The sequence below is a fragment of the Balaenoptera acutorostrata genome, chromosome 3 (assembly GCF_949987535.1).
Source record: "Balaenoptera acutorostrata chromosome 3, mBalAcu1.1, whole genome shotgun sequence".
NCBI lineage: Eukaryota > Metazoa > Chordata > Mammalia > Artiodactyla > Balaenopteridae > Balaenoptera > Balaenoptera acutorostrata.
The window spans coordinates 55676125-55820303 of NC_080066.1; the positions used below are offsets into that span (position 1 = coordinate 55676125).

At 39.9% G+C, this 144179-nt stretch overlaps 1 long non-coding RNA gene across 1 annotated transcript; it reads left to right on the forward strand.

Moving 5' to 3' along the window:
• The first annotated feature begins 117818 nt into the window (after positions 1-117818).
• LOC130707765 (uncharacterized) lies at positions 117819-120273 on the forward strand. The gene is made up of 3 exons (XR_009007793.1): positions 117819-117928; positions 119533-119624; positions 120032-120273. It is a non-coding gene; the product is annotated as an uncharacterized LOC130707765 (long non-coding RNA).
• The last annotated feature ends 23906 nt before the right edge of the window (positions 120274-144179 follow it).

Genomic DNA, 144179 nt, shown 5'->3' on the forward strand with positions numbered 1-144179 from the left:
CTAACAAGAAAAAGAGATACTTTAATATTGTTCAGTTTCTAAATACATTTCCTTTAAGAAAAACTTGTGCTGGCACAAAAAATATGTGCTGTCTTCCTCTGGGATTTTTGATATGGCCATCTTAAAGTGATGGTTACTTCCCATCTTGCCAAGTGACAGGGTACATCAAGGTGCACAAGAAATGCCGTAAAGCAGACTGACCTTCTTTTCATCTTTTCTTTGTAGAAGTTGTCTATGCAACATATTAAAAATCGACCTTTACCTTGAAATGTTCAAATTCTTTCAGAGTTAATAGGTTTATTAAGAAGCAGATTTTGTTTTAGAAAGAGATTTAATTCTAGAAACGCAATTGCCTCAATATCGTTTTATAGGGAAATATTTTTTTACAGCCAGTATTATAGCAAAACGCTGCCTCATGAAGAAAACAGAACTGCTGGAGCATTGGTGGAATTGTTATCAACCAAACTGGGGTCCATGTGCCCACGAGCAATAAAGCCAATCTACTGACACCAGGTTGTGGTGAAAGAAAGTGCAGCTTTAATTGCAGGAGCCAAGAAAGGAGTCTAGGCAGCTGGCACTTAAAAGATCCAAACTCCCTGATGGCTTTCTGGGAAATGTTTTTAAAGACAGGGTGAGGGAGGGGTGTTGTGGGGTGTGTGATCCACTAGTGAACATTCTTCTGACTGGTTGGTGATGAGGTAATCAGGAGTCAATACCATCAACCTTCTGGTTCCAACTGGTCTGTGGTCTACGTGCTTGTGGGCAACATAGAGTTAACTTCTTCTACCTGATGGCGGTTTCAGTATCTGCAAAACAGCTCAAAGGACATGGCTTAGAATATTATCTGTAGTTCTTGAGGAGGAACTAAAGGTCCTTGACTTTGTTTAATGGCTAAAGTATTATTATTTTTTCTTGCTTGACTGTTTTCCTTTCTTTCTGCATGTTCTCACTTCTCTGATTAAATTCACTCTTTGGAACTCAGGGAAGGCCCAGGAGGCTAACGTTTTTCTACAGACAAGAGGCAGGTGGAGGGCGTGGGGTGGCCGGAGGTCTGTTCCAGGAAGGTCCCATAGGGTACTACTCAACCGAGGTAGGGGCATAGGGTGCAGTTTGAGAAGCACAATCACAAAGCTGGTTGAGGTGATCCTCTTCCTGCTCTCCACGTCATGGTGTCTTACTGAGTGAATTTTGGGTCCTCCTAGAAAACCACTGAAAAGTCTCTCACTCCACAGATAATGATTACTCTAAAAATGTAAGTCATAAAATACAAGTGACCATGGTTGCAGTACCACTCAATGGACTGTCATGCCACCATCAATGCTCAGTTTATGAAAATAGCCTGGAAAATAAGATAGAATGTTAAGTAATAAAATTAAGAAGTAAAACTGTATGAACAGTATATCCTATCTCGTTTAACACTTTTTAATTGTTTAAAAAAGCACTGAAAAGAAATAGACCATATGATTCTTATTTTACTTTTTCTCCATTTGCCAAATGCTTTTACTGAGCCTGTATTACTTTCATAGCAATAAAGGAAAAGACTGAAAACAAGAGTAAGAAGAAGAGAGCAAGGCCCGTAGTGTGGGTGAGGCTGTGCTCCTGACAGGCTGGGGGTCTGAGCTCAGCCCCTCTCACACTTCCCTTTTCTCTCCAGAGAAGGTGGGTAAACACTGGAATGAATTCCAGCACATGAGCATGAAGGGCATTTCCAGACCTGTTTACTTATCCATTCTCGTTTCCTAGGTGAAGGTGCTTGAGGGCAGAAACCTAAATTCATTGCTAGGGCCATGAGTGAAGGCAGGTTTACTCAGATACGGGGTACATCTAAAATAGACTTTGAGCATTTTCAAATTATTCTCACTGAGGCATGGAAGGTATTGTTCTCGGAGGGACAGCAGTCTTGAAGCAGGATCTTATTTCCCTGCCCAGGTATTGAACCTAGCCACTAGTCCACAAGGGGCTAGAGGCTATAAACAAAGTTCCCTGGTTCTTACTCTGTTTGAAAGCAAATATGTTTCAAGGAGGCAAAAACTACAAAAACAGGTACAAATTTTATTACTAGAGACACATGTACAACATATGAGAGAGCACACAGAGAAACAGTTTATTTATTTAAGTCAGAAGCAAGGCAGAAGTACACACCCAGAGAGGAGTGCAGGCGTCCTGAATGACGAGCACAGTAAAGAGGTGATTGAAATCACTTATATAGGGCAGTCCTTCCCGTCTTTGTTTACATTTGGCCAAGTATCTTGTTTCTTTTTTCACACCTGACTGGCCCTGGGACCCTCCCCAACATGCATATGCAACTTTTTGCTAAGATGTATCCCACCGCAGAGGCCTGTGGGGGTATGTCCACACATTACAGGGTGGCGCCCCCTCCCTTTTTGACCCTCAAGGAGCCTTCCTGCGCATGTGCAGACAGGGAAATTTTCCTTGACCTCAGGAGTGGTCATCTTATCTCTTTACTTCAGCAGAGCTCAGCTTCTGCCACTAGCTTTATCCTTGGAACATCTGGGTGAGAACAAAGCTTCAATTTGACTCCACTTGACAGACACCAGCTGTCTGGCCCAGGGGCCCTTCTATCTCCTACCTCAGTATGACATTGTTTACGTGGCTTTGGTCTTTCCAACTGGGGTGACAGCCTTTCATAGAGGGAAGCGTTCCATGCCCAGCTTTCAGGACCCCCAAACCCACAGCACGGCTGGAGGGCACTGCTGTTTGCAGAAATGACCTGGTCCGCAGTGGGGCATCAGGTGAGAGTGACCCACAAAATCAAAGTGCGGGGTCCTGTACTGTGGCTGCCACTAATCCAAATGCTTTGTCCAGCCACCACGTCCAGCCTTCCAGCAGTGGGACACCCCTGGCCCACCACCCCAGCTGGTTCTCTCTCCAGGCCCCTTCTCTGTCTGCTCTCTATAAAGCCACTCTCTCAACACTCTTGCTAGTTAAAGCACCAAGGCCTTATAACTCCTCAGGGAAACTTTCCCACCCTCTGAAGTCCTTCCCCAAATGCTTAGTGCCTGTCTCTCACATTCCTATAACTAACGTCCAATTATTTGCCATCACTTCCTCAATGGCTGCCCTTCCTGAAATTCTGCTAGGCCACAGAGACAGGAATCACATCTGGTCCACACAACATTATACCCTCAGCCTTTGGCACAATGCCGGACACACAGCAGGTGCTCCATAAATGCTGCTGGCTGATTTGTGGACTGACTCGACCCTGAAGCCACACCCTTACAAACATTCTGCGGAAGTGTGCTGCCCAGCCCCAGGTTAGAGAACATGAGTGTGTGAGTAGGTGTATGTGCAGCTGAGTGTGTAAGTGTATGTGTAGGTGTGACAGTGTGAGTGTGAGCCTGATTGTGTGTGAGTGTGGGGTCTGGGTGTGTGAATCTGAGTACATTGTACGTGTGGGTGTGAGTGTGTGTGCACTCCATCTCTGCACTTGTTTGAGCATAAGACCAAAGATTTCAAAGCAAGCAAAGGGCAACCCATGTTAATTCTGTTCAGATGCTTCCAAAGTTCACATCTTTCTGTATTAAAGATACAGCCCAACCCTGTTCCTTGTGTTTTCTAAAATGTGCATGTATTCAAATCTAAATAAAGGTTGACATTTGGCTTTGAAAACAGCAGTGAGCTATCAGCTTAGCCTCTGAAAATCTCTGTAGCTGTTCTGATTGCTTCTTTCACTTGGTTCTGAAGAATCTATATTTCACAGCCTCTTTTTCTAAATCATTTACTGTCCCTGTAAACCTTCCAGGCTAAATACTCACTGAATGCAGTTGGTGCATCTGATTCAGCCCCTTCCTAAAGGTCGGGAGCCAGTGCTCTCCTATTCTCCACTCTGTGCTATAATCCAGTGCAGGCTGCACTGAACAAGCCTGTCCTGTGTGCAGCCCTGCATTCGGAGTGTGTGAGCACCAAAGCAAATAGAGCAGTGACCAGCCTCAGAGAGCTTACAGTCTGGTTCAAGTCTAGAAACCACCCCCCAACAGCAGGTGCCGAGCCCCAGGTTTTATTGTCTGGTGAGTATCCAGGGGGCCCTGCCCTTGTCATCTGAAGAGTCCAACCGTGCAGCCTGGCAAGGGCAGATGGGGGCACTTTGTGATTGGGATCATTTGAAAGACAGGATTCTTCTCTCTCATGTTCCCCCAGACAGTGTGCTTCAACCTGGGCCCTCCTTAGCACTCCCATTCCTCTTCCTCCAAATGTTGGGGGGCTCCACCCTGTCCCCCCAGATGTTTCAATGACAGGACGCTGCATGCCCTCCCTCCCATAACTGACAGTCTCAGAAGACAGCCCACGTTCCATTAAACTTCTTTTCCTTACCCTCCATTATTTGAATTTATCTCCATCATACTAAGTAGCAAGCCTCTTTAAAAATGGCTTCTTAAGAGTAGCAACAGCATTTTTTTATTTTTTAGATTTTTTAATTTAATTTTTTATTGAAGTATAGTTTGATTTACAATGTTGTGTTAATTGCAGCTGTACAGCAAAGTGATTCAGTTATACATATATATACATTTTTTTCTATATTTATTCTTTTCCATACCATAAGATATTAAATATAGTACAGAGAACTATAGGCAACAGTATTTTAATTGGAACTTTACCGGTTTTCGAACTCTTTTCCCTAGCTTTGCCTCATTTGAGTTGCTCTACTTCCATAGCCAACAAGTTCTGGGTATGTGACCTCAAGCAACCGTGTTGCAGCGGGGCTGGGGTTGAAGCAGTGGGGGCCTCCCACCCCTACCAGCAAAAGGAAAGCCGTCCTACCAGCCTGGCTCCTGCACAGTGGCGCTCGCTCAAGGAGAGGTGTGTAGGTCACTGTGTTCAGAGGAAGGGAAGGAATCCAGGCTGTCCTGTCTCAGAAAGTTCAGTCCCACAGGGTTAGTCAGTCATGTGACCTCTGGCTGAACTATGTATGCTGAGAGGGCAGAGGGGCTCTGCCAGACAAGCCAGGTGATCTGTGAGGTGACCATTGTTGAGATGTGGTGGGAGGTTTGGGTGTGTGCCAGATAGGAGCGCTGGATCTTTTTTGTCAGAGCATGAGACCCAGAAAGCCAAGGCACCTTTGGATGACCAGCATCAGCCCTGGGACAAGGCAGCAGATCCTCCAGCGGGAGGTGACAGAGTGCTAGATGGAGAATGCTGAGGAGCACAGGAGAGCCAGGGGGAGCCCTTGGCAATGGGAGAAGGACAGGGAACCAGAGGAACCAGAAGGTAATACCCTGTTCTCAGGGAAAGCAATTCTCCAAAGCTGATTTAAGGAAGTCCCCATTTAGATATGATTAATTTTTAAGTAGCTTTCAGGCAGAAAGGGGAAAAAAACAAGGTTGAGTGAATGCATTTGTTATCTCTAAACATTTTGTGGCAATAAACCATCATAAATTTTATTATGTTTATATGCATATTAATTTTATTATATTCTATTTGGAATACTTAGTATATTTGTATATAGTCCAACAGAACCAGAACAATAAGATGAAAAGAGGTGTACTCCTTTTGATGAAGAAATCAGTTATTTTTAGTCTTGAGCTAAATTTCAGTCAATTCGACTATTCTTTGTACAAACCTAGCAACTGGTATGTTTTTCCAACCCCAGTTTTTAAAAAAATCGAACATTTACTCCAAGTGCAATTATCAAAAGGCTTTTTAGACATAAGATAGAAAGTTCCAGGGAATTCTCTGGCGGTCCAATAGTTAGGACTCCACCTTCTCACTGCTGAGGGCCTGGGTTCAATCTCTGGTCGGGGAATTAACATCCACAAGCCATGTGGTGCGGCCAAAAAAAAAGTTCCAGCTAATTACAAATGTGACCCCCTAAAGGCCATTTAATGAGACAAACTTATAAACTCAGAGTTCATAAGAATCATCTACTGGTCAAATTTTTCCAGCAAATAGCACAATATCCATGCAACTCCACGTAGACAAACACAAAGCATTTTCTCTAAGAGGTTATGTTTTTAAATTCTTACCAAGCCTGGCCTTTCTTGTTTGCAAATGGTAGTTGCTACTATCACAGACAACTATGATGAAAAGACTGACGATAGGAAACACTGTGTTATTATCTATCAAAATTTGACATATATGTTTACATTTCTTTCTTATAAGAAATTAATGCATATTGACTATTTTTCTGTAATCTTCAAAAATTTACAGGTATGTAAAAAGGCAATCTAGATATTGCGACACACCAACCTGCTGAACTAAAACGGCAGATAAAATATAGGAGGAAATATTTTTATATGCCACAATAATTTGGCAATTGAAGTCATTATATTCAGCAGCTAAAACCAAAGTGAGAGGTGGAATCCAGGGAGGTAGCCAGTTTACTTTGAGAGCATCTGGCAAACCCACTGAACTTCAGCTTTGAGTTGCAGTGCCTGATGGAGCAGGGTGAGGAAGCTCAGAGCCTGCCCAAACTGGCACTTCCCCCACCCCACACAGTCCTTGCTGTGTGGAACCCATCATCCCCAGGTCTGCAAAGACAGCTTGTTGTGTTAAACCTTAGCACTGAGCACAATGGAAAGTATTACTGCCAATAATCCATGATCACCAGTCAGTCCTCAGGAGAGTTTTCAGCCCAAATTTGGATTCCTCAGGTGCTCAGAAAAACTTCAAGTTGAAAATTCAGTTTAAACTAATCTCTGGCTGATGGTGTTCAGTGGAAGAAGGAAGTTTGAGTCTTCCATGAAGGACCTCTGAGAATTCCCATAGGGAAGATTCAAGGCAAAATGATCACGAAATTCACAAGGAAGTAAACGGCAAACCAGACCTGTAAAGATGTCATACAGGGGAAATTCAGACCTGTAATTCAAAACAGATGAGTTTATTATTTTTAAAGTGCTAAAAGGAAAAATTAAAAATATGAATAGAGAGCAAGAGATTTTATATATCTATTAAACAGGCAGCTTTGAAAAAAACCCAAATAGAACCTCTAGAAGTGAAAAATATATAAACTAAAAATAATCAGTTTAACATTAAGCTAGAGAATTAGTGGAATGAAAGTTTGTTTTGAAGAAATTATTCCAAATGTAGCACAAAAATACAAAAAAATGGGAAATGTAAAAAAGAGGTCAGTGTATAGAGTAGAAACTATGAAAAGTTTTAACATATGCAATCAGGGTTCAGGAAGAAAAAGAGAGAAAAATGGGATAGAGGCAACATTTGAAAAGATAACGTCTGAGAAATTTCCAGGGTTGGTTACAGATTACAATCCACAGGATTAGAAAAACAACAACAGCAACAACAACCTGATTTAAAAATTGGCAGAAGACATGAATAGACACTTTTCCAAGGAAGATATTCAGATGACTAACAGGCACATGAAAAGATGTTCAACATTCCTAATTATTAGAGAAATGCAAATCAAAGCCACAGCCAGATATTACCTTATTCCTGTCAGAATGGCTATCATCAAAAAGTCTATAAATAAAAAATGTTGGCAAGGATGTGGAGAAAAGGGAACCCTGGTACACCATTGGTGGGAATGTAAACTGGTGCAGCCTTTATGAAAAATAATATGGAGGCTCCTTTAAAAAAATAAAAATAAAGTTACCATATGATCCAGCAATCCCACTCCTGGGCATATATCTGGAAAAGATGAAAACTCTAATTCAAAAAGATACATGCACCCTAATGTTCATAGTAGCATTATTTGCAATAGCCAAGATATGAAAGCAACCCAAGTGCCCATCAACAGATGAATGGATAAAAAAGATGTGGTATATATATACAATGGAATACTACTCAGCCATTAAAAAAATGAAATTCTGCTATTTGCAACCACTTGGATGGACTAGAGAGTATTATACTTAGTGAAATAAATCAGGCAGAGAAAGACAAATAGTGTATGTTATCACTTATATGTGGAATCTAAAATAATAAAATGAATGTATATAACAGAACGGAAATAAACTCACAGATATAAAGAACAACCTGCAGAATTAGAAAGACAAATGGATCCCACACAGGATAAATAAAAACAAATCTACCCCTAGACAGTGAAATAATTTTATACATCATAATAATATATCTTTCAAAATATGGGAAAAATAAAGATATTTTCAGTTAAGTAATAACTGAGCAATCTTGCCACCTACAGACCATAACTAAAGGAATTTCTAATAGATGATCTGAGATATACTTATTAAAGAGCAAAAGAAGTTTTAAGTTTGTCATCAAATATAAAAATATATCAATCTGTAAATCAATAATAATGTCTTGTGAGATTTTAAAACTATAAGACAGAAGGAAAATTAAAATAGGTGGCAAAACAATCATAACATGTAAGTCAGAAAGTGGATTGTTGTACTCTGTTCTTAGCAAGGTCTGCCCTTGAGAAAAACTAGTTAATCTGCTGGAGTTTTATCAGAGCCTAACTGACCTGGGTAAGGGAAATACCCAACTCTATCCCACTTTAGCCATCCTGTCACACCTAGGGGGAGGAAGCACTGAGAAGCATATGTGAAGTTCAGAGTCCAGAGGCACAGGCTCACTAAAGACTGAGACTTAATTATAGGACTATAAAAGCATTTCCCCTCCCCACACCTCACCACCACATTAGTAAAGGCCAATTTACAGTGGGTCCTTTATCCAGTACACCATGTCCAGCTATCAAGAAAAAAATTACAAGACATAATAAAGGGCAAAAAATACAATTTGAAGAGACAGAGGGAGCATCTGAACCAGACTCAGATATGGCATGAATGTTGGAATTATCAGACAAAGAATTTAAAACAATGTGATTAAGATACTAAGGGCCCTAATGGATAAAGTAAGCAACGTGCAAGAACAGACACCCAGTGTAAGCAGAGAGATGGAAATTCTAAGAAAGAACCAAAAAGAAATGCTAGAAATCAAAAACACTATATCAGAAATGAAGAATGACTTTGAGGAATTATTAACAATCTGGACATGGCTGAGGAAAGAATCTCTGAGCTTGAATCTCTAGAAACCTCTGAAGCTGAAAAGCAAAAAGAAAATAGCTGGGGGGGTGGGGGAAACAGAAGAGAATATCCAAGAACTGTGGAACTACTATAAAAAGTATAACTTATGTGCAATGGGAATTCTAGAAGGAGAAGCAAGAGAGCAAGGAATAGAAAAAAAAAATCTGAAACAATGACAGAGAATTTCCCCCAATTAATACCAGATACCAAATCACAGAATCAGAATCTCAGAGAACATCAAGCAGGATAAATGCAAAAAACAAAAACAAAAACCAAAAAACCAATACTTAGGCATCATTTTCAAACTACAGAACATCAGAGATAAAGAAAGCATTCTGAAAGAAGCCAGAAAATTAAACACTTTACCTAGAGAGGATTATATATTATATACTATTAAACCTGACTTCTCCTCAGAAACCATGCAAACAAGAAATATTTAGAGTTGAGATTAAAAAAAAACAAAAAACCACTAACCTTGAATTCTGTACTCTGTGAAATTATCCTTCAAACGTATAGGAGAAATAAAGACTTTCTCAGGCAAACAAAAATTGAAGGAAGCTGTTGCCAGTGCCTTACAAGATATGTTAAAAGAAGTTCTTCAGACAGAAAGAAAATTATATAGGTTAGAAACTTGGATCTACATAAAGAAAGGCAGAACACTGGAGAAGGATTAAATGAAGGTAAAATTAAAACTTTTATTATTTTTAATTGATCTAACAGATAACAGTTTATTCAAAATAATAGTAGCAGCAATGTTTTCTGTTATATACATATATGTACGCTTATGTATATGTGAAAAGAATGATACAAGGAATGAGAGGTAGGAGTTAGGATTATTTTGCTATTATAAAATACTTGCACTACACTTTGTGCAGTATAGTGTTATTTGAAAGTGGACTTGGACTTGGATTAGTTGTAAATGTTTATTGCAAATTCTAGGGCAACCACCAAAAAAAGTAAAAACGAAGTATAACTGATATGTTAACTAAGGAGAGAAAATGGAATCATATACAATGCTCAATTAAACCAACAAAAGGCAGGTAAAGAGTGGAAGACAAAAATAGGAATGAAGAACAAGGGCAACAAAAAATAGTAACACATATGGTAGATATTAATCCAACTGTATCAATAATCACTTTGATTGTCGAGGGTCTAAATGCACCATTTAAAAGACAGATTGTCAGAGTGGATCAAGAAAGAAGATCCATATGGTAGTTCTATTTTTAGTTTTTTAAGGAACCACCATACTGCTCTCCATAGTGGCTATATCAATTTACATTCCCACCAACAGTGTGAAAGCATTATACCCTGAGAAAACCATAATTCAAAAGGACACATGTACCCCAATGTTCATTGCAGCACTATTTACAGTAACCAGGACGTGGAAACAACCTAAATGTCCAATGACAGATGAATGGATAAAGAAGATGTTGTACATATATACAATGGAATATTACCCAGCCATAAAAAGGAACACAATTGGGTTGTTTGTAGAGATGTGGATGGACCTAGAGTCTGTCATACGGAGTGAAGTAAGCCAGAAAGAGAAAAACAAATATCATATATTAACGCATATATGTGGAATCTAGAAAAATGGTACAGATGAACCTATTTGTAGGGCAGAAATAGAGACATAGACATAGAGAATGGACATGTGGACACAGTGGGGGAAGGGGAGGGTGGGACAAATTGGGAGATTAAGATTGACATATATACACTACCATGTGTAAAGTAGATAGCTAGTGGGAATCTGCTGTATAGCACAGGGAACTCAGCTTGGTGATCTGTGACGACCTGGATGGGTGGGATGGGGGTGGGGTGGGAGGGAGGTCTAAGAGGGAGGGGATATATGTATACATATAGCTGATTCACTTCATTATACAGCAGAAATTAACACAGCATTGTAAAGCAATTTTACTACAATTTAAAAAAAATTTTAAAAAGAAACAAGATCCAACTCTGTGTTGCCTACAAGAAACCCATTTTAAATACAAAGATGCATATAGATTAAAAGTAAATGGGGGAGGGGCATGATGGGTTAGGAGATTAAGAGATACAAACTACTATGTATAAAATAAGTAAGCAACAAGAATATATTGTACAGCTAAGGGAAATATAGCCTTAATTTTGTAATAATTTTAAACAGTATAAGCTATAAAAATATTGAATCACTATGTTATACACCTGAAACTAATATAATATTGTGTATTAATTACAGTGTAATTAAGACAAGAAAAAGCAAAAAAAGGCATCCAAATCAGAGAGATAGAAATATAATTGTCTTTGCAGATGATATGATCTTCTATAGAGAAAATCCTAAAGAGTCCACTAAAAAACTGTTAGAACTAATCAATGAATTCATTAAAGTTGCAACATACAAAATCCACATACAGAAATCACTTGTTACATTTCTACACATTAACAATGAAATAGCTGAAAAGAAATAAAGAAAACAATTCCATTCACAATAGCAATAAAACAATAAAATACATAAGAACAAATTTAACTAAGGAGGTGAAAAATCTGTATGTTGAAAACTATAAGACTTTGATGAAAGAAATTGAAGACACAAATAAATTGAAAGATATTTTGTGTTCATGGATCAGAATAATTAATATTGTTAAAATGTCCATACTACCTAAAGCTGTCTATAGATTCAATGCAATCCTATCAAAATTTCAATGGTATGTTTCACAGAAATAGAAAAAACAATGCTAGAATTCATATAGAACCACAAAAAAAACTCCAAGTAGCCAACCAATCCTACACAGTAGGACCTTGTTGTTTATTTTAGATATAGTAGTTTGTATCTGCTAATCCCCAAATCCTAACTTATCCTCCTCCACCCCCTTTCCCCTTTGGTAACCATAAGTTTGTTCTCTATGTCTGTGAGTCTGTTTCTATAAAAACTTTAATTCTTGATAACTAGACATATGATCCTGGTTCAAAATATATACTGATGAAACCAATAAGATGGGAAACAAAGTGAACAAAGGGGTGATGGTTTTAAATTTTTAGTTTTTAATGGGAAACAGCAAGAAAGCAATTTACTACTGATGCTGTAGATTGAATAATGTCCATTTATATATTATAGAGCTGAAAATAATACTCTACCTGTGATTACTTCCAGATAACATGAGATTGGAGCAAAGGCAACTGTCAGGCACAAGGGACTCCAAACCTAGCATGAAGAAGCAAATTTCTTCTAAGTTAATCTCTGAAGGAACTCCTGAGGCCTTGTTTACAGATTGAAGTCGAAAATGAAGTTTGAAAAAATGTTGTCATTGGGCAATTTTATCACTTTCCTAGTCAGTGAATTGATCTGACAATTATATGCTTTGAGAGATGGTTATGGAGCTGCCTTCGTTGGTAGTTTGTCTTCCACAAGGCAAGTGTCCCCTCTGAGCAATGGTTGCTGGGTTTAACATCTCCAGACACAACTTCATAGAGACGATGACCATAACATTAACATGTTTCACAGAAAAGCCATCAGAAAGGGGCTAACACTATAGAGTTGAAATTTATCTCTTAAACAGTACTAATACTTTGGTATAGACTGATTCATCAAACACTGTTCTGGATTTCTGGGTCCTCCTTGGTGTGAAATATTGATCCCCATTGTCCCAGAGAACTTCCATCTTTCAGAGAGTTGTCAGGAGTTGTGAGATAATGGGTATTTGGGTCAGACACAGGCAGCAGGGTTCCCACATGTGTGAATTGTAGTTACTTGGTGTACTACATGTGGATAATTGCATCAAATGCAAACTCTGCTGCTAGCTCTTCAGCTCCCAAATCACCCCATGAGTAACAGCTGTGCAGCATGATCAAGTCTGCTGGTGATGCGCCACTGAGCATCCATCCATCATCAGTTCACATGCAGACAGCAAAGCATGTAACGAGGTTGCCCCTTGTCTCCCAGCAATAAACCCACCTGATATTTTACAAAAATGGATCATTGAAAGAGGGAATTGGCCAGCAAAGATAAAAGTGCAAAAATGAAAAGTGGTAACAGTTGAAGAGAAACTTGAATCAAAAGTGCATAGACCTAGAGATTACCATACTAAGTGAAGTAAGTCAGACAGAGAGGACAGAAATCAGATGATATCACTTATAGGTGGACTCTAAAAAAATGATACAAATGAACTTATTTACAAACAGAAACAGACTCACAGGCATAGAAAACAAATGTGTGGTTACCAAAGGGGAAAGATGGTGGGGAGGGATAAATTAGGAATTTGGAAGTAACATATACACACTGCTATATATAAAATAGATAAACAACAAGGACCTACCATATAGCACAGGGAAATATACTCAGTATTTTGTAATAACCGATATGGGAAGTGAATCTGAAAAGAATATATATATATTATATATATAATATATAATATTAATAAGTAATGTATAATATATATGTAATTATATATTATATATAATATAATATAAATGTAAATAATATAAATATAATATAACACATTACATAATATATTATAATATATAAATTATATGTATATAACATATGAATATATATATTATATATTAAGAGTATATAATGTTTTATATAATAAACATATTATACATTATTTAATATATATTTAATATAAATTATATATAATATAATAATATATTAAATATTGTATAATATATTATATTATAAATATATTACATATATTACATATTATATATAATATACTAATATTATATGTTATATTATATATAGAATATTATGTATTATATAAAGATTTTATTACATTTTATATATTATGTTATATATTACATATATATTTTATATAAAATATAATATAGTATTTTTATATTTTTTATATATAGTATATAATATATTTAATATATAATATATATTATTATATTGTATATATTTTATATTATATATATTTCATATATTTATATTTTATAATATATAATAATGTATAAAATATAGAATATATATACTATATATTTAATGTATAATGTAATATGTATATATACTATATAATGTATAGTATATATACTGCATAATATATTATATATAATATAGTAAATTATATATTATATATAATATATAATTATTAATAACATATTTTAATAAGATTAATATTAATAATATACTAATAATATATTATTAATAATAAATATATAGAATGTTATTAATATTACTGATAACAATAATTAACATTAATATTAATAGTATGTTATTAACAATAAATATATTGGTATATTATTAATATTATTAAGAATATATTATTAATTATATTAATATAATATTAATAATATACTATATTATTATGATGTTAATTTTGATATATTATATTATTATATATCAATAATATAATATAATATGATAATAACATATATTACATATAATATTATAATAATATACTATATAAAGAACTTATTCTTTCCCAATTTTGATTCCTTTTATTTTTTTTTCTTCTCTGATTGCTGTGGCTAGGACTTCCAAAACTATGTTGAATAAAAGTGGTGACAGTGGACATCCTTTTCTTTTTCCTGGTCTTAGAGGAAATGCTTTCAGCTTTTCACCATTTAGTATGTTATTAGCTGTCAGTTTGTCATATATGGTCTTTATTATGTTGAGGTAGTTTCCCTCTATGCCCACTTTCTAAAGAGTTTTTATCATAAAGAATGTAGAACTTTATCATAAGCTTTTTCTGCATCTACTGAGATAATCGTATGGTTTTCATTCTTCAATTTCTTAATGTGGTGTATCACATTGATTGATTTGGGGATAGTGAAAAATCTTTGCATCCATAAAATAAATCCCACTTGATCATGTTATATAATCCTTTCAGTGTATTGCTGGATTTGGTTTGCTAATATTTTGTTGAGAATTTTTGTGTCTATGTTCATCAGTGATATTGCTATTTTTTAATATCTTTGTCTGATTTTGCTATCAGGGTGACACTGGCCTCATAGAATGAGTTTGGAATGTTCCTACCGCTGCAATTTTTTGGACTAGTTTGATAAAGATAGGTGTTAACTCTTCTCTAAATGTTTGATAGAATTCACCTGTGAAGTCACGTGGTCCTAGAGTTCTGTTTGTTGGGAGTTTTTAAATTACTGTTTCAATTCATTACTGGTGAATTACCTCCATTTCCCAGTGGTGCTGGGAAAACTGGACAGCTACATGTAAAAGAATGAAATTAGAACATTCTCTAACACCATATACAAAAATAAACTCAAAATGGATTAAAGACCTAAATGTAAGATGGAATACTATAAAACTCTTAGAGGAAAACATAGGCACAACACTCTTTGACATAAACTGCAGCAAGATTTTTTTTGATCTGTCCCCTAAAGTAAAAGAAACAGAAGCAAAAATAAACAAATAGCACCTAATTAAACTTAAAAGCTTTTGCACAGCAAAAGAAATCATAAACAAAAGGAAAAGACAACCTACTAAATGGGAGAAGATATTTGCAAATGATATGACAAATAAAGGGTTAATATCCAACATATATAAACAGCTCACACAATTCAACATTAAAAAAACAAAGAACCCAATTAAAAAAATGGACAGAAGAACTGAATAGACATTTTTCCAAAGAGGAAATGCAGATGGCCAACAGGCACATGAAAAGATGCTCCACGTCACTAATCATCAGGGAAATGCAAATCAAAACCCACAATGATATATTACCTCACACCTGTCAGAATGGCTATCACCAAAAAGAACACAAATAACAAATGTTGGCCAGGATGTGGAGGAAAGGGAACCCTAGTACAGTGTTGGTGGGAATGTAAATTGGTGCATCCAATATGGAAAACAGTATGGAGGCCTCTTAAAAAACTAAAAATAGAACTGTTATATGACCCAGCAATTCCACTCCTGGGTATATATCTGAAAAAAACCAAAAACTCTAATTTGAAAAGATACATGCGCTCAGTGTTCATGGAAGCATTACTTACAATAGCCAAGGTATGTAAGCAACTTAAGTGTTCATCAACACGTGAACGGATAAAGAAGTTGTGGTATATATACATACATATATATAGGAATACTACTCAGCCATAAAACAGAATGAAATTTTGCCATTTGCAGCAACATGAAAGGACTTGGAGGGTATTATGCTAAGTGAAATAAGTCAAGCAGAGAGAGACAAATACTGTGTGATGTCACTTATATGTGGAATCTAAGAAACACAACAAACTACAGAATAAAACAGAAAGAAAGCAGACTCACAGATATAGAAAACAAACTAGCGATTACCAGTGGGGAGAGGAAAGGTGGGAGGGGCAATACAGGGGTAGAGGAAAAAGGGTTATTATGGACTTATATGAAATCATGTGTGTGAAAGTTTTCAAACCTGTAAAGCACTATAGAAATTTAAGGAATCTTTCATTCAATAAAACATTAAAAAAACAAATATATATACATATTTTACACAAAATAATAACTCAAAATGGGTCACCAACTTAAATGTAAAACTTAAAATTATAAACTTCTGGAAGTATACAAAGAAAAAGATCTTTGTGATCTTGTGTTAGGCAAATATTTCGTATTTATGACATCAAAAGGACAATCCATTTTTTAGAAATTGATAAAGTGAGCTTCATGAAAACTGAAAATTCTGCTCATCAAAAGACAAGTCATAGACTCAGGAAAATACCTGCAGATCACATATCTGATAAAGACCTTATATCTAGAATATATAAAGAACTCTTGAAACTAAACAATAAGAAAACAAACAACCCAAATTTTTAAAAATTGGCAATGATTTGAACAGGCATTTCATTAAGGGAATATATGGATGGCAAAAAAGCACATGAAAAGGTATTCAACATCATTAGTCATTAGGGAAATGCAAATTTAAAACCATAATGAAATACCACCTTATACTTATTAGAATGAGGAAACTTTAAAAGACATTAATAAACATTAGCAAGCATTAGAGAAACCAGAGCTCTCATACACTACTGATGGATATAAAGTCATTTTGAAACAGTTCAGTAGTTCCTTAAAAAGTTTAAAATTTACCTACATGCTGTCCAGCCTTCTCAATCCTAAGTATGTACCCAAGAGGACTGAAAGCACATGCGGACACAAACATACACATGTGAATGTTCATAGCCACTTTGTTTGTAATAACGGAACACTGGAAACAATCTGAATGTCCACCAAAAAAAGGAGTGCACCAGTAATTCATGCTACAACATAAATGAATCTCAAAAATATTACACTCAATGAAAGAAGTCAAACCACACAAAAAAGGACAGATTCTGATTCCATGTACTATATAAAACTCTAGAAAATGCAAATAAATCTATGGTGATAAAGCAGATAATGGTTGGATGGGTTGTAGGCAAATGGGAAAGATTACAATGGGGTGCAAGACAACTTATGGATACACTGACTCTCTGGTTGCGAGGATATTTTCACGGGTGTCGAATATGTCAAAACTCATCAGATTCCATTCTTGGAATATGTGATGCTTATTGTATGTCAATTATAACTCAACAAAGCTCTTTTTAAAATAAAAATACAAGGGGGTCTGGGCAAGATGGTGGAAGAGTAAGATGCGGAGATCACCTTCCTTCCCACAGATACATTAGAAATACATCTGAATGCTGGCAGAAGACGTCAGACTTCCCAAAAGGCAAGAAACTCCCCACGTACTTGGGTAGGGCAAAAGAAAAAAGAAATAACAGAGACAAAAGAATAGGGATGGGGCCTGCACCAGTGGGAGGGAGCTGTGAAGGAGGAAAGATTTCCACACACTAGGAAGCCCCTTCGCGGGCAGAGACTGAGGGTGGCAGAGGGGGGAAGCTTCGGAGCCACGGAGGAGAGCGCAGCCACAGGGGTGCAGAGGGCAAAGCGGAGAGATTCCCACACGGAGGATCGGTGCTGACCAGCACTCACCAGCCCGAGAGGCTTGTCTGCTCACCTGCCAGGCCGGGCGGGGCCTGGGAGCTGAGGCTCGGGCTTCAGTCAGATCCCACGGAGAGGACTGGGGTTGGTGGCGTAAACACAGCCTGAAGGGGTTAGCGCACCACAACTAGCTGAGAGGGAGTCTGGGAAAAAGTCTGCAGCTGCCGAAGAGGCAAGAGACTTTTTCTTGCCTCTTTGTTTCACGGCGCGCAAGGAGAGGGGATTCAGAGCGCCGCCTAAACGAACTCCAGAGACGGGCGCGAGCCGTGGCTATCAGCGCAGACCCCAGAGATGGGCATGAGATGCTAAGGCTGCTGCTGCCACCACCAAGAAGCCTGTGTGCGAGCACAGGTCACTCTCCACACCGCCCCTCCCGGGAGCCGGTGCAGCCCGCCACGGCCAGGCTCCCGTGATCCGGGGACAACTTCCCTGGGAGAACGCACGGCGCTCCTCGGGCTGGTGCAACGTCACGACGGCCTCTGCCGACGCAGGCTCGCCCTGCATCCGTACCTTTCCCTCCCTACTGCCTGAGTGAGCCAGAGCCCCCGAAGCAGCTGCTCCTTTAACCCCATTCTGTCTGGGCAGGGAATAGACGCCCTCAGGGGACGTACATGCAGAGGCGGGTCCAAATCCAAAGCTGAACCCCAGGAGCTGTACGAACAAAGAAGAGAAAGGGAAATCTCTCCCAGCAGCCTCAGGAGCAACGGATTAAAGCTCCACGGACAACTTGATTTACCTGCATCTGTTGAATACCTGAATAGGCAACGAATCATCCCAAATTCAGGAGGTGGACTTTGGGAGCAGGTTATATTCATTTTTCCCCTTTTCCTTTTTTTGTGAGTGTATATGTGTATGCTTCTGGGTGAGAATTTGTCTGTATACCTTTGCTTTCACCATTTGTCCTAGGGTTCGGTATGTCCGGTTTTTTTTTTTTGTTTTTTTTTTTTAACCTAAAAAACTTTTTTTCTTAATAAATGTTTTCTTAATAATTTTTTCCTTATTTTCTATTTTTAAAAATTAAAAACTTTTTTTTCTTAATAAGTTTTTTCATATTTTTTATTTTAAAAAATTAAAAATTTTTTTCTTAATAAATGTTTTCCTTAATCATTTTTTTCGTATTTTTTATTATAAAAAATTAATAAATTTATTTTAAAAAATTAAAAAAAAATTTTTTTCTTAATAAATTTTTTCTTACTAATTTTTTTCTTATTTTTATTATAATAGCTTTATTTTATTTTTTTAATTTTATTCTCTTTCTTTCTTTCTTTCTATTTTTTCTCCCTTTTATTCTGAGCCATGTGGATGAAAGGCTCTTGGTGTTTCAGCCAGGCATCAGGGCTGTGCCTCTGAGGTGGGAGAGGCAACTTCAGGACACTGGTCCACAAGAGACCTCCCAGCTCCACATAATACCAAGCGGTGAAAATCTCTCAGAGATATCCATCTCAACACTAAGACCCAGCTTCACTCAACAACCAGCAAGCTATAGTGCTGGACACCCTATGCCAAACAACTAGCAAGATAGGAACACAGCCCCATCCATTAGCAGAGAGGCTGCCTAAAATCATAATAAGGCCACAGACAACCCAAAACACACCACAAGACATGGACGTGCCCACCAGAAAGACAAGATCCAGCCTCATCCACCAGAACACAGGCACTAGTCCCCTTCACCAGGAAGCCTACACAACACACTGAACCAACCTTAGCCACTGGGGACAGATACCAAAAACAACGGGAACTATGAACCTGCAGCCTGTGAAAAGGAGACCCCAAACACAGTAAGATAAGCAAAATGAGAAGACAGAAAAAGACACAGCAGGTGAAGGAGCAGGGTCAAGACACACCAGACCTAACAAATGAAGAGGAAATAGGTAGTCTACCTGAAAAAGAATTCAGAATAATGATAGTAACGATGATCCAAAATCTTGGAATTAGAATAGACAAAATGCAAGAAACATTTAACAAGGACATAGAAGAACTAAAGAGGAACCAAGCAATGATGAAAAACACAATAAATAAAATTAAAAACACTTTAGACGGGATCAATAGCAGAATAACTGAGGCAGAAGAATGGGTAACTGACCTGGAAGATAAAATAGTGGAAATAATTACTGCAGAGCAGAATAAACAAAAAAGCATGAAAAGAACTGAGGACAGTCTCAGAGACCTCTGGGACAACATTAAACGCAACAACATTCAATGCACCAACATTCGAATTATAGGGGTCCCAGAAGAAGAAGAGAAAAAGAAAGGGACTGAGAAAATATTTGAAGAGATTATAGTTGAAAACTTCCCTAATATGGGAAAGGAAATAGTTAATCAAGTCCTGGAAGCACAAAGAGTCCCATACAAGATAAATCTAAGGAGAAACATACCAAGACATATATTAATCAAACTATCAAAACTTAAATATAAAGAAAACATATTAAAAGCAGCAAGGGAAAAACAACAAATAACACACAAGGGAATCCCCATAAGGTTAACATCTGATCTTTCAGCAGAAACTCTGAAAGCCAGAAGGGAGTGGCAGGATATACTTAAAGTGATGAAGGAGAAAAACCTACAATCAAGATGACTCTACCCAGCAAGGATCTCATTCAGATTTGATGGAGAAATTAAAACCTTTACAGACAAGCAAAAGCTGAGAGAGTTCAGCACCACCAAACTAGCTTTACAACAAATGCTAAAGGAACTTCTCTAGGCAAGAAACACAAGAGAAGGAAAAAACCTACAATAACAAACCCAAAACATTTAAGAAAATGGGAATAGGAACATATATATCGATAATTACCTTAAATGTAAATGGATTAAATGCTCCCACCAAAAGACACAGACTGGCTGAATGGATACAAAAACAAGACCCATCTATATGCTGTCTACAGGAGACCCACTTCAGACCTAGAGACACATACAGACTGAAAGTGACGGGATGGAAAAAGATATTCCATGCAAATGGAAATCAAAAGAAAGCTGGACTAGCAATTCTCATATCAGACAAAATAGACTTTAAAATAAAGACTATTACAAGAGACAAAGAAGGACACTATATAATGATCAAGGGATCGATCCAAGAGGAAGGTATAACAATTGTAAATATTTATGCACTCAACATAGGAGCATCTCAATACATAAGGCAATTACTAACAGCCATAAAAGGGGAAATTGACAGCAACACAATCATAGTAGGGGACTTTAACACCCCACTTTCACCAATGGACAGATCATCCAAAATGAAAATAAATAAGGAAACACAATCTTTAAATGATACATTAAACAAGATGGACTTAATTGATATTTATAGGACATTCCACCCCAAAACAACAGAATACACATTTTTCTCAAGTGCTCATGGAACATTCTCCAGGATAGATCATATCTTGGGTCACAAATCAAGCCTTGGTAAATTTAAGAAAATTGAAATAGTATCAAGTATCTTTTCTGAACACAACGCTATGAGACTAGATATCAATTACAGGAAAAGATCTGTAAAAAATACAAACACATGGAGGCTACACAATACACTACTTAATAACGAAGTGATCACTGGAGAAATCAAAGGGGAAATCAAAAAAATACCTAGAAACAAATGACAATGGAGACATGATGACCCAAAACCTATGGGATGCAGCAAAAGCAGTTCTAAGAGGCAAGTTTATAGCAATACAAGCCTACCTCAAGAAACAGGAAACATCTCGAATAAACAACCTAAACTTGCACCTAAAGCAATTAGAGAAAGAAGAACAAAAAAACCCCAAAGCTAGCAGAAGGAAAGTAATCATAAAGATCAGATCAGAAATAAATGAAAAAGAAATGAAGGAGCCAATAGTAAAGACCAATAAAACTAAAAGCTGGTTCTTTGAGAAGATAAACAAAATTGATAAACCATTAGCCAGACTCATCAAGAGAAAAAGGGAGAAGACTCAAATCAATAGCATTAGAAACGAAAAAGGAGAAGTAACCACTGACACTGCAGAAATACAAACGATCATGAGAGATTACTACAAGCAACTATATGCCAATAAAATGGACAACCTGGAAGAAATGGACAGATTCTTAGAAAAATGCACAACCTGCCGAGACTGAACCAGGAAGAAATAGAAAATATAAACAGACCACTCACAAGCACTGTAATTGAAACTGTGATTAAATATCTTCCAACAAACAAAAGCCCAAGACCAGATGGCTTCACAGGCGAATTCGATCAAACATTTAGAGAAGAGCTAACACCTATCCTTCTCAAACTCTTCCAAAATATAGCAGAGGGAGGAAGACTCCCGAACTCATTCTACGAGGCCACCATCACCCTATTACCAAAACCAGACAAAGATGTCACAAAGAAAGAAAACTACAGGCCAATATCACTGATGAACATAGATGCAAAAACAAAACAAAATACTCAACAAAATACTAGCAAACAGAATCCAACAGCACATTAAAAGGATCATACACCATGATCAAGTGGGGTTTATTCCAGGAATGCAAGGATTCTTCAAAATACACAAATCAACCAACGTGAAACATCATATTAACAAATTGAAGGAGAAAAACCATATGATCATCTCAATAGATGCAGAGAAAGCTTTCGACAAAATTCAACACCCATTTACGATAAAAGCCCTGCAGAAAGTAGGCATAGAGGGAACTGTCCTCAACATAATAAAGCCCATATATGACGAACCCACAGCCAACATCGTCCTCAATGGTGAAAAACTGAAACCATTTCCACTAAGATCAGGAACAAGACAAGGTTGCTCACTCTCACCACTATTATTCAACATAGTTTTGGAAGTGTTAGCCACAGCAATCAGAGAAGAAAAAGAAATAAAAGGAATCCAAATCGGAAAAGAAGAAGTAAAGTGTCACTGTTTGCAGATGACATGATACAATACATAGAGAATCCTAAAGATGCTACCAGAAAACGACTAGAGCTAATCAAAGAATTTGGTAAAGTAGCAGGATACAAAATGAATGCACAGAAATCTCTTGCATTCCTATACACCAATGATGAAAAATCTGAAAGTGAAATTAAGAAAACACTCCCATTTACCATTGCAACAAAAAGAATAAAATATCTAGGGCTTCCCTGGTGGCGCAGTGGTTGAGAATCTGCCTGCTAATGCAGGAGACACGGGTTCGAGCCCTGGTCTGGGAAGATCCCACATGCCACGGAGCAGCTGGGCCCGTGAGCCACAGCTGCTGAGCCTGCGCGTCTGGAGCCTGTGCCCCGCAACGGGAGGGGCCGCGATAGTGAAAGGCCCGCGCACCGCGATGAAGAGCGGTCCCCGCACCGCGATGAAGAGTGGCCCCCACTTGCCGCAACTAGAGAAAGCCCTCGCACGAACCGAAGACCCAGCACAGCCAAAAATAAATAAATAAATAAATAAATAAAACCTAAAAGTTAAAGATTTAAAAAAAAAAAAAAAAAAAAGAATAAAATATCTAGAAATAAACCTACCTAAGGAGACAAAAGACCTGTATACAGAAAATTATAAGACACTGATGAAATTAAAGATGATACAAATAGATGGAGAGATATACCATGTTCTTGGATTGGAAGAATCAACATTTTGAAAATGACTCTACTACCCAAAGCAATCTACAGATTCAATGCAATCCCTATCAAACTACCACTGGCATTTTTCACAGAACTAGAACAAAAAAATTCACAATTTGTATGGAAACACAAAAGACCCCGAATAGCCAAAGCAATCTTGAGAACGAAAAATGGAGCTGGAGGAATCAGGCTCCCTGTCTTCAGACTATATTACAAAGCTACAGTAATCAAGACAATTTGGTACTGGCACAAAAACAGAAATATAGATCAATGGAACAGGATAGAAAGCCCAGAGATAAACCCACACACATGTGGTCACCTTATCTTTGATAAAGGAGGCAAGCATATACAGTGGAGAAAATGCAGCCTCTTCAATAAGTGGTGCTGGGAAAATTGGAGAGGTACATGTAAAAGTATGAAATTAGAACACTCCCTGACACCATACACAAAAATAAACTCAAAATGGATTAAAGACCTAAATGTAAGGCCAGGCACTATCAAACTCTTAGAGGAAAACATAGGCAGAACACTGTATGACGTAAATCACAGCAAGATCCTTTTTGACCCAGCTCCTAGAGAAATGGAAATAAAAACACAAATAAACAAATGGGACCTAATGAAACTTAAAAGCTTTTGCACAGCAAAGGAAACCATAAACAAGACCAAAAGACAGCCCTCAGAATGGGAGAAAATATTTGCAAATGAAGCAACTGACAAAGGATTAATCTCCAAGATTTACAAGCAGCTCATGCAGCTCAATAACAAAAAAACAAACAACCGAATCCAAAAATGGGCAGAAGACCTAAATAGACATTTCTCCAAAGAAGATATAGAGATGGCTGACAGACACATGAAAGAATGCTCAACATCATTAATCATTAGAGAAATGCAAATCAAAACTACAATGAGATATCATCTCACACCGGTCAGAATGGCCATCATCAAAAAATCTAAAAACAATAAATGCTGGAGAGGGTGTGGAGAAAAGGGAACCCTCTTGCACTGTTGGTGGGAATGTAAATTGATACAGCCACTATGGAGAACAGTATGGAGGTTCCTTAAAAAACTAAAAATAGAACTACCATACAGCCCAGCATTCCCACTACTGGGCATATACCCTGAGAAAACCATAGTTCAAAAAGAGTCATGTACCAAAATGTTCATTGCAGCTCTATTTACAATAGCCAGGACATGGAAGCAACCTAAGTGTCCATCATCGGAAGAATGGATAAAGAAGATGTGGCACATATATACAATGGAATATTACTCAGCCATAAAAAGAAATGAAATGGAGGTATTTGTAATGAGGTGGATGGAGTTAGAGTCTGTCACACAGAGTGAAGTAAGTCAGAAAGAGAAAAACAAATACAGTATGCTAACACATACATATGGAATCTAAGGGAAAAAAAAAAGGCCATGAAGAACCTAGTGGCAAGACAGGAATAAAGACACAGACCTACTAGAGAATGGACTTGAGGATATGGGGAGGGGGAGGGGTGAGATGGGACAGGGTGAGAGAGTGTCATGGACATATATACACTACCAAATGTAAAATAGATAGCTAGTGGGAAGCAGCCGCATAGCACAGGGAGATCAGCTCGGTCCCCACCTAGAGGGGTGGGATGGGGACGGTGGGAGGGAGGGAGATGTAAGAGGGAAGAGATATGGGAGCATATGTATATGTATAACTGATTCACTTTGTTATAAAGCAGAAACTAACACACCATTGTAAAGCAATTATACTCCAATAAAGATGTTTAAAAAAATAAAATAAAATAAAATAAAAATACAAATCTTGAGAGATTAGAGGTAAAATTTCTCCAGCCCTCACTATTGAAGTGTGGCCTGTGTACCAGCAGCATCAGCATTGCCTGAAAGCCTGGAATAAATGCAGGACCTCAGGCCCAGCCCAGACCTACTGAACCAGAATTTGCATTTTCACAAGATCCCCATTGTCTTGGGTGCACATTAAAACTGGAGAAACACTGCTCCAGATGAAGTGTGTCTCGGGGTGGGCCTGTGCACGAGGGCATGGGATCTATTTTTGTGCTTCTTTCCTCCCCCAGTTGGAGAAGCAGGGGAAGAATGCATGCCACTGTGCACCCACTGTGTAGGGAGCTGGCCCAAGAACGTCAAGGCTCCTCTTTCCAAAAGCACAGCAGCCAACAGAGCCTGGAGGAGTGGGGAGTTAAGGGAAGATGTACAGATTCAGGCAGGTCTAACCTGGAGTCTGGTATGTTGCATGTGAACCTGAATCACAGAAAGGAGGCTTGGTGGGCCTGCCTTTTTTGCCCTCTACACACTGGTGCCTCTCTCTCTCTCTCTCACACACACACAGACACACACACACACATATACACGCACATCACACCAGCATCCAGGCCCTGCTGCCTGCACCTCTGATGCCCAGTGGCAGGCTTGAAGGAAACCTGTTAGACTGGAGCACCATCCACACACACGGCTGCCTCTTCTGTGTCCTTTCTTCTACTTCCTTGTCATGGAATCCCAAGGATTCCTCCCTTCCCCACCCACACAGGTCAAAGCTTTGTGGCAGTGGCACAGGGCACTGGGCACAGCCATCAATCAAACTGCTGCCTGTTTGTCTTTTAGTCTTCCCTCCGTCACTACATGGCAAAGGCACCCTCACCAGGTTGGCCTCCATCTGATGCAGTTCTAAATCTCAAGCCAGCAGCACTGATTCTATATTCGTTGGCCCCAGGATTTTCCAAGCAGCTGTATTACTTGAAAATATAGTTGAAAACATGTTAAGAAAAAGACATCAGTCTTTTGAATTGAATCCAGTCACCTATAGACAGGAAGTTATTTTTTTTTAAAACCCACCATTTGTTTTCTCTCTCCCAATTTTTTTAACATTAGGGATGGGTCATGCCACTGTCCAGGAGCTGTATCAAGAGGCTGTGTGTGCTACTCACAATAACCAAAACATGGAAATAACGTAAATGTCCATCAACAGATGAACGGATAAAAAAGATGTAGTACATATATACAATGGAATATTACTCAGCCATAAAAAATAGTGAAATAATGCCATTTGCAGCAACATGGATGGACCAGAGATTAACATACTAAGTGTAGTAAGCCAGACAGAGAAAGACAAATATCATATGATATCACTTTTACACAGAATCTAAATTATGACATAAATGAACTTATCTACGAAGCAGAAACAGACTCACGGACATAGAGAACAGAATTGTGGTTCCCAGTGGGGAGAGAGGGGAGGGGAGGGATGGACTGGGAGTTTGGGGTGAGCAGATGTAAGCTATTATATATAGGATGGATAAACAACAAAGTCCTACTGTATAGCCCAAGGAACTATATTCAGTATCCTGTGATAAACCATAATGGAAAAGAATATTAAAAAAGAATGTATATATATGTATAAGTGAATCACTTTGCTGTACAGCAGAAATTAACACAACATTGTAAATCAACTATGCTTCAATTAAATAAATAAATAAATAAATAAGAGGCTATGTGCACACACCGAGGACTGGAAAATTGTGGGTGGGGGGCAGTAACTGCTTTGCTGGCACTTATTGTGTTGCCTTTCAAGGGATGAGAGAGAAAGAGGGGGGATAAATAGATAAATTAGATAGATAGATGATAGATAGGTAGACATATAGATAGGAAAATGTCTATAAAGGGAGAACACCATAGGACAAGGCTGTCCCTGTGCTATGATAAATGATGGGAGTGAGGCAGCTTTAAGGTTGAAAAAATAATGAGTGAACTAAAATTAGAGAAGATAGAAAAAATAAAAGGAAATTTGGCATTAAAACTCTCCTAAATATTCTACATGGGATATTAAAAAACCCCTTTAAGTCTGCTCCCGAATATGATTTAATTGATTAGTTAGTGTGATTTATTAGATAAAATCTTCCATAAGCTGTATGGTAGTTAATGTGATACCACAGTAGGCTCTTTTATAATATTTTAGAAACATTCTTTGAATGGATTTAGACTCAGGTTTAACCAACAGCACTCTCTTAGATTCTATTTCCATCAAGATTCCTGATTCCAGGGGAGCAGATGCCATGAGAAGAAGCTAAATCTTGTTAATAATCCTGCATGTGCAAAAAATACATTCCCTGGAAAGTGCTAAGTGGCCACAAAATGGCTATAGAAGGGAAAAAAATTAATTCATCTGTGCCTTTTGGTTATTCCCTTTCCCGGTAGAATTAGTGGTATTGATATTTATTTGTAAGCATAAAGCTGGTTCCACTTCTTTTTCCTTGACTGAATAAATGTGTCAGCTAAAATTTCTCTACTAGAAGGTCACAGACCCTGGATTTGAGATCTGGTTCCCCTGATTAACTGTGACTTTGAACAAGTTACTTAATCTCCCTGAGAGTATTCATATGGAAAAAGAAGCAATCATGTTTTTAGAATTAAATTAGATAACGAATGTGAAAGTGCATTAATAAATGTAAAGTATTAAAAAATAGAAACTTATTATCATCTATTATTACTATTTTAATTTGTATTCTTTTAAAGAATACATCATATGATTAAGCTGACAGAAGGAATCTGAACAGAGTTTTGACCCACTCACTACATTTCCATAAAAACAGATCCTGACAGATCTCTGTTGTAGAATGTGAAAAAGGGAATTACAACCTTCAGATATACGCAGCGCCTAGCTCCAAAGCTTCCTTAAGGCTCGGAACAGGCCTGAAGTAAGTCCTACCCATTAATTCTCTATGTGTTGACTATACACCTTGACAGCCCTGGGTTTCTCTGAAGGAAAGGATATTGAGAGAGATTCCAAATGAACAAGGGGACTTTCAAGAGAGTAACCACTGAGAGACAATTCTCTTTGGTTTTTCTGCACCTCATCATCAATTTTGTTCCAGACTATCATCTCAAGGATATTTGTATAGCAAACGGCTTGGAGATAGAGATAGTGTCTCCCTCTGGGGCAGAGAGTAGATTTATCTCCTGACCAGGATAATAAGGGTAGCACCTTCTTCTGTGGCGTGGGTTGGGGTTCTGAAGCTCAGAGTTCCTCGGCTATGATACAAACTCACTGTCCACATGTGCCCCTCATGGTACGTGGATGGCAAGGGGAACTGAAATGCACCCATAGTTCGTGCTGCCTCCTGTGCCACCACCAAGTCCTTTGTCTCTGACCCAGGAATCTTGCATCTTCTGCCAGCATCTAGGAAGTGTTGGCAGGCTGACTTATTAGCTTGAAAGTCATATGAAATCTCTGACCCTTCACAGTAACTTTCTCAGGGTGGCTAATGATGATTCCTGAAGTGTTTGGGCATTTTTGAAACATCCTGTTAAGTAATGATTTGGACAATCCCACAATCACCATCAGGGGCTTCAGGGAACCTGTAAGACCACATGGACACAATCCTGCTAAGGCAGAGCTTCTCAAACTCGAAGGAGGATTCAAATTCTCATTCAGTCAATGTGGGATGAGGCTAAGATTCTGAATTTCTCACAGTTTCCAGGTGATTCTACACCTGTTTGTCTGTGGACCACACTCTGAGTAGCAAGGATCTTAACCATTGTTCTTCCAAGTGTGGTCACAGGATAATCTGATTCAGATTTAAAAAGAGATAGTCCTGAACACAACCCAGATTGCACAAAAAGCCGTAGAACAGGACTGCATTTTCAATGAAACTTGCAGTGGCTCTTTTGCATACTAACGTTAAAGGGTCACTGTTCCAATTTCTCAGCAAGTGCAGGCTTTTGCAGCTGGTGCCAAACTGGAAGAAGCCTAGGTCCCCTCCTTTATCACTTCAAGCCCCTAGAGGATGGGGCGAGGCAGAGAGGTCTCAGGAATTACCTTTACCAGATTACAGTCAGCAGGATTTAGAGGGTGATGTTCCAAAGATGACCTGGAGAAGCACAACCTGTGTAGAATCAAGATCTACATGGAATCATGCCACCCCACCTCACTCTGAGAAGGCTGCATGATCATTCACTCACAAAGGCACAGAACAGCATTAATCTTGCACTGATGTAAGCAGGTTTTACTGGAGAGTTCCACACAGTCTAAAGCATGCACTAACAGGGCTGAGAGAGGGTCTCTGCAGAGCTCTTGCTCACCCCTCCTCATTGGGTGGGCTGCATTGAGTCACTGGCCCTGGGCCTCAGGGATCTGTCTGTGAAATCAAGCTTTAAGGCCAGATTTCTAAGAAAGATTTCCTCCAGCTCTCAAGTGCTAGGTTCTAAATCATGTTCTCTAAGTGGATCTATCTGTTATGGTCTGAGTTGTATTCCCTCAAACTTCATATGTTGAATTCCTAACCCTCAGGACCTCAGAATGTGACTGTTTGGAGATTGGGCCTTTAAAGAGGTAATTAAGTTAAAATGAGGCTGTTAGGGTGAGCTGGTGTCCTTACAAAAAGGGGAAATTTGGACACAACATGCACACACACAGAGAAAAGACCACATGAGGACAGAGGAGAAGGTGGCCGTCTGCCAGTCAAGGAGAGAGGTCTCAGAAGAAATCAAACCTGCCGACACCTTGATCTCAGAAATCCAGCCTCCAGAACTGCAGGAATATAAATGTCTGTTGTTCAAGGCACCCAGTTTGTGGTACTTTGTTATGGCAGCCCTAGCAAACCAACACACTATCTCACAATTAAAGGAGTTCGCAGACGCAACATCCTCAGTTATCCCTACAATCTCTATTTTATAACCATATCAACAGGGAAGTTCTTCCTTAAAGGTTATCTATATTCCTTCTACTGGGATAAAGTTTCCTGTTTGGGTCTTTCTTTAGTAATAATGAGAAAATAGCCACCACTTTCTGTATAATATCTTTTCACAAAGATAAGCACTCTAAATAAATCATCCTTTTCCAGACTGAATAAATTGAACTCCTAGAACCCCACCAGGAAAAAAGGGGAAAAACCACCCTGGTCTAAAAGTGCAGACACTAAAAGAAATGGGGGAGGGGCGATAATGAGAACCGGTGATGCTGGTGAAAACTAAGCACCAGAGTCTCATTTCTGCGTCCTTTCCTTCCTGCTGCATTTTGCATTTGGTTTCCATGGAAATCTACTTTGGTGGGTGATTTCTCCTCACAGAAGCTACAGGAAGATTTTTCAATGTGCACTACTCAGTGATTTATGGAGCCCACACGAAGCTGGCAGGAATGATGGCGTGAGCGGTACAGTGATGACTGGTGGCAGGGCTGGCTGACCTGTCGCCTGTGTGAGCCCCAGAGTGCTCAAAGAGCAGAAGACACCACTGTGCGGGCCATAAGTCCTGAACCAGTGAAGTCTTTGTGGGGTCAAAAGATGCAACTTTCCTCTTCCTCTTGGAAATTGTATTTGCAAACTCCAGGGCACTGTCAAATCTAGGGAATGGTATCAGACATCCAGGGATCTCATTTCAGTTTGTAATGTCGCACACATGGACACAAGTCACCGTCTGGCTGCCTGCTCCAGGCCTCCTGCAATGAACTGCTTCCAGACATTGGGTCTGGAAATACTGTGGACTTGATTCCTCAATCCTGTCTTCACATTAGGACAACCTGGGGAGCTTTTCCAACACCCAAACTCCCCCTCTGCAGACCCAAAACGCCAGTCTTCCCAGAGGGCGCGCATGGAGAGCTCAGGACCTACAATCTCGCGAGGAGCTGGATGTGCTCTGGACACAGTGGGGCTGGTGTGGAAGCGGGCAGAGCTGAGGCATCTTTAATGCAGATTCCTGCTGCTCCGCTTGCCCTTCTCATTCTGCAGCTCCTTTGATGTGGGCACCAGCTGGCCTCTCTGCCTGCCAGTCTTTCCTTGCCCTCCTGTGCCAGCGGGACCCCCGGCCACCTAGCTTGGGCATTGGGGTAAGGTCACAGGTCCCAAGTCCAGCTTTATCACCTTGGCCTCCCTGCACTGTGGCTCTCCCACCAAGGAGGTGGGAATCATAATATCCCTATCTGAAGGGTTCTTTCAAGGATGCCACATGCAGGGCTCAGAACACCACACAGGGACACTAAGTTAGCATTTCCTGGTTTTATCATCCCTCTCTCTAGAATATAAGCTCCTCAGAGACAGTGCATTCTGGCTATTATGTCGCTGAATCCCCAGAGCCTGGAACTTTACTAACACCCTCAAAAAATACGTTTTAGTTGAATAACCTAATGAATGAGGAGCAAAGAAGTGAACTATGATACAAACTAGTGAACAAGCATCTCCTCATTTAGGCTGCCTTTCATCTTTATTCCCTTCTACTTACTATCCTTTTTCAACCAGCAATCAGAGAGACCTGTTTGGAATTCAAAACAGATTGTTTCTCCTACACCTATACCTACATCTCGAAGACATTGTTTAAATAATAACTCTCAGTGTTTCCTGTGTAACCAAAAGTCCAAGTTTAGAATTCCACAGAAGACTTTCCCAGACCTGCCCCACCTTCCAGGCCAGCATCACTGTGGAAGGACAGTTCTGGGTACCTGGATCTTCCCTGGTATTGCAGTCTCTCCCACCCCCCAGTGCACCTATGTTTTTCAAGACTCAGCTCAGGGGTGATCTTCCCCAGATTGGGACACCTTTCTTTGTCCCTAAAGAATAAATCAACTTTCTCCTGTCCTCATACCTGTCACACTGCCTGCATGTGCTTCCCCAAACAGAGTGTGAACTCCTGGAGAAAAGATATTGGGTACTGGACCTTTATTCCCTCTGCACCAAGCTAAGCACCAGGCACAAAATAAACACTCACTTTATCTTGGCACTTATGGTGAGTTAATTTTAATTGATGAGCATATGGCAGTTCTACTTCATTAATGAGCAAAAGAATTGATCAAACGGTCTTTTATTATTAAATAAGAGTTTTTTTTTAAAAAAATTAAAGTCCTACTGTACCAATAAACATTAGGCATATACACTCCATCCTCATCATTCACAGATTTCATATTTGCAAGTTCACCTACTCCCTAAATTTCATTTGTCATCCAAAAGTCAGTACTCAAGGCATTTTCATAACCAGTCACAGATATGTGCGGAGCAGCGAGAGATGTGAGACAGTTGATGCACACCTTCCCCGCTGACATGGGGCAAGGCAGCCTCTGCCTTCCTGTTGCAGCTCACGTTGTAAGCATGTGTCCTATTTGTGCTCTACTTAGTGCCACGTTTTTCACATCTTGTGCTTTTTTTCAGTAACTTCAATGTTTAAAATGGCCCCAAGCATAGTGCCAAAGTGCTGCCCAGCATCCCCAAGCGCAAGAAGGCTGTGATGACAGAGAAATTACATGTCAGATGGGCTCCATTCCGGCCTAAGCTGCAGGACTGTGGGCCGTGAGTTCACCGTTAATGAATCAACAATATATGTTCAGTGAGGTGTCTTTCAACAGAAACACACATAAAACAAGTCTCTGTATTGGTCAGTTGATGAAAATGTGGTGGCCAGAGGCTCCCGGGAACCCAGCCCTTTATTTCGCCGGGAGTGATGATGTTCAGAAGTGGTTAATTCAGTAATTTTATAGAATGGAACTGCCTCAAATAATGAGAATTGACTGTATATCCTTTAAACTATTCACACACAGGCCTTATAAAGGGCAGAACTTGAAAACCCAGGAACTTTATGCTACCATGGACATGGGTGCAAGGCAGGTGGTGGACTGGTTCCTGTGGCCACTGCAGACAGGTGTCAGCAGCAGTGGTCATGTAGCCTAGCTGTCACTCCCATACACTGGTAGAAGCAGCACACTGTTTGTAATACACCCACAGACCACGAGCCAGCTGTGCAACTACGGACAGATCCACAAACCTTTCTGGTTCTGTGAACTTATCGTCAAAATTATAGAGTTTGCCTAAATGATTTTGGAAGCCACTTCTAGCTCCCAAATGTTCTGCTTCTATAGTTATAAGACAAAGTGCCTCTTTCATGGGGCTTGTCTAAGCCAGTCCTCAAGCATTGTGCTCTACTTCACTGAGTAAAGGAGCACATTTCTCACTGGATGTTTCCAGGACGTTGGAACAGTCCACTGTGCAAATTTCCCCTCTCAAGCAACCAAAACACAAGTAGAGAGCTGAAGCAGACGCTCAGCCTCGGGCTAGGACCAGGCATGAGTGGGTGGGAGGAAGGGGTTCCGTGTGGTTGACCCTTCTGTCTGGTTGGGAAGACAAAATAAATGCAAATGAAACAAATGTAGGAGTTGAGTGGCTAAGTGGATGATCCTGTGCTTCAGTGATAGAGATTCTGGAAGCCAAAGTTCCCCAGGGTCCACCCATTCTTTGTTTCCCTCTGCATTAAGTGACTCCACGGTCCCTGTAATACCTGCCCAGTGACCCAGATGTTCCCAGGCCATGGGAGTCTAAGATCCAAAAGAAAAGGAAAGCTGAAATGATTGATGGCTTTGTAAGTCCATGCTTGAAAACTGACCTTGTGTCTCTAAGTTTCCATCAATCCCTGAGAGTTTTGAAAGCTGGAAGAAGACACTCAGGCCTTGGGACCAACTGTTTCTCTTTCCTCAGCTACGTGCGGTGAGTGTGCAACTAACTGTATTTTAGGACTACAAGGTGATCCTTCTAGTCCTTCTGAGAACCTGTGCACCAAGATCCAAGACACACTTTGATGACACCATTGCCTGATGTGGCATCCAAGAAGGAAGCGTCCATCCCACCTGGAGATTACAGAAGCCACTTTGTGGTTAGTGAGAGGGGACCTCTTGGGATTTAGGCCCCTGAACACATTTTCCATGCCATACATTCTCTCCTGACATCTGCAGGATGGTGTTTCAAAGTGTAGTGATGATGAAGGAGGTGGTCTGTCTCAGGAGAGAACATCAGCTTAGGAATCAGAGTCTTTCTAAGTGACCTTTACCAGGTTCCCAAATGTAATGCCTCATCTATTCATCAGGCATAGCCTTACATTTATCTGAGGGGTGTCTCAGGGTTTTTGTGAGGACTACGTGAGGCACAATGTGGGTGCAGTACTTAGGACACTGCCTTGGCCCCTGGTGCCCCTGGTGGTCATTATTGCTTAAACAGAAGGCATTTATTGTGGATCACACAAGTATATGGTTTAAATATTCAGTTACAATTTAAGCACAGCCATGTGATATTAGAACAGGACTTTATCTTTCCCTCAGGATTAAAAAGCGGAACACAGCCCTCCAAAATGTCAGGTGTCAACAATGATGTGAAACTGCACCACCCCCACCCCAGGACGAAGAAACAGGCGTGAACCAGCACAGTCAGCCTTGCACACAACCTCCTTCTGCAGCCACAAGCTGGACTGAATTTGTCTTCCTCAGCAGTCATTGTCTCTCTTAGAAACCCATTGAGCAATTGTAATGAATTACAGAGACAGAACCTTCAATTCAAAAAATACATAAAAATCTCAGTAGAATATGATCTGAAATTCACGGGATGTTTCCACTTCAACTTATTCCTATTTCCTCCTTTGAGTAAATTGAGGTTTGAGAGAAAGGAAGGAAAGAGAAGAAGGAACTTTTTTTCCTGCACTAATCCCCTGGCATATTTTACTCATCAGCTTCTCCTGGGAACGACGGTGTGTTGAGATCGCGCAGTTTCAGTCGCCATGGAAACGTGTCATAAAAGGTCCAGTTATGAAAGAGCAGGGCCTTCTGGTTGCCATAGGCAATGCTTCCCTAATGGTTTTTCAAGGCTGGGATGTGTTTATGGTCTCTGTGACTATTTATTTGTATCAAAGACTACAGCTTGCCTGTGTGATCTTTAGCATTTGCTTTTAAGACTTTCCTTCCTTTGTCTGTCTTCCACTTTGTGAAAACAAATTAATCTCCCAGAACATGACAACCACTCCATACCATCTTCAATAAGAAATGTTATTTGTTTTATGAAACAAGATGGTAGGAAAATAAAGTTTTGCTTTTTCATGTTCGAAGGTATAGGAAGACCGTCCTTTTAGCTTGTGTTAAATCCTGGGGGGCATATTTGCCTCCTGACTCAGGGCAGACAGGGAGTGCTTCACCTTCACTCTAACCTCTGTCTCCATGGTGGCGGGCGGGGTACATTCACTCATTCATTCATTCAAAAAGCATATATTGAGCATCCACCCTGTGTAAATCCTGGACAGACCCTGAAGTGGACACAACAATTAACTCAACATCTTGTCATTGGTCATGATGCTCCTGCAGAAAGAGGGATCCAAGTCTGGGGACAGAGGTTTGGGTAGACAATGTATTATTTATTTTTTTATATTAAAATTTATTTTAAAATCTCTATTTTTTATTGAAGTATAGTTGATTAACAATGTTGTGTTAGTTTCAGGTGTACAGCAAAGTGATTCAGTTATACATATATATACATATATATATTCTTTTTTAGATTCTTTTCCATTATAGGCTATTACAAGATATTGAATATAGTACCCTGTGCTATACAGTAGGTCCTTATTGTTTATCTATTATATATATAGTAGCCCATATATTAGACAATGTATTTTTGAATTATCTATCATGCAGAAGCTTTTCCTACAGATAACTAAGCAGCAAATGCATTAACTAAGAAAGATGAAAGATAAAGCCAGTCTCTGGCCATATTGAATGTCTCCCTAACTTGGTGGCTACAGGTCAATACAGAGTCTGGCTGAGTAATCCATTTGGGGAGACCTGAGAAGTCATTGTGTACTATTGTAGTGATCTGTTTTAATCACTCTGGAAGGCAGTTGTTCTCTAATAGACTGACTAAAAGCCCTCAAGCATACACACATGTGGTCATGCTCTTCAAAGTGGGGGGCTGGCATAAGGACTGACCAGGCATAGCCCACCCATGCTGCACTGGGGAGCAGAGATGGTCCCTGGAGCTGGAGGGGTGAGGGACAGACAGTGGGTGTCTGGAGAGCCATCCATGGCATGAGGGTGATGTCCCACAGCAAATGGGTGGTGACTGGATGTGTCCAAGTTGAAGATGGAATGCATCCTGGAGCTCTGTGACAAGAAACCAGCTTATGACCAGGACTCTTAGATAACTTCATAACTCAGTCTCTAGAGAGGGGCTTCTGAGACCAGCTTTTGACAATTTATAATATTCTCATAAAATATGTTAAGTGAAAAAAGCAAGTTGTAGAAGAGTGCATGCTCTACACAGCTATTTGGTTTAAATTAGAAAGGGAGAGAAAAAAGAATATGTGGCTTATAAATGCAAAAACAAACATGAACAAAGAAAATGAAATAAAACCAGCATCTCTGGAAGGATAACAATGAGTGGAGCCTGGAAATAGGACCTGGGCAGGTGGGGACAGTCAAAGGGAAATTTCACAGACCACCTTTTCATACTCTTTATACATGAACCATGTCAGTGTACCACTATTAAAAATTAGGTAAAGAATTTTAAAACTCTTAACTGATATTGCGTGAGGATTTACAAGGGACACAGCTGAGGCCACACAGCTCATTGACAATCACAATATTGTGATATTCGGTTTCAGTTGGCACTCCTACAGACCCACTCATGCTGCCTCACTTCGTCCCCGCCTCAGTCCCCGTGAAGCAAATGCTCAGATATCTTGCCTGGAAAATTGCTGCTACCCTCACTCCCACTGCACTTTATTTAAGTTGCTATCATATAGTACATGGCATTGTGGTTTCCTAATTGTGTAATATCTACCTTCTTATTAAGTATTCTCTTAGAAAGGACTTAATATTTATTACTGAATTTAATTTCCATCAAATTTAATGACATAGTTCTTATTTTTCCCATCATAAACCTGAAGCTAAAAGTGATTGTTATAGACTGAATGTTTGTGCCCCAAATTCATATGTTGAAGTCAAACCCCCAATATGATGTATTTGGAGGTGGGGCCTTTAGGAGGTAATTAGGTCATAAGGGTGGTGTACGCATGATGGGATTAGTGCCCTGATGAAAAGAGAAAGAGGCCAGAGCCCTTTCTTTCTCCACCACGTGAGGATAGAGTGAGAAGGCAAACCGTCTGCAAGAGAGCCTTCACCAGGAACTGAATCGGCCAGCACCTTGATCCCAGACTTCCAGGCTCCAGAATGGTGAGAAATTAATGTTGTTTAAGCCACCCAGTCAATGGCATTCTGTTATAGCAGCCTGAGCACATTAAGACACAATTAAGTCAACATAAGCTCTCGCAGCTCTTGAGCCACAGAATTGGATTTGAACTCGGATAATTCAGATTCCAAGTCCCATATTTCCTTCCACACCATGCTCTCTCCTTATGAGACTAGAAATATGTTCATAATCTTTGTTTAATCAACACCCTCTAATGCCTGGCAAAAGATGCTGGCTGCGTTTGTTGTTTGCATGGACCCTGAGGGCAGACTTAAGCTAGGTTCCAGGCTATGGATGGAAGACTATCTTGGTGGTAGTTGACAGCCTTCCATGATTTTCCCAGCAGTGATGGTCTCAACATTAGCTGGCAAAATTTGCTTTTATCAGGCAATCCCATCTTGGGATCCCAAAGCAGAGGGACAGATCCACAATCTTGACTAAATTCACCAACTCTAAGAACACTCTTGAAACAAAACCACTCTTTTCCCTCCCACACTCCAGGAGACAGAGCCAAAGAAGCTTCTGATGGAGCCACATTCTTATCACAATCAGTCCCCAGAGTGGCTATTTTTAGGAGTTCTGCTACCTACGGTAAAACAAGAGCTTTCCAACGTGCCTTAACTCTGCACTCCCAACACTTGTGTTTCAAATGATGAACCCACCTAAGGGACTATAATGAAGTCTTTTTCTTTTCTTTCCATTAAAGGAACTCAAGTGTGTCAAGTCTTTCCCACTTTCCCACTTTTTGTTTTACTTCCAGTCTGACACTTTACACAATATCCTGTACATTTCGTACACTGTGTTTATAAATAAGTGCACCAATCTCCTCCCTCGTGATACAAAACATGCGCCTCTGAAAGCATCAAAACGTTTAGCCTCTAAGCCAAACGAGTACCAATTTTCATCCTGAACTCTTTCTGTCAATATCATACTTGGAATATCATAGTGCATGTCTAATGGCTGGCCAAAGTCCTTCAGCACAGCCCATTTCACAGCACTTGGCTCCTAATTGAAATTTCACAGTAGAATACTTAAGACACAACTCCAAATTACATTGCCATTTAAGCAAATGTGTTTTCCTAGTCATTTAACTGTATGTGACTTCCTCTTGGCTATATGCTTCTTATGATTTGCTGTTGGTTTCCATTGCAATTAAGTCCTTCCATATTTATTTGAGGATATTCTAGAATGTCCTATTTCTCTGTGAATTGAATTTAACCCACTAGTGTAGTTGGCTGTGTGTTTTCAGAAGGAAAGAGAACATTTCCGTTTTCAGAGGAGATACTAGTTCTTGGCTCTCTCTATTCCAGACTTTTCCAAATATTCAGTCTTTATTGGTTTCCTTATTTGTTCTCTCAGGCCTGATCCTAATATGAGATTGTTTAGGAACTAGATTTCACTGATAAGAAACACTTACAAATAACATTTACAGAATATTTCATTTGAAAACATAAAAACCTGTTAATAGGGCAAATAACAGTAATAATTCTTTTCTTTCTCCCTCTAGATGGATTTTTTTTAGTTATTATAGACATTTCAAATAAGCAAAAGGATGGAATAGTATAATAAGTCCCTCATATACCCATGTTCCACTTTCAACAATTATCAATATTTTCTAATCTTGTTTCATCTATCACACTCACCCACAAATTTGAGGTGCTTAATGTAGGTGTTTCTAAATCATGGATAAAAATATTGATCAGGACAGGACAAAGCCCTCCACAGCAACCCCCCCCCCACCAAGACAGATCCCCATCCAGTGACCTGGACCCTGGGGTATCATCACTAACCAGCAGTCAACAAATGTCTGTTATCCTGGCTTCCACATGCCCTCTATCTCTACCTTGTCTACAAGGATACCTGGAAATACTTTACAAAAGGCTTAGTTATGAGTCCATGTACTTTGGTAGTTACTAGTCTAAGAAACATTTTTGTTTAAAAAAAACCCCCAAAACTCAGTTCACCATGGAGCTCAGTACATGATACTCAGTTTCTTTAGGTGCTTCTATTTTTCTCCTCTTCACTGAATTGGAATTAAAAGGTGGACTGCTTCCCTCCCTTTGGGTAGCCTACTGCCATGGGATTGTGTCCCTCTTTTCTCTGAACCTTTTGAAATACGTCCTCCTAGAGTCTCAGGCACATAAATGACTTGCTCACATCTGTCCTTGCTGAGGCACTGACAACATACACTTTACAAAAATCATTTCAAAATGGATTCTTTACCTAAATGTAAGTTGCAAAACTATAAAACTCCTTGAAGAGAAAAGACAGTCTCTTCAATAAGTGTTGCTGGGTAAACTGGACAGCTACCTGTAAAAGAATAAAATTAGAACACACCCTAACACCATCACAAAAATAAACTCAAAATGGATTAAAGACCTAAATGTAAGGCTGGGTAATATAAAATTCTTAGAGGAAAACATAGGCAGCACACTCTTTGACATAAATCACAGCAAGATCTTTTTCGATCCACCTCTGAGAGTAATAAAACTAAAAACAAAAATAAACAAATGGGACCAAATTAAACTCAAAAGCTTTTGCACAGCAAAGGAAACCATAAAAAAGATGAAAAGACAACTCTCAGAATGGGAGAAAATATTTGCAAATGAAGCAACAGACAAGGGATTAATCTCCTAAATATACAAACAAAAAACAATATCAATATCAAAAAAACAAACAACCCAATCAAAAAAATGGGAGGAAGACCTAAATAAACATTTCTCCAAAGAAGGCATACAGATGGTTAAAAAGCACATGAAAAGATGCTCAACGTCACTAATTATTAGAGAAATGCAAATCAAAACTACAGTGAGGTATCACCTCACACCTGTCAGAATGGCGATCATCAAAAAATCTACAAACAATAAATGCTGGACAGGGTGTGGAGAAAAGGCAACCCTCCTACACTGTTGGTGAGAATGTAAACTATGGAGGACAGTATGGCGGTTCCTTAAAAACAAAAAATAGAGCTACCATATGATCCAGCAATCCCACTCCTAGGCATATATCTGAAGAAAGCCATAATTCAAAAAGATACATGCACCCCAATGTTCATTGCAGCACTATTTACAATAGCCAGGACATGGAAGCAACCTAAATGTCCATTAACAGAGGAATGGATAAAGAAGATGTGGTTCATATACACAATGGAATATTACTCAGCCATAAAAAAGAATATAATAATGCCATTTGCAGCAGCATGGATAGACCTAGAGATTGTCATACTGAGTGAAGTACGTCAGACAGAGAAAGACAAATATCATATGATATCACTAAAAAAATGGCTACAAATGAACATATCTACAAAACAGAAATAGAGTCTCAAATGTAGAAAATAAACTTATGGTTTCCAGGGGGTAAAGTGGGGAGGGATAAATTGGAAGATTGGGATGGACACATACACACTACTATATATAAAATAGATAAATAATAAGGACCTACTGTATAACACAGGGAACTCTACTCAATGCTCTGTAATGGCCTATATGGGACAAGAATCTAAAAAAAGAGTGGATATATGTATATGTATAACAGAATCACTTTGCTGTACACCTGAAACTAACACAACATTGTAAATCAACTATACCCCAATAAAAATTTTAAAAAGAAAAATCTCCTTGAAGATAACATAGGAGATTGTTACCAAACTCAGGTTCAGCTGCTCATCACTCAAAAGCCAATACTCGAGAGACAAGTGTTGGTAGGAAAGGAAATGTTGCTTTATTTAGGAAATGAGCAAACAGAGGAGAAGGTGGACTCATGTCTCAAAGAACAAATTCCCCCCTGCTGATCAGTGGGCAAGAGCTTTTAAATGGGAGTTTCATGGGTGTATAGGCAGAGGGAGGGGGCTGCATGCAGAACAGCACAGTCAGCTCTTACAGTGCTATTGAAATTAGTCATGCATTGGTCTGATTAGCATCATCTTGATTCTTTTAAGTACAGTTAATCTTCAGTTCCAGGGTCATTTGTTACCATTTTCTTGAAGCCAGTTCTCAAAATTATGTCATGGCTACATGGCTACAGTTTGTAGTTAACTTCCTCCATCTGTTGGGGGTTTCAGTATCTGCATAACAGCTCAAAGGTTATGGCTCAGAATATTATCTATAGCCCTTGAAGAGTAACTAAAAGTCCTTGACTTTGTTTAATGACTAAACTATTATTATTTTGTCTTGTTTGACTATTTTCCTTTGCTTCTGTATTTTCTCCTTTCTCTTATTAAATTTATACTTTGGCTAAAGTATAAACAAACAAGTGGCAGGCAGAACACTGCCTGGTGGGGGGAGGGATTCTGTCCTGGGAAGGCCACATAAGGTCCTGCTCTGTTACAAGATGACCTTGGGTTTGGTGGTGACTTTTTAGATACAACACCAAAGGTAAAATCCATGAAGAAAATAATTCATGAGTTGAACTTCATTAAAATTAAAAACTGCTGCTCTCTGAAAGATACTGACAAGAGAATGAGAAGACAGGCCACAGACTGGTAGAAAATATTTGCAAAAGACATATCTGATAAAGGGCTGTTACCCAAAGTGGGTAAACAATCTGAACAGACACCTCACCAAATATATTCAGAAGAAAAATAAGCATATTAAAATGAAATATCATTAAATATCAATTAAATATGATAAATTTATATGATTAAATATGATTAAATATCAATTAAAATATCATTAGGAAACTGCTAATTAAAACAGTAAGAAACCACTACACAGACATTAAAATGGATAAAATACAAAACGTTGACAACACCAAATTTTGGCAAGGAGGTAGAGCAACAAGAACTCTCGTTCATTGTTGGTAGGAATGCAGAATGGTATAACCAGTTTGGAAGAGAGTTTTGCAGTTTCTTACAAAACTAAGCACACTCTTCCCATATGATCCAGCACTCATATTCCTTCGTAATTACCCAGATGAGTTGAAAACTTATGTTCACACAAAAACCTGCACACAAATAACAACTTTATTCATAATTGCCAAAACTTTGAAGCAACATGTCCTTTAGTAAGTGAAGAGATAAACAAACTGTGACACCTCCAAGCAGTGGAATATTACTCAGTACTGAAAAGAAATTAGCTATGAAACCACAAAAAAACATGGAGGAAGCTTAAATGAATATTATTAAGTGAAATAAGCCAATATGAAAAAGCTACATATTATATGATTTCACCATATGACCTTCTGAAAAAAGACAAAACTATGGAGACAGAAGAAAGATCACTGGTTGCCAGGGTTTGGGGAGAGAGAAGGGTGAATAGGCAGAGCACAGGGGATTTTTAGGGCAGTAAAATTATTTTATATACTATAATGGTGCATAAATGTCATCAACTGTTTGTCAAGACCTATAGAATGTACAGCACCAACCCTAATGTAAACTACAGACTTAAGGTGATGATGATATGTCAACGCAGGTTCACTGACTGTAACAAATGTACCACTGTGGGGGGAAATGTTGATGGGGGGGACTGTGCATGTGCAGGGGGAAGGGATATATGGGAACTCAGTGTACTTTCCACACAATTTTTTCTGGGAACATATAAACACTCTAAAAAAATAAAGTCTATATAAAAGAAAAGCTAATAGACTAGAAGTGGTAGAGGGAAATATTTAATATTCAGAAGACTTTTTTGTTTTGACCATGAGACATGCAGGATCTTAGTTCCCTGACCAGGGATTGGACCCTTGCCTCCTGCAGTGGGAGCATAGAGTCTTAATCACTGTACCACCAGGGAAGACATTCTTGGTCATCGAGAATGTTTGCTTCCCGCCCCATTCTTCAAAAAAAAATTCGTCAACCCCAGACCTCCTCCCTAAAGGAAGAAAGAGGCAAAAAATATAATTTTCCTCTGTGTGATACATTTTTTGGTTTCCTAAGCTTGCTAGATAAAGTAAATTGGTGCTATATCTGGCCATGACATGTGTCAATATAAGTATTTTTAAATTTATAGACTTTATATTTTAGAGCAGTTTTAGACATACAGAATTGAGCAGATCATACAGAGAGCTCCCCTATACCCTTTACCTTGGACACACAATTTCATCTATATAATTCATGAGTTGAACTTCATGAAGTTCAACATCTTAACATCTTGCATTAGTGTTGTACATTTGTTACAATTAATGAATCAATGTCAATACATTATTATTAACTAAAGTCCATACTTTACATTAAGAATCACTTTTCGTGCTGTAAAGTTGTATGAGTTTTAACAAATGCATAATGTCTCATATTCACCATTACAATATCATACAAAATAGCTTCACTACACCAAAAAGCCTCTGTAATTCATCTATTCATTCTCACCCCTCTGAATCCCTGAAAATTACTGGTTTTTAGTTTTATCTTTTAAAAAATGTCTTGTAGTTGGAATCATCTACTTGGCTTCTATCTAGATTGGCTTCTTTCACTTAGTAATATGCATTTAAGGAAGGTTTCTCCATGTCTTTTTGTGGATTGATAGCTTGTTTCTTCTTGGCACTGAATAATATTTCATTGTGTGGAAGTACCAAGTTTGTTTGTACATTCATCTATTGCAAGACATTTATATACAATGGAATATTATTCAGCCATGAGAAAGAAAAATATCCTGACATTTGCAGTAACATGAATGAATCTTGAAGGCATTACGCTAAGTGAAATAAGTCAGACAGAGAAAGACAAATAATACAAACACTTATATGCAGATTCTGAAACAGCTAAACTCATAGAAACAGAAGGTAAAGTGGTGGAAGCCAGTGTCTGGAGGGGGGAGGAAACGGGGAGATATTTATCAAAGGATAATAATTTCCATATATAAGATGAATAAGTCCTAAGGATCTAATTTACAGCATGATGATTTTAGTTAGTAATACTATATTATGTACTCAAAAGTTGCTAAAAGAATAGGTCTTAAATGTTCTCACCACACCAAATAGAAAATGGTACTTATATGACATGATGGAGGTCTTAGACAATACTGTGGTGCTAATCATTTTGCACTATATAAGTGTATCAAATCAACACATTGTACACCTTAAACTTACATAATGTTATATGTCAATGATATCTCAATAAAGCTGGAAAAAATGAACCTTAAAAATAAATTTTAGGGCTTCCCTGGTGGCGCAGTGGTTGAGAATCTGCCTGCCAATGCAGGGGACACGGGTTCGAGCTCTGGTCTGGGAAGATCCCACATGCCGCGGAGCAACTAGGCCCGTGAGCCACAACTACTGAGCCTGCGCATCTGGAGCCCGTGCTCCGCAACAAAAGAGGCCGCGACAGTGAAAGGCCCGCGCACCGCGATGAAGAGTGGCCCCCACTTGCCGCAACTAGAGAAAGCCCTCGCACAGAAACGAAGACCCAACACAGCCATAAATAAAATAAATAAATAAATTAAAAAATAAATAAATAAATAAATAAATAAATAAATTTTAAAAAGAAAGACAAAGCATCCTAAGAGACTAGTACAAGCAACTCCATGCCAATAAAATGGACAACCTGGAAGAAATGGACAAATTCTTAGAAAGGTATAACCTTCCAAGACTGAACCAGGAAGAAACAGAAAATATGAACAGACCAATCACAAGTAATGAAATTGAAACTGTGATTAAAAATCTTCCAACAAACAAAAGTCCAGGACCAGATGGCTTCACAGGTGAATTCTATCAAACACTTAGAGAAGAGCTAACACCCATCCTTCTCAAACTCTTCCAGAAAATTGCAGAGGAAGGAACACTCCCAAACTCATTCTATGAGGCCACCATCATCCTGACACCAAAACCAGACAGAGATACTACAAAAAAAGAAAATTACAGACCAATATCACAGATGAATATAGATGCAAAAATCCTCAACAAAATACTAGCAAACAGAATCCAACAACACATTAAAAGGATCATACACCACGATCAAGTGGGATTTATCCCAGGGATGCAAGGATTCTTCAATATATGCAAATCAATCAATGTGATACACCATATTAACAAATTGAAGAATAAAAACCATATGATCATCTCAATAGATGCAGAAAAAGCTTTTGACAAAATTCAACACCCATTTATGATAAAAACTCTCCAGAAAGTGGGCATAGAGGGAAACTACCACAACATAATAAAGGCCATATACGACAAACCCACAGCAAACATCATTCTCAATGGTGAAAAACTGGAAGCATTTCCTCTAAGATCAGGAATGAGACAAGGATGTCCACTCTCACCACTATTATTCAACATAGCTTTGGAAGTCCTAGCCACAGCAATCAGAGAAGAAAAAGAAATAAAAGGAATACAAATTGGAAAAGAAGAAGTAAAACTGTCACTGTTTGCAGATGACATGATATTATACATAGGGAATCCTAAAGATGTCACCAGAAAATTACTGGTGCTAATCGATGAATTTGGTAAAGTTGCAGTATACAAAATGAATGCACAGAAATCTCTTGCATTTGTATACACTAATGATGAAAAATTTGAAAGAGAAATTATGGAAACACTCCCATTTACCATTGCAATAAAAAGAATAAAGTACCTAGGAATAAACCTACCTAGGGAGACAAAAGACCTGTATGCAGAAAACTATGAGACACTGATGAAAGAAATTAAAGATGATACCAACAGGTAGAGAGATATACCATGTTCTTGGATTGGAAGAATCAATATTGTGAAAATGACTATACTACCCAAAGCAATCTACAGATTCAATGCAATCCCTATCAAATTACCAATGGCATTTTTTACGGAACTAGAACAAATCATCTTAAAATTTGTATGGACACACAAAAGACCCCGAATAGCCAAAGCAGTCTTGAGGGAAAAAAAATGGAGCTGGAGGAATCAGACTCCCTGACTTCAGACTATACTACAAAGCTACAGTAATCAAGACAATATGGTACTGGCACAAAAACAGAAACATAGATCAATGGAACAAGATAGAAAGCCCAGAGGTAAACCCACACACCTATGGTCAACTAATCTATGACAAAGGAGGCAAAGATATATAATGGAGAAAAGACCGTCTCTTCAATAAGTGGTGCTGGGAAAACTTGACAACTACATGTAAAAGAATTAAATTAGAACACTCCCTAACACCATACACAAAAATGAACTCAAAATGGATTTGAGACCAAAATGTAAGACTGGACACTATAAAACTCTTAGAGGAAAACATAGGAAGAACACTCTTTGACATAAATCACAGCAAGATCTTTTTTGATCCACCCCCTAGAATCATGGAAATAAAAACAAAAATAAACAAATGGGACCTAATGAAACTTCAAAGCTTTTGCACAGCAAAGGAAACCATAAACAAGACGAAAAGACAACCCTCAGAATGGGAGAAAATATTTACAAACGAATCAATGGACAAAGGATTAATCTCCAAAATATATAAACAGCTCATTCAGCTCAATATCAAAGAAACAAACAACCCAATCCAAAAATGGGCAGAAGACCTAAATAAACATTTCTCCAAAGAAGACATACAGATGGCCAAGAAGCACATGAAAAGATGCTCAACATCACTAATTATTAGAGAAATGCAAATCAAAACTACAGTGAGGTATCACCTCACACCAGTTAGAATGGGCATCATCAGAAAATCTACAGACAACAAATGCTGGAGAGGGTGTGGAGAAAAGGGAACCCTCTTGCACTGTTGGTGGGAATGTAAATTGATACAGCCACTATGGAGAACAGTATGGAGGTTCCTTAAAAAACTAAAAATAGAATTACCATATGATCCAGCAATCCCACTACTGGGCGTATACCCAGAGAAAACCATAATTCAAAAAGACACATGCACCCCAATGTTCATTGCAGCACTATTTACAATAGCCAGGTCATGGAAGCAACCTAAATGCCCATCGACAGATGAATGGATAATGAAGATGTGGTACATATATACAATGGAATATTACTCAGCCATAAAAAGGAATGAAATTGAGTCATTTGTTGAGATGTGGATGGATCTAGAGACTGTCATACAGAGTGAAGTAAGTCAGAAAGAGAAAAACAAATATCGTATATTAACGCATGTGCGTGGAAACCTAGAAAAATGGTACAGATGAGCCAGTTTGCAGGGCAGAAGTTAAGACACAGATGTAGAGAACAGACATATGGACACTATGGGGGGAAAACTGCGGTGGGGTGGGGATGGTGGTGTGCTGAACTGGGCGATTGGGATTGACATGTATACACTGATTTGTTTAAAATTGATGATTAATAAGAACCTGCAGTATAAACAAACAAACAAACAAAACAACTAATACTAAACTTTCATTGGGTTATCTGTATGGAAATATGTTTATATAAGTGTTTCAGACATTACATGAAATTTCTAAATATCTTATATGTTCTGGTATAATGTTATAAGTCATAATTCTAGTTATTACTTTAAAATGTATATCTCAGAAAAAACTAAATTTCTTTGTCAACTGCACTATTATGAACTTTCATCAAATCTTTAACTGTGGTCATTTTTAAGTCTTTTGTCATTTACAGACAGTCTGGGTGTACTCTGATGCTTTTGCAAATATGTTCCTATAAAAGGGTTTCATCTTCAATGAATTCATAGAAAAGACTGACAAGTACAGGTTTCTGGTAACTGTACTGATGAACTGAATGAATAAGCATTTTCAGAACTCTAATGAAAACCTGATGAACTCATAAAAGTGCTAACCAAAGATCAAGATGAAAAAAAAATTAATTACATGGGACTGAGTGAACTGATGAGGATGATTATAATTTTTGTGACTTTCTGTTTGAATTAAAAAAAAATCCCACAAGGACTCAGAGGCAAAGAATATAGAAATCAATTTTCACTGCAAAGTAAAGGAGTTGTTACTGTGGAGGATTACTGGACTGAACGTCAATATTATGACATAGTATGAGTGTGTTTTGTGTTTGGTAATTGCAATCATTGTTGCTTTTGTTGTGGTCATCCATTTACAATGCTTGGTGTCAGTCTATTTATCTCTTGTAAAAATAAAATACAGTGTGTGTGTGAAAAAAAAAAGGAAAGACATTTTTACTGCTTCCAATTTTTGGCAATTATGAATAAAGCTGCTGTAAACATTTATGTGCAGGTTTTAACGTGGACATAAGTTTTCAACTCAATTGCATAGACACTTAGGAAAGTGATTGCTGGGTCATATGATAAGATTAAGTTTGGATTTGTGAGAAACTACCAAACTGTCTTCCTAAGTGGTATACCACTTTCCATTCTCATGAGCAATGAGAGTTCCTGTTGCTCTACATCCTTGTCAACATTAAGTATTATCAATGTTTTTGGTTTTAGCCATTCTAATGGGTTGTTTTAATTGGTAATTCCCTACTAATATATAATATATATATAATGTTGAGCACGTTTTCATATGCTTATTTGCCATCTGCATATCATATTATTGATACTTTTCCAGGGCTGCCATAACAAAATACCATAGACTGGGTGGCTTAAACAACAGACATATATATATATATATATATATATATATATATATATATATATATATATATATATATACACATATATATATATATATTCTCACAGTTCTAGAGGCTACAAGTCCAAAATCAAGCTGTTGGCAGGTTTGGTTTCTTCTGAAGCCTCTCTCCTTAGTTTGCAGATGGCTGCCTTCTCTGTGTGTCATCCTAGGGTCTTTCATCCATGTCTGTGCACATTATGTACAAATCTCTTCTTATAAGGACACCAGTCAGCTTGGATTAGGGCCCACCTTAATGGCCTCATTTTAACTTAATCACTTCTTTAAAGACCTTATCTCCAAATCTGGTTACATTCTGAAGTGCTTGGATTAGGGCTTCAATGTATGAATTGGGGGGGAACATGACTCAGCTCATAACATATATCTTTTTTGGTGAGGTATCTGTTCAGATATTTTGTCTATTTTTAATATGATTTTGTTGTTGTTGGCTTTTAAGAGTTCTTGCTGGTATATAGAAAGGCAGTTGATTTTATATATTAATCTGTATCTTTTAATCTTGCTATAATTGTTCATTAGTTCCAGGAGTTTTTGGTCAATACCTGGGATTTTCTACATGTATGATCATGTCATTTGTGAACAAAGAGAGATTTATTTCTTCCTTCCCAATCTGTATACCTTTTACTTCTTTTTCTTGTCTTATTACATTAGCTAGAACTTCTAGTACAATGTTGAAAAGGAATGTTGAGAGGGGACATCCTTGCCTTGTTCCTGATCCTAAGGGGAAAGACTACTTTCTCACCATTAAGTATGATGTTACCTGTAGGTTTTTTGTTGAAGAAGTTCTCTATTCCTAGTTTACTGAAAGTTTTTTAAATAATAAATGTGTGTTAGATTTTATCAGATGTTTTTCCTATATATATATAGATATGATCATTTGATTTTTCTTTTTTTAGCCTGTTGATGTAATGGATTACATTAATTGATTCCTGAATGTTGAAACAGTCTAGTATACTTGGATAAATCCCACTAAGTCCTGCTGTGTAATTCTTTTTATAGATTGTTGAATTAAATTTGTTAATATTTTGGGGGGATTATTGTATTTATATTCAGAGAATTAGTGGTCTGTAGTGTTCCTTTCTTGTAATGTCTTTAAATGATTTTGGTATTAGAGTGATGTTGACTTTATAGAATGATTAGGAACATTCTCTCTGCTTCTGTTTTCTGGAAGAGAGTGTAGTGAATTGGTACCATTTCTTCCTTAAATGTGTGTCAAATTTACTGGTGAAACCATTTGGACTTGGTGCTTTCTCTTTTTTTAGATTATTAGTTATTGACTCAATTTCTTTAATCAATAGAATATAATTTATATAATATATTTTATAGACTTAAAGATAGATACAGATAGATATATAATTGAATTTTCTATAAGCCTATTCAAATTATCTATTTCTCCTTGAGTAATTTAATGGTTTGTGGTTTTCGAGGTAGTGGTTGATTTTATCTAAATTATCAAATTTGTGGGCATAGAGTTTTTCATAAACCTCTTTTATTATCCATTTAATGTTCATGGGATCAGTATGATGATCTCTTCTTTATTTCTGATATGAGTAATTTGTGCCTTCTCTATTTTTCTTAGTTTTCATAGCCAGAGGTAGATCAATGTTATTAATCTTTTGAAAGAACCAGCTTTTACTTTTGTTGACTTTCCCTATTGTTTTCCTATTTCAATTTCACTGATTCCTGCTCTAATTTTTATTATTTTGATTTCTATTCTTCTAGTTGTTTTAGGTTTACATTGCTCTTCTATCTCTATTTTCCTGAGATGGAAGCTTAGATTATTGATTTTAGATTTTTCTTTTTTTTCTAATATATACATTCAATGCTATGACTTTGCTGCCTCTCATGAATTTTGATGTCATATTTTTATTTTCATTTAGTTCAAAATATTTGAAAAAATTCTCTTCATATCAGATTTCCTCTTTGACCCATGTGTTATTTAGATAATGTGTTATTTAATCTCCAAATATTTTGGAATTTTCCAGCTATCCTTCTGTTATTGATTTCTAGTTTAACTTAATTGTGGTTTGAGAGTACACTGTATGATTTCTATTTCTTTTAAATTTGTTAACGTGTGTTTTATGACCCAGAATGTGGTCTACCTTGGTGAATATTCTATGTCAATTTGAGGAGAATGTATATTCTTCTGTTGTTTGATATAATAATATTATACAAATATCAGTTGAATCCAGTTGAATGATGGTGCTGTTCATTCCAACTACATGCTAGCTGATTTTATGCACTGGTTCTGTCAATTAGTAAGAGAGGCATGATGATGTCTCCAACCATAATAGCAGATTTGTCTATTTCTCCTGGCAGTTCTATCAGTTTTTGTCTCAAATATATTGATGCTGTGTTTTTATGTGCATGCACGTTAAAGATTGTCATGGATTCTTGGAGAATAGATCCCTTTACCAAAGATAAAGCAATACCCTGCTTTATCTTTGACGTTTTGTCTTACTCTAAAGTCTGCTTTGTCTAAACTTAATATAGCTACTTCAACTTCCTTTTGATTGATGTTAGCATTGTATGTCTTTCTCCACCCCTTTAATTTTAATCTATCTGTGTTTTTATATTTAAAGTTGGATTCTTGTAGACAAGTTGGGTTGGGACTTTTTTTTTTATCCACTCTGACAATTTCAGTGTTTTAATTAGTGTATTAAGCCTACTCACTTATATATTTAGATTAATATTTATCATGTTTGTAACTGTTGTCTATTCATTACACTTTTTCAGCAGTCTCCTCTTTTTCTGACTCCTCTGGTCTTAATTGAGCATTTATATGATTTCATTTTATCACCTCTCATAATATCAGTTATATAAATATATATTTTTTTGATTAGACATTGCTCTTAAATTTGAAATACACATTTACAATTCTACATTTTCAAATAACACCATACTGTTTCCCAGGTAGTGCAGATACTCTGTAACAGTGTTTCCAATTCTTTCCTCCTCTTCCTTATAATATCACCATCATCCATTTCATTTATCCATGAACTGTAATCACCCAATATATGGATTATTGCTAATATTACTTTGAGCAAACAATTTTAGCAATTATAAATAGGATATTTTAGGGCTTCCCTGGTGGTGCAGTGGTTGAGAATCTGCCTGCCAATGCAGGGGACATGGGTTCGAGCCCTGGTCTGGGAAGATCCCACATGCCGCGGAGCAGCTAGGCCCGTGAGCCACAATTACTGGGCCTGCGCGTCTGGAGCCTGTGCTCCGCAACAAGAGAGGCCGTGATGGTGAGAGGCCCGCGCACCGTGATGAGGAATGGCCCCCACTTGCCGCAAGTAGAGAAAGCCCTGGCACAGAAACGAAGACCCAACACAGCCATAAATAAATAAATAAATAAATAAATAAATAAATAGGATATTTTATTTACCTCCACTTATTCCATCTTTGATGTTCTTCCTTTCTTCATGTAGATCCAAGTTTCTGACATATATAACTTCCTTTCTCTCTGAAGGACTTCTTTTAATATTTCTGGAAAGCTGGGTCTACTGAGAGCAAATTCCCTCAGTTTTTCTTTGTCTGGGAAAGTCTTTATTTCTCCTTCACTTTTAAATGCTAATTTTGTTGAATATAGATTTCTAGGTTGGTGGGGTTTTTCTTTCAACACTAAATATTTCACTCCACTTTTTTCTTGCTTGCATATAATTTCTGATAAAAAGTTTGATGTAATTCTTATCCTTGTTCACCTACAGTAAGGGTTCTCCCTTCCTCTGTTTATGGCTTCTTTGTCTTAAGTTTTCTGCAGTTTGAATATTTTATACCTAGTTGTAAATTTTTTTTTGATATTCATCTTGCTTGGTGTTCTCCGAACTTCCTGGATCTGTGGCTTCGTGTCTGTCATTAATTTTAGAAAATGCTTGGGCATTATTCCTCCAAATATTTCTTCTGTTCCTTTCTCTCTTCCTTCTTTTTCTGGAATTTCCAGGACATGTATGTTACATCTTTCATAATTGTCCCACAGTTCTTGAATATTGTTCCACATTTTTCTTTTCTTTGTTTTCTGGTTTGTTTGTTTGTTTTGTTTTTTGTTTTTTGATCATGGCCATTCTGACCGGTGTGAGGTGATACCTCATTGTAGTTTTACTTTATTTATTTATTTAATTTTTGAATTTTATTTATTTTTTCATACAGCAGGTTCTTATTAGTCATCAATTTTATACACATCAGTGTATACATGTCAATCCCAATCGCCCAATTCAGCACACCACCATCCCCTCCCCCCTGTGGCTTTCCCCCCTTGGTGTCCATACATTTGTTCTCTACATCTATGTCTCAATGTCTGCCCTGCAAACCGGTTCATCTGTACCATTTTTCTAAGTTCCACATACATGTGTTAATATACGATATTTGTTTTTCTCTTTCTGACTTACTTCACTCTGTATGACAGTCTCTAGATCTATCCACATCTCAACAAATGACTCAATTTTGTTCCTTTTAATGGCTGAGTAATATTCCATTGTATATATGTACCACATCTTCTTTATCCATTTGTCTGTTGATGGGCATTTAGGTTGCTTCCATGACCTGGCTATTGTAAATAGTGCTGCAATGAACATTGGGGTGCATGTGTCTCTTTGAATTATGGTTTTCTCTGGGTATACGCCCAGTAGTGGGATTGCTGGATCATATGGTAATTCTATTTTTAGTTTTTTAAGGAACCTCCATACTGTTCTCCATAGTGGCTGTATCAATTTACATTCCCACCAATAGTGCAAGAGTGTTCCCTTTCCTCCATTATGTTGAATAATAGTGGTGAGAGTGGATATCCTTGTCTTGTTCCTGATCTTAGAGGAAATGCTTTCAGTTTTTCACCGTTGAGAATGATGTTTGCTGTGGGTTTCTCATATATGGCCTTTATTATGTTGTGGTAGGTTCCCTCTCTACCCACTTTCTGGAGACTTTTTATCATAAATGGGTATTGAATTTTGTCCAAAGCTTTTTCTGCATCTATTGAGATGATCATGTGGTTTTTATTCTTCAATTTGTTAATATGGTGTATCACATTGATTGATTTGCGTATATTGAAGAATCCTTGCATCCCTGGGATAAATCTCACTTGATCAAGGTGTATGATCCTTTTAATATGTTGTTGGATTCTGTTTGCTAGTATTTTGTTGAGGATTTTTGCATCTATATTCATCAGTGATATTGGTCTGTAATTTTCTTTTTTTGTAATATCTTTGTCTGGTTTTGGTATCAGGGTGATGATGGCCTCATAGAATGAGTTTGGGAGTGTTCCTTCCTCTGCAATTTTTTGGAAGAGTTTGAGAAGGATGGGTGTTAGCTCTTTTCTAAATGTTTGATAGAATTCACCTGTGAAGCCATCTGGTCCTGGACTTTTGCTTGTTGGAAGATTTTTATTCACAGTTTCAATTTCATTACTTGTGATTGGTCTGTTCATATTTTCTATTTCTTTCTGGTTCAGTCTTGGAAGGTTATACCTTTCTAAGAATTTGTCCATTTCTTCCAGGTTGTCCATTTTATTGGCATAGAATTGCTTGTAGTAGTCTCTTCGGATGCTTTGTATTTCTGTGGTGTCTGTTGTAACTTCTCGTTTTTCATTTCTAATTTTATTGATTTGAGTCCTCTCCCTCTTTCTCTTGATGAGTCTGGCTAATGGTTTATCAATTTTGTTTATCTTCTCAAAGAACCAGCTTTTAGTTGTATTGATCTTTGCTATTGTTTTCTTTGTTTCTATTTCATTTATTTCTGCTCTGATATTTATGATTTCTTTCTTTCTGCTAACTTTGGGTTTTGTTTGTTCTTTCTCTAGTTCCTTTAGGTGTAAGGTTAGATTGTTTATTTGAGATTTTTCTTGTTTCTTGAGGTAGGCTTGTATAGCTATAAACTTCCCTCTTAGAACTGCTTTTGCTGTATCCCATAGGTTTTGGATTGTCGTATTTTCATTGTCATTTGTCTCTAGGTATTTTTTGGTTTCCTCTTTGATTTCTTCAGTGATCTCTTGGTTATTTAGTAACGTATTGTTTAACCTCCATGTGTTTGTGTTTTTTACGTTTTTTTCCCTGTAATTCATTTCTAATCTCATAGCATTGTGGTCAGAAAAGATGCTTGATATTATTTCAATTTTCTTAAATTTATTGAGGCTTGATTTGTGACCCAAGATGTGATCTATCCTGGAGAATGTTCCATGCGCACTTCAGAAGAAAGTGTAATCTGTTGTTTCTGGATGGAATGTCCTATAAATATCAATTAAATCTATCTGGTCTATTGTGTCATTTAAAGCTTCTGTTTCCTTATTTATTTTAATTTTGGATGATCTGTCCATTGGTGTAAGTGAGGTGTCAACGTCCCCCACTATTATTGTGTTACTTTTGATTTCCTCTTTTATAGCTGTTAGCAGTTTCCTTATGTATTGAGGTGCTCCTATGTTGGGTGCATATATATTTATAATTGTTATGTCTTCTTCTTGGATTGATCCCTTGACCATTATGTAGTGTCCTTCCTTGTCTCTTGTAACATTCTTTATTTTAAAGTCTATTTTATCTGATATGATTATAGCTACTCAAGCTTTCTTTTGAGTTCCATTTGCATGGAGTATCTTTTTCCATCCCCTCACTTTCAGTCTGTATGTGTCCGTATGTCTGAAGTGGGTCTCTTGTAGACAGCATATAGATGGGTCTTGTTTTTGTATCCATTCAGCAAGCCTGTGTCTTTTGGTTGGAACACTTAATCCATTCACGTTTAAGGTAATTATCGATATGTATGTATGACCATTTTCTTAATTGTTTTTTGTTTGTTTTTGTGGGCCTTTTTCTTCTCTTGTGTTTCCCACTTAGAGAAGTTCCTTTAGCATTTGTTGTAGAGCTGGTTTTGTGGTGCTGAATTCTCTTAGCTTTTGCTTGTCTGTAAAGCTTTTGATTTCTCCATCAAATCTGAATGGGATCCTTGCCGGGTAGAGTAATCTTGGTTGTGGGTTTTTCCCTTTCATCACTTTAAATGTGTCATGCCACTCCCTTCTTCGTAGAGTTTCTGCTGAGAAATCAGCTGTTAACCTTATTGGAGTTCCCTTGTATGTTATTTGTCATTTTTCCCTTGACGCTTTCAATAATTTTTCTTTGTTTTTAAGTTTTGCCAATTTGATTACTATGTGTCTCAGCGTGTTTCTCCTTGGGTTTATCCTGTATGGGACTCTCTACACTTCCTGGACTTGGGTGGCTATTTCTTTTCCCATGTTAGGGAAGTTTTTGACTATAACCTCTTCAAATATTTTCTCTGGTCCTTTCTCTCTCTCTTCTCCTTCTGGGACCCCTATAATGCGAATGTTGTTGCATTTAATGTTGTCCCAGAGGTCTCTTAGGCTGTCTTCATTTCTTTTCATTCTTTTTTCTTTATTCTGTTCTGCAGCAGTGAATTCCACCATTCTCTCTTCCAGGTCACTTGTCCTTTTTTCTGCCTCAGTTATTCTGCTATTTATTCCTTCTAGTGTAGTTTTCATTTCAGTTATTTTATTGTTCATCTCTGTTTGTTTGTTCTTTAATTCTTCTAGGTCTTTGTTAAACATTTCTTGCATCTTCTCGATCTTTGCCTCTATTGTTTTTCCGAGGTCCTGGATCATCTTCACTATCATTATTCTGAATTCTTTTTCTGGAAGTTTGCCTATCTCCACTTCATTTAGTTGTTTTTCTGGGGTTTTATCTTGTTCCTCCATCTGGTACATAACCCTCTGCCTTTTCATCTTGTCTATCTTTCTGTGAATGTGGTTTTTGTGCCACAGGCTGCAGGATTGTAGTCTTCTTGCTTCTGCTGTCTGCCCTCTCTGTTTGTTTGTTTTTTGATCTTTTCATTTCATTTTGGGAAATTTCTATCAACATATCTTCAAGATGACTGATTTTTTTCCTAAGCTGTGTGTCAGGTCTACTGATGATCACATCAAAGTGATTATTCATTTCTTTACAGTACTTTTTATTTTAAATATTTTCTTTCAAATCTTTCCTAGAGTTTCCATCTCTCTGCTTACATTACCCATCTGTTTTTTTTTAAATTGGAGTATAATTGCTTTACAATATTATGTCAGTTTCTATTGTACAATGAAGTAAGTCAGCTATATGTATACCTATATCGCCTCCCTCTTGTACCCCCCTCCCACCCCACCATCCCATCCATCTAGGTCATCACAGAGCACTGAGCTGAGCTTCCTGTGCTTTATAGCGTGCTCCCACTAGCTATCTATTTTACACATGGTAGTGCATATATGTCAGTCTTAATCTCCCAATTCGTCTCACCCTCCACTTTCTCCCCTGTGTCCACATGTCCATTCTCTATGGCTGTGTCTCTATTCCTGCCCTGCAAATAGGTTCATCTGTACCATTTTTCTAGATCCCACATATATGCGTTAATATATGCTATTTTTTTTCTCTGTCTGGCTTACTTCACTCTGTGACAGACTCTAGGTCCATCCACATCTCTACAAATGACCCAATTTAATTTCTTTTTATGGCTGAGTAATATTCCATTGTATATATGTGTCACATATTCTTTATCCACTCATCTGTGGATGGACACATAGGTTGCTTCCATGTGCTGGCTATTGTAAATAGAACTGCAATGAACATTGTGGTACATGACTCTTTTTGAATTATGGTTTTCTCTGGGTATATGCCCAGGAGTGGGATTGCTGGGTCATACGGTAGTTCCATTTTTATTTTTTTAAGTATAACCTCCATATGGTTCTCCACAGTGACTGTATCAATTTACACTCCCATCAACAGTGCAAGAGGGTTCCCTTTTCTCCACACCCTCTCCAGCATTTATTGTTTGTAGGTTTTTTTGATGATGGCCATTCTTACTGGTGTGAGGTGATACCTCATTGTAGATTTGATTTGCATTTGTCTAATAGTAATGTTGAGCATCTTTTACTGTGCCTCTTGGCCATATGTATGTCTTCTTTGGTGAAATGTCTATTTACGTCTTCTGCCCATTTGTTGATTGGGTTGTTTGTTTTTTTGGTATTGAGTTGGATGAGCTGTTTGTATATTTTGGAGATTAATCTTTTGTCCGTTACTTCATTTGCAAATATTTTCTCCCATTCTGAGGGCTGTCTTTTCATCTTGTTTATGGTTTCCTTTGCTGTGCAAAAGCTTTTCAGTTTAATTAGGTCCCATTTCTTTATTTTTGTTTTTATTTTCATTACTCTAAGAGGTGGGTCAAAAAAGATATCGCTGTGGTTTATGTCAAAGAGTGTATTTCCTATGTTTTCCTCTAAGAGTTTTATAGTGTCTGGTCTTACATTTAGGTCTTTAAACAATTTTTAGTTTATATTTGTGTATGGTGTTAGGGAGTGTTCTAATTTCATGCTTTTACATGTAGCTGTCCAGTTTTCCCAGCACCACTTATTGAAAAGGCTGTCTTTTCTCCATTGTATGTTCTTGCCTCCTTTGTCAAAAATTAGGTGACCATTTGTGCATGGGTTTATCTCTGGGCTGTCTATCCTGTACCACTGATCTATATTTCTGTTTCTGTGCCGGTACCATACCACCTTGATTACTGTAGCTTTGTAGTATAGTTTGAAGTTGGGGACCCTGATTCCTCTAGCTCCCTTTTTCTTTCTTTCTTTTTTTTTTTAAACATCTTTATTGAAGTATAATTGCTTCACAATGGTGTGTTAGTTTCTGCTTTATAACAAAGTGAATCAGCTACACATATACACACGTTCCCATATCTCCTCCCTCCTGCATCTCTCTCCCTCCCACCCTCCCCATCCCACTCCCCCAGGCGGTCACAAAGCACTGAGCTGATCTCCCTGTGCTATGCGGCTGCTTCCCACTAGCTATCTATTTTACATTTGGTAGTGTAAATATGTCCATGACACTCTCTCACCCTGTCACATCTCACCCCTCCCCCTCCCCATATCCTCAAGTCCATTCTTTAATAGGTCTGTGTCTTTATTCCCATCTTGCCACTAGGTTCTTCATGACCATTTTCTTTTTTTCCTTAGATTCCATATATATGTGTTAGCATACTGTATTTGTTTTTCTCTTTCTGACTTACTTCACTCTGTGTGACAGACTCTAACTCCATCCACCTCATTACAAATACCTCCATTTCATTTCTTTTTATGGCTGAGTAATATTCCATTGTATATATGTGCGACATCTTCTTTATCCATTCATCCAATGATGGACACTTAGGTTGCTTCCATGTCCTGGCTATTTTGTAAATAGAGCTGCAATGAACATTTTGGTACATGACTCTTTTTGAACTATGGTTTTCTCAGGGTATATGCCCAGTAGTGGGATTGCTGGGTCGTATGGTAGTTCTATTTGTAGTTTTTTAAGGAACCTCCATACTGTTCTCCATAGTGGCTGTATCAATTTACATTCAGACCAACAGTGCAACAGTGTTCCCATTTCTCCACACCCTCTCCAGCATTTATTGTTTGTAGATTTTTTGATGATGGCCATTCTGACCGGTGTGAGATGATACCTCATTGTAGTTTTGATTTGCATTTCTCTAATGATTAATGATGTTGAGCATTCTTTCATGTGTCTGTTGGCCATCTGTATATCTTCTTTGGAGAAATGTCTATTTAGGTCTTCTGCCCATTTTTGGCTTGGGTTGTTTGTTTTTTTGTTATTGAGCTGCATGAGCTGCTTGTAAATCTTGGAGATTAATCCTTTGTCAGTTGCTTTATTTGCAAATATTTTCTCCCATTCTGAGGGTTGTCTTTTCGTCTTGTTTATGGTTTCCTTTGCTGTGCAAAAGCTTTTAAGTTTCATTAGGTCCCATTTGTTTATTTGTGTTTTTATTTCCATTTCTCTAGGTGCTGGGTCAAAAAGGATCTTGCTGTGATTTATGTCATCCAGTGTTCTGCCTATGTTTTCCTCTAAGAGTTTGATAGTGTCTGGCTTTACACTTAGGTCTTTAAACCATTTTGAGTTTATTTTTGTGTATGGTGTCAGGGAGTGTTCTAATTTCATACTTTTACATGTACCTCTCCAATTTTCCCAGCACCACTTATTGAAGAGGCTGTCTTTTCTCCACTGTATATGCTTGCCTCCTTTATCAAAGATAAGGTGACCATATGTGCATGGGTTTATCTCTGGGCTTTCTATCCTGTTCCATTGATCTATATTTCTGTTTTTGTGCCAGTACCAAACTGTCTTGATTACTGTAGCTTTGTAATATAGTCTGAAGTCAGGGAGCCTGATTCCTCCAGCTCCATTTTTCGTTCTCAAGATTGCTTTGGCTATTCGGGGTCTTTTGTGTCTCCATACAAATTGTGAAATTTTTTGTTCTAGTTCTGTGAAAAATGCCAGTGGTAGTTTGATAGGGATTGCATTGAATTTGTAGATTGCTTTGGGTAGTAGAGTCATTTTCACAATGTTGATTCTTCCAATCCAAGAACATGGTATATCTCTCCATCTATTTGTATCCCTTTTTCTTTCTTAAGGTAGCTTTGGCTATTGGGGGTCATTTGTGTCTCCATAAAATTGTAAAATATTTTTTTTCTAATTCTGTGAAGAATGCCATTCGTAATTTGATAAGGATTGCATTGAATCTGTAGATTGCTTTGGGTAGTATAGTCACTTTCACAATATTGATTCTTCCAAACCAAGAACATGGTATATCTCTCCATCTGTTTATGTCATCTTTGATATCTTTCATCAGTGTTTTATAGTTTTCTGAGTACAGATTTTTTGCCTCCTTAGGTAGGTTTATTCCTAGGTATTTTATTCTTTTTGTTGCTATGGTAAACGGGATTGTTTCCTTAATTTCTCTTTCTGATCTTTCAGTGTTGGTGTATAGGAATGCCAGAGATTTCTGTGCATTGATTTTTTATCCTGCAACCTTTCCAAATTCATTGATTAGTTCTAGTCATTTTCTGGTGGCATCTTTAGGATTTTCTGTGTATAGTGTCATGTCATCTGCAAACAGTGACAGTTTTACTTCTTTTCTAATTTGTATTATTTTTATTTCTTTTTTCTTCTCTGATTGCTGTGGCTAAAACTTCCAACACTATGTTGAATAATAGTGGTGAGAGTGGTGACTTTCCTGGTGGCACAGTGGTTAAGGATCTGCCTGCCAATTCAGGGTACATGGGTTCGAGTCCTGGTCTGGGAGGATCCCACATGCCGCAGAGAAACTAAGCCCATGTGCCACAACTAGTGAGCCTGCGCTCTAGAGCCCACGAGCCACAACTACTGAGCCCACATGCCTCAACTACTGAAGCCTGTGCTCCTAGAGCCCATGCTCCAAAACAAGAGAAACCACCACAATTAGAAATCTGTGCACTGCAACGAAGAGTGGCTCCCACTTGCCGCGACTAGAGAAAGGCCGCATGCAGCAGCAAAGACCCAATGCAGCCAAAAATTTAAATAAATAAATGAGTGGTGAGAGTGGACATCCTTGTCGTGTTCCTGATCTTAATGGAAATGCTTTTAGTTCTTCACCATTGAGAATGCTGTTTGCTGTGGGTTTGGTCATATATGGCCTTTATTATGTTGAGATAGGTTCCTTCTATGGCCATTTTCTGGAGTGTTTTTATCATAAATCCGTGTTGAATTTTGTCAAAAGCTTTTTCTGCATCTATTGAGATGATCATATGGTTTTTATTCCTTAACTTGTTAGTATGGTGTATCACATTGATTGATTTGCATATATTGAAGAATCCTTGCATTGCTGGGACAAATCCCACTTGATCATGGTGTATGATCCTTTTAATGTGTTGTTGGATTCTGTTTGCTAGTATTTTGTTCAGGATTTTTGTGTCTATGTTCATCAGTGATACTGGTCTATAATTTTCCTTTTTTGTGATATCTTTGCCTGGTTTTGGTGTCAGGGTGATGGTGGCCTCGTAGAACAAATTTGGGAGTGTTCCTTCCTTTGTAATTTTTTGGAATAGTTTGAGAAAAATAAGTGTTAGCTCTTCTCTAAATCTTTGATAGAATTAGCCTGGGAAGCCATCTGGTCCTGGACTTTTGTTTGTTGGAAGATTTTTAATTATGGTTTCAATTTCATTACTTGTGATAGGTCTGTTTCTATTGTCTAATTCTTCCTGGTTCAGTCTTGGAAAATAGTACATTTCCAATAATTTGTCCATTCTTCATGCTTGTCCATTTTATTGGCATATAGTTGTTTGTAGTTGTCTTTTAAAATCTTTTGTATTTCTGAAGTGTCAGTTGTGATTTCTCCTTTTTCATTTATAATTTTATTGATTTGCCTCCTCTCTCTTTTTTTCTTGATGAGTCTGGCTAAAGGTTTATCAATTTTGTTTATCTTCACAGAGAACCAGCTTTTAGTTTTATTGACCTTTTCTATTGTTTTCTTCATTTCTATTTCATTTATTTCTGCTCTGATCTTTATGATTTCTTTCTTTCTACCGACTTTGGGTTTTCTTTGATCTTTTTTCTTTCATTGCTTTAGATGTAACCTTAGATTGTTTATTTGAGATTTTCTTTGTTTCTTGAGGTGAAAATGAATTGCTATAAACTTCTCTCTTAGAACTGCTTTTGCTGTGAACCACAGGTTTTGGGTCATCATGTTTTCATTGTCATTTGTTTCTATGTGTATTTTTATTTCCTCGTTGATTCCTTCAGTTATGTCTTGGTTATTTAGTAGCACACTGTTTAGCCTCCATGTATTTGTGTTTTTTACAGTTTTTTTCCTCTAATTGATTTCTAATCTCATAGTGTCATGGTCTGAAAAGATGCTTGATACGATTTGAATTTTATTAAATTTTTCGAGGCTTCATTCATGACCCAAGATGTGACCTATCCTAGAGAATGTTCTGTGTGCACTTACGAAGAAAGTGTATTCTGCCACTTTCGGGTGGAATGTCCTATAAATATCAATTATGTCTATCTGGTCTATTGTGTCATTTAAAGTTTGTGTTTCCTTGTTTATTTTCTGTTTGGATGATATGTCCATTGGTGTAAGCAGGGTGTTAAAGTCCCCTACTATTATTGTGTTACTGTTGATTTCCCCTTTTATGGTTGTTAGCATTTTCCTTATGTATTGAGGTGCTCTTATGTTGGGTGCATAAATATTTATAATTTTTATATCTTCTCCTTGGATTGATCCCTTGATCATTATGTAGTGTCCTTCCTTATCTCTTATAACAGTCTGTATTTTAGTCTACTTTATCTGAAATGAGTATTGCTATTCCAGCTTTCTTTTGATTTCCATTTGCGTAGAACTCCTTTATCCATTCCCTCACTTTCAGTTTGTATGTGTCCCCAGGTCTGAAGTGGGTCTCTTGTAGACAGCATATATATGGGTCTTGTTTATGTATCCATTCAGCGAGCCTGTGTCTTTTGCTTGGAGCATTTAATCCATTTACATTTAAGGTAATTATTGATATGTATGTTTCTATTACCATTTTCTTAATTATTTTAGGTTTGTTGTTGTGGGTCTTTTTTTCTCTTGTGTTTCCCACCTAGAGAAGTCCCTTTAGCATTTGTTGTAAAGCTGGTTTCATGGTGCTGAATTCTCTTAGCTTTCACTTGTCTGTAAAGCTTTTGATTTTTCCATCAAATCTGAATGAGATCCTTGCTGGGTAGAGTAATCTTGGTTGCAGGTTTTTCTGTTTCATCACTTTAAGTATATCCTACCCCTCCCTTCTGGCCTGCAGAGTTTCTGCTGAAAAATCAGTTGATAACCTTATGGGGATTCCCTTGTATGTTAGGTTTTGCTTTTCCCTTGCTTCTTTTAATATTGTTTCTTTGAAGTTATTTTTTGTTAGTTTGATTAGTATGTGTCTTTGTGTGTTTCTCCTAGGGTTTATCCTGTATAGGACTCTATGCTTCCTGGACTTGGGTGGCTATTTCCTTTCCCATGTAGGGAAGTTTTCAACTATAATCTCTTTGAATATTTTCTCAGACACTTTCTCTTTCTCTTCTTCTTCTGGGACCCCTATAAGTTGAATGTTGGTGTGTTTAGAGTTGTCCCAGAGGTCTTTGAGATTGTCTTCAATTATTTTCATTATTCTGCTCCTCAGCAATTATTTCCACCATTCTGTCTTCCAGCTCACTTATTCATTTTTCTGCCTCAATTATTCTGCTATTGATTCCTTCTAGTGTACTTTTCATTTTAATTATTGTGTTGTTCATCACTGTTTGCTTGTTCTTTAGTTCTTCTAGATTTTTGTTAAATATTTCTTGTATTTTCTCAATCTATGCCTCCATTCTCTTTCTGAAATTCTAGATCATCTTTGCTATCATTACTCTGAATTCTTTTTCAGGTAGGTTGCCTATTTCCTCTTCATTTATTTGGTCTTATAGGTTTTTATCTTGCTCCTTTGTCTGTAACATATTTTTTTGTTGTCTCTTTTTTTTTTTTTTTTTTGGTAGGTGGGATTGTGTTCCTGTCTTACTGGTTGTTTGGCCTGAGGTTTCCAGCACTGGAGTTTTTCAGCTGTTGGGTAGCGCTGGGCCTTGGTGCTGAGATGAGGACCTCTGGGAGACCTCACTCTGATGAATATTCCCTGGGGTCTGAGGTTCTGTGTTAGTCCAGTGGTTCGGGTTGGAGCTCCCACCACAGGAGCTCAGGCCCGACCCCCGGCCCCTGAACCAAGATCCCACAAGGTGCGCTGGGTGGCAAAAAAGAAAAAAGAAAAAGAAAAAAGGAGCAGAACAATAACAAAGAGTAAAAAATAAAATAAGATTAGAAAACTAACAGATATGTTAGAAAAAATAAAAATATTGATGAAACAACAACCAGAATGTAAAACAGAATCACAATAGCAGAAAGAGGGGGGAAAAAATAAAAGCCGGAAAAGGCCTTGGCTGTGGGGTGCAGGGCTTAGGCAGGGGTGAGGTTTAGGCAGTGGGCAGGGTCTAGGCTTAGGACCCAGGCAGCTGGAAAATGCCCCTGCAGGGCAGGGATTAGGCTCAGCAGGCTGGAGGGACCCTGGAGTGCCAATGAGCAGGCCCAGGACCCCAGCTGGCTCCCTGGGCCCGAGTGGGTGGGGGAAACTCTAGGCGTGTTCACCTCAATCCTCTGATTCCGAGAGTCTCTCCCTGTTCGCCTCTCCTCTTCTTCCTCCCCACCATGCTCCTAGGACCCACATGGCTGGAGGGGGCCCCAGAAGCTGGAGGACCCAGCCCAGGAACCCAACAGGCTTCCCAGGGCCTGATTGGGCAGGGGAAATGCTAGCCATGTTCCCCCCGATCCTCCGAACCCCCAAGGGTCCCTCCAGGTGTGGGAACCCCTCCCCTCCCCCAACCACCCCTCAGGGGTACCGGTCCCGTCTGGCCTCCACTTCTCCTCCTTCTTCACTTCCCCCCAGGACCTGCCCAGTCACTCAGGGTTTCCTCCCATCCCCTTGGGTGTTGAGTTACCACCCCCCCACCCAACATCTGGTAGGTGCCCTAGTTGCGGGGAGACGCAAACTCCACGTCCTCCCACTCTATCACCCTGACTCCGCCCCCCTACCCATCTGTTCTTACATGTTGTATACTTTTTCCAATAAGCCCTTAACATATTTAGCACATTCATTTTAAATTCCCTGTCTGATAATCCCCAAATTGGTGTCATACGTGAACTGGTTCTAGAGCATGCTTTGTGTCTTCAGATTGTGTTTGCTCTTGTCTTCTAGCATACTTTGTAATTTCTTGTTGAGCTGGACATGATGTATCTGGTAATAGGAACTGAGGTAATCAGGCTTTCATTATGAAGTTTTATGTTAATCTGACTAGAAAGCTAGATATTTAATGTTTGCTGTAGCTGTGGGTGCCAAAGGTTTTAATTTTCTCTAGTTTCTTTGGTTTTTTTTTTTCCTCCACTCTTATCTTTGTTTTTACTGTGAGCTCTCTCTTAAATAGATTTATCTTGCAGCTCTTTTGGTTGTAATCCACTGTTATTATCCTGAAACCCTGCTGATGTGATGGTAAGTTGTTGGTGAGGGGAAGCATTCTACAATCTTATAAATAAATTTTGTTTTTAGTGGTTTTGAGTCCCTGGGCTCTGACCTTCAGAAACATTTCTTAGCCTTTTTTTTTTTCTTCCCTTAAGTGAGACAGGAAGGCTGTAAGGGTCTGAATTATCTAATTCCCTTCCCCCCAGGTCAGATTATATTAAATATACACATTACATTACATTAAATAACTACTTTGGTAAAGAAGTTACCCTTGAGAGTAGTCCTTTGCTATGGAGAATGCCCTGGGCTTATTTCAAATGGCTACTTTTCCCCTCCCCCTGCCTGAAGCACGAGATTTTCTTTGATTTTCACTGCAAGAATCTTGTGGGCCTCCTATAGGTAAGACTGATGAAACTGTGGGGGTCCCCAAAGACGACTTCCCCCCCGGAGGTTTTTTTTTTTAATTTATTTATTTGTTTATTTATGTATTTTTTGGATGCATTGGGTCTTCCTTGCTATGCGTGGGCTTTCTCTAGTTGCGGTGAGCAGGGGCTACTCTTCGTTGCGGTGCACGGGCTTCTCATTGCAATGGCTTCTCTTGCTGCAGAGCATGGGCTCTAGGCACGTGGGCTTCAGTAGTTGTGGCACATGGGCTCAGTTGCTCCGCAGCATGTGGGATCTTCCCAGACCAGGGCTCAAACCCGTGTCCCCTGCAATGGCAGGCAGATTCTTAACTACTGCTCCACCAGGGAAGTCCCCCCCACCCGCTCCAGAGTTTTTAACTCTCCTGCTGATCTACACTCATCTTCCAGCAATTTCCCAGCTCCTACTAGTTACTGGCTTCCCTGGCTACTCCAGGTTGGCTGCTTACAGCTGCGATTCTCTGAATCAACTTGTCTTTCCAGTTTTGGGGTGGCAGCTTGCCTTTGTGACCTCAACTCTCTGATGGGTTTTAAAAAAATCATTGATTTTAGTTTGTTCAACTTTTTTCTTTTTGTGAGTATGGGAGTTATGATCTTCAGGCTCCTTACATGTTAGAGCTGAAACCAGACGTCCATAAATAATTTTAAACATAAGCAATAAACCTGGATGACAGGAAAACACATTACCAGATTAAAGTCTTGGTAGATATGGAGTCTTAGGCCCTTGCCACCACCTTGCCAGGGCACATGGAGATTTTGCTACTTGCTCTGTTCTCTGATGTCTCAGAACACTTTCCAGAATTTACAATGGCCTTGTGGATAATCCATGCAGCATGTCACCCTTGCCAGCCCATTCTCCCTGGGCACCCAGCAGATGCCCTCATGAGCAGAATCTGCCAGCTCAGCTCTTTTCTGGCTTTAGTTTTCATATTTTTTAGGCAGTAAGTCCAACAGATCAGGAGACAACTGCCATTGAAGAGACAGTCACTATACTCAGAGATCCCAAGAGATACACCATGCCAGGGTGGTGGGGGCTACACGGAGAAGCACCAGGGTCGGTCATGAGGCAGAGGGAGCAGGGGAAAAAGCATAGGCAAGAGCCTTCATTGTGATTTCCACAGGAAGACATGGGTGAGGCAGGATAAACAGGCTTCCAGTTGGCTGGTTTGGGTTTGGATAATTTCAATGGGGTCTGGGGCATAAGGACGGTCCCTACTTGTCTGATACCTGGCACTGGGGTGATTAGGGCAGGGGGATAGTGGCCTGGAGGGTGAGTTCCATAAAGGAGGTATTTGGGGTGTAGACTCTGGACTGGTTAGTTTACATTTGAAAATTGAACCTTAGGAGAAAAGCCCCCTAAGCAGGGGGTGAGGGGTGATGCGGGTGGCAGGAGGCAAGGCAAGGGGACTCAGTCATGGCATGGGGTTGTCCAGAACAAGCAGTGTCCAGCATATACATGCAGGGCAGATGTTAAAGCATCAAGTTAACAGAAGCTGGAAACACAGTTAATACAGTTAATATATTTCTCCACACACCCAAATGTGCCTGATGGTGGCAAAAGAGACAAGGAATCATTTCCTATTTGCCTTACCTAGAAACACTAAATTTTAAAAAATCTATCCCATTTTGCTTAGTCTTTGAACTCACTTATCTAAAACTTCTTTGGCTCTCTCACAGTTGGTCTCTTCTGTTGCCCTTGGGACAAATTTGTTATAGAACTTAGTGGAAAATGCTTCTCTCTAACTGACTTGTATATGGGGGAGATGACTATCATGCACATTTATAATTTGAGAGCAATCAGTTTACTTGTCAGGGAGAGAATCTAAGTACTTAAAAAATATGATTATTAATGTAAGAATAATGGAACAGTGATCCTGATATTTTCTAATAACATTTAAATGTCTTTAACCACAAAAGATTTGTAGGAAGGAAAGCTAATTGACAACCTAAGATAGAAACTAATTTGGAATACAATTAATTTTGGTTCTCTAGACAAGCAATGTATTTTACTTTATGGCAAATGGTTGCAACTAATTGCTATCTGAGGAATACTTGTAAATTGGTTATTTGTTTTTTATTTAATATAGTTTCTGTGATTGTTTGGACTCTTATTTATGGGAAGGTCTAGTTTTCAATTTAATTATACAGAAAGAAGAGAAGGACACAATTTTGCCACGAAGCAGTGAGCATATACAAATAGGGGCAACCCTGGGCAGCAGTGATGATCAGGCAGAGTTATCTTTGCTACCTCCCACCTTCCCTCCCCCTCTATGAGAACTTGCTTTCCACCTATCCTCACTTTGTGCAGTGCTTCTGTCACTTACACCCACAGCTCAGAGAGCCCTCTTTCCCTCCTCCAACCCCAACTAACCAAAGAACAACAGCAGACAACTACATAATGGAAGTCTTGCTTATTATGCACCCAGCCTCTGTTAAATACTTTACTTTTATTATTGCACTTACTTCCAACCAATCTCATAAAGTAGAACTAGTTTTATTTGAAAGATGGGGAAACCGAGGCACCAAGATATTAGGGAACTTGGCTAAGGTCATGCCAGCTAGTAGGTTTTAGAGCCAGAATTCAAAGAGGGTGTTCTGACTCCGGAAGAGACTTAAAAGCCACATTATCCTGGCTCCAATGTGCCTGTCTTCTGTTCCATTCTGGTCCAGCCAAGCCAGTGCAGCCATCTGTGCCAAGCAATGGCCGTGCTTCTCAGTGCGGACACTGCCCCTCTAATGGTGGAATCTGCTGGTTCTCTACAAGTCTGCCTTAATCAAGCCTAATCAGTGGTCTCATCCAGGCCACTTTCAGGTAATAAGTCCGGTAAGCATGATACAAAAATAAAAATAGGTGAGAAAAAAAAAAAAGCAGCCTGCCATTGTGGACTTTTTTCTCTAAAAATGATTGAGGAAAAGTTTATCCTTGAATAGTACATACTTTATGCAATATCAAAATTGATAGGAATCAATGAGGAGAACATTCTAATGGTTCTAGGTTCTTTCCCTGAAATCATCTTTGCCACAAGCATTTTCACTGCAAACCTCATAACTAATTGGTCATAAGACAATTTTTCCATAAAAGATATAATAACAAAAAATAAAAGAGGGACTATAAAAGGACATAATGAAATGAGAAATGAATAGTGAAATTTAAAAGACATTATGGCAAAATACAAAATATTTGAGTACATTTAAAATGTGTGTAGATTCATGGCAATACTGTGCAAATAACTGATTTTATTTTGTGGGTTTACCTGAGCACTTGTCTTCCAAGTCTTTCATTCATAGTATTTTATAACTTTTTTTGCCTGTTGATTTATCACCTCATTTGGCATTGCACGTTTTCTTTTTTGCTAAAATTTCTTCCTTTATTAAGAGAGGTATCAATTTCCAATACTATGTGCATATTTGTAAACTGAGCTTTGCATTGCCTTGCAAAAACCTTCTGCACTATTGTTTATACTTGGCACATTGTCAAGTTGATAGATTTTCCAAAGTTCTATGGGAAATGTAAGTTCAACGTTGCACCTTCGAGTCACCAAAGGATTTGTAAACTGATGTGTTATCATTTTCTATTATAGTATGCAATCTGGTTTACACCCTCTTATTTCACACTTCTAGTAAGTTCTGTCTCTGTATTTTCTATCAAGTTGATATATATAGTTGTCATCCACTATTTTAAGACTGCCATATCTACTTGTCACTGTATAGACCATTATGAAAGCTAAGATTTATGGACTATAAAGATGGGAGTACTGTACTGCACCAATGGAAAAATGAAACCAAATCGTCAACCAGTTATTTTATCTTTCACGGCAAAATTGCTTTGAAATTTTGTTACTACTTAGTTATGTGGCAAAAAATATTTGTGGCGAAAATGCTTGTGGCAAAGATGTCTACAGCAAAATCACTTACCATGAAAATACCAGACACTCATTCTAATAACAAAGAATTAACATGGGTCATTTTTGAAGCCCACTTAGAGTTTGAGGCCCTGGCAAATGGTCTTCCTTCCCTCTATCTCATCCCTTCTAGTGCCTCACATTGGCCCACCTTCAGATCATAACCCTGACCCCAAATCTTTAATAACAGGCTGTGTAAATTCATTGCATTAATGAGTCAATTCTTCACTCCCCTTTTTATTCACACTCTGTCATGTGACTTTGAAGCTCCTCTCACTAAAAGAGCAAAGTCTATTCCCCAACCCTTGAATCTGCACCAGCCTTGAGAAGCAGTTAGTCTATAAAGTGGAAGTGTGATATGTCAATTCTGATCCTAGCCCTGAAGAATCTTTGCATGTTTCCACTTAATCTCTCTTGCTAATAGCATTACCATGAAAAACTGTCCAGCCTATCCTGATGGAGGATGAGGGTCATGTGGCACAAGCCCAGTCACCTCAGTCAACCAGCCAAGGCCAGCCTCCATCTCTCAATCCCCAGCTGACTCTGGGATTGTTAGCAAGCTCAGTCAAGACAGCAAAGCCCCCTAGCAACGTGCAAAGCTAATCCCAGACATAGAAGGGACAAACACATATTGCATACTACTGAGATTTTTGTTACTTCTTACATGGCATTATTGTGGCAATACGTTTTGATACAGAGTCCCTGGTTTTGGTACAAGGAAACAGAATCTTGAATATCATATGCCTTTCATAAAAGATATAGGCCATTTTAAATGAAATGTACTTCAAATTGTTCAAATCATAGTCTTCCTTTTACCCCCATCCCTACCTTTGCATCTTATTTTAATTTTGAGTTAAAAAAAAAAAAAACTCTTGAATCTATACATAGACAAAATCATAGACAAGCCTAACTTTGTATCAAAGATCTAAAAGTAACTCCCTAATATAAACAAATTAAGTTTAGAAACTTAAATAAATTATGTGTCAGAACAGGCATCCAATATTCCCAAAAGATTCTTAAATCTTGATAAAGCTAATTTATCTTAGTTGGAAAAAAAAAAAAAAACTGAAACTAAATAATTTCCTTTTTGCCTCAGAATAGTTGTCTTTTCTTTTCCTTCCTTTGGGGTTGAATAAAATGGTCCATCAGTTACTGCTTTAGAAATCAAGAAATAACTGAACCATTTCCTTGGTGTACTTAGCAAGTACTTCCCTGTTTCTCTGTTTGAAATAAGGATTCATATTTTGCATGTCATGAACCAAAACTTTCAGTGATAAGTTTAAGTACTTTGGATCTTTCTAGTGGAGCCATTTAAAAAACAAAAATAGGATTGTATAGGATAACTTTGCATAGGGAAAGTAGTCAAACTGACTTATTTTGTGCACTGAAAGCAGGAAAATCTGAGTAAATGCTACCAAATGTTCAGTTGTAAACTGAGAGAAACGTATCTGGTCTTTACCTCCAAGATTGCCCTGCCAGGACACTTTCCCAAGTAGATTAAGTCTGCTGAGTGCAAATTACCACCACCATGCTGAATGCTGAGGCTGTCCTTTGTGTTGGTATCAGTCATCCGAAGAAGGTTGTTCTAGCAAATATGACTTTGAACTCTTCATCTCACTCATGAAAAGAAATCAGGCTAGACATGTGCTAATAAAACTTTTTAATGTGGTTTCAAATAGGTTGTTTAGGGGAAGGTCTTGTTGGATTTCAGTGCTTCTCTTTTTAGGGTCCAACAGGAATTCAGGGATTCAATAGAAAGCAATTAAAATTAAATATGTTGCGCAGGGTATTTGCAAAACTCTGGCAAAAGATGTGCTTTGAAAAACTGAACTCTTATTTTACTTCCCCTAGGAATTTTCTCAAGAGATCACCCTACCCAGCACTGCCTCCTGTCTTAGCTGTTGCCACAATCTCTTTCCCCAGAGCTAAGCCTGGATGTGAGAGCTTGTTGCTGCTGTAGGGATCTTCATCGCCCTTGAGCATAGCACAGTGGCTGGCACATTAATCAGGGGCAAAAGAAAAACACAATAAAATAATAATACAACAGGTGTGGAAGGTAGTCAGGCAGGAAGTTCTCTCTCCAAACCAAAGGTTCTTTCAGGATAAGGTCTATTGTAAGAAATTAACAGAAACCTCAATTAAATAGAGTTGGGAGACCAGCAGTGGGTGCTCTCATGCCCTGCAACAATAGCAGAGCCCAAAATGAGGAAGAAAGACTCTTCTTCCCTCCCCATGAGGACTCAGCCAATGAGAAGCCATGGCCTCTTTGTTCAGGGATGGACCCCCAAAATTCCTTTTCCCCTCTATAAAAGAGTTCTCCTTCCCTTGCAAGCGGGCTTGAACATGGCTCTCCATGGGTGCAGACTTCAAATTGCAGTTCTCTGCTGATCCTGAATAATCCCATCTTTGCTGGAGAAATATCTGCAGTCTATTTATTTCAGGTCAAAACGTGTTTCCTTTTTTCTTCCTTTATTTCTTTTTTTAACCTCCGCAGTAGAACATTGGCATTATAGACACTCAGGAAATACTGACCAGATGAACTCATGCATTCTCTAGGTTCTGCTGTGGCCAAATGGTGTTTGTAAGCCCTTTCACATGTGCAGGTAAAACGTGTTTACCTACAGCAGATAACATGCTCAGGAAGTGATCATTGGATAAGATCACTTGGAAGTGAGGGAATGAGGAGGAGAAGACTGTTCACCATCAAGCTCAGCACTCCTCCAGGCAGATGGCATCTCAGGTCAACATCAGGCCATTTCCATCCTGCAGTCCTGCACTCGGCATCCTTGTGCTCAGCTTCTCTCCCAAATGTTTCCTAATCACCCATCTGTGACTCTAATCTCAAGGAGATGGGGGAAGGAGGAGGAAGAGGAGAGGGAGGGAGAAGAGGAAGGATGAGGGGGAGGAGGGGGAGGAGGGGAGAGGAGGACAAGAAGGAGGAGGGGGGAGGAGGAAGAGGGAGAGGGGAATGGGGAGGGAGAGGAGGAAGTGGGAGAGGAGAAGGGGAGAGAGAAGAGAATAAGAAAAAAAATATTTTTCTTATTCTCTCCTCTTCCTCCTCCTTCCCCTCTTCTCCTCTCCCAAAAAATAGCCTCCATTCAATCCTGGTTCTTGATAGATTCTCTGTCTTTTCATTTTTTTCATGCATATTCTAACCCATTTGTTCTTCAGATGCTCTGTGCCTCTGTCTACACTGCTCTGATCATTGGGGGAAGGGCCCGAGCCCCCAGTCCTGGGCCTGGAGGAGTTGAAGCCCACCAAGGGCACCTCCTGGCACAGCCCTGAGTGGGGGGAGGGGCTACTGCGGGAAGGCCAAGGATCCCCTCCCCCACACAAGCACAGTGAATTTTGACAACTTTGGTATTTTGCGGTGACCTTTTTGACCTCCAAGGACTCTTCCCACACCCATGTACTGGCTACGGTCCCACTGTTTGAATGGGTCCCTCACATGTGAGTGAAATGCCTTCTCTCCTAGAGGGTCAGACCTCCCCGCATCGTGGAGAGGAGGAAAAATTAGGGGAGCAGGCAGGGAGCCTATTTCCTAAGCACCTCAGCTGTTATGCATGGAGGAATCTGATGGGCTTCAAAGCCTGACAACTTCTCAGAGTCTGAAAGACCCACTGGAAGCAAGGAGGGGCTCCTCCAGCCCAGAGGCTTAGGTCCAGAGCCCATGCTCAGCTCCCCTCCAGCTCAGAGCCACTTAACAGGCTGCTCTTGAGACCACCAGCTTTCAGGGATTATAAACCTGCAGCAAATGGAGCTCTGCAAAGCCTGGCTCCTGGTCCAAGACCAAGGAAGGCTCTTCTCTCCATGTCTTGTGTGTCTTCCATTCTGCTGCTGTCAAGAGTTCATGCTCACGGCCCATCCTCCTTGGTGTTTCTAGTCACTGAGCCTGTAATGTTCTACTCTTGGAATATTACATTTGGCAGGAGGTATAAACAAAATTCCAAAGCGGAAGCTACAAAAGAAAAATACAGTTTGAGCAATATCAGATGCTGAATGCAGTCTGTACATTTAGAAATCCATGAATTTCAAATGCTGCCCTCTGAATCCTCACCATCAATTTGACTCCTGCTCAGGGAATCTGCTGTAATTCACTTCCTGTAATTACCCAGCCCCAGCAAAAAGGGAACAGTGCCTTTGTTACAAACTCTTGGCATTAACAAAAAGCTTCCTGCAAAGGCCAAGCTCCCATTTTTCTTTCAGATTTGCATCAACAGTTGCATCCTAATATTAAGTGGCCTATTTCCACCTTCCGTAAATAGTTGGGTTGGCCAAATGCACACATCCTTTCCATTTTAGCTGTTAGCCTTTACAAATAAGTAGTATTCACTCAAAAGTGTATATCCTGTAGAAGAAAAAAACTTGGGATACAAACCTCTCCAGTTTATGTCTTAGAAAGGAACTCTAACTTTTTATTTATTTATTTATTTTTTTGGCTGTGTTGGGTCTTCGTTTCTGTGCAAGGGCTTTCTCTAGTTGTGGCAAGCGGGGGCCACTCTTCATTGCGGTGCGCGGGCCTCTCACCATCGTGGCCTCCCTTGTTGCGGAGCACAAGCTCCAGACGCGCAGGTTCAGTAGTTGTGGCTCACGGGCCCGGTCGCTCCGCGGCATGTGGGATCTTCCCAGACCAGGGCTCGAACCCGCGTCCCCTGCATTGGCAGGCAGATTCCCAACCACTGCGCCACCAGGGAAGCCCAGGAACTCTAACTTTGAAATCAAGTATAACCGTCAGGAGAATGTCCTGTCTGGGTCTGTTTCTCCTGCGCTCCCACTGGAGCTGGAGCTGAAGGAAGAGGACTGAAATGTCCTAACAGACATGGCACCATGTCTTCTACAATTATCTATTGTTCTAAAAGCAGATATCCCCAAGGGGGTTACAAGTTAGCTGATACTAAAACATTCATAATTAAGCTTTTGTCAAACAGATGAAAACGTAGGGGAAAACAGTGTCACAGGATGCCTAAAGGTCAGGAGGGGAAGTGCGGTGTGAGCACTGGGAGGTGCCTGGGACATGGGGACAGTTCTCACATACCTATCTCTACGGGGGCTCCTCTGAGGCACCTGGCTGGAAGGACACGTTCTGGATGGAGCTTGCCAAAGGCTGCTGCAGGGCTGGTCTTGCGTGTCCACGGGCCAGTCTGCCTGAACTACGTTAGCAAAATGTCTCTGTAAAATCTACATAAAATAATCAGTCTACCTTAGTGTATAATGCATATGTATATATGCATTATGCATGGATATATATTTTAATAGCTATAATGCACAGGTATTTTACACACACACACGCATATATAAAGTACGGTTTCTAAGACACTTTCATGGACATTATATAATTTTCTCTTCAGGATTTGTAGAAACACTTATTAGTTCAAATAGTCTAAAGACACCGTTTGTTTATTGCAAAGCAAGATGTTCCTCTTACGGCCATTTTATGCCATGCCCTGCACCCTGCTCATTCTTGAGATAACCAGGTCCTAAGCTGTTTCCTGAGCCAAAGAGGAGGAGAGAGGAAGGGGGCGAGAAAAATGCCTGTGAGGCTGTGTGCCCTGTGAAAATTCCAAGGAGAGATGAATGGCCATCGTGTTATGAATAGCTGCACATAAATTCAACACTTTCTTGTCTGCTGTCTGCCCTGTATGACAGAGCTGAGTGAAAACTTCATGGTACCATGGAGAGCTCTGGGCACATTCTATAATTAGCAGGAAATGGCTTCCCCAGAAAATCCCGTTACTGAGCTTCAGTCATAAAAATGCATCCTGGGTTTCGTTTTCTTTTTTTTCTCTAACACTGAAATTAAAGGGGAGCAAAAACCAACTTCATCTCCCCCTGGCCAGCCAGACTTCATGGTCCCCACATCAAAGGAAAGCCATCGTTTTATTGAATAGCCATCAGCTCAATGATCTCGTCAAATTGGATATTTTGAGATTAAAATATTGGCTCCTTAAATAGCCGTGTATCTAATGGGTTGTTTGGAGTATCCATTACTACTGACCAAATGATTTGTTGTTTTTAATTAAATCCAGTAACAGTTATTGCCACTTTTGCACTAATCTTGAATACTGCAGTAGTTTTTGGAGATGATGGATCTAGCTTCAATAAAGCAATGTGCAAATTTCCTTTTTTATTAAAGTTAAATTAGTTGGAGAGTTTAAATAAATCATCACTGAAAAGTAGGGTGAGCAAATATTATCAGCTCAATAAATCTATCCCTGTACATTGAAGAAGACAAGCTTAATATGGGAATCACAGAGTTATATCTACTGGAAGTACTTGGGGAAATAATTTTTAAGTGAAACACCAAGATACAAAGGAACATTTCTTTTATATTTTATCTTCAAGTTTTCTATTCTAGTTGCACTGCTTCTGCTTCTTGCCCTGACCTCACTTATAGCACTTCTAGCCTCACCAATATTATCAATATGATATACTATTTATGTGCAAGGTAACCTAGCACAAAGCAAAGAAAAACAAAAAAAAAAAAAAGAAGAAAAGAAAAGAAGAAAAAGATGCCTAAAAGGGTTTTAAGTGTATTTTTAAACATGACATGTCACTACACAGTTCATTTCCATAAGAACTTAAAGTGCTTAAAAATGTGTTCCTTTCCTGAAAACAGAAAGGAAAAATACAGAAAGCCATAATTTTAATAAGCAGATACTTTAGTAAATTGTGTAGGTTTCAAATGGGAAAATATCACAGCCTCTCTTGGTCTTGATGATTTACTGTTCTAATAGTTTCATTAAACATTACATGTTGTCAGCTTTCTTACACACATCCCAAATTACCCTTAAAAATTCCATAATGCTGCTTACACTCCCTCCTTATTCTCCCCAAAACACACACACACTCACACACACACACTCCAGGAGGAAACAATTCTCCCATAATCATAGCTGTTTACTTATTCAGTCACAGGGATAAAACACAATACTGATTCCCTTCCACTTTTATTACCTTCTTCAAAGAAGTAAACATGTGCCATGTTCCAGTATTCTATTGGGTGTTAGAACTGGTAGGAACATTAGAAATGATATAACCCAATTCCTTATTTTAGGTGTGAGGAAACTGAAATCCAGAGCGATAAACCAATCACTTATCCGATCAAGGAATCATCGCACTGAGAGTGGAATCCATATCGCTCATCTTCCAAGCCAAAGTGCTTCCCATTATAGCAAAAGATCTCTTTGTTACAGAAATTTTATTGAACCAACCAAAAAAGGAACATAGAGGAGACCCCCAAGCTCTTCCCTTTTTATATCCAGAGCGCATTTGTGGGTAGTGTGAGGAAGAGCTTCAGAGGTCCAAGGTGTGAGCCTGGTAAACTGAGCAGAAACCTGACTTCAACATCAACTCTGAGATTTACCCTCCGTGTGACTCTGTGAAGCCATCTGCCCTCATTGGATCTCAATTTCTTCATTTAGAAAAGAAGTTTGGTTTATCAAATGATCTATTTTCTATAGTGATAAGTATTTGATAAATAATTGAATAGAACTCAATTCCATGGCATACAGATGACAATTATGTTATAATACAGTGCCATGCATTCATTCCAGCTCCTGAGAGTCAAATGAACTCTAAAATAAAGAGGTTTAAATGTCAGACTTGTTCACTGAAAGTACTTCAAACATATGAAATATTGGATTTTTTTCAGTTATGTGCTGCTTTTGTTTTGTCTGGCTGGCATCTTTTTCTCTTCATGCATAATAGTAACTGTGTCCATTTAAATAATTAATCATCAATTGAAAAATATGGTATTAGAGTGAAGAGATAAGATAGAGTCATGATTGTCAGACTTACCTCCCACTGTAATGACTTATAAAAATGGACAAAATATATTAAGCTGTTGTTTTCAGGCACTGAAAAGCAGACCACACAGGGCTCTGATACTTAAGAGAAATCCAAGGGTTGAGCTTTACATGCATTCAAGCTTTCTGCCTGAGGCATTTTTCAAACTTCAGGGAGAAGGATAAAGCCCAAAGAGAAAGATGAGTTCTAAGCTGCTAAAGAGAATAAAATCTGCAGAGCAAGACACAGGGGGAAGGGGAGCTTCACAGAGAGAAAGATCTATATGTCTGCCTGAGGGTCCCCTTGAATTTTTGGCCAAATATTAAGCTGCTCTTCCACAGAATGAGACCCCATGAGGCCTCTCAGAGGACAACTGCTGGGGTTTGTGAGCTGAATAGAGACTAAAGTTCCAACATCCAGAGCAGTGAGGTCGGCTATACATCCCAAGCATTCCACTGAGATCGCAAAAAGGTTACTAAAGTGTCGTAGCTAAGGTGGTGTAGTGTTATCTAGCCTAGCAGTTCTCAACAGGAGGCAATTATATCTCCGAGGGGACACTTAGCAATATTTAGAGCTATTTTTGGTTGTCACAACTGTGAGGATGCTACTTGTGTCTAGTGAGTAGAGGTTAGTGATGCCAGGACAAGCCCCCCTCAATAAAGAGAATTCAATCATGCCACTGTTGGGAAACCCTGCTCTAGCTCTGCTTCTCCAGACCTGCTAAGTGATACTCTTGGCCTAACTTCATAAAGCTCAAAACCAAACCACAATGGATAATGTTTAGCTGCTACTAAATTGACTGCTTGTCAGTACAAAACTCAACACTCTTTAGAGGAAATCAGCATAATTCAGACTCACAACAGAATATACACAATATCCAACATACAATAAAAAATTACTAAATATACAAAGGAGCAGGAAAATATAATCCAAAACCGGGGGGTGGGGGTGGGGGGTCAAAATAAATAGACCCAGAGATGACAGATATTGAACTTAGCAAATAAAGAGTTTCAGAATTTTACTAAAAACATGATAATTCCAGGAGAGAGCAGACACTGGGCCAGAGACTGTGCAGCAGGAATGATGAATTGACTTTGCAGAAATTCAAAGCAGAAACATCACCTTTGAATTAGAATAAAGGTCCTCGCTTATTTTAAACCCAACTTAACCAAAAGATGGGGAGAAAAGGAGATCCTGAGGGCCTACATCCCTCCTAGTGCACTGGAAGATATAGAAACAGCTGGACCGTCAATGGCAACCAGCCAATGATTTACACCACTCTTTTCTATTCTTTGGGGAAAACAATTTACATGGATAAAAACTTGAAGAAGTTAATAATGAAAATGTTCTTTCCATTCAGCTGCATCAATGTCTTAATCTTGGACCTAAACCAAGGGAAAGAAAATATTAACAGAACACCCTGCTGTTCTCAAGAGCAAGTTACGTAATTTATATAGATGTCTGCCATGAAATTGGATAAGGCCACCAAGTGCCTTTTTCTTCTCTGAAGGTCAAAATATACATTTCTTTCTCCATATATAGGAATAAACTTCTATTAAATTTGGTAGTAGCCACATTTCAACATGCAAAACAATTTCCTCATAAACAGACTCCTGGCAAGAGTTGTTCACGAGTGCTTCCTTCATTTCTCTTTTTAGGATGTTTACACACCTCGAAAAAAGGGAATTTATAGTGACTGACATTTCAGTTCAGTAAGTTATATACTAAGATGCAAGAAACACAATACTCCTGTCTTTAAAAGTATCATTTGGCATGTTTTTGTCATCCTACCTTTCATTTTCTGAAGAGATCTAGCTTGAGAGTTTGGAATAAATATGTCTTTGTTAAGCTCATCTTCTATTCTCTGAGACTGTTAACAAAACATCCCATTCTGCCAGGCCCTGTGACTCACCAGTGATTCCAATGCTCACAAATGTCACAAGACAAGACAAGGCTGATACAGGGCCTAATCCAGGTCTGCAAGCTTCTTTGTTCTGCAGAGGGACGGAACTCAGATGCTCTTTCTTTCTACCGGCCACGTGGACACACACACAAACACACACACATGCATGCATAAACATGCACACAGGTGTATGTACAGACTTGTACACATGCACTTATAGGCATGCACACCCACATGTGCACATGCACACACATGTTCACACACTCACAAGGATTAATAATATCACAAGAGAATTGGAGGGAATGGAGGTATGTTTTTACTGATCTGTTTTAATGACATTGCTAACTTCAGTGTATGAACAGAAAGGATGGAGGTTTCTAAAATGTTTTGAGCATCTATTATGTGCCAGATATTGTGCTAGGCACTTTGTATACATTAATTCATTTTAAGATTCACAGCAAACAAGGAAGTGGATGTTAATATTCCCATTTTACAGAGGAATAAACTGAGATACAAAAATTTCAAAATTAATAATAATAATAATATCACAAGAGTAGACTTAAGATAGAAGCTAAAATTTCCTTGAAGTAAAAGAGTTTGTTAAGAGGGGTAGGATCTAATCCTACTTAGGTCTGTTCAGATATATTTTGACTAAAGTAATGCAGTCAGTAAATAAGCACTAAAGGTCCCATTTAACTCTATGATTCTATGCTATCTCTGATATCGAAATATCAGCCAGTTAGGGTTGCCAGATAAAATACAGGACACCCAGCTAAATTAGAAATATTTGGGACATACTAAAACATTGTTTGTCATTTATCTGAAATTCAAATGTAATGGGTGTCCCATATTTTTATTGCTAACTCCAGCAGGCAGCCCTATATTCAATGTACCGAACAGCAAGAAAGTACTTAACATGATCCCAGATTCATCCACACTGGCCTTGATCCTCGTCATCCCAAAGAATGGTCTGAATTGGCTGTAGTGGGTTCAGCCACAACTTTCTCCAAGACAGACTGTGGAGAGAGTCCCAGGACCGTGAACAAGGACCACAGAGCTCAGGGACCACACGGCAATAGTGGCTGTGGCTTTCATGGCAGCTGAGGGCTCAGCTCCTGTCACTGGGCAAGCTGGAAGACACAGCAGACATGACCCCATCCCCAGGTGGAAGACACAGCAGACATGACCCCATCCCCTGGAGATGTGTTACCTATCAGGAGAGCAGGACATTCGTGTATTATATGCATTCATAGGGACACACACGACAGACCAAATGCAATTGAATAATGCAGTTTGACCTATGAGACTTTTTGACAAACAGAAATTGCCATGCCCTCCTTTGATTTATCTGGGACATCTTAATGAAGAGCATGACTGACAACGAATGAAAGCAATGATAGTTGAAATTTGATTTTTCAAACATACTTTCTCTCCATATTTCCCTTCTGCTCTGTTGAAAATCACAAAGAATAACACTTTCCCTCTTTTGCAACATGTATACACAACCACAAGGTTGGCATTTGCCCTGGTGAATACTGGCTTTAAGGAATATGTAACAGCAGTGATCCTAAAATTGTCATTCTTGCTTTTGTTTCTCCATATGTTTCTCCATTTCAAATCTTGAAACTTATGGGTATCATTGGGTATATAGCCTGGACTTGAAATCTGACAGCCCTGGCTTAGATGCCCCCTTCTTCACTTTGCAGGGCTGTGAATTTGATGGGAAGGATGATCTAGGTCAGGGCCAGGGTAGGCAGAAAATCCAGTCAACTGAAATAAAAAACACACAACATGAGATCTGTCAGTTTCAGTTTTATTCGGAGACCTTATTGAGGACTGTAGCCCAAGAGACAGCCACTCAGCAGGTCTGAGAAACTTCTCTGAAGAGACAGAGGAGGAGCCAGTGTATATGTACATTTTTTTTTGGCTGGGAAATACCTGTAGTCAAGCATACATCTTGGTAAAAGATTAGTGCTTTTCTATGTATGGGAAGATGAAAGAATCTGGGGTCATTGAAATTCTTCCTTAGATATGCATCTTAACTATCTAGGGGCCCGTTTATCCAAAAACACAGAATACTTCATCCTGTTTTTTGTCCTGAATTCCTTTCAGGGTCAGTGACTACAATGGCTAATGACTTGATCCTTGTAGAACTGAATGGCAGGCAACATTCTTTGTTTTATAGTTCCTTGAAGAAACCCAAGGAAAGGGGCAGAGAGGGTCCTGGAAATATTTAAAGGTCTTGTCTTGTTCAGGATATGAAGCTTACAGATTCTGATTACTTCTTTTCTTCAGATAATGGCTTTATTGAGATATAATTCAAATATCATAAAGTTCACCCTTTTAAAGTATATAATTCAGTTTTTATTATATTTACAGACTTGTATAACCATCACCACTAATTCCAGAACATTTATCACCGTGTAAAGGAACACCACACACATTTGTAATTGCTATACCCTCTTCTCCCCAGCCCCTCACAACCACCAATCTACTTTCTGTCTCTGTGTATCTGCCTATTTGGAACATTTAACCTAAACTGAACCATACAATATGTGGTCCATCCCATCTGGTTATTTTAGTCAATGTTCATGGTTTCTGGTTAATGTTTTGAAGTTCAGCATATTGTTGCATGAATCAGTATTTCATTCTTCTTTAAGACTAGATGATATTCCATCATATGGAGAGACTGCATTTTGTTTATTCTTCCATCACTTGATGGGCACTTAGGTTGTCCCCACTTTTTGTCTATTAGGAATAGTGCTGCCCTAAATATTTGTACACAAGTTTTTGTGTGGACAGATTATTCAAAGCTCTTAGTCCAATACCTAGGAGTGGTATTGCTGGGTCATGTGAAAACTCTACATTTATCATTTTGAGAAACTGCCAAAATGTTTTCTAAAGCAGCTAAACATTCCCTCTGCAATTACAAGAGCTCTCATTACTTCTTAATGTTGATAGAAAAATATATTTAAACATGTTTGCCAAAAGGTTAATGGCAAAGCTAGATAGACTAGAAATAGGATAACTGAATTCCAAATCATAATTTATAGTGAACAAAAAAATAATCTAACAATCTGGGCAGAAGCTTTAAGGACTGAGGTGGGATATGCAGTGGGCTCTTGCCACAGAAACCATCCACCCGCAGTCCTATGTACTAGGATCATTGAAAATCCTGAGGATAACAGACTAGTGAGCAGATCTGGTTCCCCAAGTCACATCATGGAAAAGGTGGAACTAAACTGGCTTCTTATCTTAAGAAACACTCAGAATTTGCCCTGAAGTTTAAACATTCTTTGCAGAACTTTCCTACTCAATAACCATCACACATCAGCATGTAATACCAGTATTTGTGATCAGCTTTCACATTATAAAAAGAATCATCTCAAATGTATCACCTTAATCTTTATATCATTCACAGGTTTTACTACAATATCCCCCAACTTAAGGGCTGAGAACAACTATTGATGAATGCTCTGTAGTCTTCTGGTCAGCTGGTCAGTTCTGACAACTAGGCTGGACTCCGTCCATTCTGGCTGTTTGTTCAGGGAGGAACCAGCTCTGCAAGAAGTCTTCACTAGTCTGGGATCAGGCGGGCTGTGAGCTTGTGTCTCCCATCACTCTTCAGACCAGCCCAGCCTCAGGAGGGCTCCAAGGGAGAAGCACACAAGGCCCCTTGAAGCCTAGGGTCAAAACAGACACACCTTTACTTCCTCTGCATTCTATCAGCCAATACACATTAAAAGGCCAAACCAGATTCACAGAGACAGAAAATGGACTCCATTTCTTGGTGGCAGGAGCCACAAAGAGCATGGAAACTGGAGAGGGTAGAAAACCGGATGAATTGTTCTAATCAATTTCTCTGTCTTTAGATACATTACTGAAGTCTGCTGACATTTTGAAGGAGAAAGCAAAAGTTTCTCAATAAAAAAAGCCGTGGATAGATTTAGGAAAGGGATAGAGATTTCCAGGGGCAGCTGGGGCATACCCAGTCTTCCAGGCTTCTTTGCACACAGCAGGAATTGTGCCCAGCAGAGTACAAATCCCGCCCTGGATGGAGACTTTAACACAGTACTGTAGCAAAGGGAACTCTTGGACAGACACCTCCAGGTCTCACCCATGCAGGCGCATTCCTCTGGTCAAGTCAGAGCCATTCAGGGCGGTTGACCACTGCAGGTCTCTTGAAGCACAGCTGTTGAAATAAACATGGAGATAAATCAAGGCAAGGATCCTTTAGGTCTCATGGGTGGGTATGGGTGACATCTTCATGTCTTCGGAAACACATCATCACCACTTGGCTTACAATGTGTGTCTTTTCTTGGTTCAAAAAACTCCAATAAAATTTGTTTCATTATCAGCAAATTAGGATGTAAAATAAACACTACAAATTTCACTTAGTTGAAGTCAGGAAGCCTGACTCCTCCAACTCCATTTTTCTTTCTCAAGATTGTTTTGGCTATTCGGGGTCTTTTGTGTTCCCATACGAATTGTCAAATTTTTTGTTCTAATTCTGTGAAGAATGCCATTGGTAGTTTGATAGGGATTGCATTGAATCTGTAGATTGCTTTGGGTAGTATATTCATTTTCACAATACTTATTCTTCCAATCCAAGAACATGGTATTTTTCTCCATCTGTTTATGTCATCTTTGATTTCTTTCATCAGTGTTTTATAGTTTTCTGAGTACAAGTCTTTTGCCTCTATAGGCAGCTTTATTCCTAGGTATTTTATTCTTTTTGTTGCAATGGTAAATGGGAGTGTTTCCTTAATTTCTCTTTCTGATTTTTTTGTTGTTGGTGTATAGGAATGCCAGAGATTTCTGTGCATTAATTTTTTATCCTGCAACCTTACCAAATTCATTGATAGTTCTAGTAGTTTTCTGGTGGCATCTTTAGGATTTTCTATGTATAGTATCATGTCATCTGCAAACAGTGACTATTTTACTCCTTCTTTTCCAATTTGTATTCCTTTTATTTCTTTTTCTTCTCTGATTGCCATGGCTAGGACTTCCAAAACTATGTTGAATAAGAGTGGCAAGAATGGACATACTTGTCGTGTTCCTGATCTTAGTGGAAATGCTTTCAGTTTTTCACCATTGAGTATGATGCTTGCTGTGGGTTTGTCATATATGGCCTTTATTATGTTGAGGTAAGTTCCCTCTATGCCCACTTTCTGGAGAGTTTTTTATCATAAATCCGTTTTGAATTTTGTAAAAAGCTTTTTCTGAATCTATTGAGATGACCATGTGGTTTTTATTCCTTAATTTGTTAATGCAGTGTATCACATTGATTGATTTGTGTATACTGAAGAATCCTTGCATCCCTGGGATAAATCCCACTTGATCATGGTGTATGATCCTTTTAATGTGCTGTTGGATTCTGTTTGCTAGTAGTTTGTTCAGGATATTTGCATCTATGTTCATCAGTGATATTGGTCTATAATTTTCCTTTTTTGTGATATCTTTTTCTGGTTTTGGTATCAGGGTGATGGTGGCTTTGTAGAATGAATTTGGAAGTGTTTCTCCCTCTGCAATTTTTTGGAATAGCTTGAGAAGGATCAGTGTTAGCTCTTCTCTAAATGTTTGATAGAATTCACCTGTGAAGCCATCTGGTCCTGGACTTTTGTTTCTTGGAAGATTTTTAATTATGGTTTCAATTTCATTACTTGTTTGATAGGTCTGTTTCGATTTTCTATTTCTTCCTGGTTCAATCTTGGAAAATTGTACCTTTCGAAGAATTTGTCCATTTCTTCATGGTTGTCCATTTTAGTGGCATATAGTTGTTTGTAGTAGTCTCTTATAATCCTTTGTATTTCTGCAGTGTCAGTTGTTACTTCTTTTTCATTTCTAATTTTATTGATTTGCGTCTTCTCACTTTTTTCTTGATGAGTCTGGTTAAGGGTTTATCAATTTTGTTTATCTTCTCAAAGAACCAGCTTTTAGTTTTATTGAGAGTTGCTATTGTTTTCTTTGTTTCTATTTCATTTATTTCTGCTCTGATCGTTATGATTTCTTTCCTTCTACTGACTTTGGGTTTTCTTTGATCTTCTTTCTTTCATTGCTTTAGCTATAAGGTTAGATTGTTTATTTTAGATTTTTCTTGTTTCTTGAGGTGAGATTGAATTGCTATAAACTTCCCTCTTAGAACTGCTTTTGCTGCAAACCACAGGTTTTGGGTGTTTGTGTTTTCATTGTCATTTGTTTCTATGTATTTTTTTATTTCCTCTTTGATTTCTTCAGTGATCTCTTGGTTACTTAGTAGTGCACTGTTTAGCCTCCATGTATTTGTATTCTTTACAGTTTTTCTCCTGTAATTGATTTCCAATTTCATAGTGTTGTGGTCAGAAAAGATGCTTGATAGGATTTCAGTTTTCTTAAATTTTCCGAGGCTTGATTTGTGACCCAAGATGTGATCTATCCTGGAGAATGTTCCATGTGCACTTGAGAAGAAAGTGTATTCTGCCACTTTGGGGTGGAATGTTCTATAAATATCAGTTAAATCTAACTGGTCTATTGTGTCATTTAAAACTTGTGTTTCCTTATTTATTTTCTGTTTGGAAGATCTGTCCATTGGTGTAAGTGGGGTGTTAAAGTCCCCTATTATTATTGTGTTACTGTTGATTTCTCCTTTCCTGGTTGTTGGCACAAAGCTACAGTAGTCAAGACAGTATGGTATTGGCACAAAACAGAAATATAGATCAATGGTACAGGATAGAATTCTCAGAGATAAACCCATGCATAAATTGGGCACCTAATTTATGACAGAGGATGCAAGAACATACAATGGAGAAAAGACAGCCTCTTCAATAAGTGGTGCTGGGAAAACTGGACAGCTACATATAAATGAATGAAATTAGAACACTCCCTAACACCATACACAAAAATAAACTCCAAATAGATTAAAGACTTAATGTAAAACCAGACACTATAAAACTCTTAGAGGAAAACATAGGAAAAACACTCTTTGACATAAACCACAGCAAGATCTTTTTTGACCCACCTCCTAGAGTAATGGAAATAAAAACAAAAATAAACAAATAGGACTTAATTAAACTTAAAAGCTTTTGCACAGCAAAGGAAACCATAAACAAGACAAAAAGACAACCCTCAGAATGGGAGAAAATATTTGCAAATGAAACAACAGACAAAGGATTAATCTCCAGAATATACAACCAGCTCATGGAGCTCAATATCAAAAAAAAAAAAAAAAAAAAAAACAATCTAGTTAAAAAATGGATGGAAGACCTAAATAGACAATTCACCAAGGAAGACATACAGATGGCCAAGAGGCACAGGAAACATCAACATCACTAATTATTAGAGAAATGCAAATCAAAACTACAATGAGGTATCACCTCACGCTTGTCAGAATGGCCATTATCAAAAAATCTAGAAACAATAAATGCTGGAAAGGGTGTGGTGAAAAGGGAACCCTCCTGCACTGTTGGTGGGAATGTAAATTGATACAACCACTATGGAAAACAGTATGGAGGTTCCTTAAAAAACTAAAAATAGAACTACCATATGACCCAGAAATCCCACTACTGGGCATATACCCTAAGAAAACTGTAATTCACAAAGAGTCATGTACCACAATGTTCATTGCAGTTCTATTTATAATAGCCAGGACCTGGAAGCAACCTAAGTGTCCATCGACAGATGAATGGATAAAGAAGATGTGGCACATATATACAATGGATTATTACTCGGCCATAAAAAGGAATGAAATTGGGTCATTTGTAGTGAGGTGGATGGACCTAGAGTCTGTCATACAGAGTGAAGTAAATCAGAAAGAGAAAAACAAATACCTTATGCTAACACATATATATGGAATGTAAAAAAAAAAAATGGTACTGATGAACTTAGTTACAAGGCAGGAATAAAGATGTAGACATAGAGAATGGACTTGAGGATACGGGGTGGGAGGGGGAAGCTGAGGTGAAATAAGAGTAGCATCAACATATATACGCTACTGAATGTAAAATAGCTAGTGGGAAGCAGCCGCATAGCACAAGGAGATCAGCCTGGTGCTTTGCAATGATCTAGAGGGGTGGGATAGTGAGGATGGGAGGGAGGCTCAAGAGGGAGGGGATATAGGGACATATGTATGCATATGGCTAATTCACTCTGTTGTACAACAGAAACTAACACAGTATTGGGAAGCAATTATACTCCAATAAAGATCTATTTTAAAAATTTCACTTAGTTGCTTTAGCTAATAACATTAACACTGGCTTAATTTAAAGTTATAATGATCATAAACATCAGATGTTGTAGACTAAATGCTCCCATTTTTTTCAGATGCAGAAGCTCGCCTTATAGTTAAAAAGTCAGCCATAAAGGTCACATGTCCTAACATAGTCCTGCACTTGTGGCTAGTCTGTGGCTCCCACACACCAGAGTCCAACGGCCCCTGAACTGGTCCATACCTGCTCATTGAGTCCCCTGATGACACGCAGGGATGCTGGGGCAGTGTCAGGTTCCTACAAAAATGTCCAAACATTTACCCTCCATTCCTCTGCTTATATCACTGAGGCAGGAGATAGATGGGCCCCAGGCTGAGCAGCTGAAGTTTGTCTCCTGTGGACAGATACTCCAAGATAAAGGTAATAGCAGGGGCAGAGAGGATCTGAGCTCTGCCCAGATAAGAGATAAAGAGACCACATATTCCTCATTCTTGGAGTCAAGAAGACCTTCCTGACTACACAGGTGCAGTAAGGCTCCTCGGGGACCAAAAGGGGAGGGGGTACCACCCAACAGTAGATGATGTCAACCTACCCATAAGCCTCTTTGCTAGAATCCATCTTGGCTAAGAGATGCATGCGCACACAGGGGTGGACCCTGAGATAAACCAAATACTACCTCAGAGCAAGGCAAAGAAGATAATTGGCCAGAGGAAACTCGGAAGAAATCCCATATAAGGGATTCAAACTACCACAAGCACATGATTCTCTCTCTGAGCTCACCCATGTGAGTCTATTCACACGTACTCTTTTTCCTCCAAATAAACACTTTACTTATTTCACTACTTTCCCTCTATTTGTGGAAATTCATTTCTACAAAGCCAACGGGCCAGGGCCTTCTCACTGGCCACTGTCCCTGGTGGTCTAGTGGCTAGGATTCAGCTCTCTCACTGCTGCAGTCTGAATTCAATCTTTGGCCGGGAACCAAAATCCTGCTTCAAGCCACTGCAGGCTGAGGTCCCCCCAAGATCATCACCAAATAGAGGTGTAGGGCAGGAGAATTTGTTACCCCAAAGTGTGTCTGCTTGACATATTAATTATTTTAAACTGGTTATCTTCTAATAAACACTGGGTATGGGAAAAACTATGGAAACCAAGTAGGAATTACCCTTTTGTAAGAAACATGTACATTTGTAAAGGTAACCTCCATTCCCAAAGGTGTCTACCTCTCAGTACCTGGAAGAGGAAGATGACCAAATCTCTAGAAATACTTCTCAATGGAGAAGGCAATGACTTAAATCTGCATCACAATCACCCTTGTTTACTCTGCTTTTCCTGGTCCCTCCTGTAACTGACTCTCTCCACCCTCAACATCCTTTGTGTCTTTAGCTGAAGATAGTATTTAAAGTGAGGATTTAGGACATTTTGATGCCAAAATATTGGCTATCTGTACACTGATGCCAAAATGAGATACGGAGGCAGAGTTTTGGAGGAGAAAGAAAGGGTGGCTTTATTTCTTTGCCAGGCAAAGAGGGAACACAGCAAGGCAGTGCCTCAAGAACTGTGCCCCCCTCCCTGGGGAATAGGGAGACGTCTTATAGTCTTATAGTGGTCAGGGGTATGCAATAAGGATCAAGACAGTAACAGTCTTGCATTCTTTTTTCTTCTGTAAAGTTTCAAAAGGGTGGGGTTGCTAACAAGATTAGGGTGTGTGCAGGGTCTCAAGTGTAGGGTCTCCTAATCTTGATGAGCTTCTCTAGTCCCTTTAATCTTGCCTCTGGTGGTTTCATGTCTGCCCCTCTCTTGATTAGCAACTGTTTGAATCTGCCCTTTGGAACTCAGGGAAGGTTATGGAGGCTGGAGTCTTGCCTACAAGAAATGGGGGACAAAAAGGCATCCATGCCCAGGCTCCCCACAGGGTCCTGCTCGGTTTCAGTTTTGGAGCATTACTTAGTCTTCCTGGGTATCTCCCATGTTCACATGGTATTAAATTTTTGTTCGACTTTCTCCTGTTAATCTGTCTCATGTCAATGTAATTCTTAGACCAGCCAGAAGAACCTACAAGTGTAGTGGGAAGATTCTTCCTCCTGACACAACAGACATCAGGAGATAACACGTAGACATATTCACCCAGACCTACAGTCCAGAGCCCAGTGGGTCCAGATCCCACTCTCACTGGTGCTCTGTCCAGGCAAGCCAACTTTGTCCAGAGGAAAAAATGGAAACAAGGCATGGCCACTGCAGTCCCTAGAAACTGACAAGTTCCACTCACTTTATTGATGGGTGTGTTCAATCCAGCCAGTCACATACATAGACACTGCTGGTTTCTCCCTTTGTGAGTCAGATAGGTTTTGTTCCTGGCTGCTTAGCTGTGTTTTCCTTTCTCATTGAAACCAAGTTCCTCTGCCAAGTATATGATTAACCTCTCTATCCAAAACTTTACTCCCTTTGTTGCTCTGCCCCTGTTCCCTGTCAAGATTGAGGAGTATCAAAGAAAAGAAGGGATTAAAACTGAGCAGGACCCCGCAGGACCTTCCCGATACAAAAGTCCTTCCATGTCCCCCATTTCTTATTTTTAGGAAAAAGGTTTCAGCCTCCTAGACCTTCCCTGAGTTCCAAAGGGCAGATTCAAACAGTTACTAATTAGAGGAGTGAGGGAATGCAGAAACGAAGGAAAGGCAGTCAAGAAACTATAGTTCAGCAAGCTGGCAGGGTCCTGGTTCCTCCTCAAGGAATATATGTAACAAGCTGATACAAATCTCTGAGTTCTACAGAAACTAAGGCCCCCACCCAGGTGGAGATAGTAACTTCAGGCTGAGCACAAGATTCCTGGAACAATGCTCTGTTACCTCACCACCAACCAATAAGAAGAAAATCACACTCCCTGTATTCCTCTTCAAATTTTGCCTATAAAAACTCTTCCCTGAAAACCAATGAAGAGTTTGGGCTTTTTGAGCATGAGCCACCTGTTCTCCTTGCTTGGTCCTGCAATAAACCTTTCTCTGCTCCAAACTCTGATATATGGGCTTGTTTAGCCTCACTGTGCATCAGGCATGTGAACTTGGGTTTGACAACACAGTGACCCCAACACAATAACCCAACTTATTTTTCTCACTATGGGTTGCCTCTCACACCCACTTATGCCTGTGGTGCTTGATTAAATTGCACATCTTTCCATCTCTATCTACAACTTATAGAAATTGGAGAATACACAAAAGTCCCTCACACAAATAGACTTATGCATAAAAAGCAATGTTCTTAATAAGAATCCTTGGATTTAATAAAATAAAAAATATTAGGAGCCCGAAGTATTATGAAGACCTCATCTTGCATGAGGACACTGAAAAGTAAAAGGATGGAGAGCCTTGTGCAGGACCACACAGCTGACTGCCCGCAGGACTGAGCCTGCGCCCTGGAACCCAAGTATCTTTCCTTGTCACAGAAGCTCCAAGAGCTATAATGATTTATAAAGATGTATAATAATCATTCAACATTTCCCAGTTGGTCACATTTCATTTCATTTGTACGTTCTCCCTCCCAACAGTCTCCATGTGCTTGACAATTTAATAAAGTATGATAATATTGAACTAAATGTCCTACAGCTTAACAAGCATCATACATTTTCATAAAAAATAAAGTACTGGTTTCCAATTTAATTTGCTCCTGTTTACTTACTTAACGTAAGTTGCCAACACTTGGGGCATCAGTACCATAAAGTGGAAAATGTTCTGGACATAAATGCTGAAATACAGGGTTTCATTCACTTCTTCCATTCATTCATTTATTTATGGATTCATTGTTGAACTGAAACCAATGGATCCAATCTACAATTTGAATGCCCACTCTATGCCTGGCATAAGAGACACACTAGGTTTGTAAAAGGCATAATCTCATCACAAGGAATCTCACAGTTTAGTTGGAGCATAGGTACATAGAAAACAAAACTGTATATTAGCACAGGGCATATGAGAGCACAGAGGGGGGCCTCGAGGCAAGCACGTATTCCAGGGAACCAGAGTGCCAGGGACCACTTCGTGCTGGGTGACAGCCTGGCATGAACCTCAAAGGATGCAGGAGGCATAAATAATGCAAAGAACAGGTGTGAGGGAGGGAAAGCAGAGGACAAGACAAGCAGAGGAGACAGCAGGGCAAGGGAGTGGGACAAGACAGGGCAGGTAGTAGCTTGAGGGAACTACAAACAAATCTGTGTTTCTGGACATAAGAGGCAAAGCCAGAGGGGCAGGAGCAAAGGTGTGGACAGTTCACAGTGGGCCAGGGCCTTGGGCACCCTGCAGGCTTTATTCTAGGTGAGGATTGCCCAACCTCGGTACTATTGCCGTGTGGGGCCAGATGATTGCGGTGTGGTTGTTGGAGGGGGGGGGGCTGCATTGTAGCTTGTTTAGCAGCAGCCCTGGATTCTACCCACCAGCAACTCTGCCCCCAGAAATGTCTCCAGACACTGCCAAGCGTCCCCTGGGGGGAATAGCACCCCAGTTGAGGGTCACTATTATAGGCAAAAGAGAGTCATTCCAGTGTCTTCTGTAAGGGGGATTTGCCTGAACATAGGGCACAGAGACTGGCAGGTCTGTGGTAGCCATCTGAGGGGTGCGGGTCAGGTAAGAGCATGGGTGGGTAGGGGTGTTACCTGGAGAAACATTTGGGGCCAATTGGAAGTGAAATAGGAGGGAGAAATCCCCAGTCATGCTATGGGAAAAGTAGATTTAGTGGGGAATGATGGTAAGTTCCTTTGGGAACATGTCCCACTTGAGGTGTGAGTGTAGTGTTTTCCTGACGGGGGTTCTTCAGCGTGAACCAGGAGGAAGGGTGTGAGCTGAGGGTTTCTATCTGAGCATCACTGCCAGGTATGCAGACGCTGAAACCCTGACTGTGACTAGAACCTCCCCACCCTATAAGCAGCAGGGTGGGGAGAACCCCCATTTAGAGACAGTAAAAAAGAAGGCAAGGGACCCAAAGAAGGCACAGTCAGAGACGGTCAGAAAGAGCCAGGGAAGCTGCTGTTCTGGAGGCCACAGGTGTGGAGAGTGTGTGGGAAGGACCATGGTCAGCGATCCAGGGAGGGCAGCGCATATTCCAGAGACGGCAGTGGAGACACACAGTGATAAGGGCTTCTCCCTGCCCCACACAAGCCAGCAGGATAGCCAGAGCCAAAGCATCTGACCTCACAGGATTTCTAGAATCCGAATGCCTAGTTATGTTAGCTAGTATTATCAGTAGTTTTTATTTGCCTTATAACATACTGTCCAAATCTGTTCTTTTTACCAACTTTCTTATTCCTGAGCTTCCATTCTTAAGCACCAAGCCCCAGCATCCCTTTCTATCTCCCTCGTTCCCTTGACATATATATAAGGAGTTTCTAGTCCAGTAGACAATTTTTTTCCCCAGAGTCTCTAGAATCAGCACCTTCCTATACATTGCCAAAGTCATTGCCCCTACCCAGGCCCCTCTCTCTGACTTTTGCTCTGCTTCCCTAAAATCCAATCATTTCATTCCCCCTCCCTAAAGCCATCTGTGGGCCCCCTGTAGGCACAGGAAAAAAATCTAACCACCTTAACTTGGCCTCCTCCATGCTGCTTCCACCAACCCTGATTCCCACCAATTCCTATACCAAGTGTGTGTTCATGGGCTCCGTGGTCCAGGGAAGAAATATCCTCAGGACAAGAACTCAGAAGGTGAGTCTTGTCAAATGGGAAGTGAGTGAATTCCCCTCTCTCTGTATATGGTCCACACCTCAAAGCATCTCTAGTGGTGTGGGGAAGCTTCCAGAAAGTAGGTGTGATGTTGTGATTTATAATAAGAAATACATATTTGGTCTTTGTTTTTGGCACAGAACTCCTAAAACCCTTAGAATTTCCTAAGTGATGAGCATCATAAAGGTGTATTTTTATTATGTTAATGAGTGACTTTTGGAAGCCCCCCAGTTCACCTAAGGATGGGGGCTGGTCACCAGAGGAACCAACCATGTGATTAGAGGGTTGTGACTTTCAGTCCCACCCTCCTAACCTCGAGGGAGGGGAAAGGGGACAGAGGTGAATCTATTGCCAATGTCCAGTGATTTAATCAGTCGTGCTTATGTAAGGAAGCCTCCAAAAAACCCAAAAGGATAGAGCTGCAGAGCTTCTGGGTTGGTGAGGATGTGGAGGTGCTGGGAGGGTGGTGCCTGGAGGGGGTGGGGAAGCTCCGTGTTTTCCCATACCTCACCCTCTGCATCTTTTCCACCTGGCTGTTCCTGAGTTATATCCTTTTATAATAATCTGGTGATCTAGTAAGTAAAGTGCTTCTCTGAGTTCTGTGAGCCACTCTAGCAAATCAATGGAACACAAAGAAGGGGTCCTGCGAACCTCTGATTTACAGCCAGTCAGTCATAAGCACAGGTGACATCCTGGACTTAGAGTTGGCATCCAAGGTGGGGGTGGTCTTGTAGGATGGAGACTTTAACCTGTAGAATCTGGTTCTGTCTCCAAGACCTCTTGAACTGTAGGATACTCAGCTGGTATCGCAGAATTGTTTGGTGGTGTGAGGAATATCCCCCTGCATCAGAACCATAGATCCTGCATGCATTTCAGGCAGAGCTGGGGTAATAGGGACATGCCAGAGTGGACCCTCACTGCACCATCAGGGAAGGTTGGTCTCAAAGGCTCCAGCTGGGTGCTCTGAGTCTCTGGCCTGGGTAGTGACAAAGGCCATGCTAGGGGTAGACTGGGAGTGTGGCTGAGTCACCGTATTCTATCCCAGGCCAGAGAGCAAGACTACTTACCTGCTACCTCACAGAGTCTGCTTTGGCCCTGAGATGGGGCTACATGCAGAGGTGGGGCCACAGGTGGTCTGCCCCACTTCACAGGTAAGGAAAGCTCCGTCTCAGTGAGTCTGGAGATGGTCCGTGGTCGGAAAGTTCCATAATTGGTCATCCAGACCTTGGCCAAGCCCTGCCCTCTCTGCCCACCAGCTTCGCCCAGAGGGAAGGACATGCAAGTCACAGCTGTGTGATGTGTGTCATTTTCCCTTTGCTCAACTTTTCCATCACTGTCTGCTCCCAAAACTCCCACATGGGGCAGAATACGTTCCACCAGGTTTCTTTTTAAGATGTCACTCACTGTGCAAACTTTTAATGACAGAAAGCCATGCATGAGGTGGATTTTTATGCCTTTTTGTTCAAAAGGCAGAGCTATGGGAGAGCTCAGTCAGTCAGGGGTTTATGATAGGAAAAAGAGGGAAGAGTAAGTCTCAGAAGCTGCAAGTCCAGGTCTCCTGGAAAACTGAATTGCCCTGCCAAAAAGCTAAACCCACAACTCCATACAAATATAGAACAGACATGTGTCAGAACTTTGTCTACTCAACATTAAAGGCTCCAGCAGGACAGCAGAGTGATTCAAAGAGTTCATGGAACAAAGTCTAGACCATCACTCAGGAGGGAAGGAGGAAAAGTGCCACTGAAATAAGTTTGCCAAGTTAAAGACAAATCTGGCTAGTGTCCTAATGGAACCAAAACCAAAGCAAACAAACAAAAAAAAACAAAAACTACTCAAGCCTTTGGCATGATCATCTCCACTAGACACAAATGGTTTGCATCTCTACTGACCAAATGCAAGTTCACTGGTCACCTCACAGGGTCTGGGCCTGTGCTGAGCAGAAACTAAAATGGCCCCAGGCCCAGCAATCCCCCTACTGGGCATATACCCTGAGAAAACCATAATTCAAAACAAGTCATGTACCACAATGTTCATTGTAGCTCTATTTACAATAGCCAGGACATGGAAGCAACCGAAGTGTCCATCAACAGATGAATGGATAAAGAAGATGTGGCACATATATACAATGGAATATTACTCAGCCATAAAAAGAAACGAAATTGAGTTATTTGTAGTGAGGTGGATGGACCTAGAGACTGTCATACAGAGTGAAGTAAGTCAGAAAGAGAAAAACAAATACCGTATGCTAACACATATTTATGGAATCAAAAATAAGGTCCTGAAGTACCTAGGGGCAGGACAGGAATAAAGACGCAGACATAGAGAATGGACCTGAGGACGTGGGGAGTGGGAAGAGTAAGCTGGGACGAAGTGACAGAGTGTCATGGACATATATACACTACCAAATGTAAAATAGATAGCTAGTGGGAAGCAGCCACATGACACAGGGAGATCAGCTCGGTGCTTTGTGACCACCTAGAGGGGTAGGATAGGGAGGGTGGGAGAGAAACGCAAGAGGGAGGAGATATGGGGATATATGTATATGTATAGCTGATTCACTTTGTTATACAACAGAAACTAACACACCATTGTAAAGCAATTATACTCCAATAAAGATGTTAAAAAAAACTAAAAATAAAATAAATAAATAAATAAAATGGCCCCAGGACTTTTACCCTAATCACTGGGATGGTGAACATGATAGAATAGCTACATGGCAAAAGGGATTGTGGAGATGTAATTAAGGTTACTAATTCACTGATTCTGAGTTCATCAAAAGGGAGACTGCCCAGGTGGGCCCGGTCTCATGACATGTGCCCGTAAAGGCAGAAGGGAAAACCAGAGAGGGGGTTTATGAGAAGAGGCTCTGGGTTGCTGCGATGCAGGGGGGCGTGTGGCCAGGACCTGAGAGCAGCTTACAGGAGTTAAACGTGTCCCAGACCGGTGATAAGCAAGGAAATGGGACTTGAATCCTACAACCTTAGGGAGCTGTCAACAACCTGGATGTTACTGAAAACTAAAGGCAAACAACAACCAACAAATGGAGTATGAGAAGTGCAAACAGTCCACCTTATAACCCACTCATACCCTTCCTCACTGGCTTCCAGATCCTGCAGTCTCCACCTCATCCCAAGGAGAAAAAGGGCATTGCAGGGCATCCTACCAGCGAATCATCAAGCTCTGTGTTTTTAAACATCAAGACCTATACAATAGGAAATATGCTTTACATTGCAACCCAATCAACACACACATATTTAAGGCAAAGCTTCACAAAAAATACATGATGTGACATATTATGGGGTGAATTGTGGTCTCCCAAAATTTGAGGTCCTAACCACCAGTACCTCAGAATGTGACTGTACTTGGAAACAAAGAGGTGATTAAATTAAGTGAGGTCAGTAGTGTGGGCCCTAATCCAATCTGATTGACATCCTAGAAGAGGAGATCAGTATGCAGACAGGCACAGAGAGAGACCATGTGAGGCCACAAGGAAAAGATGGCCATCTACAAGCAAAGGAGAGAGGCCTCAGAAGAAACCAACCCTGACAACTTGGAGTTCCAGCTTCCAGAACTGTTAAATCATACATTTCTGTTGTTTAAGCCACCCAATCTGTGGTACATTGTTATGGCAGCCTGAGCAGATTAATACATGATGTACTCTGATATTTTCTCATCTGTTTCATTTCTTTCTTTCTTTTTTAATGCTATTTGAGACAAAATTTATTTCACAGTGACAAATGGACTGTACCCACAGCTTGAAGAACTAAGAGGATTATAAGATCCTTCCATTTTCTACACCAATAATAAGACGTGTTACCAATAGCTTTAGAAATGAAAAAATCTGTATGTTCAATACAGGAAACTGCCTTGAGTGATAGAATCTAAATCTAATGCCTTTAATGAGGAAAATGAACTTCTCCAATCATCCCTGACACAAACACAAATGATGATAGTTCTTGCTGCTCTTTGAAGAAGGAGGAGTACATGAACTTGAGTTTAAGGAGAGTAAAGCAATTTTTTTCAGCTATTTCTGAAGCTATGATCACACTCTTGATTAAGTTATTTCCATGTCATACTGCAAAGAAGAAACAAGGAGGTTTTTTTTTGTTTTGATGATAATTATCCATCCTGGAAACTGTGAGAAAGAGTAGTAGATCTAGGGCTTGGAGAAACCACTTCTCTACCAAACAGATGAGAAATAAAAAAATGCTCAACATCAGTAATCATCAGGAAATGCAAATCAAAACCCACAATAAGATATCACCTCACACTTGTCAGAATGGCTATCATCAAAAAGACCACAATTAACAAATGTTGGTGAGGATGTAGAGAAAAGGGTACCCTTCTACACTGTTGGTGGGAATGTAAATTAGTGCAGCCACTGTGGAAAACAGTATGTAGGGTCCTCAAAAAACTACAAATAGAACTACCATATGACCCAGCAATTCCACTCCTGGGTACATATCTGAAAAAAACAAAAACACTGATTTGAAAACATACATGCACCCTAATGTTCATAGCAGCACTATTTACAGTTGCTAAGGTGTGGAAGCAACCTAAGTGTCCATCAACAGATGAATGGATAAAGATGTGTTATACACACACACACACACACACACACACACACAGAGTGTAATACTACTCAGCCCATAAGAAAGAATGAAATTTTGCCATTTGCAACAACATTGATGAACTTGGAGGGGATTATGCTAAGTGAAATAAGTCAGACAGAGAAAGACAAATACTGTATGATATCACTTATATGTGGAATATAAAGAATACAACAAACTAGTGAATATAACGAAAAAGAAGCAGATTCACAGATATAGAGAACAAACTAGTGGTTACCAGTGGGGAGAGGGAAGGGGGGAGGGGCATTATAGGGGTGGGGTATTAGGAGGGACAAACTACTAGGTATAAAATAAACTACAAAGACATATGGTAAAGCATGGGGAATATAGCCAATATTTTATAATAACTATAAGTGCAGTATAACCTTTAAAAAGTGTGAATCACTATATTGTACATCTGTAACTTATGTTGTACATCAACTATACTTCAATGAAAAAGAAGAAATAGAGATAGAGATAGACATCCTATTGGTTCTATCTATTTGGAGAACACTGACTAGTACATATATCAATATTGGTTCATTAATCTTAACAATTGTACCACACTAATGTAAGATGTGAATAAAAGGGGGGACCGTGAACAGGGGTGTACAAGAATTCTCTGTATTGTATTACCAATTTTTCTGTTAACCTAAAACTGTTCTAAAAAATAAAATCTGCTAAAAAAAAAGAAAAACAAAAGAGGGTGATGTTGTGGCCCAGGGTAGGCTGCCCCAAAATGTGCCTAAATGGCACATTGATTATTTTGAGTTAAAGTTACTTAAACACTACTATACATAGGTAAACAACAAGGACCTACTGTATAGCACAGGGAACTATTCTCAATACTGTGTAATAACCTATATGTGAAACGAATCTGAAAAATTATATATATATATATATATATATATATATATATATATATACATACATATATATATACATATATATATATATGAATCACTTTGCTGTACACCTGAAACTAACACAACATTGTAAATCAACTATACTTCAATTAAAAAAAAAAAAAAAGGATTCCTAAAATTTTTAAAAAGTTACTTAAGAAATGACCAATGCAAAAGGGATGATCTGACCCTCCTTTCTGTCCCCCTGAGAGCAGGAAGTAAATTTCTCATGTGAAAGGTGCACTGTCTGCTTCTGGAGGTAAAAGGACACTCATCACTGAAAAGAGTGATTTCCAGCCAAGAAACCTGTATACTAAACAAACCTTGTTACTTCTTTAATCTGTTTCTAATTGGGCACCCAAAATCTAAGTTTCTTTGTTCTGTAAATTCCTCAGAAATTTATTATTTCTTTGTCTAAAAAAGTATAAAAGCTGCCTATTGATATTTTGACCACTTAGGTCCATTTCCATGAGCCCTCCATTCCCATGAATTACAATGTGTTTCTTTTTCTCCTGTTAACCTGTTTTGTGTATTAGTTCAGCCACAAGAACTCTAAAGGGGTAGGGGGGCGGAATTTCCCTTCCCTGACAGTGACTAGAGACATAACAACCCAGTGCCACATCTGGGCCTTGTTTAGATTCACATCTGAACAATCCAATGACAAAAGGCATTCCTGGGGCATATGCATTTTCATTATAGAATGCACATAAGAAAATATTCAGTAACTGTTGATAATTTCATTGAGCAAGGCAGCTATATGGGGAAAAATAACAAACAAAAAATCTTGTTCTTGTCAATTAGAGATACAATGCTTATTGGTGAAACTGACATGATGTCTGGGATTTGGTTTCACAACGTGAAAAAAAAGGAGTGGGAGAGATGGATGAAACAGGATGGCAAAGTTGCCAAAGCAGGGTAATGGAGATGATTAATACTATTTTATTTTTGTTAGTGTTTGAAATGCTCTTTTTATTAAATAAAAGGCTTTAAAATTTGGGGAAAATATCTTGCACCTTCCCCCCACCCCCCCACCTGCCACTCCATAGGGTGTTTGTGGAAACCCCTAGTAGTGCTCTGTGCTATAAAGGACTTTGCAAAGTGCTTCCACCACCTCAAGGGGGGAACTACGGGTTCAGTTTTTCCTCAGTTCAGTAACTTGAAGGTCACATTGATGAACACCGTGCAGGCAGCTCTGAGAAGGTGCACATCCCATGAACTGGCCACCTCTTGGCTCTGTCAATTTGGTGTTGGCCAAAAAAAAAATCTTTTTCCCAAATTAGGAAGACGCTTGAAATAAATCTAAAGAACTTGGAGTCAAACCTCTGTGCTGTTTAATTGGCAATATTTACTTTAATAGAGTAATTAAGTACTTTCAATGTGACTTCCTAAAAAAGACTTCCTGAAAAGCACAGATGTTGATGGTGAATGCAGCAAACCTCGCTCATGACTTCTGATTCACTAGCTTTCTAAAGCCTGTCATGGTTAGAACACACTCAGTGAGTCCAGCTGAAAACAGGGGGAAAGGTGAAGAATGGAAGCACAACCATCCACCAAGTCTGATGTGAAAGCAGAAATATTCTGGGATGGCAATTCCTCAAAAATGAAAAATAGAATTACCGTGTGACCCAGTAATTTCACTTCTCAGTATATACCCCAAAGAACTGAAAGCAGGGACTCGAACAGGTATTTGTACACTCATATTCATAGCAGCATTATTCACAATAGTCAAAATATGGAAACAACTCAAATGTCCATCAACAGATAAACAAAATGTGGTCTATCCCTCAATGGGATACCATTCAACCTTAAAAGGAAGGAAATTCTGACATGTGCTACAACACAGATGAGCCTGGAGGACATTATACTAAGTGAAATAAGCCAGTCACAAAAAGCAAATCCTGTATGATCCCACTTCTCTGAGGCACCTGGAGTAACTAAATTCATAGAGGCAGAAAGTAGATGGCGGGTGGCAGAGGCTGGGGGAGGCAGGAGGGGGAGTTAGTGTTTAATGGGTATGGAGTTTCAATTTTGCCAGATGAAAAGAGTCCTGTGGATGGATGGCGGTGATGGCTGCACAACAATGTGTAGGTACTTAATGCCACTGAGCTGGACACTTAAAAATGATAAATTTGTGGGGAGGGGTGGTAGGGGAGGGATGGATTGGGAATTTGGGATTAGCAGACACAAACTATTATACAGAGAATAGATACACAACAAGGTCCTACTATGTAGCACAGGGAACTATATTCAAAACACTGTGATAAACCATAGTGGAAAAGAATATGAAAAAGAATATATACATGTATACCTGAATCACTTTGCTGTAAGCAGAAATTAACACAACACTGTAAATCAACTATAATTCCGTAAAATAAATTTTTAATGATAAATTTTATGTTATTGATATTTTACCAGAATTTTTAAAAATAAGTAATTTTTTTCAAAAAAGAATTACTCAGAAGCCTTCCCTTAGAATATGTATACGGCCTAGAATCAATGAACCTCCTGGGAGACCCCTCGTCTCTCCTCATTTTCACCGGGAGGGGGTGCACCAGAGCCAGCCTGAAGCGGGTGCAGAGCCGCTAATCTCCCTCCAAGGAGTGTCTGTCTCCACACCCTGCAACAAGCAGGAAGCCTTGGCTGCATAAAGGAGAGGCTGTTCCTCAGACACTTGGGCGCAATTTCTTTACCTGCCTTTCCAGGAGCTGCCTCTCTCCTGGTGCCAGGGCCTGGTGGAGGTGTGTTCCCAGACAGCCGTCAGAAGCCAACATTCTGGGCTTCCCTGGTGGCGCAGTGGTTGAGAATCTGCCTGCCAATGCAGGGGACACGGGTTCGAGCCCTGGTCTGGGAAGATCCCACATGCTGCGGAGCAACTAGGCCCATGAGCCACAACTACTGAGCCTGCGCATCTGGAGCCTATGCTCCACACAAAAGAGGCCGCGATAGTGAGAGGCCCGCGCACCGCAATGAAGAGTGGCCCCCGCTTGCCGCAACTAGAGAAAGCCCTCGCACAGAAACGAAGACCCAACACAGCCAAAAATTAATTAATTAATTAACTAAAAAAAAAAAAAAAAAGACAGTGGGTTTGAGTGTCAGCCTGTGGGTTCAAGTCCCAATCTGAATATAAAAAAAAAAGAAAAAAAAAACCTTTCTGTAAAAAAAAAAAAAAAATGCAGCCAACATTCTCCTCCGTCCTCCACCCGCCCTGCCCTCCCCATGAAACTACCACTCAGCAGCATGTTTCCTTTGCTAATGGTGTTACTTTGTTTTAAAAAGGGAGACAGTTTCCCTCTTATTTCCTCCACTTTGTCCTAGGACACAGAGAGCGTGGGCAGAGGGTGGGGTGAGCCCCGACCAGGATTGTTCTCCTCCCAGATCAGGTTCCCAGAGGCCTGACTGGGGATGAGGTGACACTTAGATGACTCATCTGGGGAAGAGGAGTCCACCCTGGAGAAGGGAGAGCAGAGGAGAGGAGGGGCTCTGTCCTGAGGAGGGAGGTGCTGGGAGCCGGGTCTGGGGCTGCTTCCCAGGCCCCCAGCCTGACTCAGGCCCCTAGCGCAGTGTGGCCCCTTCTGTTTTGCTCTGGTTCCCGCCCGCCCTCCACCAGCTGTAAGACGGGGCCATCGGGGACCCCTCTGAGGAGAACCGTCCAGTCTGGCTTCCCCGGAAGATGAGAAAGAGACAAAGCTGGCTTGTCAGCTGACAGCTGGGAGTTAAAACCGCAGGAAGAGAATTCGGAAGGGTTTTACCCAGAGCAGGATGTGGTCAGAACAACTTCGAAACGGGTGGACCTCTCTGCTGGCTGTAAAATTGCAGTGGAGTTTTTAACGTTCCATATGAATGAGAAAACACTGAAAAAGCGGTTTTACACCAACAAAAACAGCAATGCTGAGGAAGTTTAAAGTAGCACAGTACATCAGAATGCAGCCCACACTCCCGCTAAAAACAACTCGCTCCACCAAAAGAGCCGACCCACCAGTGACAGCGGAAGGAAAGTGGGTCAGGTGTCTGGGGAAAGGACTTCTCTAGAGGAAGGTGCTGCTGGGTGGGGGGGTCAGGGGAGGGGGTAAGGGAGGAGGCAGAGGGAGGGCCCCACAGCCCACCAGGCCCTCTGCCCAGCAGGTGCCCACAGGAGGGGCAGGCGCTCTGAGCCTCGGAGGAGAGCCCTGGGAGAGCCCTCTTTATTGCTTTTTCCTTTCTTTCCTTCTTCCTTTCCTTCTTTCTTTCCTTCTTTCTTTCTTTCCTTCTTTCTTTCTTTCTTATTTCTTTCTTTCTTTCTTTCTTTCTTCTTCCTTTCTTTCTTTCTCTTTCTTCTTCCTTCCTTCCTACCTCCCTCCCTCCTTTCCTCTCTCTCTCCCTCCCTCCCTTCCTTTCTTCACTCCTTCCTTCTTTCTTTCTTTCATACATTGATTGCAGCTTGGATTCAAATTTCTTCAGACACAGACTTGTTTCCAACACCCTCTTGGTGTTTTACAGAGACCTCACCTGTGTTAGTCTGGGTTCTCCAGAGAAACAGAACCAATAAGACATATAGACATGTAGTGTTGAAATACCTTTCTAGGCCCAAAATGGAGCAACTCCTGCCTGGAGTGCCGCATCAGCAAACCAAAACCTAGATCACTTTTGTGTCCCTCTAGATGCTTTGCTTGACCAGAAATGCAGTCTATGCAGTCAGCCAATCCCCAAACACCAAGTCAACTTTGGGCCTTCTCACCCCAAACAAGGGTTACTCTGGGCCTCCAGCCAATCAGGTGTGTTCTATTTGTCTTTCCCTTGTTCTTTATTCTTTATCCTGTGAAAGCTTCCTGCCTTTTACCTCATTTTGCTGTTCTCCAAAAGGAGACTATCTGCTTTGTGAGGTGTTAAATACAGTTTGTATCACCTAAACTGTCTTCTTCAATCATCTTTTAACAATAGGAAGAGATCCATTATGGAGGATTAACTATGGAGGCCAAGTCCCGTGACCTGCCATCTGTGAGCTGGAGGCTCCAGGCCAAGTCTGAAGACCTGAGAACTGGGAGTCTGATGTCTGAGAGCAGGAGAGGATCCCAGCTCAAGTGAAGAAAGCACATCCCTCCTTCCTCTCTCTGCCTTCCTGTTCTATCCGGTCCCTCAGCAGGTTGGGGGATGCCACTCACCTTGGGGAGGGCCAGCTCTTTTAATCAGCCTGTCAACTCAGATGCAGACCTCTTCAGGAGACATCCTCACAGACACACCCAAAATCATGTTTTACCAGCTATCTGGGCATCCCTTAGCCCAGTCAAGTAAACACATAAAACTAACCATCATACCACCCAAGTCACATCTTGGGGAGAGCCTCCCATTCTGAGAAGTTCCTCCTATTAAAACATGTGAGGCTTGATGCTATAATCACTACTGTCCAGGGATTGTAAAATTCTAAAGCTCCAACAAAACCAAGCAGCTGGCATCTGCACATCAAGGTAGGAGATTTTGAAGCTTTGTCTGGCTCTGAATTCTGTAAATATTCAGAAATATTCTGTAAATATTCAAAAATACTGCAGACTTTTAGATGCAGACTCACCCCAGGCTCCTTTGCAATCAACTAAGAGCCCTCAGATAACCCTCTTCAAGGAACTCAGAGATGCTGACTGCAGAGAGAAAGCCTGGATGATCCATCAGTATATGTGAAGCAGCATAGCTGGATTCTAAAAATGCTTCAAGATACAGCCTCTGATGTAGACTGGGGTCTAGGTCTGCATTCAAGCCTCGCAGGCCTGCCATGATGCCTAGTGAGTTGTAAGATCTTGGTGACCAGGAACTGAATGCCATGAGCATAATAATTCACTTGTTATAAAATCACTAGCAAGAGTGGCACATGACTACAGTATTCAGGAAGAAACTGTAAAAATGATTTAAGAGGTCATGTTATAGATAGGGATGGTATTTAAAATCAGATGCCAGGACATGTCCAAGCCAAACGTTTGAGATATTAGAACAAATATCAAAGTTGTACTTTTAGTAGCTTTAATTTGAAAGATTGCCCATAAAAAGAAAAAAATCACCATAACTCAAGGATACTTTTGATTTATTTTATATTAGTCTAGAGAAGATTTGTAGATATTTAGGAAATAATGCGCATAGATGGAAGACAGATCTTTATTTAGTCCAAATGTACTGCTGAGAGTACTCAGGAGGCAGCCAAGGGACCTGGGCCCAGGGCTGAGAAAGGTGATGCCAGCTCATGTGGAGATGCTCAGTGGGGCAGGGGTGGCCAGTACACTGGCACTGATCTGTCTGACCTTTCTGGATCCAAGCCATTTCAAACAAATAGGATTTTACTGCCTCAAATAAAAATGAAAGATGAGACACTGAGACGCCCTGGGGAATTAAAACTCTTTAAAAGACAAACCCTGGTGGTGGTGGGGGGGGAGACCTTTAAGATGGCAGAGGAGTAAGATGTGGAGATCACCTTCCTCCCCACAAATGCATCAGAAATACATCTATATGTGGAACAACTCCTACTGAACACCTACTGAACGCTGGCAGAAGACCTCAGACTTCCCAAAAGGCAAGAAACTTCCCACGTACCTGGGTAGGGCAAAAGAAAAAAAAAACAGAGACAAAAGAATAGGGGCAGGACCTGCACCCCTGGGAGGAGCTGTGAAGGAGGAAAAGTTTCCACACACTAGGAAGCCCCTTCACTGGCGGAGACGGGGGGATGGGGGGTGGGGGGGTGGGGGGGGCTGCAGGGAAGCTTCAGAGCTACGAAGGAGAGCACAGCAACAGGGGTGCAGAGGGCAAAACGGAGAGATTCCCACACAGAGGATCGCTGCTGACCAGCACTCACAAGCCTGAGAGGCTTGTCTGCTCACCCCTCCGGGGCAGGTGGGGGATGGGAGCTGAGGTTCCGGCTTCAGAGTTCAGATCCCAAGGAGAGGACTGGGTTGACTGCATGAACACAGCCTGAAGGGGGCTAGTGCACCACAGCTAGCCGGGAGGGAGTCCGGGAAAAAGTCTGGACATGCCTAAGAGACAAGAGACAGTTGTTTCAGGGTGCGTGAGGAGAAGGGATTCAAAGCACCACCTAAACGAGCTCCAGAGATGGGCACGAGCTGCGGCTATCAGCGCGGACACCAGAGACGGGCATGAAATGCTAAGGCTGCTGCTTCAGCCACCAAGAAGCCTGTGTACAAGCACAGGTCACTATCCACACCTCCCCTCCCAGGAGCCTGTGCAGCCCACCACTGCCAGGGTCCCGTGATCCAGGGACAACTTCCCCAGGAGAACACATGGCACGCCTCAGGCTGGTGCAATGTCATGCTGGGCTCTGCCACTGCAGGCTTGCCCCACGTTCCGTACCCCTCCCTCCCCCCCGGCTTGAGAGAGCCAGAGCCCCCTAATCAGCTGCTACTTTAACCCCGTCCTGTCTGAGTGAAGAACAGACACCCTCAGGTGACCTACACGCAGAGGCAGGGCCAAACCCAAAGCTGAGCCCCAGGAGCTGTGCGAACAAAGAAGAGAAAGGGAAATCTCTCCCAGCAGCCTCAGGAGCAGCAGATTAAATCCCCACAATCAACTTGATGTACCCTGCATCTCTGGAACACCTGAATAGACAATGATTCATCCCAAAATTGAGGCCATGGACTTTGGGAGCAACTGTAGACTTGGGGTTTGCTTCCTGCATCTAATTTGTTTCTGGTTTTACGTTTATCTTAGTTTAGTATTTAGAGTTTTTTATCATTGGTAGATTTATTTATTGATTTCGTTGCTCTCTTCCTTTTTTTAGATATAAAATATATTTTTTTTCCTTTTTCTCTTTTTGTGAGTGTGTATGTGTATGCTTCTTTGTGTGATTTTGTCTGTATAGCTTTGCTTATACCATTTGTCCTAGGGTTCTGTCTTGTTTGTTTGTTTTAGTATAGTTTTTAGCCCTTGTTATCACTGGTGGATTTGTTTTTTGGTTTGGTTGCTCTCTTCTTTCTTTCTTTTTTTTTCTCTTTATCTTTTTTTATTACTTTTTAATTTTTTTTTTAAATTTATTTATTTTTGGCTGTGTTGAATCTTCGTTTCTGTGCAAGGGCTTTCTCTAGTTGTGGCAAGTGGGGGCCACTCTTCATCGCAGTGCGCGGGCCTCTCACTATTCGCGGCCTCGCTTGTTATGGAGCACAGGCTCCAGACGCGCAGGCTCAGTAGTTGTGGCTCACGGGCCTAGTTGCTCCACGGCATGTGGGATCTTCCCAGACCAGAGCTCGAACCCCTGTCCCCTGCATTAGCAGGCAGATTCTCAACCATTGCGTCACCAGGGAAGCCCCTTAATTTTTTAAATATTTTTTTTTATTTTTTACTTTAATAACTTTATTTTATTTTATTCTTTCTTTCTTTCTTTCTTTCTTTCTTTTTTTCTCCCATTTCTTCTGAGCTATGTGGCTGACAGGGTCTTGGTGCTCTGGCTGGGTGTCAGGCCTGTGCCTCTGAGGTGGGAGAGCCGAGTTCAGGATATTGGTCCACCAGAGACCTCCCAGCTTCATGTAATATCAAATGGTGAAAGCTCTCCCAGAGACCTCTATCAGCACTAAGACCCAGCTCCACTCAATGACCAGCAACCTACAGTGCTGGACACCCTATGCCAAACAACTAGCAAGACAGGAACACAACCTCACCCATTAGCAGAGGGGCTGCCTAAAAGCATAATAAGACCACAGACACCCCAAAACACACCACCGGATGCAGTCCTGCCCACCAGAAAGACAAGATCCAGCCTCATCCACCAGAACCCAGGCACCAGTCCCCTCCACCAGGAAGCCTACACAACCCACTGAACCAACCTTAGCCACTGGGGGCAGACACCAAAAACAATGGGAACTACGAACCTACAGCCTGAGAAAAGGAGACCCCAAACACTGTAAGTTAAGCAAAATGAGAAGATAGAGAAACACAAAGCAGATGAAGGAGCAAGGTAAAAACCCACCAGACCAAACAAATGAAGAGGAAATAGGCAGTCTACCTGAAAAAGAATTCAGAGTAATGATACTAAACATCATCCAAAATCTTGGAAATAGAATGGAGAAAATACAAGAAACGTGTAACAAGGACCTAGAAGAACTAAAGAGCAAACAAATAATGATGAACAACACAATAAATGAAATTTAAAATTCTCTAGAAGGAATCAATAGCCAAATAACTGAGGCAGAAAAACGGATAAGTGACCTGGAAGATAAAATAGTGGAAATAACTACCGCAGAGCAGAATAAACAAAAAAGAATGAAAAGAAATGAGGACAGTCTTAGAGACCTCTGGGAAAACTAATTAAACACACCAACATTCAAATTATAGGGGTCCCAGAAGAAGAGAAAAAGAAAGGGACTGAGAAAATATTTGAAGAGATTATACTTGAAAACTTCCCTAATATGGGAAAGGAAATTGTCAATCAAGTCCAGGAAGCACAGAGTCCCATACACGATAAATCCAAGGAGAAACATGCCAAGACATATATTAATCAAACTATCAAAAATTAAACACTAAGAAAAAATGTTAAAAGCAGCAAGGGAAAAACAACAAATAACATACAAGGGAATCCCCATAAGGTTAACAGCTGATTTCTCAGCAGAAACTCTGCAAGCCAGAAGGGAGTGGCATGATATACTTAAAGTGATGAAAGGGAAGAACCTACAACCAAGATTACTCTACCCAGCAAGGATCTCATTTAGATTTGATGGAGAAAGCAAAAGCTTTACAGACAAGCAAAAGCTAAGAGAATTCAGCACCACCAAACCAGCTCTACAACAAATGCTAAAGGAACTTCTCTAAGTGGGAAACACAAGAGAAGAAAAGGACCTACAAAAACAAACCCAAAACAATTAAGAAAATGGTCCTAGGAACATACATATCGATAATTACCTTAAACGTGAATGGATTAAATGCCCCAACCAAAAGACACAGACTGGCTGAATGGATACAAAAACAAGACCCATATATATGCTGTCTACAAGAGACCCACTTCAGACCTAGGGACACATACAGACTGAAAGTGAGGGGATGGAAAAAGATATTCCATGCAAATGGAAATCAAAAGAAAGCTGGAGTAGCTATACTCATATCAGATAAAATAGACTTTAAAATAAAGAATGTTACAAGAGACAAGGAAGGACACTACATAATGATCCAGGGATCAATCCAAGAAGAAGATATAACAATTATAAATATATATGCACCCAACATAGAAGCACCTCAATACATAAGGCAACTGATAACAGCTATAAAAGAGGAAATCGACAGTAACACAGTAATAGTGGGGGACTTTAACACCTCACTTACACCAATGGACAGATCATCCAAAATGAAAATAAATAAGGAAACAGAAGCTTTAAATGACACAATAGACCAGATAGATTTAATTGATATATATAGGACATTCCATCCAAAAACAGCAGATTACACGTTCTTCTCAAGTGCACACGGAACATTCTTCAGGATAGATCACATCTTGGGTCACAAGTCAAGCCTCAGTAAATTTAAGAAAATTGAAATCATATCAAGCATCTTTTCTGACCACAACGCTATGAGATTAGAAATGAATTACAGGGAAAAAAACGTAAAAAAGACAAACACATGGAGGCTAAACAATACGTTACTAAATAACCAAGAGATCGCTGAAGAAATCAAACAGGAAATAAAAAAATACCTAGAGACAAATGACAATGAAAACACGACAACCCAAAACCTATGGGATGCAGCAAAAGCAGTTCTAAGAGGGAAGTTTATAGCTATACAAGCCTACCTAAAGAAACAAGAAAAATCTCAAGTAAACAATCTAACCGTACACCTAAAGAAACTAGAGAAAGAAGAACAAACAAAACCCAAAGTTAGCAGAAGGAAAGAAATCATAAAGATCAGAGCAGAAATAAATGAAATAGAAATGAAGAAAACAATAGCAAAGATCAATAAAACTAAAAGTTGGTTCTTTGAGAAGATAAACAAAATTGATAACCCATTAGCCAGACTCATCAAGAAAAACAGGGAGAGGACTCAAATCAATAAAATCAGAAATGAAAAAGGAGAAGTTACAACAGACACCGCAGAAATACAAAGCATCCTAAGAGACTACTACAAGCAACTTTATGCCAATAAAATGGACAACCTGGAAGAAATGGACAAATTCTTAGAAAGGTATAACCTTCCAAGACTGAACCAGGAAGAAACAGAAAATATGAACAGACCAATCACAAGTAATGAAATTGAAACTGTGATTAAAAATCTTCCAACAAACAAAAGTCCAGGACCAGATGGCTTCACAGGTGAATTCTATCAAACATTTAGAGAAGAGCTAACACCCATCCTTCTCAAACTCTTCCAAAAAATTCCAGAGGAAGGAACACTCCCAAACTCATTCTATGAGGCCACCATCACCCTGATACCAAAACCAGACAAAGACACTACAAAAAAAGAAAATTACAGACCAATATCACTGATGAATATAGATGCAAAAATCCTCAACAAAATACTAGCAAACAGAATCCAACAACACATTAAAAGGATCATACACCACGATCAAGTGGGATTTATCCCAGGGATGCAAGGATTCTTCAATATACGCAAATCAATCAATGTGATACACCATATTAACAAATTGAAGAATAAAAACCATATGATCATCTCAATAGATGCAGAAAAAGCTTTTGACAAAATTCAACACCCATTTCTGATAAAAACTCTCCAGAAAGTGGGCATAGAGGGAACCTACCTCCACATAATAAAGGCCATATATGACAAACCCACAGCAAACATCATTCTCAATGGTGAAAAACTGAAAGCATTTCCTCTAAGATCAGGAACGAGACAAGGATGTCCACTCTCACCACTATTATTCAACATAGTTCTGGAAGTCCTAGCCACGGCAATCAGAGAAGAAAAAGAAATAAAAGGAATACAAATTGGAAAAGAAGAAGTAAAACTGTCACTGTTTGCAGATGACATGATACTATACATAGAGAATCCTAAAACTGCCACCAGAAAACTGCTAGAGCTAATCAATGAATATGGTAAAGTTGCAGGATACAAAATTAATGCACATAAATCTCTTGCATTCCTATACACTAATGATGAAAAATCTGAAAGGGAAATTAAAGAAACACTCCCATTTACCATTGCAACAAAAAGAATAAAATACCTAGGAATAAACCTACCTAGGAAGACAAAAGACCTGTATGCAAAAAACTATAAGACACTGATGAAAGAAATTAAAGATGATACCAACAGATGGAGAGATATACAATGTTCTTGGATTGGAAGAATCAACATTGTGAAAATGAGTATACTACCCAAAGCAATCTACAGATTCAATGCAATCCCTATCAAATTACCAATGGCATTTTTTACGGAGCTAGAACAAATCATCTTAAAATTTGTATGGAGACACAAAAGACCCCGAATAGCCAAAGCAGTCTTGAGGGAAAAAAATGGAGCTGGAGGAATCAGACTCCCTGACTTCAGACTATACTACAAAGCTACAGTAATCAAGACAATATGGTACTGGCACAAAAACAGAAACATAGATCAATGGAACAAGATAGAAAGCCCAGAGATTAACCCACGCACCTATGGTCAACTAATCTATGACAAAGGAGGCAAAGATATACAATGGAGAAAAGACAGTCTCTTCAATAAGTGGTGCTGGGAAAACTGGACAGCTACATGTAAAAGAATGAAATTAGAACACTCCCTAACACCATACACAAAAATAAACTCAAAATGGATTAGAGACCTAAATATAAGACTGGACACTATAAAACTCTTAGAGGAAAACGTAGGAAGAACACTCTTTGACATAAATCACAGCAAGATCTTTTTTGATCCACCTCCTAGAGTAATGGAAATATAAACAAAAATAAACAAGTGGGACCTAATGAAACTTCAAAGCTTTTGCACAGCAAAGGAAACCATAAACAAGACGAAAAGACAACCCTCAGAATGGGAGAAAATATTTGCAAATGAATCAACGGACAAAGGATTAATCTCCAAAATATATAAACAGCTCATTCAGCTCAATATTAAAGAAACAAACACCCCAATCCAAAAATGGGCAGAAGACCTAAATAGACATTTCTCCAAAGAAGACATACAGACGGCCACGAAGCACATGAAAAGATGCTCAACATCACTAATTATTAGAGAAATGCAAATCAAAACTGCAATGAGGTATCACCTCACTCCTGTTAGACTGGGCATCATCAGAAAATCTACAAACAACAAATGCTGGAGAGGATGTGGAGAAAAGGGAACCCTCTTGCACTGTTGGTGGGAATGTAAATTGATACAGCCACTATGGAGAACAGTATGGAGGTTCCTTAAAAAACTAAAAATAGAATTACCATATGACCCAGGAATCCCACTACTGAGCATATACCCAGAGAAAACCGTAATTCAAAAAGACACATGCACCCGAATGTTCATTGCAGCACTATTTACAATAGCCAGGTCATGGAAGCAACCTAAATGCCCATCAACAGACGAATGGATAAAGAAGCTGTGGTACATATATACAATGGAATATTACTCAGCCATAAAAAGGAACAAAATTGAGTCATTTGTTGAGACGTGGATGGATCTAGAGACTGTCATACAGAGTGAAGTAAGTCAGAAAGAGAAAAACAAATATCGTATATTAATGCATGTATGTGGAACCTAGAAAAATGGTACAGATGAGCCAGTTTGCAGGGCAGAAGTTGAGACACAGATGTAGAGAATGGACATATGGACACCAAGGGGGGAAAACTGAGGTGGGGTGGGGATGGTGGTGTGCTGAATTGGGCGATTGGGATTGACATGTATACACTGATGTGTATAAAATTGATGCCTAATAAGAACCTGCAGTATAAAAAAACAAACAAAACAACTAATACTAAACTTTTATTGGGTTATTTGTATGGAAATATGTTAAGATAAATGTTTCAGACATTACATGAAATTTCTAAAAATCTTATATTTGTATTTGTATGGAAATATGTATGGAAATATGTTAATATAAATGTTTCAGACATTACATGAAAGTACTAAAAATCTTACATGTTCTGGTATAATGTTATATGTAATAATCCTAGTTATTACTTTAAAATGTATATCTCAGAAAAAAAAAAAAAAAGACACAGACTGGTTGCAGGTATACAAAAACAAGACCCATATATATGCTGTCTACAAGAGACCCACTTTAGACCTAGGGACACATACAGACTGAAAGTGAGGGCATGGAAAAAGATATTCCATGCAAATGGAAATCTAAAGAAAGCTGGAGTAGCAATTCTCATATCAGACAAAATAGACTTTAAAATAAAGACTATTACAAGAGACAAAGAAGGACACTATATAATGATCAAGGGATCAATCCAAGAAGAAGATATAACAATTGTAAATATTTATGCACCCAACATAGATGCACCTCAATGCATAAGGCAAATACTCATAGCCATAAAAGGGAAAATCGACAGTAACACAATCATAGTAGGGGACTTTAAGACCCCACTCTCACCAATGGACAGATCATTGAAAATGAAAATAAGTAAGGAAACACAAGCTTTAAATGATGCATTAAACAAGATGGACTTAATTGATATTTATAGGACATTCCATCCAAAAACAACAGAATACACTTTCCTCTCAAGTGCTCATGGAACATTCTCTAGGATAGATCATATCGTGGGTCACAAATCAAGCCTTGGTAAATTTAAAAAGATCGAAATTGTATCAAGTATCTTTTCTTAGCACAATGATATGAGACTAGATATCAATTACAGGAAAGAATCTGTAAAAAATACAAACACATGGAGGCTAAACAAAACACTGCTAAATCACCAAGAGATCATTGAAGAAATCAAAGAGGAAATCAAAAAATACCTAGAAACAAATGACAAAGAAAACATGACAACTCAAAACCTATCAGATGTGGCAAAAGCAGTTCAAAGAGGCAAGTTTATAGCAATACAATCCTACCTCAAGAAACATCTCAAATAAACAACCTAACCTTACACCCAAAGCAATTAGAGAAAGAAGAACAAAAAACCCCCAAAGTTAACGGAAGGAAAGAAATCATAAAGATCAGATCAGAAATAAATGAAAAAGAAATGAAGGAAAAGATAGCAAAGACCAATAAAACTAAAAGCTGGTTCTTCGAGAAGATAAACAAAATTGATAAACCATTAGCCAGACTCATCAAGAAAAAAAAAGGGAGAAGACTCTAATCAATAGAATTAGAAATGAAAAAGGAGAAGTAACAACTGACACTGCAGAAATACAAAGGATCATGAGAGATTACTGCAAGCAACTATATGCCAATAAAATGGACAACCTGGAAGAAATGGACAAATTCTTAGAAAAGCACAACCTTCCAAGACTGAACAAGGAAGAAATAGAAAATATAAACAGACCAATCACAAGCACTGAAATTGAGACTGTGATTAAAAATCTTCCAACAAACAAAAGCCCAGGACCAGATGGCTCCCCAGGCAAATTCTATCATACATTTAGATAGCTAACACCTATCCTTCTCAAACTCTTCGAAAATATAGCAGAGGGAGGAACATTCCCAAGCTCATTCTACAAGGCCACCATCACCCTGATACCAAAAAAAAGACAAAGATGTCACAAAGAAAGAAAACTACAGGCCAATATCACTGATGAACATAGATGCAAAAATTCTCAACAAAATGCTAGCAAACAGAATCCAACAGCACATTAAAAGGATCATACACCATGATCAAGTGGGGTTTATTCCAGGAATGCAAGGATTCTTCAATATACGCAAATCACTCAATGTGATAAACCATATTAACAAATTGAAGGATAAAAACCATATGATCATCTCAATAGATGCAGAGAAAGCTTTCGACAAAATTCAACACCCATTGATGATAAAAAAAAAACCCTCCAGAAAGTAGGCATAGCAGGAACTTACCTCAACATAATAAAGGCCATATATGACAAACCCACAGCCAACATTGTTCTCAAGGGTGAAAAACTGAAACCATTTCCTCTAAGATCAGGAGCAAGACAAGGTTGTCAACTCTCACCACTATTATTCAACATAGTTTTGGAAGTTTTACCCACAGCATTAAGAGAAGAAAAAGAAGTAAAAAGAATCCAAATCAGAAAAGAAGAAGTAAAGCTGTCACTGTTTGCAGATGACATGATACTATACATAGAGAATCCTAAAACTGCCACCAGAAAAATACTAGAACTAATCAATGAATTTGGTAAAGTAGCAGGATACAAAATTAATGCACAGAAGTCTCTTTCATTCCTATACACTAATGATGAAAAATCTGAAAGGGAAATTAAGGAAACACTCCCATTTACCATTGCAACAAAAAGAATAAAATATCTAGAAATAAACCTACCTAAGGAGACAAAAGACCTGTATGCAGAAAACTATAAGACACTGATGAAAGAAATTAAGGATGATACAAACAGATGGAGAGATATACCATGTTCTTGTATTGGAAGAATCAATACTGTGAAAATGACTCTACTACCCAAAGCAATCTACAGATTCAATGCAATCCCTATCAAACTACCAATGACATTTTTCACAGTACTTGAACAAAAAATTTCACAGTTTGTATGGAAAAACAAAAGACACTGAATAGCCAAAGCAATCTTGAAAAAGAAAAATAGAGCTGGAGGAATCAGGCTCCCTGACTTCAGACTATACTACAAAGATACAGTAATCAAGACAGTTTGGTACTGGCACAAAAACAGAAATATAGCTCAATGGAACAAGATAGAAAGCCCAGAGATAAACCCATGCACATATGGTCACCTTATCTTTGATAAAGGAGGCAAGAATATACAGTGGAGAAAATGCAGCCTCTTCAATAAGTGGTGCTGGGAAAATTGGAGAGGTACATGTAAAAGTATGAAATTAGAACACTCCCTGACACCATACACAAAAATAAACTCAAAATGGATTAAAGACCTAAATTTAAGGCCTGACATTATAAAACTTAGAGGAAAATATAGGCAGAACACTCTATGGCATAAATCACAGCAAGATCCTTTTCAACCCACCTCCTAGAGAAATAGAAATAAAAACAAAAATAAACAAGTGGGACCTAATGAAACTTAATAGCTTTTGCATAGCAAAGGAAAATATAAACAAAATGAAAAGACAACCCTTAGATGGGAGAAAATATTTGCAAATGAAGCAACTGACAAAAGATTAATCTCCAAAATTTACAAGCAGCTCATGCAGCTCAATATCAAAAAAACAAACAACCCAATCCAAAAATGGGCAGAAAACCTAAATAGACATTTCTGCAAAGAAGATATAAAGATTGCCAACAAACACATGAAAGGATGCTCAACATCATTAATCATTAGAGAAATGCAAATCAAAACTACGATGAGGTATCACCTCACACCACTCAGAATGGCCATCATCAAAAAATCTACAAACAATAAGTGCTGGAGGGGGTATGGAGAAAAGGGAACCCTCTTGCACTGTTGGTGGGAAAGTAAATTGATACAGCCACTATGGAGAACAGTATGGAAGTTCCTTAAAAATCTAAAAATGGAACTACCATATGACCCAGCAATCCCACTACAGGGCATATACCCTGAGAAAACCATAATTCAAAACGAGTCATGTACCACAATGTTCATTGTAGCTCTATTTACAATAGCCAGGACATGGAAGCAACCTAAGTCTCCATCGACAGATGAATGGATAAAGAAGATGTGGCACATATATACAATGGAATATTACTCAGCTGTAAAAAGAAACAAAATTGAGTTATTTGTAGTGAGTTGGATGGACCTAGAGACTGTCATACAGAGTGAAGTAAGTCAGAAAGAGAAAAACAAATACCGTATGCTAACACATATATACGGAATCTTTAACAAAAAAATGGTTCTGAAGAACCTAGGGGCAGGACAGGTATAAAGACGCAGACGTAGCAAATGGACTTGAGGACACGGGGAAGGGGAAGGTTAAGCTGGGACGAAGTGAGAGAGTGGCATGGACATATATACACTACCAAATGTAAAATAGATAGCTAGTGGGAAGCAGCTGCATAGCACAGGGAGATCAGCTCGGTGCTTTGTCACAACCTAGAGGGGTGGGATAGGGAGGGTGGGAGGGAGACGCAAGAGGGAGGAGATATGGGGATATATGTATATGTATACCTGATTCACTTTGTTATAAAGCAGAAACTAACGCACCATTGTAAAGCAATTATACTCCAATAAAGTTGTTAAAAAAAGAAAAAAAGAAAAAAAGAAATTCACCCAAGATCACACACACAAAAACGACAAACACTGGACACTTATATTATTGAATAGCTAAACTGTATTAATCTCCCCCCCAGTTTGACTTATTATTCTCAATCTCTACAAAATTCTTCTCATTTGTCACTAAAATACATTTCCCAATAAATTTACTGGACTAAATCTTGGTACCATGATGCTATGATATATCATATACAAACAAAACTGGGAAATATTAGGAGATGCTTTTTTTGTTTTGTGTAAATGGTAAAAGCTCAACCTTCTACAGCACTACATTTCATTTGTAAATGTCCAAATGATACCTCTCTGTGTCAAAAACTCTATTAGACCACAAACTTCTCTGTGACTGCATCTCACGCTGGCACAGAACATTGTGTTGTTCTTAACTTGGAGGATGTCAAGTTCAATTTATTTTTATGAAGAGAAATTGCTCATGGGAAAGTCAGAGGTTTTAAGGGAAATGGAATCATGACGCACATGAGTTATACATTTAGAATGCCAGTGAATGTTCTCTGGGAGTCTTTGACAAATGTTCATGTCATCAGGATGTCAACCGCTCCAGCTGCTTTCCTGGATTCTTACAGAATTCCCAGAGCCAGAGTAAGTCCCATCTTTGTTTTCTAACTCTTCCCACTTCAAATGCTGGCTTCTGATAAGAAGCCTTCTTTGGCTGAGGCTACAATGTTATTAGAAATAAATTTAATGAGAACATCTTTGTATCTAACCTACCAAGCATATTATATGGAATTTAATTCATTTTCTGTATGAATGTTAGGACTCTCTTTATGAATTAAGTGGCTGAAAAATGTAGGGGTGAAGACAGCTCACAATGGGCTGGGTGTGTATTTTGCCTCCTGAATGAAATTCAAAGCAGTGACCCCTGTTTTAAAAATCCAGGTTCTATTCTCTGTCTCGCTTGCTGCCAGCCCTACCCTACCCTCCCTGGGTGATACCCAGACTGCCTGGGGCGTCCTCACCCTCAGGTCTTTCTTCTGTTTTCCACGTCCACAGTGCCCCCATGAATTCCAGGGAGCCCATCCTTCTCCTGCCAGCCCATCAGCCCACACCTCAGCCTTGCTCTTCTTAAACGCTTCAAATGTTTGATGATTGACTATTAGGTTTAGACACAGAGCTTCCTTATTTCTTAGACCACCTTTCTATCAAATACAAATTGAAAAAAGAGATTTTTCTTTATGAGATTTTTCCAATAAAAACAGAAAATGGGTTTGGCAATGGTTACTGTCTAGGTGGTAAGTGACTGAAGAGTGAAGAGTGATTTCATTTTAGAAACATTAGCAGTTTTCTTATTTTAGTAAATAAGACACTTGCAGGGAAAATGTGTAAAATAGGGCAAGATACATGATAAAATTTATATCTTTATTTAAAGTCCAGGAAAGGAATCAAAATGAAAAGCAAAGCAGTGTTTGGGGTTAAGCTATTTGTACTGTTTACCTCAAAAGGAAGTCAAGCGTGACTGCATCCTCTAAATCTGACTTTTCCAACAAATCTTGTGTTCTGTACTTGGCAGTGCAGGCTGTGCATGCACCACTAGGTGGCACCATTGCCCACAGCACACTCCTTACCCCTGCAGGATTTGCCTTCCTGAAGGGCAAAGAAAAATCCCAGTTACATACACTCCCCCACCCCTACCCTCACCCCCAACCCAGTGTCCTGCACTCAACGTTAAAGATCACAAATGCCTCTTTGCCTTCTGTCATGTGCTGCCTATATCAGAGGCTGTTAGCAGAGCTCAGAACCCTCCACAGTCTCCCCCAGGGCCTGGAAGGTGCAGAACAGACAGGAACCCCCTTATGCTAATGTGCATAAAGGCATCCCGTCTGCCAGCTGGATCAACCAGAATCCCAAAGAGAGGATCAGATTCAAGAGAGACCGTGGAAGGTTGTTCCAGAGAGAAGAAGGGCAGGTGGCTGTGCCAGGTTTGGGAGGGGTGCGAGCCGCGTGAGGGACGCATTAGCAGAAGGAGAGAAGGCCTGGGAAGGAGAGCCTCAGGGTCCAGGCCTGAGACGGAGTGGCCCGAGGCGGCTGTGTCCGCAGATGCCAGCAGGCCACGGGGGCATGGACCACTGTCCCCATCTGTCAGGTGACAAGTAGGCTACAGCATCTAAAGCAAGGAGTCCAGGCCTGATCCTCTACCTAACCATGAACTCTGCGCCTCATCCCCGTGGCATTTGTTTTTTGTAAAGTAGGGGTACCACCCGGAGTGAATGGGATTCCAGGCCCTGAGCAACAGGAGGGCAGGAGCGAGCCCCTGGGAGGAGCTGCTATCCAGGAGCAGGTGAGTGAGGGGCAGACACTGCCCACCCGCTTCAACCACAGGTGTAGGCAGGAGGCGTACACCCCGATTACTTCCTCGATGGGTGCACTGCTGTGAGAGTTTCATCACTCTTCAGGCAAATGTTAGCATCGGCAGCTTTTGAGAGCACCTCAGCAGCTGTTCAAACATATAAAGGGCTGTCCTGACTCCTAAATCCAGTGGGTTTGTAATGGGGAAGAACAAATCTGACTCCATACTGGATCCATCTCTTTTACTTTAACCTTTGTGTTCTATTGCTTTTGCTACAGGTTAATCACTAAAGGAAGGTTGCCTACAGTTTAAAGTGCACATAATGGCTCATCTCTGGGAACCCTGCCTCCCATGCTTGAGTGTTAAGCTAAAACACCTTTGTTTATTTTAACTCACAGGAAACATCCTGACCAGGCCCACCTGTGAATGGCTGCAGGAAAGAAGAAATTATCACATCCTATCCAGAGTCCGGCAGAAATCAGGAAATATTTGCAACAACTTATAGTCTTTTAAAGTTTACCTCCTCACCTCCCCCTGTTTATTCTATAAAAGAAACCAGCACCCAAACCTGGGTGAGATGGTTCTTTGGGACACAAGTCCACCATCTTCTCGGTCTCCCAGCTTTCCAAATAAAGTCATTACTCATTGCCTTAGCACCTCATCTGTCCATCTATTGGCCTGTCATGCTGTGAGCAGTACAAGCTTGGACTCCGTAACAGGGTTAGTCATTCCTGAGAGGCACTCCAACAGCTGAGGGCTGAAGGAGCAGGAGAAGGTGCTGGTGCAGCCAAGAGCCCCTTCAGGTCAGTCCTGGGACCCACAACCCGAGCACCCCAAGGGTGGCAGGGACTGGTGGGGGGGGGGGTGGCTTGTCAACTTTCCCAGCGCAGAGCTGGGAACATTTGGGAACAAGACAGCCAGTACATCATGTTGGGGACAAGCCGCCCTACACCAGGACAATCCCCCTTTCAGACCAGGAAACAAGAGGGTTCTGTGAGGGACTTTCAACACGTTCCCCTGCAGGGGCCCCAAACATGTTCTGGTTTTGGCAGCCGCCGTAAGGAAAAGCCAACCGCATCCTTCAGTGGAACTTACAGATTTCAGGCACTTGCTCCCACCTTCCCATTCCCCACGGCAGGCGTGTGCTCCAAAGACCGAAGGGGCCCCTGTACTATTATTTTAAGAACTAAAATTTCCCAGAACCCTGGAATGCTCTGAGAACTGTTACAAAAAGCTATTTTTGTCCTTTGAAGATTTGGCCAATATTTAACCTTCTCCCTGAGTCATCCAATTTCTTGCCTATGGAAGTACTTCCCAGGTTCTGAAAGCTGCATTCCTGATGCAAACGTTTTCAGTTTGCCAGGACATGGGCTGACACTGCCGGGGTATGTGGGGCCCCGAGACTGTCAAGGATCACACGCTTCTGCAGAAGCCCTGAAGGGGTGCAGGTGCAGGGTAATATCTCCTTTGGCTGGACTCCTCTCTCCACTCCTAGATTCACTGAGAAAGTCTACCATTGGTGTGGAAATGGTATCTTCATAGCTCTAGGTCACAGCCAACTTGTACACGAAGACAGAAGAAAATGTATGTTTCCTTCATAGGACAGGGTAATCCTTTCTCTATTTCCTCATTCAAATTCACTTAACTGTAGGAATTTTTTTCATTTGTGAGATTCATAATAAACGCGCTCCAACAACCTCTTTTCTTCCCACTTAGTTTTAGAATTCAAGCACTGAGGGTGTGTGTCCCCCACCCACTGGGCAGTCAGCGCTGTGTTCTTCCTGCCGACCATCCCCACGTGGGAGACTCACTGTGCAGAGGGGCTGCCTTGCGGCGAGGCCCAGGCCTGGGTAGGGTCTGAGCACCTCTCTGCAGCCACATTAACTGTGAAAACTAAGTTTCCACCAGCAGTTTGGTAGGACAATGGGATAAGTGAGCAGAGAGGGGTCACCATCAGGCAGGCCATCCCACAATCACCACCATCTATTGAGGGCTCCCTGTGGACCCAAAGACTGTCTAACCCCTATACATTTATTCTTTTTTTACTCCTCGTGCCCCTAGGTCAGGGTTTCTCAACCTTGACAGGATCAACCCTGGGAGGGATAATTCCTTGTTGTGGGGACCATCCTGGGCATTGGAAAAGGTTTGGCCACATCCCTGGCCCTACTCACTAGATGCCCTTCCCAATTCAGGACACCGAAACTGCCTCCACACACCAGTAAATGCCTGCTGGGGGCCAACCAGGGGAGAACCACTGCCCCGTGCGGCCACCAAGCAGGAAAGTGTTGGCAGGAAAGTGAAGCTCCTGGGAGGTGGGTCAGAGCGTTGCTGTGAACTGTGAGGAATGTCCCCAAAGGTCCTTGGACACAGCAGCACAGGCTGGGAGACTCATAACAAAGCGGGAAACAACATCTAAGGAGGAGAAGCCTGATTGTGCTGCAGGATGGGCAGGACAGGAAGCGTAGAGACTGAGGGATAGAGTGAGGTATCTGTCTGCCAGTAGGGGACCCACTCAGGCTGCACCCATCCCTCAGCAAACACTCCACGTCGCAGTCTGCACAAGTCCGTGTGATCCCACTGCAGAACACGGGCTGCATGTCACCTCCAGAGATGAGATAGAGGCACTCTCCCTTTGTGCTGGGTACCAGCAAAGCCCTTCTGTGCCCACCGTGGTTGACACCTGGTAAACGGCATCGGCAGATCAGAGCAGAGAGACAAGTGTGTCCAAGATCGTGAGAGCACCCAACACTGCATCATAGGGGGAATGATGGAAAGAATAGACACATGCTTCTGAGAAGAGAAAATGCCTTTCAACAATGCAACAGAGCTTATGGGGTATCCCAGCCCCTGAAAAATAAAGGTGGGGGACAGGACAGCTACCTTCACACATCTGAAGGGCTCTCATAGAAAATCAAATGAGGACGAATGGATAAATGGTACCGGGATGCAAGTGTCAGGGGAGCTGTCAATCTAGATGATTCTGAGATTCTCTGATTCCATCCAATCTCCCCAGGGAACTAAGAGGTCAGCCACTCCTGGAGAGTCATGGTAGGCTCTGAAGACCACATTTCAGAAGGAATTCTACAAGCTGGATCAGGCTCAGAAAAGAGCATCATCTTATTATAAGCAACATGGTCATGTTCAGTTACATTTTACCAAGTTAATAGGGTGAATTTTCTTCTTTCCCCCTTAAGAAGAACATCTATAATTTTATCAGATTATAAAGGTATACATATTCTCTTCAGGATATTTAGAAAATACAGATGAGAGTAATCTCACCAACCAGAAATAACCATTTTTAATATTTTAATATTCTCCTATATTACATTCCAAGGTTTTTTTCTATACATACAGATTCCTACCTTCAAACATAATACAAAGAATATTACAAACTCCTAATGAAACTCCTAATATTCCAAACATGATCTTCAAAGTTTGTTTCCAGCATTATGAATGGCATCATTAATTCTGAATCTTTCCTAATCCATTGAACGTAAAGATTAAATCAAAGCAGGTGTGATTGGGCTAATGGCCCCCTTCAGATTTCCAACTTTGCACTGATTTCATTATGTTAGGGAAGACCTCTCCTGCTATAGTACTTGCATGATTCCATTTTCTTCTCTCTTTCATAAAATAATAAGGGCAAAATGTAATAAAAGCTATTCAAATAATTGCTCAAGCATTGCAATGATGAAGCTGCCAAAATTAGACATCTGGCCAGTGAGCAGTGTCCCGATGAGATCACTCAAAATGCTGGTCAGTTGATGTATAAAGTGTTCAATCAGCAAGGAAAGAGGAAAGTACATGCCAGATATAGGAAATCCAAGGACTTGATTTTTTCTTCTCCTGATGAAGTGTGTGTTGTATGCAAGGTTTCGGATCCCACTCTGCACGTAACATATGCCAGCATTGCTGCCATGTCATTAAATTTTCTAAGAATGCAGATTGGAAATGGATGTATAATATCCATCTGATGAATTTCCTAATAAATTTACTTTTTCCATTTAAGTAATGGTTATGGTAAGGGCAATTTTTATCATAAATAAATGATCCTAAAATTAAAACCCTGTAGAGAAAATTTACATGTGCTTTGTTTTTGTAGGCAAATGCCTTGAAGTGAAATATGACTTTGAAGGATAAGCATGTGTATGATACTTGATCCATTTTGCCAAATTGCTCTCCAGAAATACAATCTTTCAATGAAGTACAGCTACATGAGCAGGATATAAAGCTACTGTTTTATCTTTCCTACAACCCTTGCTAATACTGGCTATTATCTCATTTTTTCCCTCCAATCTTTGACAATAGGCAAAATGCTTATCTTTCTCATTTGCATTTTTATATTTGAGGAGTAGAAATTTCTTTATATTTATTAGGAGATTGCATTTTACCTTTTGTGAGTTTTGCTCATTTCTATTCATAAATATTAAGAATATTCAGCATTTTCCTTGCTTTCTATTGAAATTTTTTTGGATAATACTCACCTCCTTCCCTCCCCCCTCAAATTCTCTACCAATTGAGAAATCTGCTCTGCAGCCAGCAAAGGACCTGGTTCCTCGTGGAGCTGGATTCTGTAGGTCTGGGGTGAGTCCCCAGAATGAGCATTTCCAACCAGTGCCCAGGTGATGCTGGAGTGCCTGGTCAGGGGCCTGTGGCCACACGCAGGTTAGAAGCACTCACCTAACCTGCACCAGCTCTTTGCTCCCTCTTCTCAGAGGCCTTTTAGCTAACCCTGGTGTTATCCAATCAGGTCCAGCTGCTGGCCATCCTCAAAAATCAATACTCAAGGGAAGCAATATTGGTAGAAAGGAAAGTTGCTTTTAATCAGAATGCCAGCAATCTGGGGAGATGGTAGACTCAGTGTCCTCCAAAAACCACCTCCGAAGATTCTGCTGGGCCATGACAGTTTTTAAAGGGAAAAAGGAAAGTAATCTCAGTTAATCATGGAGACAGGGGTCAGAGTCATCGCCACCCCCCACTGTGTGCAGGCTTGTGTGCAGGCTTGTTGACTTTTTGTGATTTTTCTTTAGATGCTATATTGTTCAGTTTGTTCATGGGATTACCGAAGGGGAAGCTAGGGAAGAGATCTGGTCATCATTTAATTACTTATTCTTCACTTCTACTTCTTTGATCTATGGAAGGAACCAACAAGTTAGGCAAGGTACTGTGTGATCAAAAGATTTGCAAAGTGTGCTTGGGCTGGAGATGAGTAGAGTATGGGGGTGCCTGATTTAAGGTTAGTTAGAATATAGCTCTGTTAAAGTGACAAGAAAAGGGGCTTCCAGTTGAGGATGGTTTCCTGCAAAGAGCTCTTTCCTGCCAAAAGCTGCTTATACTGGGGGTAAACAGTGCATTTCCAAAGAGGGCAGAGGTACAGACAGTTGTAAGGTAACAATTCTGTAAGTTCTGTACATTCTGAAAGTTCTTGCCCAGGTCTCCCTGCAGCTGGTTCCCCCAGCATCTCCTTCCATGACACCTCTCCCACGTAGCAGAGGCAGGGCGTGCGCCTCACCCATGCCCAGTCATATAAAAGAGTGTATGTAAAAGACAACCAAACAAAAGACCCTTCTACAATACCATCCTTCACAAATCAAAACTACAATGAGGTACCACCTCACACCAGTCAAAATTAAAAAGTCACACCAGCCATCATTAAAAAGTCTACAAATAACAAATTCTGGAGAGGGTGTGGAGAAGAGGGAACCCTCCTACACTGTTGGTGGGAATGTAAATTGGTGCAGCGTATGGAAAAAGGTATGGAGTTTCCTTAAAAAACTAAAAATAAAGTTGCTCTATGATCCAGCAATCCCACTCCTGGGCATATACTCAGATAAAACTGTAATTCAAAAACTACAGGCACCCCTATGTTCATAGCAGCACTATTTACAATAGCCAAGACATGGAAAACAACCTAAATGCCCATCAACAGATGAATGGATAAAGCAGATGTGGCACATATATACAATGGAATATTACTGAGGCATAGAAAGAATGAAATAATGCCATTTGCAGCAACATGATGGACATAGAGATTATCATGCTAAGCGAAGTTAAGTCAGAAGGAGAAAGACAAATACCTTACGATATCAATTATACGTGGAATCTAAAATTCCCTGGTGGTCCAGTGAGTAAGACTCCACGCATCCAATGCAGGGAGCCTGGGTTTGATCCCTGGTCCGGGAACTAGATCCCGCATGCATGATACAACTAAAGATCCCACATGCTGCAATTAAGACCCGGTGCAGCCAAAATAAATTAATTAATTAATTAATTAAATATGACACAAATGAATTTATGTACAAAACAGAAACAGACTCACAGACATAGAGAACAGACTTGTGGTTGCCAAGGGGGAGGCGGGTGGGAGAGGGATGGATTGGGAGTTTGGGATTAGCAGATGCAAACTATTATATATAGAATGGATAAACAACAAGGTCCTACTGTATAGCACAGGGAACTGTATTCAATATTCTGTGATAAACCGTAATGGAAAAGAATATGAAAAGGAATATATATACATATATATAACTGAATCACTTTGCTGTATGGCAGAAATTAACAAAACATTGTAAGTCAACTATACTTCAATATAATAAATTTTTAAATAAAATAAAATATAATCCTTCAATAGCTGATAAAGCACCTTAAGGCTCCCTAAGGCTTCTTTCCTGCTCGTATGCACAGAACTGTTGTCACTGACGCTGCCCCTATAAGCTGAGACCAGGTCTTTGTTGGGACATTCTGAATTCAGTGTTACTTAGTGCAGTGGTGAGAGTCACCTCATCCCTTTCGAACCACGCCCTGCGTTATGTTGAAGGATGCACAGCTTCTGAGCAAGGGTTCTGCGAGAGCAAAGCAAAGTGTCAGATTCTAAAAATATCTTTTGTTCTTTCCTCCGAGTGCATTAGGAGAGAGATCCTTAGCAAAAAATAAATGTCTCTCCAAACCGGCAGGAGCAATGCGTGTTAATGATGCTGATTCTTTTTGTCCTAAATAGAATGTTTTTTCAAGACTATCAAAGTTTTAAAGATATACAAGACCTGCAAATAAATAAATTATGAGCTTTCTTTCAGGTTCAGTGTATCATTATTCAATAAGGAAAGCAAACCTATGTGGTCAAACAAGATCATGAAATATTTATTCTAATCACAAATTCTCACTTTTATTTGATCAGATAGAATGTTCAATATGTTCTGCCATTTATTAACAAAAAACAAAATTATACCCTAGGTGTGAGACCAAGGAAAATTTGGCCACGTTCTATTAAAAAAAAAATGGATTTATTTTCTGGTGTTTTAAAAAACAATTCTGGTTAATTTTTTAAAATAATTCTTGTTTATTCCTGAAGCCACACACTGGAGTTAAATACATGTTTGCCTATACATTTATTGAAGGTATACCCTGGTTCCTCTTATGCTCCTCACCCATATATGTGAGTCTAGCTACATAAAACATTTCATTATCACAAGTTAAGTGATGCTAAACAGCATCACTATCTTGTTTTTATAACTTAATAGAATAGGTGATTGAATTATATTTAATCAGCATTGTTTTAATCTTGACTGCTATTGGTAGTCTATCTTCAAAGACAGGTTCCATAATTTATTTCTCAATGTTTTTTGTAAGATTCCTCAAAATGCATGTTAACTCATTTATTTGTATGTAAAAATGAAGTCCATTTTTCTCTAAGAGAAAATGACTGTGATGTGACACATGGGTTGACCATTAGGTTAACCTGGCAGACATTTTCCTTAGGTTGAGTAATCCAAATCTACAGCTTCGAAGTTTTGAGAATAATATACTTAAAGTTTGTGATAAGTGTTTTCTCAAAAAATATTGTATCAGCAAAGGTGTTTTGGAAAGTAATGTTTCAATTTTCCCAACCCTTTATTAAGAGAATAAAAGTGAGACATAAACAAACTAGGAGAGTCTCTGTAGGAGAAAATCTGTGCTCCCATGGAGAACTGTGCACTGTCTACACACATTTCCAGCTTATCCAGTTCTTGCCTTTTGCTGCCATTGAGCTATTTTACATCTCTAGTTGTAGACAGCTGATCTCCATGAAAAATACCTCCTGCCTGCAGCCCTGTAAACCCGCATCCTGTGGGGGGTCCAGCTGACCCCTCCCCACAGCAGAAGCGGCCAGTCTCATTTGCACATTCCTGTCAATATTCCTGGCCTATAATCTTGGATTCTCCTTTGAACTGATGGTAATATCTTACTAGTTCCCTCACTTATAATGAGTTGAAATAAAATCTTTAACATGGACTCATTTTATACATGTATGAGAATCATAATTTTACCTTTTTCTGAAAATTATCTTTCACTTTGCTAATCCCGATAAAGCCTTTTTCTCTCCCAGAAATTGAGAACGTAAATGACTTTGCTGACTCAATAACAAACCCCATGGCAAGTATGCGGTTTCCAATTTTTACTTTTAACAAAATTGAATCAAGCAGTCAGCAGGTAGATTCATGAAAATAATTTGTAATGGTGGATTATTATGGGATTTGGAGCATGTAACTCCAAAGACATCCAAAGAGTTGAATATCATGGCTGTAATAAAAATCAGCCCATCTACAGCTATAAAAAACTGTAAAAAGGAATAGAGTCAATGCTGAACTCTACCACAGTCTACCATTAAGCAGTGCTCATCCACGGGTGCATGGACTAATTGGAAACATATCCTCATTTATTTCATTGAGATGTATCTCCAGTACAACTTTCATAATTATTTAATAACAGTTTCAGTGCATTTGTGTTTTCATCCATTTACAAACGTGCTTTGTGACAGAGAAATATGAGACAGAATAATCAGTAAAAGGCATTCAAGCAAAAAATAAATTATGTTAGGATAAAATTGTGTGAGGAAGTGAAAAGGAAATAAACAGAAGAAAAAAACTTATAATTTCCAGCTGTCAGAGGTTTTGTTCTTCTATATTTTTTAAGGATGACGGTGTATTTCATTTTACTAGAGGATTTAGATTTCATTGAATACATTTCAAAGAATGACATAACATACATATATATATTTAAATGTCAATATTTGCAATATATCAGAAACTACGTTCTTTTCAAATATTTAAACTCAGGATAAAACATGTCAAAAGCCATTTTTACCATGGGTAAAAATGTGTGCAGTTTTTCAGTGTACTTTTAGGAATTTGTGAGAAAAAGTTTGAAAACCATTACTGTAACTATTGATGTTTAATTTTAGTTGGGGTGTCTTTTGACATACAGATGTTTAAATTCACCCTCGGTTCAAATCTTGTGATTCTCCTCGCGATTACTTTCACTGTGTTGAGGCTTAGCTAGTACTTCCTTGTTCGCTTATATAGGCTAGGGTTTTTAATAGCTCCTGGGAGTGGATTTCAGCAGAGCACTCCCCTAATATCTCTGTAATCACTCTTTCCATTAACACCTTTTCCCCAACCTCAGAAACGCTCCCTGCCCATCCTGGTTCTCTCCACCAGGGGTCTGCAAGTTTTTGGACTCATTCTTTAAAAGAATGCAAGTTTCCATGTACTGCCTTGCATATTTTTAAGTTGACATTTACTATTTTTAATCATACATTGAAATAGTTTCAAACGATTTAACTTTCAGCATGTGGCATATGTTGTCATTACAAAATGTACATACTCTAAAATGTGTCCAGTGGAGTCTAAAGAGCCTAAAAATTTGATACCCACCATTTTTAAAATGCATCAACAAGTTCCTCCTTAACAGCTTAATTTTATACTATTTATTTTTCTCCTTCAACTTATTTTTTAAATTTCCCTTCCCCCATATTACTATATCAGTTTTTATAATTTTAAAATAGGTTTTATAATAATTTTTATGATGTTTTAAAGTATTTTGCAGATCACACTATCAAGTTTTCTGCAACAAAAATATGTATAGAAACAACATTTTTTCTATAAATATAAGTCTCTAAAATTTAGGTGATTTTTTCTAGATTAAGTTATTATTGTAATTATTATTAACATTCAATTTATCAAGGCAAATGACTATGTTATAACTTTTGGTAAATAATTATTAATAATTACTGAAAATATACATTTATTAGAAACACATCTTATAATGAGACAAATGGTCCTGAGTCTTTTTTTCAGGTTATTTCATGTATCCATGGATGAATATTACCTATTCATGAGATAGGGTTCTGTATCAATTGTACTACCATTCTTTTTTATATACGTAAGCATGGAGAAAAACTTCTTCTCAATAAAATAAACTTCTTCACATTAAAAGAGTTAAATCTTTTGAAACTATCTCAATGTATGATTTAAAATGGTAATGTGTGAATGAAAGGAGTTTTGTTATAAAGATTTCACTCCTTCCACATTATGTGCTGAAAATTACCTGGTGTTTGATCATAATAGATTATTCTTAATGATCTGATCTGTCAGTTTATAAATTGATTAGATCCTCCTTCAGTTCACGGAAAGCAAAGATCTAGAATTCTCTGATGTGCAGGAGGACTTGTGACACTATTCGTCCTTCATGTTCTGGACACCTTCCAGGACTATGACCGTCCCCTTGGCTGCGGCTGCCCAGAGGCCTTTACCCTCCATCAGGTGGATGCGTCATGGCCCTTCCTCACTGTGGGGACGGGGGGAGACTGTGGAGGGGGAGACAGGAGCTGCCCCTCCTCAGGCGGCTCAGCACTGGTTTCAGGAAGCGAGGGTCTAGACCACAGTTCCCTTGAAACTGCCTGTGCCCTTGGAATCTGCTTCTTGCTGGGGTTTGCAGATCCCAGTCGGCTGAAGGCTGCCTACACAGATGTCAGGTGAGGACAGAAGTACATCGCCCCAAGCTTTCTCTTTTTATGCTAAAGTCTTACTCTTTATTTATCTACATATGCAGCAAACTGCTGTTGGAGGCCCCTATGCCACATGGCCAGTCTTACTGCTGAGGGTCCCCCTGTGCTGGGCACCAAAGACACGTTATCCCAGCCTCAAGCTCAGTGGCCCAAGGGGATGGCCAAGGGAGGAACAGCATGCTGTCCATAGACCCCAGACCCCTTGGCACTTCCTTTCCAAAGAAGGAAAGAAATGAAGAGCCCGGGAGTCCCTGCCCCCAAGACAAACAAATGTTCTGTCACAAATCTGGTTCTCTTCACAGCTGAAACCAGGGGATACACTGTGTTTTAGCAAAACTGTTTTCAGCACAGCATCTGATTTTAAATACAGTGTCCTCTTAGTGGTCATGCTTGCACTACTGCTGTTGTTAAAAAAACGACTTGTCTACCGACAAACAAATATGATACACATGGATATATGGCAGGTATCTATAAGGTATATAATACCTTGTTTCCTTACAAAGAGATGATCTGAAGGTTTTTTTGGCCTAGAGGTCACTTCCTTTTTTCTCCCAGGAACATCTCTAATGTCACAATTGGTGTTAACGAATGAATAGAATGCTCTTGGGCCAGGACACTCTGTACCCCCAGGTACAGGCCAGCGTGCCAGGCCCTCGGATCACGTGGCCTGCAGCCCAAAGGACTGGGTGGGCCAAGCACGTGGGGCCAGCAGAGTTCCCCCAACGGGAAGGTGACCGGAGGCCAGCGGGGGGTGGGGGCCATCTTGTGGTGATAAGGAAGACAGACACCAAGAACTTGAGGAGAGGCTGGAGGCTATCCTGCCAGTAAAGAGCCTGTCTCCTCACCAGTGTTTCTCAGGCTGTTAGAGCTCTTGGCGAGCATGTGATGTGACACGCTCACTCCTCTAGGCCAACATCTAGGGCTCTTCGGTGATGAGCCCCGAAGGCCCCCTGGGGTGGGTTGGTGCAGGGCCATGGGGTAAGGGCAGGACCTGGCTCTGGACAAATGTTCCTTCCTGACAAACTCTAGCCAGGCCCCTATCAGCCCTCCTCTGAACTAAGCCTCAACCTCCACCTATAAAGACCTGAAAAGACTAACCTAATTTCTAACAGCCCAAGCTGCCTCCCTAAGTTAACCCTGGACCCTCCCCACTCCCATTAAAGTGTTGGCTTGAGAAAACTCAGCCAAAGGAATTTACTGTTTGTTCCATCTGAGATAGGCCTCTGTCTCTGTGGGAGCCTAAGTCTGATAAGTGCTAGTTAACAAAGCCAGATGGGTTACAGGGAACGGCACTCCTTCCCCACTTTCTTTAACTTTCCACTTTCCTGACTCTACTGACCGCTGCCCACCCCTGACCCCTGTCCTCTTACCCCTTCCCTCATCCTCCCTTTAAAATGCTCAGTCACCTCTGATCAAATAGACACGTGGAGCTCAGTTCACACTGGGCCCTTTCCCTATGACAACAGTATGTTTCTGATGAAAATCTGTCCTTACTCCTTACACTGGTGTCTGGTTTGTTATCTTTGACACTGGATTCAAGTGCAGCAAGCCTGCCCACCACACTCGCACCAGTGACCCCACTGACCTGCCCTTTTCCTCTCTGAGGTTTTGGAGTGGGAGTTGGTTCTGCTTTGTTTGTTTTCCTGAGTTTCAGTCTCTTTGCATGTAGCCACCATGGTCAGCCCAGGCTAGCAATCTACCCTGTCTGGAGATCATAATTGTGAGGCCCGTCACAGGAGGGCCTCAGTCCCTGCCCCCAGCGATGGTCACAGGCTTCTCACCCCTTATCCAGTCTCCTCTTTGGTCCCAGCCGACTTTGCCTGCCCTGTGATTTACACTGATTCTCTCTACACTGTTCAGATGTTCTCAAAAGGATCCACTCTTGTCTTTACCCTCTTCCTAGCAACTGGAGTTTTGACTAGAATCCAGTGTTATTTTGCCCTTCACAGTGACCGCCGGTCCCTGTGCTGGCCCTGCACCAGCCTTGACACTGGCCCTGGTGTCAGATACCCACAGGTCCACCCACCCCTGCTCAGAGCCAGGCCCCTGGGACACTGGCAGTGAGTATATCTGGCGACCCCACCCAGGGTGCTCCAGTGACCCTTTGAAATATAGTAATAATGCACCAGAGTTTACTGAGCACCTTCTAGGCACCAGCACTGAGTCTAGAGCTAAAGATTGTCTCACTTGATTCCCCAAAGTCCTGCGGGGTGGGGGGGACGGGCGGGGAGGGAATGTGCTTCTCTGTGTTTCATAGACGGGCAAGAGAGTCCATAAGAGATGAGCTATTTCCTGAAGACCATAGAGCAGCATTGCTGGGTTGGGGGGGGGAATCCCTCACTGAAGGACTGTCCTCAGAGATGACCCCTCAGCATGTGTGGCCACCACAGTGGATCCACCTAGTGCCAGATTCCTCTTGAGCTGAAGGAAACTGCTCTCAAGCTTCCTTGATGTGCTGGGCCTCTCACACCCTGTATTTGCTTCCCATTGTGGGAAAACAAACTACCGCACACTTAGCCACTCAAAACAACACCTACTGATTATCTCTTGGCTTTGGTGGACCAGGGCTCTGAACACGGTTAGCAGGTCCTCTGCTCAGTGTGTCACCAGGCTGAGATGAAGGTGTCGGCGTGGACCATGGTCTTGTCTGGGGCTGGGGTTCTCTTCCAAGCTCCCTGGTTCTCAGCAGAACTCAGCTCCTTGTGGCTGTAAGACGGAGATCTGCACACTCTTGTGGGCTGTCAACCTGGGGAGCTGCTCAGCGAGATTTGAGTCCTGTCTGCTGTTCAACGAGAGCCCAGTAGAACCGTGCCAAGTGTGATTGAATATTCCTATCCAGAGCCTCCCAGCCACCTCCAAGACAGCATGCAAGTTTAATTCATCATTTTTATTAAGCAATGTCTGCATGTGGCAAAGGAAGAAATCCACGTGGTTCAGCAGGGCCCTCAATCAAAGTCAGAGTCTTTCTTCTCTCCCTCTGGTCACACTCCAAGGGGTGACCACTGGCCAAGGTCGCTGGTTTCAGGTCTTCAGAGGGCTCTCCCTTTATGTCCTTTTGCTCTAAATCCTCAGAGATTTCCTCAATGTCAGCTTCCAGGTCTGCAAATTTGTATTCAGCCATCCCCCCTTTATTATCCCGCCCTTCCCTTTGACTCATATTTTATTTACAGTGTTTCTAAATTCCAAGCACATGTTCACATTCCCCCGGGCTCCTTTTTCATAGGAATCCTTTGTCATTTTAAAGCTGTGTCTTCCTATAGTGTGTATATATGCATTCTACATGTATGTATATGCAATATGCATGTATATGTCACATGCATACATTATTATTATAATATATGTGTGATTTATGCCTTAATTTTCTGTATATTACATATTTTCAATGTATGTAGATATGTATTACATATAGTACATTATATATAATATGCTATGTACTTGCAATATTTGTACAACAACATACACACATGCCCTCAATTAATAGTTACATCCAATTAACTTTCCTCCAGATCTTTGGCTTCTCTCTTCTCCAGAGTCAGCTTGTTCACTTGCTCTTTCATTGTGGTTGGCAGTTTTCCTCACCTGTGGGGTTTTCCTTTGAAGAGAGGCCTTAGGGGTTAGTACAGGCAGTGGGGGAGAGGGCAGAGCTCCCAGGCAGGCAGGCCAGCCAAAGGTGCCGGTGCACAGGCTGCTGGAGCCTTGTTCTGAAAGGGCTGATCTTTGCCCTCACCGAGAGCCCATCAGGACCAAGGCCTCAGCCAAGGGCCTCGTGCCTCGTGTTGTTTAGGAGCAAAGGGTAGAAAATAAGGACACAACACTGCCAGTGACCCCATGTAGTGATTCACTGGATCTTGCCTTTGTGCCAAAAGACCCAAGCTTGTCCTTCCAGTCTGGCAGAGACAACCCCTGCTGACCTTTGGCTATTCAGATCCTAGTTTTATCCCTTCCTGCTCAGTCAGACCCACCTGCATTATATCTCTCAAGACTTCTTCAAAATTCACAGCCCACCAATGTCTCCTTTCCTATGTTCCTGCATCCATGTATTTTCTTACTTTTCAAAAGTATCTTTTCTGTCTACCTGGAGGAGGGGTAGTGCTGCCTGGGCCACATCTGCATTGCTGTCGTGATCGCATCCTGCCACGGTTGCAACCGTCTCCTCTTGCCATCCACCCTGTCTCCTAAGACCTGGGATTTGGGCTTTGGCTGAGGGATGGGCACCCTCTTGCAGTCAGTGTGTGGGACTGCCATGCTTTCTCCAGGGAAGAAGAACCCCGAGCCCCACTTTCAGATACTCTGATTCAGTAGGTTAGGTTGGAGCTCAAGACTTAAAAAGGGCACCTGGTCATCTGATGCCAGGGCTCGGACTAACTTCTGGGAACAGGTCTATCCTGGAGCCGGGTGGTCCAGGTTTGACATTCCTCCATCATTTATTGGCCTTGGGAAATTCAGTCCCACTCTCCAAGCTGTAAGAAGGAGGAAATAGTGGCCCTTCCCTCATGGTTTGACTGGATAAGTAAATGGTAAAATGCAGCAGAGGACAGAGCACAGCAGGAGGAAACCCCAGAGGTTCCGGCAGGTGTACTCCAGCTCTTGCTCATGCATGGGAGGGGACTTCAGTTGGTGACCCTGGGTTGGAGCCTCTTGAGTGGTGGAGTTCAAGCTGTACCACTTATGCAATGTCTTCGTAAGCCAGTGGAGTGTGGAGGTCAATCGAGTTCTTCACAAAGGGACTCAGGCTTGATGCCACTTGCATCCTCCTGACAGCTTTCCCAGGTTGTTCTGACCCCTCCTTGGATGGCGGGAATTTGGCTGTCAATCCTTTCAGTGGGCAGAATACCCACCTCTCACACCCTCAGATAATTTGCAATTGCTAATCTACCATTCTGAGGAAAACTCTCCAGGTGTGTTAGAACTATACCCAATTTAAATGAAAGGGCAGAGTGGCTATTCAGTCTTTGATCTCGTTGGCCGATTGTTTGGGTGGAGTGGCTGCTGCATGTGGTGTGCATCACCACTCATTCAGCTCAGTGTGCGCATGTGCTTGTCTAAGTGCCTTAGTGTAATAAGGAAGAACAAATCTGACTCCTTATTAGATTTGTTTCTTTTACCTTAACCTTTGTATTCTATTGCTTTTGCTACAAATTAATCACTAAAAGAATGTTGCCTATTTCCTGAAATATACAGGATAGCCCATTCTCAAGTCTATGATCTTTAATGATTTAACACTTTTCCATTCATACAGAGATAAAAAGTTGCAGAACAGAGAAAACATTTGTCTTGTTGTAGGTTTACAAGAACATTGTGACTTGACCTACCCAGACACCTGCAAGGACAAAGGATTCCAACACCAAGAAGTTTGCAACAACCAACCACACCCCTCCCTCACCTTGCCTTTAAAAATGCTTTGCTGAAACTCTTCAGGGAGTCCAGGGTTTGTGGGGCATGAACCCGTTCTCCTTGCATAGCCCTGCAAAACCCTTCTCTGCTCCAAACTCCAACATTTCGGTTTGTTTGGCCTCACTGTGTATCAGGTAACATTAACAGGAAGGTGTGCCCTAGATGGTACCTCACTTGTATTCAGAACCAAGTAATTTTCGTTAAATACCTGTTCTTGGTAATAAACCCCTCATTTTCTGTGAGGAACAAACAAAAAGCTACAGTGTTACTAACACTCATCTACAATTAGTATGTTCATCATGAAGCAGACTTGGATAATAATCCCAAAGATTTTGAAGTAACCCCTGAATGCTGAATACAAAATTGAAGCCATACACAGAACCGATCTTACTCTACTTTGGAAAGATGAGAAGACATCAACGGGTGATAAATCAAGTGATTAAGATGAAATGGAAAAAGTTTTCCTTTCTGATCTAACATGAATGTCAGTGGTTGGAAAAGGAAGCTGATTTGGTGGGTCAGAGTTCATCTTGATAAATTTCAAAGGAAAAGAATGACCTTGATTTAAATTGTTGGTACATAGCTCTTCAAAAGAGAAAGGAGTTTATTTCAAAATACACCCTTCTTTTTTGATCCTGCCATGGAGCTGAAAGACAACAAAATGGATGTCGATTTAAAGAATGTCTACTCTGGAAAACATGATTTTATCAGAGACAGGGAAGAAGAAGGGAAAGAGGAAGGAAAAAGGAAACTCACACTGAGCACAGTGGTTCTGAGAATCAAGATTATTTCCTTCTGGCACAAATGCAGAAACATGTGATTATGAAGAAACTAGAATAAGATGTAACTCTTTGTTTCTAATTCATGTTTGCGGTTATTGCATTTCATATTCTAATGAAATTTTAAGGAAAATTGAGTTTTTCATTTCTCTTTTTCAAATCCTATGACCGCCCCCTGTCCCCGCCCCAAGTGAGTCTGCACTGTGAACGAAGCAGGGTTCCACCAGGAACACCAGGGCATCCTCCTCAGACCACAGAGCCCAGGGGTGCCAGCATAGCCCAGTCCCCTGTGCCATGCATGAGGCCCCTTGGGGTTGGCTCTGGTTTTGCAGGTGATGGGCACCCTCACCAGCCTCTGTCGACCACTGAGCTCTCCTGCCCCACAGGCCCTGAGGCCGAGAGTGAGACAGGGGAGGCTACCCCCACAGGAGAGTTTTGGTGTAACTTGAGTGCCAATACTGAAGGCTTTCCAAAACTCTTTTTCAATAGAAACCAGCTTCTCAGTATTTCTCTCTTTTGTGCCTATATACACACTTTGGCTGTTGATTTAGAGTGAAGCTTCCTCACTCTGTTATATTGTTTTCTAATCTTCACTACCACTCACTGGACTCAGTCTCCAAGAGCTACTGGCTCTCCTATCCTTGCATTGTTCTCTTGATCTATTGGTACAATGTTTCTTACACATAATAATAGTAATAATAATAATGCTCCTTCAAATACAACAATATATAAAAATAACTATATACCATGACCAAGTGCGATTTATCCCAGGTATTCAAGGTTGGTTCAACATTTGAAAATCAATTACTTCATCAAGTCAACAGTTGAAAGAAGAAAAATCACATGATCATATCAATAGATGCAGAAATAGCATTTGACAAACTTCAACACCTATTCATGATAAGAACGCTCAGCAAACTAGGAATAGAGAAAAATTTCTGCAATTGGATGAACATCTAACAAAAAACCTACTGCTAATATCATACTTTGTGGTGAGAAACTCAAAGCTTTCCCACTGAGATGAGGAACAAGGCAAGGTTGTTCCCTCTCACCATGTTTTCCAACAACACACTAGAGGTCCTAGCTAATGCAATAATACAAGAAAATAAAAGGCATGCAGACTGGGAAGAAGAAATAAAACTGTCTTTCTTTGCAGATGACATTACTGTCTATGTGGCAATTCTGACAGAATTGAGAAAAACACTCCTGGAATAATAAGTGATTAGAGCAAGGTTGCAGGACACAAGGTTAACATACAAAAGTCAATTGCTCTCCTATATACTAGCAATGACCAAGTGGAATTTGAGATAATAATAGTCTTTTGTGATCATTTTGATTTGAATTCCTAATGCCTGAATTAAGATGCATCTTTTCTTCATTTTTTAATCGTGGCATTCCATCTTTCTGTTTTCGTTAGCTGTTCTCTGCTCCATCCTGTCTTCCGGTTCAGGCCAGGAGCCAGAGGGTATAGGGAACGAGCAGGTCTGCTCTCCTTCCCATCCCACTCCCACAGAGAGCAGCACATCAGTCAGCAGAAACTACACACAGTGCTTACTTAGTCACTGCTGTCCTGGGAAAGAGTTCCAAGTAAGGCAGTAATTTACTTATTACAGTTTTTAATGAAATGTATGCTTTTATGATCAATAAGTAGAAGATCTGAAAGTTAAATTCAGTGAATGCTTATAGTCTGAAGCACCATATTTTCTCCTAGGAGAGCAAGGGATTAAAAAGGACATTTTTTTTCCTCTAAATCTACAGGAACAAAAAATGGACTCCTTCTGGGGAAAAAAGGACCCTGAGAGTTTTAAGGTATAAAAGATGACATTTCTATAGAAGAATGCCATTTTTTATCATATTAAAACAGAGAATTAGGATTTATCGTGGAAAAAAGAACGACTGTCTTTGCACCTGGATCAGCTCACACATTCTGTTATTATTAGGGCCCAATTCTCTAGAATTGCTACATTATTGTAAAGAACCCAAGTCAGATATAAATTTACTCATTTCACTTTCTTTTAAAGAAGTCCAGACTAAGTTTTCCTACTTTGAGAATGTACCATGTTAACTTTGGGTATGAGGCTCAAAGGACCCTGAATTGTTGGAGACATTTTAAATATTGTTTTTAACTAAAACAATTAAGAATCACTTATTACTCTAAAATTAACCACATCCAAACCCTAATTCTCCCTATGGATATTAACCATGTTGCTGATGTCTCCTCCCTGCCCCAAGCTTTCAGAAATTCACAATGACCACAGGTGTGCACATGCCAAATGTCTCGTGTTCTCCATCTTCTGAGTCCAGCCCTCATTTCCAATCTCATTTCATGCTGTGCCCGTGGTACCCCTGTGCCCCCATATTCTCCTACCTCAACCCCAACAACATTTGCTCCAGCACCAAGGAGTCATCACTATTTCCCAAACATACCACATGCCCCTTGGCTTCTGGTCTTTACACACTTTCTTCCCCTGTCTGGGTCTCTCTTTTACAACACAGCCCCTTACAGCTACTGGAATCCAATCATTCTTCAAAGCCAATCACAAAGGCCACCATCTTGTCAAAGGCTTCCAATTCCAAATGAATATCCTCTTCTTCTGTTCCCCCTGGGAACCTGGGATTCTACTCCAGCCCTCCCCACAGCCATCTGTTTGATTTAATCAAGCACTTTATATATTGGCCTCTGGCACATGTTTAGGTAACTTTCTCTCAGATGGTCTCTACCCTTTAGTAACTTAGGGGTTCTTCTTGTGCTGTGGTAATTGGTATTCATTCTTCTTCACAAGATTGTGAGCTTACTGAGAGCAGAGACTCCTCTCCTTAGCTTTGTTCTTCGGTTATTGATCAAAGTCAAAGGAAGCCAGTGTAACTATACACTTCCAGGTGGCTGCTCACGGCACCTGTGGGATGGCAGACACCTTGCCTTCAGAAATGATCCAGCAATAAAAGAAGACCTGAATGTACAAGTTGATTATAATGTCCATGTGGAAAGATAAAACAAGTAAGAATAGTCCGAAAAACTCTGGAAGAAAATAATAGGGGAGGAAACTATCCCTACCTGATAATAAAATATATTATAAACCTTCCTTCATAAAAGTAGTGTGGTATTGGAAAATGAAAGGACAGCAGGCCAATTAAACAGTATAAAGTCCTGAAACAGAACTAAGGACATATGGAGATAGAGAATATTATAAAAATGACTTCATAAGTCAGTAAGTAGAAGAATTCTCAAACAAATGTTGTTGGGACAACTGGATAGCTATTTAGACAAGTAAAATTGGATCCATGCCTCACTCTCTACACTAGACTATATTACACATGTAACAGAAATTTAAATGTAGAGTTTTGAAACTATCTAAGTTCTAGAAGAGAACAAGAGTAAACCTCTTTATTACCTGGAGTAAGAAAACCTCCCTAATTATGACTCAAAATTCAAAATGTAGAAGCAATGAAGGAAAATACCAACAATCTGTAAAAAATTTAGGCAAGATATAGAGAGAGTTCACAGGGGAGGAAAAAGTGAAAATAGCTCTTAACCATATGAAAAGATGACCAACCTCACTCAATATAGGAAAAGCACAGGGGAGTGGGGGGGCGGGGGTGAAATGCGTGAAGGGGGGCAATAGGCACAAACTTCTGGTTATAAAATAAGTCCTGGGAGTATAATATACAGCATGATGACTGTGCAATACTGTATTGCATATTTGAAAGTTGCTAAAGAATATATCTTAAAATTTCCCATCACAAGAAAAAAAATTGTAATTATATGTGGTGATGGATGTTAATTAGACTTATTGTGGTGATCATTTCATAATGTGTACAAATATCAAATCATTATGTTATGCAGCTGAAACTAACTAATGTTATATGTCGACTATATCTCATTTTTTTAAAAAAAGGATTTGGGAAAGACTTGCAAATTACATATTTTGAGATACATGTTATTAATAAGGTTTGAACTCTAGATAGTTGAGTTAAAATAACTAATGTCAATATTATTTAGATTGAAATACATGTTGACATTCAAGTTCAATTTTCACTTATATCATCAAGTTGTATTCCTCTACAAGAGATATGTTCAGCATGTAAAAATGATTCATTACAATGAATTAGGACAACTGAAAAATGCAACTCTAAAATTATACTGAATATATAATATAATCTTTCTTCAAACCAAGAGATTTACTTTCAAATAGAAGGAAAAACATTTTTGTAGACTATTCTGATTGTTCTGATTCTTACCTAAGCAGGAGTTGGTTCTAACAGGAGTGGCTAAGATTAGACATACATACCACAGGTATCTTTACCACCCTCCCACCCCGCCCCAAAGCAGACATCACTAGTTGATTAGCTGATCATGGAACATTTAATTTTGTCAAGTCTGGATTCAGTTGCAGAACGTTTTTCATCCTAGTACTTAAGTCAGTGCCAACAATTCATCCCTTAGCACCTATTGCCATTCTCTGCCTTTGCAAAAACAATCTTTAAATCAGAGTAGAAGAAAACATAAATGGTCAGTGTAAGAGCGTTTAAGGCCTCATAATTCTGAACAAAAGAAAAAAATAGGAGAAATACAAATTAAAACTAAATTGGTGGAAAACAACAAGGTCCTACTGTATAGCACAGAGAACTATATTCAATATCCTATGATAGGGACTTCCCTGGTGGCACAGTGGTTAAGAATCCGCCTGCTAATGAAGGGGACACGGGTTCGATCCCTGGTCTGAGAAGATCCCACATGCCACGGAGCAAATAAGCCCATGTGCCACAACTGTTGAAGCTCGTGCACCTAGAGCCCATGCTCCGCCACAAGAGAAGCCTCTGCAACGAGAAGTCCGTGCGCCGCAATGAAGAGTAGCCCCTGCTCGACGCAAACAGAGAAAGCCCGCGCACAGCAACAAAGACCCAAAACAACCAAAAATAAATAAATTAATTAAAAAATACAAAAAAAAAATCCTATCATAAACCATAATGGAAAAGAATATTAAAATAAAAGAACGTATATATGTATAACTGAATCACTTTGCTGTATAGCAGCAGTTAACACAACATTGTAAATCAACTCTATTTCAATTTTTAAAAAAAAGAAAATCAAAAAAATAGTAAACTGAGATACCATTTCTCACCTACCACGTTGACAAAAATACAAAAGATTGACAAAAAACTGCTGGAGAGACAATGAGGAAGCAGGCACTCTCAAATATTCGGGGTGTAATGCAACACAGGAAAATTTGGCAATGTGGAGAAAAACGACATGTATATTTACTCTTTGACCCTACAATCACACTTCTTGGAATCTAGCTTAAAGACACACTTGCAAAAATGTGAAAAGATGTAGACAAAAGAGTATTCATTGCAGCAAAGGACCAGAAACAGCCCACATGTCAAAGTAGCAGGAACTGATTGCACTATGTATACCCTGAAATGGTAAAAAGGAAGGAGGGCTCTGGGCAGTGGCTGTGTTAGGGTTGTTGTGTTATTCTCTTGGTCTTTGTATTTATTTTTAAAAAAAATTTATCGTAAAATCTTAAATACTACCCCTACCTTCCCCCCGAGATTAGCCATGGAGGAAGGTCAGTAGACAACTTTTCTATAATTAAAGCAAGAACCTGAAGGTGGCCCATGCCTGTTTCAGGAGCTTACCTTCTATTTGGGGAGTATTAGATGGTTCTAAAGTTTGAAAAGCATTGCTGTATAAGACTTATGCCTGACTATATTACAGAGAAATATTTTGTTGCCATCACAATTCTTTTCCACTCTTCAACTTTCTGAGTCTGGTGGCCCTTCAGGCTTCTATAGGCTGCCTCCCCTTCAGCTGGCTTCATCCCTGGCTGCCTGCATGCAACCACGTGAATGTTGTTGCTATAGCTTGAGATATCTCTTGCCTTCTCAGTACTTCACAGCCTCCATGTCTCTCTTTCTGTGTCCCTAGGTGGCGCTGCTCATGGGGCAAGGGTGTCAGAAAGTCAGCAGGAGTGTTAGATGTCATGTCACAGCCAAACAAACATCCCACTCCTGTGGCACTAGAAAGCAACCTTATAAATAGATAAAGCAAACTAAACGAGATTGTGTTTATAAATAAAAAGTGCTATGGAAATTGTTAACTGCTAATCAGATGGGAGGTATGTTACATAAAAATGCCAGCCACATAGTTTCACCATCCCAAGCCTTTTAATCCCTATAAAGTCTGGCTTGCCTCAGAGCTTGGTCCACCCAACTTGTGACCGGTATGAATAAACATTTCCATTCTAGCCTAAACACATCTCCCTTATGCTGCCTAATCCTTTATTTCCTTCCCCAACTCAGGAGAAGTACATTGAAGGTAACAATTTTATCATCCTATAGAAATTTCCCATCTAATTCATTAAAAAAATATCTTGGTACCGGATGAACTGGCACACGCTTCTCTGCATTTAAGATATAAGAAAGATTTTGAAGGTGTAATAAAATCTGCTTTCCTCCACCCAAGATCAAAGCTCTTCACACTCAGTGCCCAGGACTGTGGGGCAGCAGGTAACCTTGCTTGTCATTTGGTCCAAGTTCCTGGTTGATCTCAACCTCTTGGAGGTTGGTTAACTCAGAGGATACCAAGCCTGGGGTCTTCCTCCATGGCAATCTCTGTAGCAATCTCTCAGGACAAACTCTACCTTCATACATGGAAGGGTCATCATGGGCACAGAGAAGGGCAGGGGCAAGGAGGTGGTTCAAGATATATGACAAACACCTTTCTAATCCTTCCCACTGCTGCTTTCTCACACCTGCCTCATTTTGTCGGACCCATGGCTGCCCACAAAATCCTTCCCTCCTTTCCTCACACCTGGATAATTATTTCCTGTCTTCCCCTCTCTGACATATGTTCTACCCTCCATACCTTTGCTTTTATCTTTCCATATTGTCACCAGGAAAACTCTTTAAAATACAGCTTCAAAATCAAAATCCTTCCGTATTCAAAATTATTTAGGAACTGTGAAGTATCAATTTCCCCCATCAGATGAGCAAAAGTGGACAGATGAATAGTATCTTGGGAATTCCCTTGTGGTCAAGTGGTTAGAACCCAGCACTTTCACTGCCATGGGCCCAGGTTCGATCTCTGGTCGGGGAACTAAGATCTTGCAAGCCACATGGTGCAGCCAAAAAAAAAAAAAAAAAAGAATGGTATCTTGTTGGTGTGAATAGGGGGAAATCAGCTCACTCCACACAGTGGTATAACATTTTGGAAGGTCTGTATCTATCTAAATTCAAATGCACGTTTTTGTTTTTTTTTAACTGAGAAACCAGTTCTAGGAATCTAATTTATATGAATTGTTCAGCTTGTAAATAAAGGTGTGATGTATGTTTCTGGTGACATTGTTTACAATAGGAAACTGTTAAAGATGACTTACATGCTTATGAATATGTAAATAGTCAAGAATGTTTGGGGAATATGTTGCCAGAGAACATAACAGAACTACCGCAAAAGGTAAGGTGGACCTGCAGGTCCTGCAGAGGAAGGGCTCCCATCTCACAGTCTCAGTGTCACAAGATGAGCAAAGACACAAGATAAATCACATGACC